General features: G+C 46.1%; 1 protein-coding gene across 1 annotated transcript; it reads left to right on the top strand.

Annotated features, from left to right (window-relative positions):
• Positions 1–55921: 55921 nt before the first annotated feature.
• LOC144827308 (E3 ubiquitin-protein ligase RNF138-like) lies at positions 55922–118411 on the top strand. The gene is made up of 7 exons (XM_078685677.1): positions 55922–56038; positions 67515–67744; positions 91269–91431; positions 96360–96475; positions 98200–98299; positions 99914–100021; positions 117433–118411. Exons 2-7 carry the CDS (start codon positions 67635–67637, stop codon positions 117499–117501), a joined length of 666 nt encoding a protein of 221 aa, XP_078541803.1. The 5' UTR covers positions 55922–56038; positions 67515–67634; the 3' UTR covers positions 117502–118411.
• Positions 118412–144179: the final 25768 nt, after the last annotated feature.

The following is a 144179-nucleotide window of genomic DNA, read 5'->3' as shown; positions in this document are numbered from 1 at the left end:
GGTAAGATAAGCCCAAAAAACATGCGAATATCAGGCAAAGTCATAGTGCAAGAACTAATAGCTCCTTCAACTTCTTCATAAAAATCAGCCGGATTTTTCCGCCGGTCTGGCAAAGCAGCTTTAAGAGCCATGACATCCGCTTTACTCCAAGGAGTATAGACCCAATTGTAAACAAAATATCCCTTCGCATCAGCTGAATCTTTACTGTCATCCATTCCCGCACCCCTAGGAGGGACATACAAAGGTGCAGCTTCACGTATTTATTTCCCATGAACCACATTATCCTTATCTGTCCCTGGGTCTGCCTCCTGCGACACGGGGGTCTGAGCTGTTTGTTCAGGCGTAGCAGCTGCCTTTTTCTCCGCTCGCAAACGGAACGCACTAGTTCGTAGTTGAACCACACGTCTAATTAAATCAGCTACCTGGGAAGGGAGAAAAAGACAGTCATTCAATTGTTTATGATCAGTTTTTATATCAACAGGCTCTAATTCATTGGAATGTTTTCTGAAATTGTCAATTACTTCTCCAGTAAATGACTCTACAAAATATAACTGCTCTAACTCCGGACATTGCTGAACATTTGCTATAATGTCCGGAGCAGAAGTGTCACCACGAGCTGCTTTATGAGCAGCAGATCTGAGAGTAGCCGCACGGTCAGCAGTCAAAATGGAGCAAGTCTGTTGTTTAGCTGTAATTCTGTCCCCTTCTGGCCTGAGGGAGATTTGTCATCATCAGAACCATCCTCAGGAGTAGAGGGAAAAGTACATGGAGGGGGAGATCGATCTAATAGAATTGAATCATCCTGAGGTTGATTAAGTAGAGGATGAAGGGAGCGCCGGACAGGGTATTTGCCATTTACCTGTAGAAAATGTATGTATGTATGTATTGCGACTTATATAGCGCACGTATCACCCGAAGGCATCAAGGCGCTTGCCTTGGGAACCAGTCCTGGCTTTTTCCCTGTGAGATAACCCCTACTGGGTATCCCCAGGGTGAAAGCCAAGCATCCCGCAGCGGGTGGGCCGCCGTAGTGGAGATTAAGCAACTATTGCCCAGAGCTGCAGCGTGGGGCCCCATGATTAGAATAGGCACCGAGGCGAGAATTATCAAGTCCGTGGACATTTTGGGCTCAGGATCCTGCCGCGTCGGGAATTGAACCCTGGTCCCAGGCCAGACCTCTGCATCAGGGTCTGCCGCTCTAATCAGTGAGCCACACTCCTCCACCTAACCTCTTTCTCCTTTATTTCCTTCATTTCTTTATTTTTCATCTTCAGCGTTTTGGCATAAATATTTTTGTGCTGTTATTTTTTAAGCTAGTGCTTGTTCATTCCTCACTCTCTCATGCGCTTGTTTCTCCCACATTCGTACACAGTCAAACATATCTTGTCTACTTTTGCGCTTAAACACACATTGTCCCGCATACTGAATTTTTCTAATATCAAATGACCCATGTATTGGCGATTGTAAATCAGGATCCTTTTTAGTGTATTTATTCCATAGTGCACTATACATAATAGAAGAAATACCGTTTTTAATGTACATATACCTATTTGGTGTCACCTCGGGGGGAGCCGGCTGATTTTGTTCTAAATCCTTATTGGTACCTTCAAGAAAGCAACACAGCCTTCGGAGCGTGCTTGAAACAGGCATGCCAAAAATATTATAGTAAATATAATATTATACCAAAATTGTACTTATCGCAAATATAGGACCGTTCAAGAATTCACAAATTAGAGAAAAATCTCCTCATTGCCTGCCTATATAAATTGCAATTTATATATACCCAAACCAGAATCTTTGGCAAAACAAATCAAGAAGTTTCGCATCTAACGACCTTACCACACAAAAATCTCAGCCTCCAACTGCTAAGTTCTAAATCGACCTAATGGTCACTGCAAGACGAACGCCAAAAGGGATTTCAGTCGGAGACCAGCACCACCTGGAGGGTCAAATCGAGAAATCGGAAAAGCACTTTGGTCTGCAAAGACAAGGGTCTCCTCATGCAGTGTACATCCTTAGCAAGATTCCAAACCTCCGTCGAGACCACTCATTCGGGCATCTGAGTCGCCGATGAGATCCACGTGACGGGCGTCAATTTGTGGGGTGAGCCTTTCCGAGGCCCACCGGTGCAGGGGTTTGCCCTTCTTTGCGCACTGGTCCTTTAGTCTGACAAGATAGAAATTGGCAAAGTGGCTGTCATATTAAACAAATAGTTTATTAAACCTCATGAGTGGAACTATGTCGATACATAACCCTCAGGCAATGTATCAGGCAGCACATGGAGTACAGAAACCATGGTGCTTACATACTGTGATAGTTGCAGTGTAAGCATGGAAGTTCTAAAAGAGGCAGTACAAGTGTACACACAAATAACTATTCACATATAAGAGTACATGAGAATCACTAAGTCAACAGAGTGGGAGGAGTTACATAGTTGCTGACATCAGTTAAAATAGCCTGACAGTTAACTTCGTAACAGGTGCATTCCAACAGCTACAGGCCTTTCTGAGCATGTGCAGTGCTCTGGCTCAGTACTGAAGGAGTTAACTATATTGATGACTCAGACGAAATACAAGGGCAGGCAACAGTGAAGACGGGAAAAACACATTGCAAGCACATGGCTAACTAAAACGGCTGCCACAAACAAAATGGCTTCAGCTCATGCTAACCGCGATCTCTGCTAGTTTCCACAACACGAAGGCCGTCATTACGAGTGACATGGAGTAATTCCTGGTAGAGGGGGTGTCCTGTTAATTTGAGGGTTTGGGAAATAACAAGAATAACTTTTCTTTTTGTAACATGTGGGAATGATTGTTTCTGTGTCGATATCCATGTTTTTACTTGGTGTCTCACACATTCATAATCGCTATGTAAAACTTATACAAATGAAAATCGTAATGGGCCCAGCAACTCTATTTACGGTGTCCATTGGAATTAACAGCTGACACATAATGTGATCAAAAGTGCAGCAGGGGGCCCAGATTAAGGCCCTCATTCCGATGTCAGTAGGCCGGACATCCTTTGAAGCAGTCTGATGGCCGGATTACAATCCGGCGGTCGAAGGCATCTTGGGAAGGGACCGACCGTTGCTGTTCCGATGGGCTCAAGGAGCCTGTCAGGGCAACGGTGGGACAGTAATACCTACAAAAGGGACGGTACCTGCTCCGGTACCGCCAAAGGGATTACAATGTCCATTTCTGTCTGCCTTTCTTTGGCGGTCTGACCACCATAGAAAGGCAGACAGAAAGGGACTTAGGGGACCCCCCAGCAGGGCTCCGTCCCTCCTGGGCCTCTGCAGTGGGGCCTGGGGGGTACCTGGGGTGCCGCCCAAAAATCCATGCACTATGTGGCAGGCAAGTAAGGTGCCAGGCACAAAGTGCATGGATGTTTGAAAACATCCAATTTTCTATTGCAGCTTGTGCTGTGGCCCTTTTCCGCCCACAGCACAAGCTGCAATGGAAAAATTGATGTTTCTGACCATAGGGCGGTTGAACCTAATTCGGCGGCTGGAACCGCTGACTAATAGTCTGGCGGATTTCATCTCATACAGTGTCGGTCGGACGCTCGTCTGACGACATCGTAATAGGCCCTTTAGTTCTTGTGCTTGCTAAGCCATTGAACTCAAGCTGCTCCTTATTGATGAGGCCAGAAAAGGTACAACCTTGTCTTTAATTGCTTGTATATCTCTCTAGGGGGGACCTGACCTGGTATTTCAGGCTGAGAACGTTTCCCTTTTGGAGCAGGACCAAGACTGATTTGCATATGGCTAGTCTCTGTAGTGGTATAGTCTGATAGTGGGTAATAAAGCAACTATACCTAATTGTGGCCCTAAGTAAATGGCAGTGGCTGAGATTCAAGCATTCGATGATTTAAAAAAAAATTGTTCCGTACAAATAATGATACATAATTTACCTACTTCATGTTGCATGTATAAGTATGCATAAATGCATCTATTTTCTATATTGGAGTCATGCCACAGAAAGCTTGTATTGGTGCAAAAGAGAGTGCAAAACAATTTGCACAATTGGTTCTGCTTATTTATTGTAAAGTTGCATTGGGGCAAAACATGGAACGAGCTGTTACAAAACCTTTCGTCCAACTTCCAAATGTGAGATGATGGGTCCGTAGTTGAGATAAAGCAAGTTTATTCCCTTTTCACATAAGTAGCAAATACTGTGCAAAATCAATCTTTTTTTTTTTTTACAATAAAGATTATGGATGAGGTTTCCTTAAATCTCTCAAAAACGAGGAGTTAGCTACACAAGTGGAACAATTGGATTTGCCAAGTTTTTTGCAGTAGTGCAAAGGCTTTGGTCTTTTTTACAGGCATATTTTGATGTGGATTTAAAATACTCTTTTCTAAATCACCGAATTGTTGAATAATACTAATTATTGTCGTTTCATCAATCGTCCATCCAGTTTTGCCCCTATTTTGAAAGAAACACTTTGTGGAGGAAAGGATAAGATTGCTTCATCTAGATTTTCTTTCGTAACATGAAGATATAAATTTGAAAACTCTTGTAGTGAGCCATTACTAGACCTGGGAGTAATTTTTATTTATTTCAGTAATTTTGGTAATTTCGTGTTAGTATTTAATGCAGAATTACCAATAATAACGGGATTATGCGTGCTCATGTAATTAAGAGTAATTTGGGGGGAAACAATCCGACCACGAGAGCACATTTAGTGAGCATGAATGGCTGCTCATGCTGCTGTTTATGTTCTGTTGCATTTAGTGCTAGTTCCTTAGCTCAAAATGCTTCCTTGCTACCTTGGCGCTTTTATTGTTGCCTGAAAACCTTTGGATATACAAGGATATCTGTACTGCTTTAAAAGTACTGCACTGCTATGAAATAGCAGCTCCCCCCCCCTCCACTGCCCCCCCCTCAAACCTTTCCAGCTTTTCTGGGAAACGCCCAATGCCCGATAAGGCCAGTCCAGTGTGACTCTACACTTTTTTGCTGTTCATCATATCGTAGTGTACATCCCGGCTTATACTTACATGTTCCCACCCCCTCAAATTAGGGGGTGGAGCCTTCGACAAAAGAATTTACAAATGTGTAAAGTTAGTACTAATAACTCTGCACACAGGTGGAGGTCTACATCACAATGGCAGAGATCTCCCTATGGGAAAGTATGGGGAAAATTAATACAGTTTATTTTAATTTATTTTAAATAAATGAATGAAAATATTTGAATGAAACATATTTTTGTAAATGAATTTCAATTTTTTATTTTTGAGCACAGAACTCAAAAAGAAAATGTTACAGCACACGTGTCACATATTATGTGTGATAATTGATTAAAAACAACAATTTTCTTAGCTTTATTCGACAGCATGTCATAAAAGCAAGCTATACATCCTATCACAACAATATAAATACTACATGGCAAAATACAATGTTAAAAAGTTATTAAATCTTAATAGCTGTCATTTACAGAATGAAACATTTTTTTTAAAGATATTTTAACAACAACTAGAATTATGCATAAAATGAAGATCATTCTTATATTTTTAAATGTCTTAGAGTTCATTAGCTAACTTCTAGAGACTGTAAAGTTCAAGTGCGTATGATCCAAGCCCACCTTAAGAACTTAGCAACAGCAATCGCTATACAGGGTGAACAGTCTGACTCTAATATCCTTAGAGCCTCAGTATACCTCCGGGTGCCCAAGTTGATACATGTTGGTTTTAGCCACTTACGACGAGGGCTTGTGTAAAGCGGACATACAAACAACATATGGGCTATATTCTCAGTTAAATCTTTACAATTGTGACATTTATCATCCCGGATTGCTGACCATTTATAACTGAAAGCTTTTACAGGAAGAGTCACAGTTCTAAACTGGAAATATAGCTTTCGGTCAAACGGACCCTCTATAATATCCCAATAAGCCTCACAGAGTGGGCGAGGTTTAAAATCAAGGAAACGTCCTGTTAGATTAGTATTTATACAGGTACTATGGGCAGACATCCAAATCATTTCCCAATACTTCTTTTTCAAATTTATTTTTGATGGGAACCTCGAGACGTCTGATTCTTCCCATAAGTGATCAAGTTCCAACTTTGTTAATAAACCCCTTATCTCTTTAAGTCATTGAATAGAATGAAAACGATCTGCCCTAATAATATCCTTTAATGCAAGGGCATAGTGAGCTAGTTCTGGAGTTGTCCGGATACGCCTCCAATATAGTAGAGGCCGCAACCGTGCAACATCCTCGATTCTTTTCCTGCCAAGATCATATAAGAGCGGAACAGTGGGAGTGCTTTGGGGGACCCCAACTAAACAGCGTAGAAATGTATTCTCCGCCTTAGTTAGTTGGTTCAAGTAATTAAATCCCCAAAGTTCTGAACCATACAAAGAGGCACTTATAACTAAGCATGGGCGGATTTTGCGGATTGGCAATCCGCGAACTTGCGTATTTACGGATTCGCAATCCGCGAAGATCCGCGAACTCTAGCGGATTTGCGGATTTTTCCGTTTTTTGTGTTGGCGCGTGTTCGCGCCGATTTTGGGACAAGTTCGCAATTGCGAACTTACTTTTCGGCTTGCAACGGCCGCGACTATGTTGTTTCTACGTCTGGTTTATCATCACAGGTTCACAGCACCCTCTGTTTCACCACTGCCACCCTCTGGGACACCCATGCCACCCTCTAGTACATCCTCACAGGCACCTATTAGGTTTATTTATTACTGTAGATTATGGTGGTTGAAAAAAGCTAGCACACCTGCCCTTCTTCAACTGCCATCAATTAATTTGTGTTTCATTAATGTGTCAGTAATTTTGAAAGTTCCAGTCTGGCTGGCACCTGCTTCCTTCCTTATCTGTAATTTGCTTTTTGTTGCAGTGAAATTTTTTTTTTACAGGACCTTTATGGTGCTATTCTATGAGCCTGCTGTTTGGGTCATAGCAGGGTCATAGAATTGTTGCAAACTCTGGAGGGGCCCATCAGGAAGCACTACCTTGAATGTTACTAATGTTAAGTTTGAACTTTTGCACCTGCTCATTGCTTTCATTTTAGCTAAAATCGTTTTTTTTGCAATTTCGCGCGTTATTTGTGGCGCGAATCCGTGCGAGATCGATTTCGGAAGCCGCGAATACGTGCGAATACAAAATTGTTTTTGTTGCGACGTGTATATTCGCGTGATCTTGCGCGTGTTCGCGAGGCGCTTCTAGCTATTCGTTTGCCAAGTTACCCTATCGGTCGTACACGGGCGCGGCCATCTTGTTGGCGTGACGTAATTCCGTTTCCGCCCGCTATGTGTAATCTCGCAAAGTGTGCTGCTCGCGAGTACAAGTTCGCGCGTACTCGCAAGGAAAATCTCGCGCGAACTTACCCACGCGGTCGTGAACGGGCGCGGCCATCTTGTTTCTCATTCATTGCTATGGTTCTGGGCATGCTTTCTCTATCCTCTCTCAATCTCTGCCATCCTTTGCTTGTTTGAAGTTTTTTTGATCTAATTTTACTTATTATCTAACCCTCTATTTTTCTAGCTCTATATTTTTGTGTTTTCTGCAGCTTTTAGTTACTTTTAAACTACTTTTTTAAACTCTTTTCTTTTCTTCTTCACTATTCTATTTCTTCTTTATCATTTAAGTTTATTTCTGCCCAGACCATGGTAAAGGGAGCCGGGAAGCACCCTGAGAAGGGGAAGGGTCCCGCACCCCGTGCCCGGCTCCCGTGCGGGCGTTTAAGGGGGGAGCAAGTGGTCCCGAGGGAGATCTTCAGCGCGGAGGAAGTGGCGGCACTGATCTTCCATGTCCAGCGCCGCCTCCCCAAGACGATCCTGGGAGGCGGCAAGATCGCGACCGGCTATGGCATCCGGGAGCGCCGCCAGCGGTGGGAGAAGGTGTGCCGGGCCATGTACAAGATCTCTGGGGTCCGGCGCACATATAACCAGGCCACCCACCGCTGGACCGATGTCATGGACCGGGAGCGGGACTTGCTGGACGCGCTCGGCGTAGAGGTCCCCGGGCTTGGTGAGTAGTAGTAGTAGTCCATTTACTACTCTGTTTTATCCTGCTCTGTTATTTGCAAATCTTTGTTCTTTACCAAGAGCAATAATGCTGCCGATTACATTGAGGTAAATTATATTTCAAAATCTTCTATGCATTTCATTTTCAGGTGCACTGCTCTCCTTCTCAGTAGCCTTGCTTGCTACTATGCTTCTTTGTTTTGTATGTTGTGTTCAGAAGCATTTCATTGGCCTGAGAAATTATGTATCAGTGTACTGTAAAGAAAAGAACTGCGTAATGCTAGACAGTAAGGGTCATATTTTCAATTACCGGCGCATCCCTGCAAAGTAGCAGGGATGCGGCAGTAATTGTGTGCCATGCCACCACCACCCATTGGCCCAAAACGTCACAGAAGCCTTACGCATCTGTGCCGTAAAGGCAGCGCATTGCTGGAGTTGCGTGCCAACGATGGCGCAGCTCCAGCAATGCTCTGGGGTACCCTATCTCCCCAATGCTGCATCAAGCCGTACGTCGGCTTCAAGCGCGCAGGGTTTGAGTCATGCATCATTGTCATAAAAATGACTGATTGACATCTTGTAGATTTCCCTCAGCCACTTTTAGGATTCGTTCCTGCGCAGGTACGCCCTCCCTTGCGCCGGAACGCCCCCTGATGGCGCAGGGCTTTACAACGTGATGCATCGCCCATATGCCCATATGTGTTTTTTTTTTTAATATATACGCCGCACCAACACCATGGCGAGTCTTTTGTTCTGCCGCTGCGTCAGAAAAGGCACGCAACAATGGAGGAAAATCAGCCGCAACTTCCGCAAGGGACTTATAAATCAGCCCCAACAGACTGAAGTCCAGTGTCCTTCCTTTAGACAGTCACATGGCTATCAGAAGAAATAGTGGCGGTGGTGGCGGGTGGATTGATAGTTTGAGTATTCACTGATCTGCAAGCAGGATGGACTTTGTCTGTCACGTGTTGCGCACTACTGCCTGCAGTGCCAGGCCTAGGCAAACCTCTTTAGTAGTCTGTTTATTGAGTTACATAGGAACTTTCTAAGTCAACGTTCCGCAAATCAGGCAATACGAATAACGTAGTATACCACATGAGATAGATCCCGTGGAATAGTTGTCTATCTATTTGCTATTTTTCCAAAATATGTTGTTATTGTTCTTTTGAAATGTTTGATTTGGTTGAAAAATCTCATCCATGTTTTATGGTTTTTCTTTCTTTCATGTTGTACATCAGCTCCCCCCAAGGGCAAGAGGACACAGGAGGAGGGTGCTGAGGATGCAGGCCAGGATCGGGCAGGCGAGGGCTCCTTTGCTGGCCCCAGTAAGTTTACATTTTACTAAACAGTACCTATTTTTTCCTAGCGTTCCTCATTCGATTTTTTCTAAATCGTCTTTGATCTTCTTGTAGACTGGATATAAATTCTTATCCTGCCTCGAATATGACTCCCTGTGGTATTACTAGACTATTCTTATTAGTCTGTCTGTGTAGCTAACTAAGATTGGACATTTGGCAATTCCATTGGACTCCCATTATATTCAGCAATACCTCTATGCACTGTCTCCTTACTGACTAGATAGTGTGGCAGAGTCATTCAGCTCCCGAAGTCACCGATTATAGATCCCCAATGATCTCTAGATTATCGTACGCAGGACAAGAGAGTAGTACGGAGTCACAGCACAGTCAAGAAGTGTCAGAGGCACTCATGCTTGCAAAAATTCCAAAACCTTTAGCTCATCCACTCTAGTCTAGAGGAACAAAAACCACAGAGTCTATTTAAGTGTAAAAGCTTTATTAAAAGTAAACACATTTATTGAAATCTACTTTGTCATAAAACTATTTAACTGTAAACGGAAAAGTGGTTAGTGCTGACGATTAATTGGACACATTTCTTGTGGTCGAGCCGAACTCTCACCTACTTTGAACTTGATCCTGGTCGTGTTCTTAGGACTCAGGAGTCAAGCTTCTGTCTGTTAGGAGAAAAAGTGGTGCGTGTTAAAAATCAAAAGCAAGCATTCATCAGTTGTGCATAAAAGTGCAGCAAGACAACAGCCTTCCCTGGAAAATGGGACATTTTTACTATGGAGTAGACAGTCACAAATTATTACATTGTATTCTGTTTTTTTAACATTTCTCCTAGACCAAATATTATATAGTAGTGAGTGGTGTATTCTAACTTTCTTAAATGTACTTTGTAGGTGTAACATCTGGTGACGGGGCCAGCGCGGAGGTGGCTGTGTTGGACTTGGACTCGGAGGCCTCTGGGGAGGATGCGGCGGTAGAAGAGCTGGTGGCCGTTCCTGTGGGGGATCAAACGGTGGTGGCGGAAACAGGTAAGCTATATATTCCTTACTTATTGAGATTGAAGACTGCATAGTGTGCTTTCTGCACGGGTGTATTACAATTACAAATCAACCAGGTAGTAGCCTCCTCGAAATGTACTTCGACTTAGCTGTGAAGTTTTTGGTGAGAAGAATCCCAATAAGTTCTTAGACGAACGTGATGGATGGGATGAACGAAAAGCGAAAGAAGGGTGTAAGTAAGTGGGACGCGAACTTGTATGATGGCTGGCAAAGAAGAACAATATGTGTTTGCTTGGACCCAGAGGTGGCTGGGAAGGAAAGAATATGGTATGGTGCATGGCTGGGTCAATGATGAAGCAAGGATGGGTGGAAGGACAGCAGCCTGGGTGGGTGAAACAGAAACTGTATGTGTGCGTATACTTTGAATGAATGGATGCCTGGAGCATGGTATTCTCTGACTCTTACATAGCAAATGTGTATCTAGAGAGAGTAGATGGTCGCCAGGTGAAGTAAGTGTTACCTTGAAGAGCATGTACCACCGCACCCGCACGTCCGTCCCAGTGCAGGGAAGGCAAGGAAAAGAAACTGTAAATGTGTCCAATACTACCATGAATAGTAGCAGTACTTTGTATTGCGTTTGCATTCACAGCATATATCTGGTTATTACGGTGGACACTCCGTACCTCTCTTAATAACTTTAGTTTACTTGTAGTACGTCATTCATGTGTGGGTGTATCACTGTGTTCACTCAATATTAAGCAAAGCACCTAAAGTCATCTCATCTGTCATTAAATACGTCCCATGTGAAGTGATAGATAATCAAATTAGTTAGCTTCTTCAGTTTCCTTTTCTAGTACTCATTTGCACTGTAGGGTGAAAGGTAAATTAATTAAGCAGTAGCCCTTGTAACAGAGTATTCTCAGTGCCACCCGTAATAGAAAAGTAATAGCTTCACCACCTGCATGTACTGGACCGGTACAGTAACGCAAGTCTGTCTCCATCATCATGGTGTGCAACTTTTTTTCTCGGGTGCAACTTCACTGTGCTGTGTCCATGTCATTCTGCCGGCTTGCATAAGATAACGTACCCATTTCCCTAAACAAGAGAGAAGAAGAAGAATAAGACTGGTGTACTGTCATAGTCGACTGTAATGGAAGTCCATAGTGGTCGTAGAATTAGTTCATTAAACTACCACTACTGTTAGAGCAAGGATGCAGAAGTGGGAGGTTACATAGATACTGTCCTCAATAGTTATGTACTGTGCTTTCAATTTGCTACTTGTACTCTGTGACCCAACTTTCGGCTCAATCACTTTGTGTTATTAATAAGGAGCATTGGTTACAGACTATGTCTTTCTTTCTTCATATAGTTGCTCCTTCCAAATCAACAACAAGGAGGGAGCAGGCTAGATTGGCCCGGCAACGGAGGCTGGAGGCCACAGTCGCCGAGTATCGGCGGCTGGTGGCCCTGGAGGAGGAGGAGGACACGCAGTCGAGCGGGGCAACATCTTCGACTGTGACCACTGCATCCTCCTCCGTGACTAAACCAGCGGGACCGAGCCGGGCTAAGAAAGCCGACCGCCACCGCCAAGCACCCGAAATACCAGCTGCCCCCCACAGGAGCTGCAAGGAACGCCAACGCCGCCTACGAGTCCGCATGTCCAACCTGGAGCAGGAGGTCCTGAGGTATAAGACCTTGGTTAAGGGCCTCCGCTCCGAGCTTGCCACCCTCCGCAAGGAGTATGATGCCCATGCCGCATCATGCACCAGCACCAGCACCCTCCAGTAGTGGAGTGTCCCTTGCCCTTTTTTATAGACTTTTGGGGGGTGGGATTTGGGAGTTGGGATCGTTTTGGGACGTTTCAGAGACAATCGTTGGGGTTAGGGTGGGTGAGGGAGATTATTTTGTTAGGGATAAATAAATATATTTTTCAACTACTTTATCTGACCATACCTGTTTTTTACTGCTTTTCAGTCTGGTGGGTGGGGGGCGGGGGTGTAACAGTAACTTTGTTTTCCTGAACAGTCGTAGGACTTTAGTAGTACAACCGTCAATCTCTTGTCTACTCCGAAATAATACTCCATTATACTACCTCCCACCAAACGCTTATCTTACCTGTAATTTGTGTTAGAAATTAGGGCTAGGCCCAGGGCTGGCTCCAGGTGAAATGGGGATTAACGTTGTCATTCCTGGGCGGGTGACATTTCCTCATTGCGGTGTTACTAGTGGTGTGACACAGTGGCAGTTGCATGCCTATGGAAAAAAAGAAAACGAAACCTTGTTTGTACTCCTTACTGTAGCATTACAACGGTTACGGTACGATCGAGAAAATAGCAGGTGACAGTACACTAGAACAGTGCCATAATGTAGCCTAACAAATGGTAAAGTATTGCAAGTATAACTAGTACTTGCGTTGAATTTATTTGACATTGGCTACTACTACTAGAAGATATAGTACTGAAGCTGAGTAAGTCTAGAAGATATCCTCGTATTCCTTCACCAGCCTGTTGCTGCTATCACCTTATCCTCCCCAGCAAGTGTGTGGAATTATTGATGTCATTTTAGTCAGACATCAAGCAAAACAACACAGCCCGGGGGAAGAGGGTTAGGGTTTGTAAAATGGATGGGAATGGGGGTTTCTTTTTGGGTAGGTTTTGTTGAGAGAAGAAAAAAAAGCAGAGCATGGATGTTAGAATTGGGGGTCTCTGGTTGGCGCAAGTAGGTACTTGTGACAAGCAGGGACCCTCTCCTCTAAGTCAGGGCAAAGGATGACCCTTCAGAATTACCCTTGCTCACCCTCTAGGTGCGTGGCGTGAGCAGCCAAGGCGATTCTCCAGGCGTTAGTCAGTTAAGCATTTGTAGACACACACACAGTAAAATATACCAATCCCCCCACAAATGGACACCAGGCTGTGAGTATATAAAAATACGCTTCTTTATGTAAAATATATATATCTCTTAGGTCAGACTTATCACAAGATCAAATAACGTTTCTGGGGTGCCCACAGGTTGTAAATAGGCAAGCTTTCTTTGTTGTAATTCAAAATGTACTTTCAGTCTTTAAAACGGATGTTTCCCTGCAGTGTACCTTCCAGGAGGGTTCTCTTGAGTCCTGGGGAATATTGGGGGTCACACTGCTCCTTTCCAACTTGTTGTAGCCTGCCCAGGGGCTCCGGGATACTCTTGGCCTGTTCCGGGCCGAGATCGGGGCCCGACCGCCCAAAGCTCACGCTTCCCGCGTGGGACGCGTTCGGCCCTGCCGGGGCTGTCGATGCGGGCGGCCCCCACGGGTCTGGGGGGCTCAGGCAGGGGTGAGTGTTGGCCTCGGGGCGGCCCACGGGAGGCAAGGGCCAAAGGACCTGGGGCCGCTTCTGTCACTGCGGCCGGGGCGCCGGATGTAGCCTGTGACTTCTCCTGCCCGTCTGGATCGGATTCCAGCGGGAGGGGCTGAGGCGCTCGCACAGAGCGGAGCGGCGCCGCGAGCAGGGACAGAGAGCGGTGCGAGTCAGCTGCGAAAGGCGGCTCGCACCACAGCTGATCTGGAGGCCGGGGGCACTCGTAGGCAGGGCGGCTGGCACAACAAAAAGGGCAAAAACAAACGTTGCGGGCCCCGAGCCCGTTGACGGTCTCGGTGGCGGCTTTCCTCCGGGGACAAAGGCGAGGTGCCCAGCGGCTCAGGCAGAGCGAGGCTGGCACCCGAGGCGTCCGTCCAGTTCGGAGGTCTGTCCCCTGGGTCTGTTTGCGTCCGGTGGGGATTTCTGGCGGGAGGGTGAGGCACCGCAGCGGGCCCTCTTAGGCGGTCGACACAGCGATCCCCTCAGCGGGGGAAGAGCGGCTCCACGGAGCGGAGCTCTTCCTCGGCGGGGACGAAGAGACACAGTCGGTCACGGCCTCAGGGAGGGGCTGGGGGGCACCACAGCAGCGAGCCTTCCAGGCGGTCAACACAGCGATCTCCTCAGCGGGGGGAGAGCGGCTCAACGGAGCGGAGCTCTTCCTCGGCGGGGACGAGGAGACACAGTCGGTCACGGCCTCAGAGAGGGGCTGGGGGGCACCAAGGTCACAGCTCCGGCAGTAGTAGATATCCCGGTTAATTACCGGCAGACGAGCAGAGGCAGGTTGAGCCAGATGGTCCTGTGGCTCAGGTCAGGGGGCAAGCTCAGTCAAGCCCTTGGAGAATGTTTAAGCACAAAGCAGCAAAGTCTTTTCTCATCAAGTCTTTTCCTCTCCTTTCTCAGCAAGGCAAGCAGCAGGCCAGTTCTCCCAGCGTCTCTTCTCCTTCTAGTCGGGCAGAGGTCCTTCGTGGTGAAACAGGATTCTAATTTACAAGGAGCAGGGCTCCTACTTTTATACACAGTTTCTTTTGTTCTCACTGGCCAGGGGGGCCTCTGCATAACTGCTCTCAGCTCCTGAGCACTTGTGGTGGGTACTTCTGCTTCTGCATTCAGTGTGAGGGCAGGCACATCAGCCGCTCCCCAGGGGGGCGGAGCCGGCATTGTGAAGACAGGGGCAGCCTGAGCACTCTGTTGACAAGCTTCGGTCTTTCCTGGGCCAGGTGCAGGCTGAGTCATCAGTCGCTCCCCAGGAGGGCGGAGCCAGCATTGTGGTGGCAGAGCACAGCCTGATGCATCATTCAGGGGAAACTCCCACCACCCACTAAGGTGTCATCTGGCTATTCACTACCTGTCAACTCCTAGCCCTGTCACTCACACACACCAGACAGTCAGATCCACATCCAAGCAGAGGCGGGCTGAAATGGTTAGGCAAGCAAATGCTAACTTTCTAAAAGTAGCATTTGCAAACACAGGATATTAAAATAAACTTTACTAAAAGAAGTATTTTATTATTCTGAGTTCAGGCATACTAAACATTAATTTCTACCATGTTCCCTGAGCCTGCTGGGATTATAGAGTGTAATAATTCCAGCAGCCCATCTGGCCTAGAAGGGAACTGGTAGCCTTACAATAGTGAAAAACGAATTTGGCAGTAATTCACTATTAGAACATGCCACACACATCAGGGCATGTTCTACCTTACACTTACAATGCACCCTGCCCTCAGGCCTACCATAGGGGTGACTAATATGAAGTTAAGGGAAGGTTTAGGGGCTGGCAAGTGTGTGCACTTGCCCAGCCAGCATGACAGTACCAGACTGTACGCAGGTTCTGCAATGGCAGACCCTAGACACATTTTAAGGCTGCTTCTGTGGGTGGCGCAACCAGCGCTGCAGGCCCACTAGCAGTGTTGGCATTCACAAGCCCTGGCACTCCTGGTGCACTTTACTGGGGACTGACAGTAAATCCAATGAACCAATCAGGTATATCAATCACATGTACACTTTACAGTAGGGAGCACTTGCACTGCGGCACGGGTTGGCCGTGGCGCAGTGCCCTGAGTAGCGGACACCAGCAAAAACATCTGAGGCACAACAGCAAAAAGTGGAAGGGAAACTCACGCCAAGGTGCCAGGTCTAACACGTGTCCCCTCCAGCTGAAATGTGGGGGGAACTACCCTTCCCCAGGGAGTTCCACATCACTAAGGCGGAAAAACCTGGACAGACCGTCAGCGTTGGCGTGATCTGTGCCAGGGCGGTGTTCCACCGTAAAGTCCATACCCTGTAGGGAGATGGACCACCTCAACAGTTTTGGGTTCTCACCCCTCATCTGCATCAACCATCTGAGGGGCCTGTGGTCTGTCTGAACCCGGAAGTGAGACCCAAACAAGTAGGGTCTTAGCTTCTTCAGTGCCCAGACCACAGCAAATGCTTCACGCTCTATTGCACTCCACCTACTTTCCCGGGGAAGTAACCTCCTACTGATGAAGGCTACAGGGTGGTCCCAGCCCTCCTCAGTCATCTGCGAGAGAACAGCCCCTACACCATGCTCTGAAGCGTCTGTTTGCACTATGAATTCCTTGGAGAAATCAGGAGCCAGGAGCACGGGTGCCGTGCACATGGCAGTCTTCAGGGTGTCAAAAGCTTTCTGACAGGTGTCAGTCCAAATCACATTCCTGGGCTGCTTCTTAGAAGTCAGCTCTGTCAAGGGGGTCACAATAGTGCCATAGCCCTTGACAAACCTCCTGTAATACCCAGTGAGCCCCAGGAAGGCTCTCACTGCAGTCTGGGTCTTGGGGGGTTCCCAAGCCAGGATGGTCTCAATTTTGGGTTGCAAGGGTGCCACCTTGCCACTCCCCACTTGGTGTCCCAAGTACACCACGGAACCCTGCCCAATCTGGCACTTGCTCGCCTTGATTGTGAGGCCTGCCTTGCGCAGGGCCATCAACACTTCCCAGAGGTGCCGCAGGTGTTCTGGCCAGGTGCCACTGAACACTGCGATGTCATCCAGGTAGGCGGCACTGAACTCATCCAGCCCAACCAACACCTGGTTGACCAACCTCTGAAAGGTGGCAGGGGCATTCTTCATCCCAAATGGCATAACCCGGAACTGGAAATGCCCATCTGGTGTGGAGAATGCGGACCTCTCCTTTGCCCCATCGGTCAAGGCGATCTGCCAGTACCCAGACGTTAAATCAAACGTGCTGAGGAACCGGGCAGCCCCTAGCCGATCAATGAGCTCGTCAGCTCTGGGGATAGGGTGCGCGTCAGTCTTGGTGACTGAATTGAGTCCTCTGTAGTCCACACAGAACCGGAGTTCAGGTGTGGCTCCCGGCGCAGCAGCCTTTGGGACCAAGACCACGGGGCTGGACCAAGGACTGCTGGAAGACTCAACCACCCTAAGAGCAAGCATCTTGGAGACCTCCTCCTTGATGCAGGCCCGGACCCTGTCAGTTACCCTGTAAGCCTTATGCTTCACAGGTAAGCTGTCTCCTGTGTCCACATCATGGACGCACCAGTCTGTGACACTAGGAACCAGGGAGAACAGGTCTGGAAACTGCCCCAGCAACTGGCGGCAGTCTTCCTGTTGCTCAGGGGTCAGGGTGGGTGAGAGGTTAACTCCATCCACTGACCCATCTTTCTCACAGGCCACTAAGAGGTCAGGAAGAGGCTCAGACTCCTCTTCCATTCCATCATCAGTGGCCAACAGCATGCCCACTTCGGACCTCTTCAAGTGGGGCTTGAGGCGGTTGACATGTAAGACCCTTAAAGGATTCCTGGGCGTCTTCATGTCCACCAAGTATGTCACTGAGCTCTTGCGCTCCACAACCTCAAATGGGCCTGTCCACTTATCCTGAAGTGCACAGGGTTCCACTGGGGCCAAGACATACACCTCTTGTCCAGGCTGAAGCTCTACCAGAGTGGCATTCTGGTCGTACCACCGCTTCATCTCCTCCTGGCTAGCTTCCAGATTTGCCTCAGCAAGTTGTCTGAAGCGCCTGGTTTGGTTTCTGAAGGCCAGCATGTAGCTATATACATTCTGGGGAGGTTTCCTGGGAGATTGCTCCCAGCCTTCCTTTACCAAACTCAGTGGTCCTCTCACGGGGTGACCATACAGCAGCTCAAAGGGGCTGAACCCTAGAGACTTCTGTGGCACCTCGCGGTATGCAAAGAGCAGGCATGGTAAGAGGACGTCCCACTTACGCCTCATTGGACCTTCCAGGCCCATGATCATGCCCTTCAGGGTTCGGTTGAATCTTTCAACCAACCCATTTCCTTGTGGATGGTAAGGTGTGGTGAACTTGTAGGTCACACCACACTCTTGCCAAAGGGACTTCATATACTTGGATATGAAGTTGGTCCCTCTGTCGCTCACCACCTCTAGAGGGAACCCCACTCTGGAGAAAATTCCCATTAGTGCACGCCCCACCACGGGGGCCGTCACTGTCCTCAGAGGGATGGCTTCAGGGTACCGGGTGGCATGATCCACCAAGACCAGGATGAACCTGTTGCCCATGGCTGTCTTGGGGTCCAGAGGCCCAACAATGTCAATACCCACTCGTTGGAATGGAGTACTGACCACAGGGAATGGTTGGAGTGGAGCCTTGTTCTTCCCTCCACTCTTCCCACTTGCCTGGCAAGTTGGACAGGTCCTACAATGAGCATCTGAGCTCTTGTGCATTTGGGGCCAGTAAAAGTGGGTGACAAGCCTGTCATAGGTCTTGTCCATCCCCAAATGTCCTGCTAACGGCACATCATGAGCCAGTCCCAGTAGGAAGGCTCTGAACTTCTGGGGTACCACCAGCACACGGGCTGACCCAGGTTCAGCAGTCTTAGGCTCGGAATACAGGAGGTCATTCTCCCAGTACACATAATGTGTTTTGGCCTGAACACCATTGGCCTGGTCTGCAGCCTGCTGCCGCATACCCACGAGAGAAGGGCATTCTTTCTGCTCCCTGCAGAATTCCTCCCTGGAGGGGCCTCCTTCTTGCTGCCAATGGGTCAGCTCAGGCAGGTCCCCCAGTTCAGCAATCTGTTCCCCTGTAGGCTCCAGGGCATCCCCCTCAAGGTCTGCTTCCTCCTGGACCGTGGGAACAGCAGGGGCCGGTTTCCCGCGCCCCCTGCGCCTTCTCCCTAAGGCCGGTTCCTGGGCCTCTCCTTCAGGTCCCAGGACTTCTTGATCACCCCTACTGGCTGCCATTGACCGGGTGGTCACGCACGCCCAGTCAGGTAGACCCACCATCTTCAGGTGAGTCGTTTTCTCCACCTTTTCCCAAGGGGAGTCCTCCAAGTCATTCCCTAGCAAACAGTCAACAGGCATGGTTTTCCTCACACAGACCTGCAGAGTACCAGAGACCCCCCCCCCACTCGAAGGGAACTTGAGCCATCGGACACTGACTCTCTGAATTGTCAGCGTTGACAACCCTACAGTAGGCATGGGGTACAACCTGCTCTTGAGACACCAGGTGCTGCCTCACTGCAGTCACACTGGCTCCTGTATCTCTAAGAGCCTCAGCTTTCTTACCATTGATGGTAACCACCTGCCCATATTTTTTAGTGTTAGAGGGCAGGTAGTTTGTAGGGACCATCTCACTGTCTCCTAGTGAGACTAGGGTCATCTGAACAGGATCTCCACCCCCCGGGACCATCACTTCTTCTCCTAAGTGAACACTGGTCACTTGTCGGGGCGGAGCACCAGTGGGTGCTGGTTTTCCAAACAGGCGACACTTGGGGTCACTGGCTATGTGCCCCGGGTCACCACATTTGTAACAATTGAAGGGCCCCTTTGGAACAGGTCTACCTGTCGGGGCCCCATTCTGCTTTGGGGGTGGGGGAGGCTGAGAACCCTTCTGCTGGTTCCCTTGGGGATTACTTTGGGGGCCTTTAGGGAACCCTTTCTGTTTACCCCTGTCCCCCCCACTCTTCTGCTGGGGACCCTGCCCACCCTTGGCGGAGTCTCCCACTGGACCCTTGTGGACCCTGGTGCTGAGCCAGCGGTCCGCCTCCTCAGCAAGCTTCCTCGGGTTGGACAGCTTGCTATCAATCAGGTGCTGGCGTAACTCAGGAAAACAGTTATCAGACAAGTGCTCCCATGCAATTAAATCAAAGAGACTTTGAAAATCATTCACCTTGTTACCCTTCACCCAACCATCCAGGGCTCTGCAAAAAAAATTCACATACTCCACATACGTAGTCCCAGGACGCTTTGCACACCCCCTGAACCTCTGTCTATATAATTCAGGGGTAAGCCCATACCTGGTCATTAAGGCCTCTTTCATGTGGGGATAGGAAATCTGTTCTGCAGTGGGCAAATCTAGCAGGGTGTCCCGCCCTTCACTAAGGAACCTTCCCCACAACCCCGCTCCCCAATCTTTCTCAGGGACCCGGTGGGAGGACATGGCTACCTCATATGCCCTAAACCACTGTCCTATGTCATCCCCCCTAAAGAATTCTTTAACTATATCTTTGGGGATGTACACCTTGGACTCTACCTGCACCGGCGTTGTGCTGCCACCAGAAGGAGCTGTTCCCAAACCTCTTTGATCCAACTCCTTCATTCTCAGGTCATGGTCCAGCTGGCGTTGCTGTGCCTCCATGGCCAATCTTTGCTTGTCCATTTCCAGTTTTTGTTTTTCCATTTCCATTTGCCCAGCTAATCTTGCCATCTCCATTGCATGTGCCCTGTCTGCGGCCCTGTCTGCCAGCTCCTCTGGTGACAGGCCTCTGGGGAACTCTGCAGCGCCATCTGGTGGAATGATATCCACCGGGGTCTGTGGATCTCTTGACTCCCTCCAGGCTCTCAGCGCCGTCACGAGTTGGGTCTTGTTGCTCAATCCACTTTTGGCAATTCTGCATTTTGTGCAGAGATCTCTCAGCTGGTCATTGGTTAAGCTCCTCAAGGCTCCCTCTCTCCAATCTATGTCATCTGCTCCAGAGAAGGTAGAGAGCGCTCTTCCGGCAGGAAGTGAGCCAGGCATGGCTTCAGTAATGGCAGATGTCTCAACAAAATTAGCAAAAAGGAACTGGAAACCTGTGGCTGCGTTATAGATCTGCTCTCCCTATGTGGTGATCAGTAATTCACTGTATGTAAACTACAAATGCAAATTCGCAAATCCTCACCGCTGCGTCCAATGTTAGAATTGGGGGTCTCTGGTTGGCGCAAGTAGGTACTTGTGACAAGCAGGGACCCTCTCCTCTAAGTCAGGGCAAAGGATGACCCTTCAGAATTACCCTTGCTCACCCTCTAGGTGCGTGGCGTGAGCAGCCAAGGCGATTCTCCAGGCGTTAGTCAGTTAAGCATTTGTAGACACACACACAGTAAAATATACCAATCCCCCCACAAATGGACACCAGGCTGTGAGTATATAAAAATACGCTTCTTTATGTAAAATATATATATCTCTTAGGTCAGACTTATCACAAGATCAAATAACGTTTCTGGGGTGCCCACAGGTTGTAAATAGGCAAGCTTTCTTTGTTGTAATTCAAAATGTACTTTCAGTCTTTAAAACGGATGTTTCCCTGCAGTGTACCTTCCAGGAGGGTTCTCTTGAGTCCTGGGGAATATTGGGGGTCACACTGCTCCTTTCCAACTTGTTGTAGCCTGCCCAGGGGCTCCGGGATACTCTTGGCCTGTTCCGGGCCGAGATCGGGGCCCGACCGCCCAAAGCTCACGCTTCCCGCGTGGGACGCGTTCGGCCCTGCCGGGGCTGTCGATGCGGGCGGCCCCCACGGGTCTGGGGGGCTCAGGCAGGGGTGAGTGTTGGCCTCGGGGCGGCCCACGGGAGGCAAGGGCCAAAGGACCTGGGGCCGCTTCTGTCACTGCGGCCGGGGCGCCGGATGTAGCCTGTGACTTCTCCTGCCCGTCTGGATCGGATTCCAGCGGGAGGGGCTGAGGCGCTCGCACAGAGCGGAGCGGCGCCGCGAGCAGGGACAGAGAGCGGTGCGAGTCAGCTGCGAAAGGCGGCTCGCACCACAGCTGATCTGGAGGCCGGGGGCACTCGTAGGCAGGGCGGCTGGCACAACAAAAAGGGCAAAAACAAACGTTGCGGGCCCCGAGCCCGTTGACGGTCTCGGTGGCGGCTTTCCTCCGGGGACAAAGGCGAGGTGCCCAGCGGCTCAGGCAGAGCGAGGCTGGCACCCGAGGCGTCCGTCCAGTTCGGAGGTCTGTCCCCTGGGTCTGTTTGCGTCCGGTGGGGATTTCTGGCGGGAGGGTGAGGCACCGCAGCGGGCCCTCTTAGGCGGTCGACACAGCGATCCCCTCAGCGGGGGAAGAGCGGCTCCACGGAGCGGAGCTCTTCCTCGGCGGGGACGAAGAGACACAGTCGGTCACGGCCTCAGGGAGGGGCTGGGGGGCACCACAGCAGCGAGCCTTCCAGGCGGTCAACACAGCGATCTCCTCAGCGGGGGGAGAGCGGCTCAACGGAGCGGAGCTCTTCCTCGGCGGGGACGAGGAGACACAGTCGGTCACGGCCTCAGAGAGGGGCTGGGGGGCACCAAGGTCACAGCTCCGGCAGTAGTAGATATCCCGGTTAATTACCGGCAGACGAGCAGAGGCAGGTTGAGCCAGATGGTCCTGTGGCTCAGGTCAGGGGGCAAGCTCAGTCAAGCCCTTGGAGAATGTTTAAGCACAAAGCAGCAAAGTCTTTTCTCATCAAGTCTTTTCCTCTCCTTTCTCAGCAAGGCAAGCAGCAGGCCAGTTCTCCCAGCGTCTCTTCTCCTTCTAGTCGGGCAGAGGTCCTTCGTGGTGAAACAGGATTCTAATTTACAAGGAGCAGGGCTCCTACTTTTATACACAGTTTCTTTTGTTCTCACTGGCCAGGGGGGCCTCTGCATAACTGCTCTCAGCTCCTGAGCACTTGTGGTGGGTACTTCTGCTTCTGCATTCAGTGTGAGGGCAGGCACATCAGCCGCTCCCCAGGGGGGCGGAGCCGGCATTGTGAAGACAGGGGCAGCCTGAGCACTCTGTTGACAAGCTTCGGTCTTTCCTGGGCCAGGTGCAGGCTGAGTCATCAGTCGCTCCCCAGGAGGGCGGAGCCAGCATTGTGGTGGCAGAGCACAGCCTGATGCATCATTCAGGGGAAACTCCCACCACCCACTAAGGTGTCATCTGGCTATTCACTACCTGTCAACTCCTAGCCCTGTCACTCACACACACCAGACAGTCAGATCCACATCCAAGCAGAGGCGGGCTGAAATGGTTAGGCAAGCAAATGCTAGCTTTCTAAAAGTAGCATTTGTAAACACAGGATATTAAAATAAACTTTACTAAAAGAAGTATTTTATTATTCTGAGTTCAGGCATACTAAACATTAATTTCTACCATGTTCCCTGAGCCTGCTGGGATTATAGAGTGTAATAATTCCAGCAGCCCATCTGGCCTAGAAGGGAACTGGTAGCCTTACAATAGTGAAAAACGAATTTGGCAGTAATTCACTATTAGAACATGCCACACACATCAGGGCATGTTCTACCTTATACTTACAATGCACCCTGCCCTCAGGCCTACCATAGGGGTGACTAATATGAAGTTAAGGGAAGGTTTAGGGGCTGGCAAGTGTGTGCACTTGCCCAGCCAGCATGACAGTACCAGACTGTACGCAGGTTCTGCAATGGCAGACCCTAGACACATTTTAAGGCTGCTTCTGTGGGTGGCGCAACCAGCGCTGCAGGCCCACTAGCAGTGTTGGCATTCACAAGCCCTGGCACTCCTGGTGCACTTTACTGGGGACTGACAGTAAATCCAATGAACCAATCAGGTATATCAATCACATGTACACTTTACAGTAGGGAGCACTTGCACTGCGGCACGGGTTGGCCGTGGCGCAGTGCCCTGAGTAGCGGACACCAGCAAAAACATCTGAGGCACAACAGCAAAAAGTGGAAGGGAAACTCACGCCAAGGTGCCAGGTCTAACAATGGACAAACAATAATTGAAGATACAGAGTTTACAGACAATCTTTGGTTACAAAGTAAAGGTAAGCACATGCAGTCACACTCATAGAATAAAAGACAACAATGGATACTGTATCTGTATTGCGTATGTTGTTGGAGTTGTCCTGTTGAAATTGGTAAGTAAGTTGCATGCAGCAAACAATTCCTCTTATTGGCGGCACTCCTCCATTCCAGCTGACGCTTCGTCCATCAATGTGGTGGTGACCACTGACAGAAGAGACACCCTGTCCACTGCCTGCCTGGCGGATGTTGACTGAAACCCGGCCTGTAATTATTGAACGGAAAACAGGAAGTGCTATTACAATACCACTGATAAATAAATAAAAGGTATGTACGCTGTGTGGTTCAAAAAGTCACACTTTGATTTCCCTAATAGACAGTACAATATTTTTGAAATTGCGTGCTCTGTCTGAGTCACCTTTTTAAGGATCAATAAGTATGGCCAAAATATTATAGCGGATCTTTCCCCTCAAGGTGGGTGTACTACTGTGTTTTAGAACAAAATTTGACCTTCCCAGCAATGCTCCCACCAAGACCCTTACTAAAGCCAGTCGCAAAAATGTAGAAGAACCCAATCATATCTCCAAAAACGATGCCTAGCAGAAAAATGGTTACAAAACGTACTTTGAAAGTAACAGTAGACCCAAATACAGACCGTGGATTGTATTCAAACCACTTGCCTGCAAGCAAAAGTATCCATAGCCAGCATCGCTCCAACAGTGCTCTACAACAACAGAACCGCGTTGCAATAGAACCCCCCTAAACACATGCAATCCTGCTGCTAGGGCTAACCCTAACGAACCCTAACGTACAAAAAGTGCAAAAACTGGTGTTTCCTTATGGATTTTGTCCAACAAACTTCTAGCCGGTATTAGACCTTCCCAGGAATGCCCCAGGCAAGACCCGCCAACCCACCCGCAAAAAAACACGCGACACAACACCACCAAACAGCGAAAAAGCTAAATCTCATACTTACAATGTCTCTCGGCCTTCGGTCCAAACGCGGCGCTGTGCAGCTAGGTCGTCATCATCATCAATCATCATAACTCCTGTTTTCCACCACGGATTTCCTGAAAAGCAAATGCAATCAAGATTAGACTGTCGCAGCAGTGCTTCGACAGAGACCCCGGCCGCAACCCACCCACGAACAGCAGGAAGCCCCCCAAAACGCTACATTGAGCAAGATGTCTGAAGAAATGGCAAAAAAAAGGCTGTTCCTTATGGATTTTGTCCAAAACACTTGTATCCGGTATTAGACCTTCCCAGGAATGCCCCAGGCAAGACCCGCCGGCGCCAACCCACCCGCAAAAAAACACCCGACAACACCCCCAAACAGCGAAAAAGCTAAATCTCATACTTACAATATCTGTCGGCCTTCGGTCCAAAGTAACGCGCTGTGCAGCTAGGTCATCATCAATCATCATAAGAACTCCTGTTTTCCACCACGGATTTCCTGAAAAGCAAATGCAATCAAGATTAGACTGTCGCAGCAGTGCTTCGACAGACACCAAAAATTACACACAAACCCCCGGAACCCCGCCAAAGAGCACCTCAAAGGCAAGCAAGTCAGCAAAAACGGCAAGAAATTTCCACCTCATATTTGGTCCAAAACACTTTTGTCCATTATTAGAGCTTCACAGCAATGGGCCCAAAACCATCAACTCACCCGCAAAGAAGTACAACACCCCCACAAGTGCTGAGTCTTTCTTCATTGTGCGTAATCCAGCACTCTGCTTGGAGGGAAATCGCAGTCTGGAGGAGGAGGATAGAGGAGCATGTTCTTCAGAACTTGTGAACCTGAGGAATGTAGACTGCGGCACCTTCTCAAATCAATAAGCAAACAAGTGAAGACAGTTCTGATGATGGTCTTGTTTTTGGGATTAGGTGATTAAAGTTTGAATTAAATTAACTGTGCAAAACAAAGAAAGAGAGACACAAAGCACACAGGAATAAAAGTGAATAAGGACGAAAAAGAAAGTTCTTGATTGATTGTCTCATTTTCAGGGCTCGGTGTCAGGGAATAAGAACAAGATTTCGTCATCATACTCTGCGAATTCAGGCTGGATGAGGTCAGTGGCACCGAACAGAGAAAAAATCCCCTCATCTACGTTGCTGTCCTCATCGTCTTCATGTGGCGTGCTTTCTCGCACTTTGTAATCTGGTGGTATGAGGTGCTGATTCATCTTGATCATTGTCAGCCGCTCCACATTTTTGGGCGATAGGCGGCTCCGTTTGGCAGTTACAATGCCACCAGCAGCACTGAAAACACGTTCAGAAGACACACTTGCGAGTGGGCAAGACAAATAGTTTATAGCCAGGTTGTAGAGCTGTGGCCACAATTGTTTTTTGCCATGCCAATACTGCAATGGCTCCTCATTAAGAAAGACCACTGTTGAGTCATTCAGATAGTCCTGCACCATCGACTCAAGGTCATCAACTGTTCCTCCACTTTGCTTACTTTTTGCTGTGCCTGTGACATTTTTTAGAGAACCATACCCCATCAAACTTAGCCAATCCTCCTCCCCAGCCACTGTTAGTGTTGTCATTGTGTGTGGTGCAGATGATCCAGTTGCCGGTGTCTTTAACGGCTGAGAGGTCACTTGTGCCCCAGCCACAGGTGCAGAAGTGGATTCTTGTGACTGCGGATGGCCTGCTGATGCTGATGCTGATGTACTGGCTTCTCCTTCAATAACCTGCCGTTCTTTTTCAAACCTCTTGGCTGACCAGGCTAACCAATGTTTGTACTTTTGAACATCTGCATCAGCGAAAGGAAAGAATGCGTTGTCTGCCAGCGCCTTTTTGTAGCGTGGATCCAGAATAGTAGCACAAATGTAATGCTGATCTGAGTTGATGTTTTTAAGACGTTCATCACCACGTAGGCGATGTAATAATTTCTCAGACAAAATGAAATGGTTTTTTTTTTTTTCATCTTTTTCAAACTCAGAAGAAACCGCCATCAGTTGGTGCTCCAGTATGCACAACAATGGGATAGCTTTTCCCAAATTACAGTCCTCCTGGCTGACTGCACGCGTGAAGAACTCAAAAGGACGAAGCATGTCTGTCAGGCTTTTAACTATGGCCCATTGCGCCTTACTCATCCGCAGGTCCTCCTTCTGAGATGTAGCCTCTGTCAAGAAATAGTGATCGAGTACCGTATACTGCTCATGCAGACGCTCAAGCATGTAGAAGGTTGAGTTCCAACGTGTTGCCACCTCCTGGATGAGTGCTTTCACTGGCATTCCACGTTGAAGTAGCAGTCTCCGCAGATGCTTCCGGGCCTTAAAAGAATGGCTGAAATGGTTGCACATTTTGCGGCAGGTGGCCATTACCTCGAACGCTGGACTCTCTTTATCACTCAAGAATTTTTGAACTACCAGGTTGATACAGTGCGCCAAACCCGGCACTCTAACATGGTGACCCTGTGACATGGCCTTAACTACATTGGCGCCATTATCCGTGGAAACATAACCAATCTTGCGTTTTAGGGGGGATAGCATTGACAACACCTTTTTGTCAAACTCTTCCAAAAGGTTTTCTGCTGTGTGACTTTTCTCCAAGGCAAACATGGCTAGTGTTGCATGTTTCCGAGCAGCTTTGAAAACTTGGTCCGGGTCAACACCTGCGTTTAGCTTTGCTATAACACCTGAAAAAGAGACCCAGTGTGCAGTGATGCACATGTAATCATCGCCTGGGCCACTGGTCCACATGTCTGTTGTCAGATGTATTGTGTGAACAGCACTCTTCTGCAAAGCTGCCCCAATCGCCTGCAGCACATCTTCATGTAGTGCTGGAACCGCAACTCTGGCAAAATAGAACCGGCTCGGAACCTTCCATTTAGGGCAGAGCGTTGCAACTAATTCAAGAAAACCTACCGCTTCTACAAAAGAAAAAGGTAGAAGGTCCACAGCTAGCATTTTAGCCAGCTTAGTGTTATACAGACGCGTCAGTGGGTGGTTGCGTTCATATGGCACCTCTGAAGTAAGCATTGTTCTAATGTTGCCCTGGACCAAGCATTTACGGGCTGATAATGACTTCGTTGACCCAATTTTGCTCGCTGGTGAACTTTTGTGCGTTGGTGTCTCACTCGCTCCAACACTCTTAGTGTGCCTCACATTGGGTGTGCTGCTGAGAGGGGTACTGGGTGTAAGGGAAGTGTTTGACACGTCTTCTTCCTGCTCGTCAACATCAGATGAAACATCAACGTTTCCTTGATTTTGGCCTTTCTTGATCGCAGCTAGGTGCGCAAACCATTGGACAGCGTGCTTTCTGTCAAGATGACCACTCTGGCCGCCGGTACCATAGTTGCTACCTGGCTTACCACGACTAACTGCAAGCTTACAAAGGGTACAAATGGCAAACCTTGGATTTTTGGGACAAACAGTAAAGAAGTCCCAAACTGGGGACTTGAAGTGTCTGTGGGACCTGGAGGAGGCGGCGATACTGGTGGTGGTGGTGGTCATGAAGCTAATGCCAGATGAAGTGGAGGATCTGGATTGGCCAACTTTTGTACGTTTTCCACTTTCACCGCCACTAATTAAGGTCGAGGTTGACGCAGGTCTCTTCTTGCCAGAAAGAAATATGGAAGCGGGACGAGTTGGTGTACTACTTAACTCCAATGATTGTGGTGTTTCCACTGCCTCCTCATCGACAACATCATCATCATCATCATCACGCGCAGCAGCTCTTCGGGCTAGGGTCAAAATGTCTGTTTGCTGCATGCCCGCTGGGGCTGCAGTGACCTTTATGATGACTGGGTCGTCGTTGGCAGAGTCTTCATCAGCAGCAGTATCCGCCACTTCTTGTTGAGCCTCATCACACTCCATAAGTCTGAGACTTTGGACGAGCTTCCTTTTACGCTTAAGTACCTTTGTTGGATCATGGTGTGCCTCACTCTCAGACGGCTGTGGTGCTGGTTCCCAAGTTTGATCCGTATCATCAGAAGGAGGTGTGCTTGAAGAGGATGTAGACACCACCCTTGATCTCTTCCTTGCTAGGGTTGTGGAAGACAATGAAGGATCATCAGGAGGAGTGGCTTCCTCAAATGATACCTCGCCTTGATTGTCGATTTCCTGATGTGCCCCTACTTCGGGAGGAACAACTATTGTGGGCACTTGTTGTGACCCTCCATGCACCTCTGCATGCGCATCTCCTTGCGCTGCCTCTCCTTCCACATGTACTTGGGCTTGTACTTGCACATGTGATTGTTGTTGCCGCTGTGGTTGTTCAACACTCGTCAGATGAGCTACAACAACCTGTGTTGATTGAGGGACATTGCTGCTGCTTTCTTGCGATGAGCCAACATCACTGGTCGATGGTGATTGAAGAAGTATACTGGCTGCCTCTGCAGCACTCAAGGGCTTGGACTTAAGTTGGCGTGGTGGTGGTGGTGGCACTGAGCCCAATGGAGCGGGGGTGCTGCTGCCAGCTTGGTCCCCAGCAGATCCCGCTGCAGCTGCTGCAGGCATACTTTTTTTTTTACTCACAAAAAAAGGGGCGGGCGGCACACCAGTGTCCTTGGTAACTTGCTTCTTCTGCTCCTTACTGGCACCTTTCTTGCTAGAGGAGCTACGGGTTACTTTTTTTGGGGCCATCTTCTTCAGAGCAGGTCAGCAGGCAGCAGTTGCACGAGTTGCAGAGGGTTCTGTGTCCAGACGTGACGTCGCGTGACGTTATGCTGCACACACCGCTGCAGGACTTCTTCCTGGCACTGGTGGTTCTATTGAGTCTTCTTGTGCACCTAAAAGCAATGGAAGACAGAGGAACATCAGTTCAGTTATACACCCCAAAAAATCGACAAAACACAGAAAAATGAGCACAATCCCATGCCATCCATGATGTTTACATTGAAGACACCCCACAGAAAGACTAGGGACATGCAAGTATGCAACACTCACTACCCCTGGGCATAAGGGATGAAAAGTAGGCAAAATAAGTGCAGGCCTCAGACACTGCCTCTCCTCAAAATGGCCCCCTTACACCCCAAGCACATGTTGCCTGTACCAGCCAGCACTCAAGATGGCCACCACCACCACCCACATGGCCAGTCCACATCAACAGTACACCCCCAAAAAACAGAAAAACAGCCAGAAATCACCACAATCCAATGCCATCCATGATGTTTACATCAAAGAGAGTGAGACAACACCACAGGCACACTCAGTCCATGCACCACCACCACCCCATGGCAAGCAAAAGGCCACACCAGCAGCCCCCCAAAAACGACAAAAAACAATAAAATAAGCACAATCCCAGCCCATCCATGGCCTCAATTATGTTTAAATTCAAGAAGACACCCCACAGAAAGACTAGGCCCATGCAACACTCACCACCCCTGGGCAAAGGGCCACACCAGCAGGCCCAAAAAAACGACAAAAAACAATAAAATCTGCACAATCCCAGCCCATCCATGGCCTCAATGGTGTTTAAATTCAAGAAGACACCCCACAGAAAGACTAGGCCCATGCAACACTCACCACCCCTGGGCAAAGGGCCACACCAGCAGGCCCAAAAAAACGACAAAAACCAATAAAATCTGCACATTCCCAGTCCATCCATGACCTCAATGGTGTTTAAATTCAAGAAGACACCCCTCAGAAACACTAGGCCCATGCAACACTCACTACCCCTGGGCATAAGGGATGAAAAGTAGGCAAAATAAGTGCAGGCCTCAGACACTGCCTCTCCTCAAAATGGCCCCCTTACACCCCAAGCACATGTTGCCTGTACCAGCCAGCACTCAAGATGGCCACCACCACCACCCACATGGCCAGTCCACATCAACAGTACACCCCCAAAAAACAGAAAAACTGCCAGAAATCACCACAATCCAATGCCATCCATGATGTTTACATCAAAAAGAGTGAGACAACACCACAGGCACACTCAGTCCATGCACCACCACCACCCCTGGGCAAGCAAAAGGCCACACCAGCAGCCCCCCAAAAACGACAAAAAACAATAAAATAAGCACAATCCCAGCCCATCCATGGCCTCAATTATGTTTAAATTCAAGAAGACACCCCACAGAAAGACTAGGCCCATGCAACACTCACCACCCCTGGGCAAAGGGCCACACCAGCACGCCCAAAAAAACGACAAAAAACAATAAAATCTGCACAATCCCAGCCCATCCATGGCCTCAATGGTGTTTAAATTCAAGAAGACACCCCACAGAAAGACTAGGCCCATGCAACACTCACCACCCCTGGGCAAAGGGCCACACCAGCAGGCCCAAAAAAACGACAAAAAACAATAAAATCTGCACAATCCCAGCCCATCCATGGCCTCAATGGTGTTTAAATTCAAGAAGACACCCCTCAGAAACACTAGGCCCATGCAACACTCACTACCCCTGGGCATAAGGGATGAAAAGTAGGCAAAATAAGTGCAGGCCTCAGACACTGCCTCTCCTCAAAATGGCCCCCTTACACCCCAAGCACATGTTGCCTGTACCAGCCAGCACTCAAGATGGCCACCACCACCACCCACATGGCCAGTCCACATCAACAGTACACCCCCAAAAAACAGAAAAACAGCCAGAAATCACCACAATCCAATGCCATCCATGATGTTTACATCAAAGAGAGTGAGACAACACCACAGGCACACTCAGTCCATGCACCACCACCACCCCTGGGCAAGCAAAAGGCCACACCAGCAGCCCCCCAAAAACGACAAAAAACAATAAAATAAGCACAATCCCAGCCCATCCATGGCCTCAATTATGTTTAAATTCAAGAAGACACCCCACAGAAAGACTAGGCCCATGCAACACTCACCACCCCTGGGCAAAGGGCCACACCAGCAGGCCCAAAAAAACGACAAAAAACAATAAAATCTGCACAATCCCAGCCCATCCATGGCCTCAATGGTGTTTAAATTCAAGAAGACACCCCACAGAAAGACTAGGCCCATGCAACACTCACCACCCCTGGGCAAAGGGCCACACCAGCAGGCCCAAAAAAACGACAAAAAACAATAAAATCTGCACAATCCCAGCCCATCCATGGCCTCAATGGTGTTTAAATTCAAGAAGACACCCCTCAGAAACACTAGGCCCATGCAACACTCACTACCCCTGGGCATAAGGGATGAAAAGTAGGCAAAATAAGTGCAGGCCTCAGACACTGCCTCTCCTCAAAATGGCCCCCTTACACCCCAAGCACATGTTGCCTGTACCAGCCAGCACTCAAGATGGCCACCACCACCACCCACATGGCCAGACCACATCAACAGTACACCCCCAAAAAACAGAAAAACAGCCAGAAATCACCACAATCCAATGCCATCCATGATGTTTACATCAAAGAGAGTGAGACAACACCACAGGCACACTCAGTCCATGCACCACCACCACCCCTGGGCAAGCAAAAGGCCACACCAGCAGCCCCCCAAAAACGACAAAAAACAATAAAATAAGCACAATCCCAGCCCATCCATGGCCTCAATTATGTTTAAATTCAAGAAGACACCCCACAGAAAGACTAGGCCCATGCAACACCCACCACCCCTGGGCAAAGGGCCACACCAGCAGGCCCAAAAAAACGACAAAAAACAATAAAATCTGCACAATCCCAGCCCATCCATGGCCTCAATGGTGTTTAAATTCAACAAAACAGTTGTATCATGCACCCATAACCAACCCTGGTCCTACTGGATACTGTGGCTACCCACAATATAATTTATTTAATTTTCTGAAAAAGTTCCAAAATTGTACTTGCAGCAACTGTAATGCCCCAAACAAACTTACTTGTGAAAGTTGATTTCTAATCCAAAAGTGATCCAAAGACAGTCAAAAAGGCCTCAAATCCAAATATCCAGCAGCACCCACAAAAAGTAATCCTTCCAGCTCCAGATCCAAATGAAAGTGACCAGGAGATGGACAAAGCACTGGGAGGAGCCTGCTGGACAGGAACAGGAAGTTGGAGACTGTGGGGCACTTCCTTCCTCCCCCCCCCCCCAAAATGGACTCCTTGCAAAAAAAAAGGCCATGCAAATGTCAACCTGAGGAGTGATTCTGATAAAAATCATAATTTTCTGAAGGTTTATCCTGTTTGCTGGTGATTTTCTTGTGCGAAATTGCAAAATCTCTATTTCGCAAGTGCGAGATTGTTCCTTTCCGCCGCAACTACATGTTCGCAATTGCGAACTCTCGCGAGGTGTGCTGTGCAAGGTGGCAAGCCGCGAGTACGTATTCGCGGGCGACAAACTCCCGCGGGAACACGCAGCAAGATCTAAAATGGCGCGTCACTCGCAAAGAAAAACAACTCGGCAAACGCTAAAATGACGGAAAGTGAACGCCGTGCACCACGCCGCGCGCCGCAACCAAGCAAAAAATCCGCCGCGAGCGGATTCACGGATTTTCGACAAATTCGCGAGCGTTCGCGGATTGCGGATTTGCCGAAAATCCGAAAAATCCGCGAGCGGAGCGGATTTTACGCCCATGCTTACTTATAACCTTCCTATTGTAGATCTCTAGGGAAGGTGTAATTGGCTTGGTAAAAGAAGCTTTATGCTTTGCGGCTAAAGCACCCACAAGCTGGTGGAATTTTAGAACAGCCATGCCAATATGACCAGTGGCGGCTGGTGACATTTGAAAGTGGTGGGCGTTAAATTAATTGTGGAGCACACCACGCGAGCGAGCCTGAGCGAGCGAGCCCGAACCACCTACGGAGGGTTCGGGGGGGTTCCCCCCAAGAAAATTTTGAAAAATTTGAAGGCAAATGGTGCATTTTCAAGACTTTCGGAAGCCACAGTGTTAAACAGAAACAGGCCACTGCCTCCCCTCAAACTACCATCAGTTACATCTTTAACTCTGGATAAATATCTGCTCAATACCTCATTGATAATTTTTTAAATAAACAACTTAAAGGCAAGCCAAGAAAGGAGATTTCTCACAGGTTAACACTCCCACCCTGACATCCATCCATGCCATTACAAGGCCCTAACTTTGGCTGTGGCAAGTCTCCACACATTCATGTCAGTCAGGGATGTTATCATTTTAACAAGCTGCAGATACACACCTGACCAAACTGATCTTAAATCGCTAGAACTGGCAATGCTCTCTCCTAGACTGCAGGCAGGCTATAATTACTTATATCCAGTGGTAGAAATGCATTAAAAGACTACTTGATCTGCCCAACCAGAGAACTCCACAGAATAAAATCTATCTTTACAGAGTGAATATCTTTGAAGCAAAACATTATGAGTAATCGACACCAAGGACCAAATATTTAAAAATGGACTATGGCCCAACGATTTACTAGCAAACTTTGTAAGCGCCTCAGCATGAATTAGCTAAGTGCACAGAGTGCCAACCTGCAGGAGAAAACATTACAGGGACCATACTGGGAGAACACTGAGGTAACTAATTTTTCAGGAGTTTCTTGCATCATGGCCAAAGTACACATTTTTAGGAGCAAATGGGAGAGAGGTCGGGGATAACATATTTCCAATTCAAATTGCACCAGTGCCCACCTTTCAGGGGTCAACAGTGCAGGGGCCCAACTTTTTTGCAAGCAGACAGAACTAGTGTCATAGTACCTGGCAATAAACTTGCACCTATTTACTTTTGCCTTCCTCCACACCCCTCAGTCATTGGTCAAACAGTCTTCTATTTTGTTCCTGTGTATTTTCCATTTTTTGCCCGTAACCTCTGTATGCTTCTAGAAACCCATCTTATGTACGTAGCCAGAGACCATCCAACTCTTTCAACAGGAACCGCAATGAGGCACAAGCACAACACCTTAAATACCATCCTCAAACTCATCTATCTAGTCTTTTAATACACCCAGCACAGGCCTTGCCACTTGTATTTTGGAGATTAGTAGGCCTTTCTCAGCGCAGTTTAGTTGGAAGAAGGGATGCTACTGTCATTGACAGACAATCACAGCATCTGGGATACAGTTAAACCTACAGCAATATACTCGGCCACATTAATTACAACCCAGACTGCGCCAGCATGGCCCCAAGAGAGGCCTGGCTGTCAGATGCATTAAAGTTTACACATGCCCAGTACCTCCTGAACCAGATCCGAAGCAGGTTATTAGAAAGCTTTTGAAACGTGTCAGAGAATTATTCAGCAGCAGCCTAGGTGGTGGTTTTTCAGTCACCTCATTAAAAATGCTTTAATTTTATCGGTGTATAAAATCACGTATTTATTGTATTCCTCATGTTTCCCTACATTTCTACTAAATAAGAAAAATAATAATAATTAAGAAAAAAGTGGCGGTAAATACAGGGCAAACACTTATTAGCTGAGAATTAGCAGGCACGATTATTTCTTCTTTTGAGGTAAGCACTGTTATGGAAATATACATTATCCCTGTTTTCAGAGATGTCAGTATAAATATTGAAGGCTACATGGTGGAAATCTCTACTAAAATGCTCTCGAGTGCCATGCATATTAAATTTAAAATAAATAGTAGCACAAAATGTAGTCAGTCTAATGCTAACATTTCCAAAGAAAGTAAAACATATGCACGAGGCAAATTGAATAAGGGCGAAACAAGGATGGAAAAACACGTAACAAAAGAGAGATAGAAAAGAGATGGGAAGAAAGGAACAAGGAATGAAGGGTACTCTGTTCAAAAAAATTCCCTCGAACCTTTCTAGAAACGGTGCAGATTACACAAGGAATGCGCAAAGTGGAGTTTTAATTTAGACAGCCTAGGGAAAATCACTCATGTTGCAATTTAGGAGAAACAGAATAAAAAAAACATGTGTGCTTATACTAAATGCGATTCTGCGACAGTACCAGAAAATAAAGGGTCAGGGCATTTAAAAACACATCTAGTGCAGAGCCAGCTGCCGTCGGCACCCCGTACAACCAGGCCACATAAACACACGGTTTTCTTCTAAACTGTGGAGTGGAGTGGCGTGGCTCACTGGTTAGAGGCGGCAGACCCGGGAGCAGAGGACGGCCTGGGACCAGGGTTCAATTCCCGACGTGGCAGGGTCTTGGACCAGGGTCAACGGACTCGATAATTCTCGTCTCGGTGCCTACTCTAACTAGGGATCACACTCAGCAACTCTGGGCATTAGCTTGCCTCATCTCCACAACGGCCCCCCACATACGCCGGGGATGCCTGGTTTCACCTTGGAGATACCCAGTAAGGACCATCTCACAGGGAAAGCCAGGAGGGGTTCCCCAGTGGTCTACATCGCAGAGATACACCTTCGGGAGTCGATTCTAGCGCTTTAGAAACCCTCAATCAACTGTCTGCTGAAAGACTATTGTGCGAGACCTGTTAATGTTACTAAGACAATACTATTGTCTTAGTAACATGGACACGTCTTGCTTCACTGACTTGAACTGTAGATTGCAGCAGATGCCAGGAGCCTGTACAACGATGCCAGGAGCCCATACAACTCACTGAGCTATTTTCCCAGTGTGGCTCCAGTTCAGCACACACACTCCACGCAAAATCAAGGGACAAAGGTAACATTGCAGATTTAACATGTGGAGCAATTATACATTCGGCTCTGCTCCTGGATTAGATGATCATGAAGCTTGCATCTAAAGCCCAGGCCAGGCCCCATGACGCTGTGTCTCGGTCACGGGGATGATGATTACTGCTAGCTACCCATGAATGCACAAAAGAATACAGCTTTGTGTGGACCCCAAAAACAACCAACATTCTTTATGACCCTGCTAGTGAGCAACACGCCATGTAACCCGCTGGTTACTACGACACTTAGGATTCATTCAGGACTTCTACACCACACAGACACTCTATGCATGGATGCTTGCACGCACCACTTGACTGTAATGTGCAGTGGGCTGTGTTGGATGTTTTCTGGGTATCGTAACACACCTTAGTCATAAATAGTGGAGTGCAATAATAATAAATAAACAGTTAATAACGTATTGCACAAATGCTGACTTTCCTTTAGAAACTCTGAAAGTCACTCCCGCCCTTGGAAATAAAATGAAAGGCTCACAGAAAAAGAGTGCTCTCTATTGAAAATGGGCCGCATTCCCAAAAGAACTAACGAACTTGAGCTATCTGCAGATTGTCTTTAAAAACAATATTGCGCGTGCAGCATTTATATCTGTTCTGGCGCAGCAGGCCCGCCATGGCCGCTGGCCTGTGTATAATATCACAGAGACTAACACTATTGTGTCAGATAAGAAAGATTTCATTATAAATTCTAGTCGCTGCATTGGCTCAACATCCAGTGAATCTGGCCAAATCACTTAATCTCCCCGTTCCTGCCAAAAATGAATGTGTGCATCTGTAATGTAAGTGGTGCTCGTGTAAAGTCTCCCTGACCCTACAGTCTAATATGCGCTATATAAAAAAGTGCAAAAAAATAGAAAATCAAACAAACAGGCTTTGCTGCTCTTACCCGTTTTACATGAACATATTGCTGCACTCGGGAAAAGTTTGAGAAAATGCATTATAGCTTTAACAATAACTGCCTTGATTATAAATTAGTTTAACTACATGAGATAGTTTCTAGCAAAGAAACAATTGAATCCTGAAGAAACGTTGTTAATTAATGAAGCAAACAGATTTTTTATCATTTACATTGCCTTCAGAAACAATGGAGCAAATTGATTTGTCTGAAGATCAATTACATATTCTCGATTTCAGGGCGTAGAAATGCTGTCAGTGTATAAACAGGCCACCTTTAGGCTGCCTGCCACGCTTTCCAGCTGCCCGCTGTGAATTTCTGTTGGAACAAGGCTAGTTCCGACTCTGCCTCCCAAAGTGTTGACACCTGCTTTGTGCATCAGCACGGGCCCGCTGACAAGCGGTGGACCTCTCTCAAGCCTTGTTCCGACAGAAATTCACAGCGGGAAGCTGGAAAGCGTGACAGGCAGCCCTACAGCTTCGAACAACAACCCACATGGGAAAGTACATTTTGTTTTAATTTGGCACAATGCTCAAAGCGGACTCACTTGAGAAATACCGTTTGGCACTACGAGACCCAAAAGGCTAGGAGAGTGGCCACGCCCACTCAGGCAGGTCTTGGATTTATCTTGTGCACATGAACTGCGGCTTTGACATTAATTGCCTGACAGCCACTGAGGAAGGGAAGAATTTCCTGAAACGCGTTTGGCACTATGAAGGTTTACGTTTCTGTTGGGAGCCTGTTTGCAAGCTGCTCGAATGAAAATAAAAGTGAATTATTGCACTGCCGGTGGCTTCTCACTTTTTGGGGCTAACTTGTGTTTGGAATGAATGTATGTATATATATATATATTCACTGAAAAAACCATAGGTTATAGACCATATATAGTTAGGAATTAGCATTTAAAAAAACTTTTTTTACTCACACAAAACCATTGAAATTCCATATATAGTTAGTTAGTTGCACTAACTATATATCGCGCACCCGCAATCCACTGCTGATCATGTCACATATTACATCATTCATGACATGGTCAGTGACATCACTGATGACATCACTGATGACATCTCAAATGACATCACTGATGACATCACTGATGACAACATCCAGTGACTGTATGTTTCTGTAAAGTTAAAATATGTCTTACATATTGAAGAATGAGTGGAAGTATACGTGTCTGGACGAAGGATTTAGTAGGTGCATGACTGAATGTATGAGTGAGTGATTAAATGTGTCTCACTGAGTGCATGGGTTAGTGACTAAACTGTCTTAATTTGTGCATCATTATGTCTGTTGTTCTGTAAACTGCTGCATGTGTTGATCAGTAGCTATATGATTAACTATATGGGTTATTGATTGATTGTCCAAGTATTTGTATGGGAGACTGAGTGTGTGTGTGGCTGGCTGGGAGGTGTGTGACTCTGTGCAGATCAATGTGTACTTGTATCAATGATTGTATAAGAGAGTAAGTATGTGTTAGTATATGTTTGAAAATGTAAGGTGCTCTATGTTTAACTGTATAGACAAGAAAATGGAAGTGTGATTGATTCTTTACAGGACTGACTAGGTATGTGAGTAACTCCATGGATGAGTGGCAGAGTGTGAGTGTCTGTATAGGTGTATGAGTGCATATGATAGTGTTGTAAAGATGAGTGATTGTATGTATGAATGATTGTATGGGTGAATAAGTGAATGTGTGTGTAGACGTAGGAATCAGTGAGTGCGTATGTAGTAACTAGTATTGGTGTGTCAATGGTTTCAAAAATTATACTCTGTATTTAACACTGGGTGTAACAGAGGTTATATTAAAATGTGAGGAGATGCATTGTATTGTCACATGAATGATATCATCAGTAATGTGGTCATTGATCTCAAATGAGATGTCATCAGTGATGTCATCAGTGATGTCATTTGAGATGTCATCAGTGATGTCATCAGTGATGTCACTGACCATGTCATGAATGATGTAATATGTGACATGATCAGCAGTGGATTGCGGGTGCGCGATATATAGTTAGTGCAACTAACTAACTATATATGGAATTTCAATGGTTTTGTGTGAGTAAAAAAAGTTTTTTTAAATGCTAATTCCTAACTATATATGGTCTATAACCTATGGTTTTTTCAGTGAATTTTCAAGGTTTTGTAAATGCTAATTCCTAACTATATATGGTCTATAACCTATGTTTTTTTCAGTGAATTTCATTGGTTTTTTAAAAGCTAATATCTATATCTGTAAAATATATTCTTTATTACGTGACGTATCACGTAGCCACGTGAGACGCCTCATGACACGTCGCATAACCGTGACGTATCGGCTCTGCAGCGCAAACAAAACCCGTAACGTAAGCGCGCCGGAGCACGCTTACAGATATATATATCTTTTTTAACCTTAATTAGACAAAATCCACACGTGCACATATCTTGAGGCCTTGCAAAGGCACATCAAACAAACAGTCCCTACAATTTTTCAAAGTTTTCTTGATAATCTATTCCATTATTTTTTTTTTTACTGTTTCTCTTGTTACGCTTACCGGGACGCTACCCGGTACGCGAACCGGACGCTCCCAAAACACAAGATGGCGGACTCCCGTTACGCTGCCGGTTAGCTGCCCGGTTCGCGTACCGGGAAGCGCCTCTACCACGAAAAATCGCAATTTTTTTTTTTTTGCCCCGCGGGGGACTTTAATATCCCCCTCATCAATCCTAGGGGGTCAGGAGGGGTTTACCTTGCCCCCTTTCCTTCATTTCCCCCTTCGTTTTTCACCACATCTTGTCTCTCGAACCTACCGAGAAACAAGATGGCGGCCGCTCCGGACTGTTTACAATGTTGACAGCTACGCTGCCGGTTAGCTGCCCGGTTAGCTGCCCGATGAGCTGCCCGGTTCGCGAACCGGACGCTCCCAAAACACAAGATGGCGGACTCCCGTTACGCTGCCGGTTAGCTGCCCGGTTCGCGTACCGGGAAGCGCCTCTACCGCGAAAAATCGCAATTTTTTTTTTTTTGCCCCGCGGGGGACTTTAATATCCCCCTCATCAATCCTAGGGGGGTCAGGAGGGGTCTACCTTGCCCCCTTTCCTTCATTCCCCCCTTCGTTTTTCACCACATCTTGTCTCTCGATCCTACCGAGAGACAAGATGGCGGCCGCTCCGGACTGTTTAGAATGTTGACAGACACCGGAGAGCCAATCAGCTTCGCTTCGCGAAGTTCCGTTACGCGTCAGGTACGCGAACCGGGGCGCTGCCCGGAGCGCGCTTACAGATATATATCTTTTTTTGAACGTTAATTTCTCAAAATCCACTGGAGCACATATCTTGAGACCTAGCAAAGGCACATCGGGCTAACAGTCCCTACAATTTTGCCAAGTTTCGTGCAAATCCATTCAGCCGTTCGGGCTAAAAGTGAGGCCAACCGCCCTATGGAAATTAACATGGGAAAAACACGTTTTGGGACCCCCCTTTTTTCTCAGCCCCCCCTTGACAAACCCCCCCCAAATTTTTAGTGGCTGCTCAGAAACAAAATGTTCCATTTTCCTGAAAATTTCAGCCAATTCCGTCCACAAACGCCAAAGTTATTAGACATAGAATTTTCAAAAATCCCATAGAGAAAAAATCCTAACTATATATACCTACTGGCGACCGCCAGTAGGTAATATATATATATATATATATATATATATATATATATATATATATATATATACACACATCAGAAATTACACCCATTTGAAGAAGATCTTAAAACTGCTGTAATGTACCAGAAAAGGGAAGGTCACTGCCCTAGTAAAAAGTAGTAACGGACAGCCAATCCTCATAAAAAACAGTTTTGAGAATAGGCGTGGTTTATGTTCTGCATGAAACAAGTTAACTCCCAGCCTCAGTTTGAAATGTAAATTAAGAAAATCATATCTCGTTAACTGTAAACTGACTGAAATCACTGGCCTAGTGGGCATAAGCACATGCTGCAGAGATCAGATGAACTTCAGAATGCAGAGCCTGTAGACTAAGTGTGCATGAATGACAAGTGTAATGACAAGTGACACAGAAGTTCGTGATGTCGAGCTGAGGAAGAACAGAAACTCTCCTTCCTGACTTTGCCTCCAAACAGCCTGCTTTGCGAACAATGGAGAGCTTGTATTTTTGGCATTAAGAAATCTTAGACATGGAAACTCAAACATCAGAGAAACACGCACTTCATTTATTTGATAGGGAAAAACCATAACTGACTTCGGTATTTTTTGTGTCCAGTGTGGGTATGGTCACTCAGTTTGTTATAGTTAAAGGCAATCCAACAGAGGGTCAGTGACTGTTTGACCGCCGTTTATCACATAGATAACAATGTAATTTAGGTAGGCACTCCGAAACGAGCATTACCTAACAACAAATTGTTTACCCAGTCAGCGAAAAACGGGTTCTGCGGGCAAAGAGAAACAGAAAAAACGTAATATAGGGCTTTCCTGATGACAGACAATACAGTCAGTTCAGCTGAGCCCAGCTCGCAGTTCTACGTAATTTTCAGTCTCAGGCCGCGCTAAAACGTTATTGGATGATTAATTTTCTAATACAATCAAAACCATAACAAGTATTGCACATACCTAAGACCTCTGCCCCTTCAGAAGCTCAAGCTCCACCAAGGCATGAAGACTCATGGATACGCGAGGACGCGTGGATGTTCAGCAAAATACTGTAATTAGACGGCATAATGCGCAACATAAAGTTTGATATCAGCGACGCTGTTAGCACAAGCACCACTGAAAATATCGTGTTCCAACCAGGCCCAAAAGACATGAAGTTAGTTCTGTCCTACATACCTCCGTGAAAACCGGGCCCATGCAGATCAGGTCGCCTCAGACAGCCTCGTGTCGTGAGCACCACAGGCCTTTCCCAGCTCTTCCCAGGGGGTGGGGCCATGGAGTCTTGCTCCCACCCCATGCTGACGTGGTAGAAAATGGGTAGGGTGCAGTGACGTACGTATTGCACCCTCCCTGATTGACAAGCAGACTTGGAAACCCAGGGCTTCTGCTTAAAGCGCCCAGGCTGCTTGCAATCAGCGAGGCTGCATTACGTCATCAGAGGGCAGAGACTTCAATTGTTGGAAGCCACCGGGGGACGGGGCTGAAATAAGCCAGCTCTTAAAATCCTGCGACGCCCCGCACATGCGCTCTAACACCACATGTGCCTGGTTTTGCCTGATCCTTGCGCAGAGCGAGAGTCGCAGGAGTAATGGATTTGGAATTCTTCTCAATAAAAAGGAAACCCTAATTGAAGCAGAAATGTAAGCGGGGCGGAGCCCTGCCGCCCTAATGAGAAAACCGCCACTGAATATGACTTTTCCAGCCCATGTTACTCTGGAGAGATATTCCTAAATACGTAAATGCCTCTACCTGCTCTAGTGGAGTTCCATTAAAATTAATTGTACCTCTGAAGGTTTTCCGCTGATTCAGGGACATGAACTTGGTTTTTGAGGTGTTTATCTCAAGTCCACGCAGTTGACAAAATTCTCCAAACGCATTCACAGCCTTCTGGAGCCCACTCGGGGTCCGGGAAACAATCAACGTGTCGTCCACGAACATGAGAACAGGCACGCGAGCCCCAGCCAGAATGGGGGCATCAGTGGGGGAACGGCTAAGATGATCCACTATGCCGTTGACGTATAATGAAAACAGCGTGGGTGCCAGAACACACCCCTGCCGAACGCCATGCTCAACAGGGAATGAGTCGGTCACCTCACCCTGTACCCCCCATCTGATTCTGGCATAGTTGTTCTCATGCAAGCGGACGAGGAGAGTCAATAGTTCCGGGGATATCCCTGCTTCAGCGAGAACCCTCCAGAGTTTGAAACGAGGGACTAAATCGAAAGCCGATTTCAGGTCTACGAAGACCGCATAAAGTGTCCCATTGGTTAAGGCCACATTCCTCCAGTAGAGTGCTATAAAATAAAAGACCTGGTCAATTGAGCTAGTGCATGGTCGAAAGCCTGCTTGATATGGAGACAAAATATTGTGTTCTTCTATCCATGTATGCAATTTATTTTGCACTAAGCGACCTATAAGTTTCTGGGCTGAGTCTATAAGACTGATAGGTCTATAATTACTGGGTAAAGATTTGTCACCCTTTTTAAAAACCGGGATTATTTCAGCGCCTTTCCATGACAATGGGAAAGGCGCACCCCTGGCCACAGAGTTAGCTAAACACTCAAAGTATTGACACCAAGAGGATCTATCACTTAAAAACACGTCAGCTGGGATGCCATCCATGCCAGTAGCTCTTCCCCCGGTCACGCAATCTAACGCTATACTAACATATTTAGTTGTAAAAAGCTGACTTTGGTAAAAAAATAGTTGGGGGTAATGGACACTCTTCTTCAACTCGATTGCGAGCATATTGTGGTCTGAAAACATCTAGCCATTGTTGTTTGGCTTCATTGTTTTGGGGGGTTCAGCTACACCTCCTCTATCCCACTTAACAATGGCCCAAAATTGTTTTGAGTCCTTTGCTTTACAGGCTGATTTCAGATCACGCCACCGATCCTCATCCCACTGATTTTTTGCTGCTTTCTGAGCTAGCCTATAAGTCTCCCTTGCCTTTCTTACTCCTGCGGGATTCCTACATCTTATTTCTGTGCTCAGGTTTTGACGGGCTAATTTACAATTTGCTTCCTTGCTACCATTTGTGATGCAAGGGTGCATTTTGCTAGAAACTAGTGCTAAATGCTGGGAGTAAATTGGGGGATAATCCTACCCCAAGTGCACATTTAGCAAGTGTGAGTCTCTGTTCATGCTCACTATTCATTTTCTGTTGCATGTAGTGCTAATTCTTAGTGCAAAATGCATCTTTGCGTCCATTTTGGATCCAATGGGACATTTTTGCACTATGAAAATAGCGCGAAATGCAGAATTTTTCTTCTTGCATAATCTGCATTGTAAAAAATTGGCTCACTGGTTGAGGGCAATTGAAACCTTACTCAAGCAGGAACTACAACCCTTGTCAGAATGAAGTCACAGGTAAACCCCAAATTAACCTATACTCAACCCTCTGGTAGCTTGGCACAGAGCAATCTGGCTTAATTTAGAAGCAATGTGTAAAGTATTTGTGCAACACATCAAACAGTAGCACAGTGTAAACAGCCCACAAAAGGATCCCATACCTGACATTTTCATCTAACTATAACGTCACTTTAACCTTTGCTTTTTTCAGTGAAATACCATGTTTATTTTTAAAGTAAAGTAACATATTATTACCATATCTATCTATAACGGCCCATTAATCTTTGTTTTTTTTCAATAAATTTCAAGGGTTTTTTTTCAGCATAAAGCAAGATTTTATTACCAGACTTAACTATGGCAACCTCCTGTCGCTTACTGCCTTTGGCCCTGCATGGCTGGTGGTTGGCCATAGGGCCTGGCATGAGGCCGAGCCATGCACCCAACCCCCTGCTGTGCAGGGCCTTCAGCTGTGCCTACACCCCCTGCCAGACAGTAAAACAAATTCTGAATTCCATGGAACTCTTTCAAGAGTCTCTCATGTGCCAGTGTGTTTTTCTGGAGCACAACAGGCACCGCGCAGGCTTTTGAAAGACTCCTGCATGATCGGCGATCCCTAAAACATTTTTTTTACTAATTTGAACCCAGGGCGATCCCTCATGGACCTCTTCTAAATGAGTGAGGGGGCAAAGTATCTCTACCCTGCCCCCTTATAACTTAATTGTTATTAATTTTAGAGACACAAGGACCGAGGTACTGAGTCATGTAATGGCAGCTGCAACATTTCTGTTTGTGTTGCGGCCAGCCAATCAAAGGGAAAGCTTTCGCTGGACTCGCAGGAGCCTCTCAATCCCATGAGAGTTAGATGGCTGAGAGAAAAAAGGACCTTGCGGCCAATCAGATTGCTTCATTTTTTGGAGTTGAGTGCCGGTGGGGATCATGCAAACCTCTTGTGTTCCCAACCGCCCAGATAACTATACATTTTTTACCTTAATTTCTCAAAAACTATTGAACTGACTTACATCAAATAATTAAAAGCATGCTTTCTGGCTAAATATCTAGGTTTATGCCAAATTTAGTGTAATTTAATTCCGCCGTTTTGTCTGTAGCGCTGTCTAGAATTACATATATTGCATTTTGGGACTCTTCTTTTTTCGTTGTCCCTGCTTGATGGATCAACCCAAAACTTTATAGGAAAAAGCTGAGGTGAATGAACTTTTTAAAAAAAAGACTTGTTAAACTGTCCAAAAGCAAAGTTTTGGGAAAAACAAGTTGCTGCCTGTTAATCAAATCTCATGGCCATGCACAGTTATCAATAAATAGTTTGCCTTCATTTTTCAAACACTGCTGAATGGATTTATATCAAATCAGAAATGTGATTATATATATATATATATATATATATATATATATATATATATATATATATATATATATATATATATATATATAGATATATATAGATATATATAGATGACCTATATCCCCGTGAGTGTGGCCTGTGTTTCTACACGTGAGCTTTCATACATAGAATGGTCCCATCACCATTCGTTGCCGAACCCGCCATGAAGAGTGCACGAGCGCCTTGATGGGAACTGGAGCCTCGCAGCAGTAACTGCATACGCTCAGCACCGCCAAGCGACGTCCAGGGAGGAGTCTACAAACGGCAAGCATTCAGCTCGTTGGGAGTGTGGATATATATCCGTCCCCTGCTCCATCACCGCGACGCTGCCTGGCTGGCGAGGGGATTAGAGCCATTTGCCTTTCAACTACAGCGGAGGACTCAAAGAAAAAAGACGCAATATGCGATAAATCCAGGGCAGGACTACAAGTTCCACTAGGCACTGTGGCGACAGTCCAGCCTATCTAGAGGCGTGTCATCTAATTAAAAGGAAGTTGTATCCTGCCTCCTTCCTGCAATCAGTTCGTCGTCCTCTGAAGAAGAAGGCTGGAGCCTTCGAAACGCGTCAGGATGCACAAGACGAATCAGGATATTATGGACTTTTTTCCTGTGTCTCCTAGCTGCTGTTAGGAGAATAAAGGCTTCTGACCTATATCCCCGTGAGTGTGGCCTGTGTTTCTACACGTGAGCTTTCATATATAGATATATATATATATATATATATATATCAACATCTTTTAGTAGCCCCTCGCTTCAGGAAAAAAAACAGGGTGGCTCTAAATTCTCTACTCTTGCCTCTGTGTTTTGGAATTCCCTTCCCTTTCACCTCAGAGCCCTCACCCAATATTCCCTTTTCCGCAAATCCCTGAAAACTTTTCTGTTCACCCAGGCTTTTTTTTCTTAAAAATGTTTTTCTTTTCCCCCTGTCCCAGTCTATGCCCTAGTGGTTGACCCCGCCACCCAGGCTGTTTGCGATTTTAGCGCCAAGAAACCGTTCAGGTGTATGTTGCGCTCTACAAATTTTTTAAACTTAAACTTTAAACTTAAACTTATATATATATATATATATATATATATATATATCAGAGTCAAGTGCCCCTTCTGGAAACTCCGCACATTGACCGGTGGCGCGATGATCGCCGGCGGTGCACAGACCGGCATATAATCCAAAGAGTAATTAAATAACAGGCGCTCTCAGAAGTCTTTGCCCAAAATAATTTAATGGCGAAGTTCCTGAGTAGTAATAATTAGGACCACGTTTCCATAGGAAATTGACTTTTTTGCTTGCTTATAACTTTCGTTTCGTTTGACGGATCACCCAAACACTTTACAGGAAGGAGCTGATATGGGTGAGACTTTTCTTTGGAAAGTTTTGTGAAGAATCATGCTTGGCATGGGGCAGCAAGGTCCTACATCCAACCCCCTTATGGATAGCCGGTCTTAAACGGTGAGCGGCATGGGAATGGTAGCTGGGCCTGGCCTGAGGCCAAGCCCTGCTTCCAACCCCTTGAAGGTAGAGAAATAAACAATGTCCCAACAGGTAATCATCGAAGGCAATTAATAAGAAACTTTTCAATATAAGATGATTTACAATCTTTAAACAATTGAATATTGGTCTCCTTATTTTCCTTGTGTTGTAATGCTTTGTGCCTGCATACTTAATTGCCTTAGATGATAACCTGTTGGGACATTGTTTATTTCTCTACCTTCCTAACCGAGTCCCGACGAGGTTTATGGGTCACACTCCTGTAACTTTTTACTCCAACCCCTTGAAGGCAGCCAACCCCAAGCCACGCATGGCCTTAGGCTGTGATCAGTGTGGGGTGGCCTGGTGACTAAACGCCTCATGGGTGTACGCTGCTTACTATGTCATGTTACTATATAAAGGGTGTCATTTTAAGTAAGGTACTGACTTTGCTAAATGGTCAGAGCACCAAAATATAAAAAGTGGACCTATTGGCTTTATGAAGGGGTCAGAATATCAACATATAATAAAAATCCCCAAGAATTATAATTAGGTGTGGGTAAAACTCACAGATTTTCACTCCGCGGAATTACACAAAGTTACATGAAAACTGCGAGGTTCCGCGGAGTACAGACTGCATCCCTATCCATCATTATTCTACACACCATGCCACCTCAGTTTGGACCCAGTTATATGCAAATCTGATGGGAACACTCCAGCCAGAACTGCCAAGCCAGCTAGAACTGAAACCTTCCCAAAAGAAAAATACTGGCCATTTGGTCATGTTTTAAGAGTCTGCATAGGCCTGGACAAAATAATTAAATAGATCTTCATAAAAAAATCATCTGTTTATTTGTAACATCACTATTCTGTTTTCACATACTTTACCTGTCAGTCAGAGATCATTAAAGAAGCGCTAGAGCAGGTTTTAAAAAGCAGTCTTCTTATATTTGCTGTTTGAAGTATGTACTGATAAGGGGGAAAAATACCAACTTTAGGTGATTTTTCTAATATTTGTACCAGCAAGGAAATTATAATACCGGTTGTCCTAGTAGAAACGCAGAAAAGTGGCAAACCTAGTTGCAGTTAAGGCCTAAAGCATTTTTCTAGACACCTTTTCAAGCCATTAGGATTAGGTCTGCTGTTCCTGCACCCAGGAAAACCAGTTTTAAAAACACGTTGCCATTCTGCCCGACTCGTACTGAGGGTACGGTTGTGACCTGGCCATTTTTTTTTCGGCACCACCGATACTTTTAATGTGCCGGCGAACAAAAATGAAGAAAATGACTCAAAGTCGGTAATTTTTCCCCCATATCAGTATATGCTTTAATCTGTAAATGTAAGATGAAAGTACTTTAAATGCCTTCTAGAGCTGCCTTAATGATCACTGACTGATAATTAAAATAAACAAAGACAGAAATGTCATGTTAAACATGAATACAGACGATTTTCAAAAAAGTTCCATTTAAGTATTTTGCCAGAGCCTTCCCATAATCTTAAAACGTGAACAAATGACAGGAATTTTTCTCTGGGAAATTCGGTGGCAACTCTAAATGAGGACCATAGTAGCAGACACTTTTCAAATCATAAGCAGGGGTAAGAGCCATCCTGATGTAATTCACCAAAGCACCAGAACAGTTCATTTAAAATAGATCAAAGCAACACGCACCCAGGAATGAAGGAACTCAATGAGAGCATGTAGAAAGCACATACCTCCTACTGCAGCTTGACAAAAGTTCAGTCAGTCTCGTTGTCCGTTGAAAATGTTTGTTCTCGCTTTAGCCACTAGGTGGCGCGCCCGTACAACCAATGACACATATCGTTCACAAAATTCTCAAGTAGACCTTTCGTTCTAACTCGTTTCTAATTAAAATTGTCAATACAACATTCAGCAATCATTAAATAAATCTTATTTTGCAATTTTTTTAAATTATTTAATATAACTTTACTAAGAAGCCTCCTCTCGATGGCAGCTGTCTGTTACTCTCCTCAGTTCCAGTCTCATTCCTTATAACAGCTTACCTTACAACCATGTTTCCTAGGCAGGCTAGGATTTGGTTTTAGCCTGAGTCTTTTAAAGGTATGCTTTTCCATCTTAGGTGTGGCAGTGTTTCCACTGTGAATCTGCTGGTGGATCTTTCACTCTCAAAGGAATCAATGGAATAAAATGTGCCATCAGGAGTACCTTTGTCAATAATTGCCATCGCTGCATTTATTTCTTAGCCGCGCTCACACTGAAATGGCTGCAATTCTTGTGCTTTTGATAGTTTACTTTCTTCTCTTCAAGGCATCTTTAGATGTGTATATATGGAGCATAGCTGAATGCTCAGGTACTATTCCTGCTATTGTTTTAAAGGGCGCTGATTGACAAGCAGCCACTGGTCTAAACCTGTTCAACCATCTGATTGAACCTTGACGGCTTGGAACCCAAACTTGTATGCAATGCAGTCATTCAAAGGCACAGTGGACACCAGTGGCGGCTGGTGACATTTGAAAGCGATGAGGCGCTAAAGTTGAGTCTTGACTTTAATGTAGCTAGCAAAGTAAGAAAACTTAATGGACAAACGTGCGGTCATCTCCCTCATTTCACCACCCCCAAACATACATTGCATTCACTCACTTCCTCACACTTTTCTTTTGCTTTGTAAATATTTTGACAGGTATGTACCCCCTTCACACGCAAAGCTACTAAGTACAAATGTATGTAGAGTACGGTGAAACAAATGTCTGCTCATATCAGCAGTTCAAAGACAGTTGTAATGGAGGCCCTGGTCTCCAACTTTACTGAAACATCATAGACAAAGAAGAAAATAGGCCAATGAATGGAATAATCTATTTTAGTGTATGGGGCATGGATACACATGAAGCATCAAACTTCTGACTTGATGAATGCCACAACTTTAATGAAGAAATATTGCGAAATGACTCACGTGTACACCGTTGAAAAATCTTGACTGTGTTGTAATATCTTTAGTGTTCAGCTTGGGAAAATATGAACAATTATATATACCTAGCAATGGAACGTAGATAAAAAAGCAATTCAACTTCACTACAAATCTTGCCCAGTCAGGACCGAGCCACAGCATGCTAGTTTTCAACTCAAATATAGCAAATAAAAATGCATATATAAACAATAAATCTTCAACCTCTAGATAAAAACAGATTAAATCATCCTCATATAGGAGATCATGTACTGCTATATTTTAAACGCTGGACCCGATTCACAAAGGTAATCTGAAACAAAAGTCTAACTTTACGACTTTTGGTATTCACAGAGGCGAAAAAAACGTTACAACACATGCTTTTATCCCGCATGCCATTACAACAAAATGGCTTGCTGTAGGGGGTATAAGGTGTTGGATTTAACTCCAACACCATCCCTACTGTTGCACAGACTGGAGTTGGAATAATAAATTGTACTATTCCAAACTTCACCCACCCCGAAAGCAAGTTGGGGTAAAAAAGTGCGTTGTAACGGCATGCAGGATAAAAACATGCGTTGTAACATCATACAACCTTTACAGAGGTCATTTATGAGTTGTAGCTTTACGTCCGCAGTCGGACCAGAATCTCCGGCTTGGGCCGGATGAAGTGGAATCAATGGGCCAGAATGCAATTTTTACAAAAGGAACATCAAGAACGGGCAGGTAAAAGGGTGTGGGAAGACACTACATCACATCCCAGAAAAGTTTGCTCCTTTGCAACAAGGTACAGGCAGTCTCGCTCTATTTCCCTTTTTTTATACATGCTGTTCTCCATAATGGATTTTGCTATGCTCAATATATACGTGTATTTGTAGAATAATTCCGCACATTTTATACACTTTTTTTCAAAGGTAAAACTTCTCAGAATATTTCTATCTTGTTGTCACAGTCTCTTTTGTATAGAGCAGAGTACAAATTGAACCACCCCTAAGCTCTCACCATTTTGTTGGCAGCTGTTGCGTGCCAGTGGGACAGACGATGACTGAGGAGTGTCTCTCCATGGCTTTTAAGCAGTGCAAAGTAAAGGAAACACAAAAACTTTGAGTTATTATCATTTTATGTTTCCGTACTGCTTTGCAGGCGGGCGGGCGGGTGGGTGGGTGGGGCTGCTCAGCACTTGGAGCAGTGCAGGAGAGGAGTGGTTTACCCACTCCTAAGTGCACATACCTGTTTGGCCGGCCCCTCGGGCCACCCAAAACAGTCATGAGCACTTTTCCTGTTCTCCATGCAGGCTACTTTAAAGCTTGTATGGAGAACATGCCCAGGCCCCCATTCCTTGGCTGAGCACTGAACCATAATACTCAGACCAATCACAACACTGCATTGCAGCATTGTGAGTGGTCAGGGGAGCCTGGCTGTGCTTACTGTTCCTCGAGTTCAACAAGGAGAGCAAGAGCAGAGACATGGGACCCAGCGGCAAAGTAAGTGTTTCTTTTCTTTTTTATTATGCACACCCCCTTCCCCCGCATGCCTAGATACGTGCGAGCCATGCCGGCCACCACTTCAGAGGGAGATAAAATAATTTACCCAAGATCAAACATTTTGTGATATACCATGATTAGAACTCTGCTCAATGTTCAGACATTAAACCAAACCTCCACATCATTGCTTTGAGGTGCTCAATATAAGTCCCAAATCCATGACATGCTGTGGTGGAATTTACCCCACACCCTCCTGAAGAAGGACTTAACTCACTCAATATGTCAAACCACATTGAATTTGGCCATGGGGAACTTGTACCAGAAAATATGTCTTTGTTGCTTCATATTGTAGCTGAAATGCATTTATTTGCATAAACATAAAACAAAACTCAAGTGTCACAGTGGTACATATCAGAACACGTCCAATCTCAATGGACAAACACCCTCCATAAAGATAAAGGGAAAAAGAAAGTAAATAGACATTTTTGTGAAGTAATTGTAAGAGCCCATGTACCAGCAAGGTAAGTCACCATAGCTTTCACTGTGGCCATCCAAGCCTGCTCGAGGGAAGAGTGAAGCAGTGAGAAAAGCAATGGAAAAACATGAGTAAAAATGCTAGGAGTACTCTCTCGCTCCTCAGAAAAGCGTCCTCTGGCTCACTGCTGGGACCAAATAATGCACCTATCCCATGGTACACTCAAGGCATCAAAGCCACTTGAAAGATCTTCTCTCCCAGAAACCTTTGAAGAAATAAATTGAAGATGATCCAGAATTGGAGGGATCCTGTGTCCTGGTTCTAAGGTGAGAAGGATTTAAGTTGACATAATAGTACTTTTTTGGAGGCCAGGTTGTGTGGTACAAAATAGCAGAAGATGACAAGAGAGAGAAAATGCGGGCAAGTGTTTAAGAGTGAAAAATGGGGACGAGAAACGTTGAGGAGATATGGATGAGGGGAGATGAATAGCTGAAGCAGGAAAAAGCTCTGAACAATGGTATTTTTTATTTTTTTTAAATATATAATAATAGGCACAGGAAGTCCAAAGTGTTTCTCAGTAGACTGCTGTTTGAGGTATACCACGGCTGACTTCACCCGATGCCTCCTTCTTCCATCACCCTACACTTCCTGTCTGTTAATCTGACACTTGCAGCCTCTGGTTTATCTCTGCTTTCTCCCTTTGTCACTGTTTTTCTTTCTTTCACTCTCTCATCCTTTCTGCTTTTTCTAACTTTGTGTCTCTTGCTCGAGGTCAAAGTCAAATGATGAAAACTAAGTTGTAGTCCTAAAAGCAGAGTGACGGAGCCCACCACCTGCAAACACAGGCACAAATTAAGCACTGGTTGTGTGGAGTAAGGTATGAAGAAAGAATACTGGGCAGTGATTTGCTAAGAGAGGTGGATAAGGGGCAAGGAAGTGCTGCGTGGTGTAGGGTGAGAGGAATAAAAGAACTACTGAGTGGTGTGGGATAGAGTTGCAGTTGCACAATGTGGGTGACAGGTGAGGAAGAGATCAAGAGGGAATAGGAAAAGGGTGTGTGCAGGGTTGGATTGGAATAAAGAATCGGCCCGGGCACGCTAAAAAAAAGTGGCCCATATTTGCATATTGCTATTCCACAAAACACAGCTTCAGCGAAATTTTATTTTAAAAAAAATGGTGGGTGGGGTTTAAAAAAAAAATGCACGGATTATTTCACACTGGTGAAACACAACCGAAAACAAATGAGGCCACTTCTGCTCAGGCCCCCTGCCCCGCTCAATCTGCTTACATTGAAGGGCTGGCCCAGTGAGAGAAAGGGAGTGAGACCTCTGCCTGTTAATAAAAGGGAGGTAATAGAGGCACATCTGCCTACAGAAAGGCCACTCAGGTACCCACTGGGCCGCTGGCTGCATCCGAACACAGACACCGCCCAAATCGGTCCCCCCAAACTGCCCAAAAAAGCAGCCCACAGCTGGAACTGGATACCGGCCCTTCGGGTATTGCCCAAGGGCAGCATTACCAATCCGACCCTGGGTGTGTGATAAGAGGAAAGGGGGAGGGGATGTACTGTTTAATGAATATTACATATTCCTTCTCATTTCCTCCTATGAATGAACCCATTATTTTCCATCCTTCCATCTTGCTTCCTTGCAGAGGCCACCCTGGGGCTCACGAGAGACCAAAGGGAGGCCCAGAGATAGATAGAAAGATAAAGATAGAGAGAGACAAAGAGAGAGAGAGAGAAAGACAGAGAGAGAGAACGAAGCCTTGAAAGAGTGACAGTGAGAAAGAGACACACAAACCTGGCAATGCCAAGAGTGATAACACATTACAGAAACCCAGTATTGCTTTAAAGTAAATAACTTAGAATGGCAATGTATAGGTACTGGGGTTATTGGCTGCAATTGTCCTGAACTATAATATTGCTCAGTTATATCATTCTTTAACCCCTTTGACGCGCATGACAAGGTCAGCTCGTCATGAGCGTTACCTGCACTGCGCGGATGACGATCTGACCTTGTCACGTAACGCGGGATTTTTAAAATCGCAGCGCGCAGCGGGAAAACCGCTAGCGCGCATGCGGTTAAGCAACCACAAGTTGACATCATAGCAAAGAGGGCAGAGGGGGCAGGAGAAACAGAAAAGAGAAAAGGAGGATAAACACTTAGGAGAATGAGAAAGGAGACTTACAGATGGAATTGTCTTCCCCAAGACAGAAGAAAAAGGGCTTCAAAGGTAGCTGACCTTAGGAACAAAAATGAGCAATAACCTGGAGCTGAGAAGTGCAGATTACTTTTCTCTGAAAATGAGGCGAGATTGGGATAAGGATGGCTGGGCCCATCTTTTGTGCCAACTTCCCTGCAAACGGCAATATGGTAGAAAATAGTATGTTTGCAGCTCTCCTTTCCTCACACTGATTACTCCTGTTTATCCAAAAGGTTGTTCTTTGTTCTTTCTTTTCAGTGTCTTTAATCCCGTGAGAGGACAGTTTTTGCATTTACCATTTTTCTTAGCAAGACGTTTGTTATGCCACTGCATTCCCATAAGAGGCCTGTTTCAGGATCAGCCACTCAGCAGAAGAATCCTTCTGAAACACACTAACAGTGTCATCAGTGAAAGCGATTTGTAAATATTCAACAGATTTAAGGCGTTCTTCTTGCACTCCTGGAAGATATTTTGAAAAAAGGTGTTTCTATATTCTATCCTGCTCCTACCAATGTTCAGGGTGAATTTGTAAGTTTGTTTATGTGTTCTTTGCTGGGGCAGAACCATAGATGCTCACATACTGTGCGTGGTTTTGGTGCTTTGCCTTGTTATACAACCAACATCTTTCCAAAAGTTTGTTGTATTTAAGGCCATAAGAGTGCCCAATCATATCAAAACCAAGAATGTTTGGTGAGAGCTGACCTCTGGGTTACTGTGCATTACCAAGGATTGAAAGTAGCGCCTTGAGATCCTAGCGGGTGAGTAGTCGCGCTTAAGAAATACTGATTGATAGTTTGATTCTGCGCTCTATACTGACGGTACCTGGACGTGAGGCATTCTGCCCAGGACAGCAGGAGCGTGTAACATCCTAGTTTGCAAATATTGTAAAGATATAGTATGTTGGTAATCGTAGTATGAACAGAACAATTACAAAACAAATGCCTTAATAGGCTGAAATAAATTCAACAGGTCACATTGTGTTTTGGAATATTCCGTTTGCCAATGATTGTCCGAGAAAATGGAACACAAAATTCGATATCCTGTCAAGTCTACTGCCTCAAAGTACATTAAAAATGAAACATTTAACACTGTTAAATTGCTCTCTATGGGAGCAATTTTGAAACGGTCTCTGGATATGCGTCTGCCCCACCATTCAAAATCTTAGGTCCCCCACACCCCAAGGTTTGGGTCTAGTTGCACTCCTGACTCTTTCACAGCACACTCCAGGGCCAAGCCAGAATTCTCATGTACATCTTTAAGTCTCAAGTTAGCTGTACTATACACACATATTCCCTTTCCACATGTGTTACACTGTGAGCACTTTCTTCGAGCTCTTTCGTGAATGTCATTAATGAATACAAGTATTTAATCCAGTTTAAATTATTTGAACTGAGTCTTAAAACGCTTTAAAAAAATAGGTTTTCCCTTTGGTAGTTATGCTGTAATATGAATGTCATCTAGGCTTTCACAATACATTATTTAATTTGATATTCCCACCCCAGCACTTCGATTCTCTGGGTCAGAATAATCTTCGAATATTTATTTAAAATAGATGTCTACTGGCCCAATGTCACGAGGCTCATTTTCAACCAGTACTGTGTCTTCATCCAACAGCACTAAGCACCTTGGAACTAGTAGGACCGGGCATATAATGAGTCGACTGAAACTACGAGTCCCACAATACTTAGGACCGTTAGCAAAAAAAAAAACATGACTGGCTGAAGTACACCTTCAAGGGTTAGGACCAATTGACAACTCTGGTTTCATACGATGTTGGCCTGTTTCTTCTAAACAGGGGCGTAACACAGGCCCCTGCTGTGCATTGTGTGTGGGGGGCGGGAGAACAATCCTTCCGGGCGCCCCCATTAAGCTAAACACATATGAATATTGATAAAATATTGGATACTCACTGCTTACCAATAAACCATCCGATCCCCAGCAGTGCTCATCATTAGGTGGTGATGGTCTTTTTAAATCAAATCTTGGACGCAGCAATGTCCTCTCGAAGTCTTCTGTGGGGGTGATTTCAGGTGGACAGTGAATTCAACAGTTGATCTGAACTACATTTCCCAGCCTGCCCCACTTCTTAACCCCGGACCACCTGCTCAGCTTGCTGTATCCGGAATAAAGCGTTGCAGGTGTGCATGTGGGAGAAGCACTTCGGGTAGGAGGCTGGAGGTATGTTTGTTGTTTGATTTAATATATGGCTACAGAAAAATTGGCGGGTAAAGGTCTTAACTGTGTTCACACCAAGTGTTCTGGTAAAATTACGAGTGATTCCGTCGTGATTGTAACTACGCGTTAAATGAGAATAAATAGTCGCGTGCCGCTTTACTTAAAACGGTGCATATTGTGCTCGACGATATTGTACTGGTTATTTAATTGATTCGGTGAATATAAATGAGCATTGGGGTTCCAAACTTTTTTTTAACACTTGTTCCCCGCACGTCGAAACCTCAGAGAGCGCGCGTAACTAGCTCGTCGAGTGCTGTTTTTGCTATGACAGTTGTAATCCACAGTTCATAATGGAATACAAAAAGACTGCGAGAACCAAGTCAAGACGACCAGTACCAGAATCAAAATAAGAAAGGCACGACTGGACTGGTTCTTCTAAAGAATCATGGAATTGAGAAACTGAACGCCCCTCCGTAGCTGTTCCAGTTACACCCCTGACATGCTGCCTAGCCCCTGCCCTTTGACCTCCGAATAAGGCTGTGTAGTTTATTAGGAAGAGCAGAGTAACACTTTTCCAGCAGGAAAGGCATTGGCGGTATCAGTTTTCAGATTATAAGTCTGGCTCCTGGAGATGGCGAGTGACGTGTAAAATAGACTTAATGAGGCACATATGATTATGGACATTCAGACCTGCCAACTTACACGGTGCCACTGTGTCACACGATATCGCAATGTTGCTACTGTACCCTGTGAAGAGATATCACATGGTGTGACCAGGAACCCCCATGCATAAAGGAGGCTGCACCTCATTGATGGAGGCTCTGAACAGTGGAAGCCCATCGGGGGATTTGGAACCTCTCTGAACCTAGGGTGACCCCCCCCCCCTCACCCTGGGTCATTACAGGCATCCTCTCTAGGTCAGAACTACCCACCTACAAATCACTGGTTTCTAGCGTTAGTATAATTAGTTTTATTGAAGCAGGAAATACTACAACACCCAGAAGGCATTTGCATTGTCGCACAAGTTTGGGACCGGAAGTAGTATTAGTAATCACCGGGAGGGAGGTGTTCACCCTACACGAAACTAAAGCAGCTGGCTCGGAAGCTTTCATTAGTGTTTTTGCGGGAGGTTATGAGGGGCTCTTCAGACTGTGCTGAAGGCCTTGTCTTCCTTCCAGACCCCACCACCTTCAAGGCCCCTCCTTCTCATCTCTCAGTGGACATATGTTGAAGGGTAGCTGATCTGGTCATATGTTATTAATATTGTGCAGTGTATTTGAAGTGCTGGATAGATTGAAGCAATTGGGAAATGGCAGGTATACATGATTCTGTGGCACCGGATGAAGGTTGTTCGTACCCCAAACAGTGGCGCTGATGGGTGTTGGGTGCTCGCGGGCTGAGCCGCTCACACTTTTATGCAGGTTGGCTTGTTAGGTCTGTTAATAAAGCTAGTACTAGCAAAGGGGTACCTTAGCCTGTAGGTTGGCGGGGCTACCATCCACTGGATCAGAAACGAGCTGTCGGGCGTGGTGACATACCAGCAGACCCAACAAGGGTGAGTAGTGTTGAGAGTACTGTAAGACAGTGCAACCTTTCTTTCTCAACTGCTCGCTCGGATCTGAGCAGCGGAAGCCCGGTGGGGCCGGGAAGGATCACTCAGATGTGGGGACTGTTGCAGGCAAGCCTGCACACTCCACAGGAGATCAAGCATCCATGGCCAACCACATAAAGGTAGTTGGTTATCTAGAAGGTCCTTGAGCTCTGTTCTCTGTGCAGCCTATTTAAAGGAGCCACAGCACTCGGGGTGGAGATCCAACGTCCTTCTCAAACCCAGAAGTGGACAATGGGTCAGAAAACACATGATTTCTCTCTACAGAGCAGATGAGGTACCTTTACATTTACTGGTAGCATTTGGTAGGGTTAAAAATAGTACCATGACCATCCTCCTCGGGACTTCGGGTGAATTTGTTGAGGGTGTGGATTTCGTTGTCCTAGGTGTCATCCAAGTCGAGGCTTGGACCCTTGTTTTTTGGTTTGAGTGTGTGAATTGTGATGCATTATGATGACTATATGCTCTTTATTGCCCCTTTTTTTCTGGCCGGATTGATGCAAATTCTTCTTGTGGCTGTTTATTCGCTGCCTTTTGACTTATTGAATAGAGATGCTGTAGGAATGTAGGATCCTTCTGCATGGTTACCCCCACTTTTTGCCTGGTACTAAGCTGGTTTTTGACCAGTCTGACTGGGATCCTGCTAATCGGGACCCAAGTCGATCTGCTTTCTCCTTAAACTGTTATGCTATGTACTTGGGTACACTCCAGATTGGATACTGGGGTACCCTTGTCAGTCCCTAGTATGTGGTACACACGTACCCAGGGCATAGGTACCCCAGAGGCCTCCCAATGGCTGAAGCATGTATTATGCACCACTTACTTTAGATATAGGTTCACTGTCTCTAAAGGGTCACTGCACTTAAAACCTATGTCACCCCTATAGCAGGCCTTACCAATCCTGAAGGCAGGGTGCTTGGTTCTAAGGGAGAGTGTCTTAGCATGAGCTGAACTCCCCTGCAGCCTACAGAGTCCGTTCTCCCGGGTTCTCAGTGATACAGCCATAAGCGACATATAGAATGGCACTATGCGACCGCGTACTGACTAACTCTAAAGTGACTGAATCAAACCCTATTGTGTTTGGTATCAAACATGTTGGACTCCTACCCCCACACCAATAACCTGTGTGGGAGGTATGATTTCACGCCTCCGAGGCAAGCTTTGTGGGGTTCCTGGTATTCCCGATACCAGCCTTCTAGTCCCGGACAGCACAAAATGGTTGCTGCCGGCCAGAGACACTTTTCTGCCCTCCTGCTGCTGATCCAAGTTCGAGCTGGCAAAGGCAGAATAGGCATCCTGTCACAGGGAGGTGTGACCACCTCCCATATAGGATTTAGTGTTTTAGACCTGGGTTGGTTTGCTTGCCAGCGACAGTCTGGATGAGGGGCACATTTGGTGTCCCTGTGCATAGTTCTTCTCAAACCAGTCCTGGGAGCTGCTGGCTTCAGCTCTGGTGCAAAACTGGACAAAGTACATGGGAGTAACCTCCAGACAGTCCAGACCCTCCCCTAGGAGGGTCCCCTGCATATGACCAACCCTCTCCTGTGGGTACAAAAGGGCTTACCTGGCTGTAGGACTCTTGATTCGACGTGGACAAGATTCTGAACCAGAAATCACTCACCTTTTGACTGTCTGGACACTCTGGACTTCGTTTGGGCCCGACCCAGTCTCCCTCTCAGTCCAAAGCATTGCCCATGCACCATACATGTTCCGTTCAGGACCTGTGGGTTATCAAGGACAACCAAAGAGATCTCCATTGGGGGTGAAGGAGTCACTCCCCTGCATTTGCAGGCACCACATCACGACTGAGCGGTCTGCTGCTCCTGAGCTCCTATGGACTCCGAAGGCTCCAGCAACACAGGAGGTGGGTTCCTACATCCCTCTAGGTCCAAGCTGCCTTCTTACCAAGTTTAAGGTCGGAATCCCTTGTGGGGGCTGCAAAACCTGTAACCCTGTTCACCGCATTCATTTGCAAGTGCTTCTTCTTGGTGTTTCCTGAGCAAGTGCATTGGGCTCCCAGTAGCCCCAACCTCTGGCACCATTTCCTATCAAGAACTCTCGTCTCCTCACGCATAGTGCTCCGTGGGCTGCTGTTTGGTGAAATCGCTTGAGGTCCTCTTGCGACTCTTGTGCCTCTGGGTTGTGAGTCCACTAGAGGGTCAACTTTGCTTTTCTTGGGCTCCCCTGGTTGCGCAGGCCAGCCCTGACTCCCCTTGCTGTGGTGAGTCTCCTGGACCTTGCTGGTCCACATCGTAACCTTCTTTGACCTTCTGTGTGGGTTGCCATTATCAAGGCTTGTTGGTGCTCCTGCCGCACACCGACCCCTCAGTACTTGACATCCTTTATGGGACAGGTTCTATGTAGCTCCTGGTCATCCTCTATGTCTCTTGGTCCCAGTGGCTGCAGAGTCAAGAACCCCCTCCACGCTCCTGAAGCACCGGACATCGGTGGGCATTCATCCACCAAGCCCCTGGTCACTCCTGTGTGACCCAGACTCTGTCCTCTCTGCTTTCGGGTACTCTTCAACCTGAATCCACCTTTAGATTCCAACTGACACTTTTCTTCCTTCCAGCAGTGTCTCTTCTTCAAAGGCCTCCATTGAGATTGACAGAGGTTTCTGACGCCTCTTCAGACCTATGCATCCGGCTCCCCTGGGATAGGTAACTCTGGCACTACGGTATCCACGGGTGTGGTGGCTCTCAAACTTCCTAACTTCCACTGGGTTTCTAAGAAGTCCACTGGGGAAGGGTCCTTAAACTCTAAAACTTCAACCGCGATTTTCCCCTAGAATTGTATGGAGCACAAGGTAGTGTTCCTACACTGCACCTAGGGTCCCTACTGACTCCCCTTGGGTGGTTCCTTTGGGTCCCAGTGATTCTACCTCCTCTAGACACCATCTTGACTAAAGTCATGGTTCTCATACCACTATTTTAGTATATGGTTTGGTTCCCCAAACCCCCCCCTGCGGGGGGACCATTGTGTATTTGTGCTATTTACTATTGTTTCTGGCTACAGTATTGTGTGCTTTGAGAGTATCATCGTGTAGAAGATACTGTATCGTACTAGTGTTTTTAATAAATACATATTTTTATACCTACTGTTTGATTCTCCTTTCATTTAACCAATACTATACGGTTACATTCTGGTTAAACAAACTGCTTAACATTCCTTCAAGACTAAGCCTGAATGGTGCTCTCCACAGCTACCACTTGGATAGATTTCTAAGGTTATCTTTGACGTCTTAAATCACCATAAGGGTTGTTTGGACTGCTGCAAGATGCCCACTTCAATTAGTGGACAGCATATACCAGTCTAACTTCTCACAGATGCCTTGCAGAGACAGAGAGCATCACAGGTTGCAGGATCATTCTCATAGGCTGTTTTAAATTACATACATATTTATCCCCAGGTTGGTGATTGCAGATGAGGCCTAATAGCCTTCACTCCTTTTATTCAATTAATGCAGCATTTTTTTGCTATCCTCTTCTGCTCTGTTTCTGCACTTGCTCTGACAGCAACTTGCCAGGTTGCACAACCAGATACAATGCTGGATACACCTGGGTTATAAGTGGGTGTTTTCTGTGCATAGTGGTCCGTGGTCACAATTTGAGTTATAAAAACTGCTAATATAGAGTCAATCTCTTGCAATTTAGAGATGTACAATGTTGTCTGTATGGTCTCTGTGAGTTTGTCCACAACGCCGTTGGCTTGGCTATATCATGAAGGAATGTATGCTTGATGCCAAGTTGCTCTAAATGTCCTTGGAATTCTTTTTATTGGAACTGAGGGATGTTGGTTTTATTTACTTCTTGGGGCAGGTGTGACCAGTACTACTTGAACATAAGTCAATTTCAAATTCTTTAGTTATGGATACTGGAAGTGTGCATCTATCCTCACCAATAGTTGACAGTCTGTGTTGGGCGATAAAAGGTGAGACTAACTTAGCTCATGGCTTTAGGTTTTGTTTTGCTGCTGAAGGAAAGTGTTTTATTTTTTCCCCCTGGAATCTGATGATTGGCAAAGCCAATCCCTTGCTGTCTTTTCGCCTACCAAGAGGACCTCTTAAAGGAGCCATACGTGTCCCAGATTTTGTTTATACCTCTGCTTAATTTCCTGTGCCAGCTAGGTGAACAGCCTCTTAAAGAAGAGGGAAAAATGGTCTAGGGTGTAGACAGAAGAGTCAGTCAGTCAAGAATCTTTATTCGATAAAAGCACATAAATATACATAAGAACACCTTAAAAAGAAAAAAAAAAAAAAATATATATATATATATATATATATATATATATATATACACAAATTAAAACCTGATTACATGTTATATAGATCCCGACTCATAAATATACAAATAAGTTAAAAAGGTTTTACATGGTCCATAATCAAGCCAATCCTCTTGTTTTCCTTAATCTTAGAGACCTTTAAAAAGTTCATTACACAGAATAATGTGTGGGGTCATTCGCTCTTTGCAAGAAGAGCAATGCCGTTTTAGCATGTGTCAGCTTAGCTTGTTTTAAAATACCCACCAAGAAGCTACGCCTAGGTATAGCATAAAAGGGGCACAAAAGTAAAAAGTGAAGGGTGTCCTGCGGAGACCTATTGTCGCAGCCGCAGGCACCCTTCTGCTCAACTGATGTTGTAAAACCTGGTGGGTCAGCTGGCAAATTAGGTAAAAGATTAAGCCTAAAGTGGGACATTAGGAACCTCTCCTGAGCATTGTACATAACACTGAGATACTGTTCCATGCCCTCTGTGGACTTCACAAGGTCATATGCAATTACTGAGCATTTGGTCCCTTCAGCTGCTTCTCTCCGGGTGGCTCTCCAATCCAGAAACGCTCTCTTAATTTTAAGTTTGTCTCTAGGTAAGATAGCTGTGGGGTTTGTGAAAAGGTCCTTCTGGTTTAGATCTTCAAAGATACTTTTCACGTATTTCAGCCATGCTATTTCCAGACCTTTTTCCCTATCCAGACAGTCTCTTAGAATTTGTCTGCGTAATGCTGCCTCGGGGTTTGGACAGATTTTTATCCATGCCAAAACTGGTCTGAGCTTGACTAGGTCTTCAATATATGGCATCCCTAATTCCCTGTGAGCAATTACAGTGGGGGTGCTCCGAGGTATTTTCAAAATTGATCGCAAATAATTGTTTTCCTCCCGCTGTAATTGATCAACATTAACAAAACCCCATACTTCGGAGCCATATATAACTTTGGAGCAGCTTATTGAACTGTACAAATTCATGATTTGTTCAGGATACCAGCGACCCAATCTACGCCCGTAACCTGCAATGGCCCCATTAGCGGCTATCATTTTACTGCATCGATCTTCCACCAGAGAATCAAATTTGAGTGACCCGTCAAATAACAGTCCAAGATAGGAAAAAGACTGTACCTTTTCAAGAGTGTGATACCCTATTCTAAAGGAGACATTTTTGCATGGTTTTGTGCCAGCCAACAGAAGAGTCAGCAAGACTAACTTGCTCCCCTCTCACATTCCGAGGGATGTCATGCTTCATCATAGGGAGGTTGCTACTCATCGGGCTGTTTTCCCCCTTCTCTTCTCTAGGAACAGTGACCCCTCTTTTTGGAGAATACTTTGTGTTGGAGCACAGGCACTGGACCTTTTTTCGCTCGCTCCCAGTGCCCCCCACCTTCTTTTTTGTTAATGTTGAACTGTCTCTTAAGCCAGCAAGATCAGTGTGATTATTTAATTGGCCTTCAGACTAGGCTTAAATCTAACGCACATGACTCCTTTTTTTTTTTTTTTTTTTTTTTTTTCTTTTTCTGATATTCAAAAGAGATTACAATCCCTGTTTTTCTTCTAAGTGCCCTGGTTTTCCTCTAGGTACTTTCTGTGATAAAACCATAGAGCTCACAGCCCCACCTTCCTGAAGAACTCAGTGCTGGGAATGAAGATGTTACACTTGCTGTTTTGTGATAACCACCTGTCTTTTAGTGGAGCCGTCTTAAATATAGTTAGAGTAATTTAGTATGGGGGTCGCTTGAACATTCAGGAGTCACTGGACCAGACTAGGTGCCAAATGGAATTACCCTTGTGACGCAGAAAGTAGCCTGCCAGTAACTAGCTATGAGCTGACATTGACCCCTTTACTAAATGCATTTCTGGAGAATTTGGCACTGCATGAGAATACATGGTGTAGGGTTGGAATTTGTGCAAAACGCACACACTCTCTGACACTCTACCGAGACATGCGTTCTCTGGCCAGGCTCTTGACAAACTACACTGGCTGCTGCTGAGCAAAAAAAATCCTTTAAAGCCTCTGCCATAAAATCTTTAATGGCAAATGTCACCGGCATATCTTCACTTTAGTGGAACCCTACCGACCCAGTTGAAGGCCTGTGTTGACGTGCACCGCTTTGGCGGCGGCCTCTGTTACGAAAAGAACCCATATGGGTGGATGCTTCTTTGGTTTCTGTGCCTCAAACTTGTGGAACATTCTGCCCCTTCACCGGAGACAAGTAACTTTAGAAACCACTTTCAGGAAGAATCTTAAACCTGGTTGTTCAGGCTGACCTAATTCGGTATTGTCAGGCTGCTGCTTTACCTATTTTTTGCTCCCTGCTCATTCTTGGTTTCTTTTAGGTAGTTTTTCTTTACCGATTCACTGTTGATGTTCTAGTAGGGCAATCCTAGCGTTGAGACGCTCCTTTTGGAGTAACCATTTCTATTTAGAAATTAGTGCTCCTTGCTTCCCCCTTCCTCTGAATCTGTGTCTCTTTTCCACTACCAGCGCTTGGACGCCCTCGGGCAACAGTCACGCTCTACAAAACCCCTTCACTTCACCTCACTTCACTTCACTTAAATCTATAACAAACCGTTAATATTGTTGGACTGGGTTGGTCCTGATTAAGGTTAGATGACTAGTTAGACAATCAAATACGAGCTGAAACAGGTTGACCTGGGCAAGCTGAGGTCATTCAGCTACCGTAGATGTCCCATCTTTGTTTTTATATGTGTCAAGGGTACTCCTAATAATAAAACTGCATTACTCAAGTGATCGCTCATAGGCATTTTTTTTTTTTTTTAACCTTCCTTTCCTGCTCCCGGACTTGATGAAGAAGCATGCCATACAGAAATATTTGTGAGAGTCTGTCTAAAAACAGCAAGTTTGCCTCTCAATAACAGAGGCTCCATTAAAGAGGTTACCTCTCTTTTTTTGATATTCTGTACATCCTTTACGACTTACCGTTCCTCACTCCCTCCATATGGTAAGGAAGTTATTATGCAGCCTTTAACTGCGAAGATTGACATCTTGTCCACTGAGTGTTATGGCATTAGTACTGATGTGAGCCATGAGGGTGATGCATGGTCATTGCATTTACGTAGCCCTTCCTACCATTGACTGGGCATTGAAGAGGTGGCGCCACGGCTAGGGCGACTGACTCTGGAATCTGGGGATCACGGTTCGATCCCCGGCACCCGCAGCCAATTAGCCCAGCACTGTGTGACTCTGGGCAATAGCTTGCTTAATCTTCCCGACGGCCCCCAGCGCCTAGAGACCCTCACGGGTGATTGTGCGCTTTACAAATGTGGGTTGTTGTTGTTGTTTCGCTCACCATGCTGCTCTGTATCCCAAGGTCAGTGGCTTTTGCGAAACCTATTGTGATCAGTCTTTTGTGTGCTTAAGGAAGCTCCAGTTTAGGAGTGGTGGATTTGAATAATAGGAGTTAGGTGTAATCTTTAGTGGGAGACGGGGCATGTGAATTGTTAGGTGTAATCTTTAGTGGGAGACGGGGCATGTGAATTGCTAACGCTCCAATTTGCTAAATCAGAGCTGAGACGTGTAAAAAAGTTTTTCTAGTGTAGGAAACCTATTTTAGTGACTTGGAACGAATCAATAAATGGGATTAGTATGGCTTCTGAATAGATATTTGGAAGGTGCTTGTTTTGTCATCCCTTTCAAATAGTGTTTCCAACTCTGATCTACCAATGGTTTGCGACTGTAATTCTGTTTGCAAACCACTGACTGGTTACCAACTCCCAAATTGGGTTAGTTCGCCTATGGGAATCGCGGTGGCACCTTCAGGAGGTCCAGGGACCACTACATGCTCTCACTGAAGTTTTCCAAAACAGAAAACTTTTTATTTTTAAAGCAGCTGGAGTTCCTTCCTGGAAAGCGATCACAGGACTCCAACCCTGTGGTTAGAGCCAATCACATTGTGGCCTTCCTAATTTATATTAATTAGGCAGCTCCTTCTTTGACTACCGCCTTGTGTTCCTGGAAATGATTTTGTATCCGCTGGGGCCAGTGGTTGCAAAGGCAGTGCCAGGGGTCGCAAGCAACAAGCCAGGGTTCGCAGCTGCTAAATGACGTCCATGAAAAAAGTCCAAAAATAGGACAAAATATGTTGGTTTGCGGGCTGCGCTCTACATCTTGTAGTATTACTGCTAACTATGAAGAATGTTTATCAGTATTGAAATGTAAAACTTAACAAGTCTTGTGGCACAAATACAGTGACCATTAATGTGGAGGAATCTATCATTAATATTTAAAAGAACAGTGCCTGTAGCTTTTAGTTGATGTTTTTTTGGTTAGATAGGAGTGCATGGCCTTAAGTTTACACTTGTAATTTGTACTTGTAAAGCGCACTAATACCCACCCCAACTGGGGAGTTCTGGCGCTGTAGTACATTGGATTGCCAGAGTGGATACTTTTGTTTTTAAAGAGCCACTTAAATGTTTTTTTGCTAAATGAATAATTTTGTGGGGTTTACTCTGTAAATGGCCTATTTTTACCCTGCCACGTACTCTTAAATAACAATCTAATGGAGGAAATTCTCTATCCTCTCATTACCTTTTTTTCCGCACTGCCAGCAGTGCCTTTTAATTTACATATGACCATGTTCTGATCTCCCTGCACAGTTTAGCAACCCCAACAAAAGTAATTAGCCCGTCTTGTAATCTTTGAAAACAACCAAAAAAGCTGTACGCTTGTTTGTCATTATTTATGTATACACACCAGAAACCACTGTCATTGAAAAATGTTTAATAACAGTAGTGCGCAACTAATTGCAGTAACACATTATTAGTATCACAAGGGCAGTGATTTCACGTACCGGTATACAACTCTACCAAGATGGATGAAACTGGTGTACAGCATAATGTGCTTAGTTAGGCATTTTAACAAAACCAAAGAGGAAGATGGACGGAGTGTTGAACATTGCAAGCACCCCCCCCCCCCCCCCCCCCCAGTCAAATTATCTGGGTTTAATCCATCATCATTCTTTAGCTCACTCCGCCACCCCAGTTCAGACATGGCTATATGCAAATAGATCAGTTGACTGGAGGTGAGTGCCTGCAATGTTCAACACTCCGGCCATCATCCCATTTGGTTTTGCTAAATTTGCCCTAAGTTGGCAGGGTATTCCCAGACGTGTGTCCCTTGCTCACTTTGCCACTGGATTCAAGATATCCTGGCTGATGAGGGTTATGAACCCGAAACCGGTCCTAGGATGTTTGTTTCCGTTCCAGGAAAGACCTGGCTTGGCAGTTCGGGCTGGACTGTTCCCAAGGCACAGGGTCAGACTGATTTGCATATGGCCATGTCTGAACTGGGGTGGGGAAGTGAGCTCAAGAATGATGATGGATTAAACCCAGATCAGTTGACTGGGGGTGAGTGCTTGCAGTGTTCAACACTCTTGTCAATCATCCCCTTTGGTTAGGCCTCTGAACACGACTCTGCCAGCAAACTTGAATCTGGCGTCTTTTAGCAGTTGTGTTGGCATCATAGAGCTTTGAGTAGGGGTGTGGAAAAAGAATGCAAGGGCCTCCGCTTGGACCATACCAAAATAATCCTAATGATAATTTTACATCTATACTTTAGGTTCTTTATCTATGCTTTTAATGTTGCAGGTGGCTCCCAGTTCTGCAGTTGGCATCAAAATTAGAAGTGCGGCCCTCGCCCTCTCCAATTGTAGGGGAAACCATTGTGTTCTTCGCTTGAATTGCAGACACTTTTTACAACTTGTCAAGATGGCCTCTGCAGCTCAGTCACCGCCCTGTCGTTCAGATGAAGATTTCTACTGCCCTATATGTCAAGAAGTTTTTCAGACTCCTGTGAAGACTCTAGCCTGTGATCACGTGTAAGTAAATTGACGCCTGTGAAACATTCATTTTTATCAATCTCTTTGCAGTTTCTTGTCGGCTTCTTGTCTTCGAAGCCTATAAACTGCAGTTTTGAATAGCTAACTTCTATGTGAAACTAGGCAGTGTTCTATTGGCTTGAACAAAGTTGTGCTCATGTGACAAATTTTAGACTGGTCTAGATCTTGAAAGATTTCCTCTCCTAAAGGGGACCAGCGAATCTCATGCACCCAGTAACAATAATAAAATCATACCTTAAATTGAAGCATCCTTAAAAAGCCTATGTCAATGATGTAATGCAGTTTCTTTAGAAAAGGAAAGATTAACCTGTTTCTGACAGATCCCCTAATTGGCCCCATTAATTTATCACTAGTTGGAACTTTGCGATGCCCATATTTGTCAACAAAAAACTTAGGCAAAGGACTTTCAGAGTCACACTTCTATCTAGCCATGTTGACATCCTTAATGACTGTGGCTAGCCACTTTTAAACCAATGGAATGAGAAGCAATGAAAGTGTTTTACCATAAACATATATTTGTGTTTTTCAAAAGTGTAATTTACTGATCATATTCTTTTTGTTCCATTGTTGGGACTCAGTCTGGCTATTGTAGCACCCAGTGCCCCATCTCGGTGTCCATTTTACCATATATTTTCTGCAAGGCTTCCTTGTGAACATAGCATTGAGAAATTGTGGCCTAAACATTTAATTATCATGAAATTGTCGTTTTCCCCATGCAACGATCTTGAGGGCAATTATGAGCATGGCTCAATACATTTTGTGTTCTAAATTACACTGCCATGTTTATATCAGTTTGAGTTTTTTGTTTGTTAATGGCAACTCAATTCCACACAAACCATGATTGGTGATAGCTTGTTCCTCTTTAAAGATTTGTTCCTCTTTAAAGATTTTAATATTTAATCTATTTACTAATAACATTTACTTTTCCCTTCACCAAAAGTATCTTTCAGTCCACCATCCGCATTGAACTTGAAGCCCCGGTTTGAGTTTCACGGCGCTTTCAAATATGGCCCCTCTTTGTTGAGCAGCCGGGTTATTGCTGTGGGTCCTACATTTATTGTATATAGCTCAATAAGTCTTGCTTTCAACTTTGTATTTAACAAGGTGTTTTTAGGATTTGAGAAGGAAATGTGACTTTACTTGATTTATGTTCATGGTCTTGTCGGAACGATACCCATTTTTCATGTCCATCTCTGCAGAAATTAGGAAAGTCCTTGGCAAACAACCTAGTGTTTTGTTTTTATGGATGTAAAGCCTATCTGGACTTTGTGGAAGAGAAGCTAGGAGGCAGGAAAAATAGGGAATCTACACGTCTGAACCCAAGGCACTGAAGAAATGCTTGGGATCTTTGAATGGTTTATGTTCAGAGCAACAACAGACAGAATGGAAATGGGTGGCGGGGGCTAGAATTGGATTATTGGAAGGAAACCTCCACCTGTGATTGGTAAAATCATGACTTTGGATCTTGCATATCTTATTGTAATGAAGGAGCCTTTTACAGAATCTCTTTCGTTTGTCTATTCTAGAGCCTTTTACAGAATCTTTCGTTTGTCTATTCTAGAGACATTCCAGAAGACTTATTACAAGTTAGCTGGGAAGAGATGTATGGGATTTACTAGAAAATGAGTTAATGGAATACCATTATGACAAGCCATTTCACCTAAACGGTTTACTGGAAATTTGCAGGCCAAATTGCATTTATTATGTAATAAAAAAAGTTTCTAGAATGTCCCTTTTTTTCAAAATTGGCTTTTCGATGCCTAATTTTTTAAGATGTAATTTTAGATCTTACTTTGAGACATTTTTGTGGAAGGCATTTCTTTCAGTGCTTTACTTAAGGGGGACATTGTTTCAGATTTTGTATCTTTTATACAAATAATTTGAATGATTTTAATTTGTTGCCCCCTCACCAACCCTAAACACTATCCATAATTGATCCCTAAAAAACAAAACCCTCACCATGCCCACACTCCGCCCATCCCAGAACCTTGAAGGCCTTTCTACCCCTAAACTCCCTGAATCCTAATGGCCACTCGCTGCACCTAAACCACACCCACCCCTGCCCCCTAAACTTCAGTCATCCTTTAACTTTTAAAGCACTTTCTACCCTCAAACTCCATTCATGCCTGAACCATTAAACTTCTCCCTAGCTCTAATTTCGACCCATCTGGACCCCTAAAACCCCTTTATACGCTTACACACCAACCATCCCTGAACCCTTAAGAGCTCTCACCACCCCTAAACTCCACCCATCCCTGAACCCTAAAAATAACCTTCACCACCCCTAAATACTTATCCCTTGCTCTTAAAAAAACCTCTAGGCACCCGTACCTGAGTCCTTAAAACCCTTACCACCGTAAGCTCCACTAATTCCTGAACCTTAATACACTTTGTCTATAAAGTTCCCTTGACCCCTAAACCCTCTCATCACCTCTAAACTCCAAACATTCCTGAATTCTAAAAACTCTTCACAATCCCTGTAAACTCTACTAATAACTGAACTATTAAACACTCGCCAGCCCTAAATTGCCATCCATGATGAACCTCTACACTCAAGCAAGCCTAAAAACCCTTACCACCCCTAAACTCCACCTGTCCCTATCACCTTTCTTCACTTCGACTCCACTGACCTCTAAAAATACTCTCATTACCCCTAAACTACATCCACGCTTACGGTAAATCTGGAATTTTCCTTAACATTCTTTCCTTTTTAAATGTTTTGATGCATTTGTATTTTCCTTAAAATTGTTTTTCTGGGCTTTGGTTTCCTTCAATGTAATTTCTTTGTATTGAATTTTTCCATTACTTCACATACATCTGGGAAGAGACGTGAACCACAGGGCAGTAAGCTGGACCTGTGGTTGGGGCAATTTATGGATGGTCCATTAAAGGAAGGAATGTATGTTTTGAGGCTTGCAACATGGACTCTGGAAACCAAGCTGGCTGTAGTCTTAGTGGGGAAGATGGCTGGATTGTTAGCCACTATCTAATGGTTGGGCCCAATAATCTCCCTAAAGGAGAAAGGGCTGAGAAGGAGTAAATTATAGATGATAACGAGACCAATGGGGAAGAATGAACTAATAGGCAAAGGATAGCTCTTCCCAGTGGTCTGTCCTCCTGTATTAGTTAGGACTATTCACATTGGTGTAATGCGGTTAGCAACTTTATAAAGGGTACCTCTTCAATGGTGAACCTTGGCTCTCCCACTGGATCTCTAATCTCCACTGAGCCTTCCACTAAATTCAAAGAAAGGCGTTCAGGGTGCCAAGAGTACTGGCATCTAGTTCATGGATGATTGGGGATTGGGTAAATGGTGTCTGTGCAGGATATAGTACATGTTCTAATAAACTAGTAAAGGTCTGTGTTTTTAACTGTTGGAGAGGGGTTGATGTAATAATACAGCACTCGCCATGGTCCCTCTGCTTGGAATTTTAAGGACCAGTGTTTCATGTGGTTGGTTGTGTTCCAAGATTTTCCTGTGATGCAGGCTTTGACAGGAATTGTGGCACATATTGAAGCCTATGGCAATCGATTGTAGATTTGGTGATCAGCCCAGAATTTAAATGAATATTTCTCTCTGGCAGTTATGGTTCTGAAGATATTCATATAGTTCTGGAGTTAAGGTAGCCAGGTTCTGCCGATGGGCTCCACCACAAGCATGAGGGTGTGGAGACTAAAGTCAATCATGTCTTTCTGGCACTGGTCTAGTCATGCCACCCTTTTTGGCAATATGCAAAATCACCAGTGGGGAGCTGGAAAGCTGATCTACAGTTCCACAACCCAGGCAATGCTTGTCTGTAGGACAACTCCTCTTCTCACGGCAGTGGTGTAACAATAACCCCTTTGGTGCGGGCCCCCTCTGGCACTATGCAGGGGAGGGCCTGAGAGCTGCTGACTGGGTCTGGAGCGTGGGGGGCCCTTCATGCACATTACAGGGTGTCCCGCAAGTTTTGTTACGCCCCTGTCTCACAGGCAGTTGAGTGCATTTTTGTCCCATTATTCGCAGAAACTAGAAACTTAATGTATCCAGCCTTGTATTGGGTGAGAAGAGTGCATCCTAGCAGAGGTCGTCATTTCACTGGTAATGCATGTACCTTGGGATGATGTGAAGTCTCAAATGAGAGTATGTATTAATTACTGCTCAATGTGGCTGAGATTTTTCCTAATTTTATGGCCATAATTAGGTGACTGAACCAACTGCTTCATAGACGGCCATTTTTCACAGTCTTTGGTGCAGCCTCTTTGCCAAGTCCAGGGAACAGTAGGGCAGTCCTTCTTTGATCCTCTCTCCAGTGAGGTCTGGGTGGCACGTTTATGCCCAGTTTGTACCCTGGGAAGCGCAATATTGTGACTACTAGGCAATGGACTACCAGGTCTGCACACACCCAATGAAAACTTCCTGCAATGTGTGGAATCTAGCTGGTGCAAAATGCAATATTCTGCCCACCCCCAACTCTAGAGGTGTGGCTACCTGAGTGCTATACGTTCATGGGAAAACTGTTTTGGCAAATATTTCTGTCTCTGTCCCTGATGCTAACCTGTCTACCACAACAAAAGAGCAACCCCTTTCATGTGTGTCAAACATTTGCCCTTCAAAGGTGGTGTCCCCTTTGAAGCACGCCTTTTGGGCTCACATCCAGTTTGGTCATCCTGCCAGGAAGAGATAATACCTTTTACAATGACAAGCCTTTGTTCTGCCTGAGAGTCGTTCGCCACCTTCTGCTCCTCTCTTCTCCTCCCACAAGAAGTGCAGAAGCTTGTCTAGTAGCCAGCAACCATAAAGGGTCACTGGAAATCTTTGAACTGTAGAGTGGCAACTTTCCCTAGTTGTCATTTACTTAAGTTACATTAAATTCGAATTGGACATCCAGTCTGATTTTAATGCAATGATTATTTTGATACATTTAAGTACCAACTTTAGTTGTGCCATTTAGAAGTTGGCACTGCTGAGTTGTCAGCATGTAGCCCTATACTTGCCAATGAGGCTACTAGCCACCTTAAAGTAAAAATTACAATTTCGGTTTGTTACGGTTACGGATATGTTAAGAAAACAAAAAAACAGTCCCATGTTTTAATATATATCACCCTGCTCAACAGGCCTGCCTTGGGGGTGACCTACAGATATTAAAACGGGCGATCTGGACTTGGTAATTAGTTAAAATGGCAAAGTCAGGTTAACAGTTTGATAACATATCTGCCAGCCTGCAGGCGGGGAGTCTTGCTGTGCTTTGTTACACTCATGGTGGTACAAAGAGTGCCTTGAGGGGCACTAACTTAGAGGTACTGGGTATCCCTGTTAGTATGTACTAGGGACTTATAAGTGAGTTAACTTCTCCTTATTGTGTGTGAAACCACCAGATATACATGTTTTTAGAGTCTGAGTACTGGCCCTGAATCGTGGTCAGCAAGGTTTTTTGTACTCGGAGCCCAAAAAAATAGCAGCATCAGTCAAAACGTTTGGGGGACATCATGCAATAAGAGGCATTGGCTTACATGTAGACTTTATCCTAGCACATCTACCCCTTACTTGTACCTTAGTACTGTAACCCCTATAAATTCCCTTACTCCTACCTATATCTTTTTAATGTTCCACGCCAAATTCTATTTCTGCTTGTCGCAGTACCTCTACTCTAGTGTTTCTCCATTTCTCCATTTACCCTAGTACCTCCTCATTTGCCCATGTACCTCTGCCTCACACTTTCTTCAATTCTTGCCCTGGTACACATTACCTCTTCCCCCTACCTCTTACTCTACCATAGTATATACCTTCGCACCAGCAGTTACCCACTCCCTAAGACTTTCACTCTACACCCCAATGTTTCTTCACTTCCATTAATGCTAGCCTTTTTTATCCATTCCCTGAGGGTGTGACATTTTTGTCCTTTTTTTCTATTGGCTTTTTTGGTGAACATTTATTTTAGGAAAAGAGTTTTCCACATCTTGTAAATTCACCAAAACTGAGTTTCACCAGCTTGGGGTATTCACACTGGTGGTATTAGCTTTTTATTTTTCTCTAGACTTTGGTATAGCCACCTATAACGCAGGATTCTGAACTTAAATTAGTTCCTTTTTATCTTTCAAAGGCCTATTGTGTTTCTATCTAGGACCCTAATTCGATATTCCCGATTTATGCCCTTATATGGCTATAATAAATAATATCCTTATAAAGGCATAAGAATCATATACATATTTAGTAATAGCCCATGCAGTCCAAATACGGCAAGGCTACTCCCCTAGACTCCTAGAAAGTACAACACGTTCTTTAAACAAACCAAACCTCCAGCAACCTGGGAATTCCCTATGCTTTTGTTTTGATTTGTCCTAGAACTCCTGCGAGCACTGAAAGAATGGCCAGTTCTTAGTGACATCTTTTATTGACGTCTTATGTCCAACCTTACGTCAAACCCGGCACCTTTCAGGTATAAATATACCAACAGTTGCCTTAAGCAAACACACGGTGGTTTGGAGCAGAGCGGCTATCTACTTGCCCGAGAGCCCTGCTGATGCGAGAGCCCATAACGCCGCCCCTCCCTTTTGACGCACTGAGAAAGACGCTGTCTTTTTCTCCAGCCGAGAAAATCCAGCTCCAGTGTTTCCAGCCGCCCTTGCGGGTTGCTGGGATATCGAGTCCTGAGAGGGAGATACCACACCTCCTGCTTTCTATTACCCAGGTACGGAGCTGACTAAACCCTTAAGAGAATTCTTGATTCAGATCCTTGGCAAAACCAACTTCACTTAAACTGCTACTTACTCCTTCCCACGTATTAGGCTTAGGTCCGGTACACCGGGGTAGGCGTAGATTAGAAGCACCAGTTGAGGACGTTAGTCAATGTATTTATTTATGTATGTATATATTTTATCCATTTTAAAGTATCATATGGCTAAGAAATCATATCAATGCTTTTACAGTTTTTCATAATACTCCTTTTACTGTACGCACTTTACTTTATACTAAGTATTCCAATTGTGGCAATTCATTTCTCTTCCATGAGAAAGAAGACTGCTCAATAAATAACACCTTTTATTGAAAACGCCCGTCTCTCTATTTCTCTGCACTCTCGTGAAACCAAGTATGCACGATTGACTGAGTGAAATAATTGTATAATGTTTTCACACGACTCTAGAGATACACTCTTTATTCTGAGGGAGCAAAGTTGTCATGTTTATGGTTGTCAGAAGCTAATCCCTCATTGTCTATCCAAGTTAAACTCCTCCTTGTTTACTCGAGAAAGTTCCTAGTGACCTCTGAGCTAGCTGGCAAAACTAATTAAGTCTAATATAGTCAGTAGAGACCTAGTCGACCTCAGTCCTACGTCTACACTGCTGAATATATTATTCCAATGCGCAGAGCCTATTGGGAATATAGGAACTACACTACAGGCCCTCCTATTGAGAGCTTGACATCCATTTTACCTCTTATGCTGGGTGACCTTGCAACTGCACCTACTGGACTCAGTCCACAGGGCTTACAAGTACTTGCCTCAAAAGTGGCATGGTCTCAACTTCCTGTGAAGCACAAAATGTAACACTAGCTCTCCGGATTGTGTGTGGCCTATCTTTGAAACATTCTTTGATCCCTGGAGTCGGAGCAAGCTATCTATTTAGTTGGTATAAATTGAAAATATCTGAAGGTGTTTCAAATGGGGATTCACTTATGCAGGCTCCATTTTGCTGTTTTCTCTCTGCTTGACATTTGCCTTCTACCTCCTCATGTTGGAAGATACATAAGCCAGGGGAGGATGGCAAAAGGACACAGGTATACGAAGGGCTGTCAGTAGATTTCAGGACCAATACAGAATGCGAGGATACCTTGTATCACGGAGTAAAAAACAAAGTGGCAAAGTACGTAGATTCATTGGAGGCTCTTTTCCACCGGTGCATCAAAAACTAGAACAAGACTGTTCTCCAGCGGAAGACAGTCACATTTGGCTGAGAGGATTGCAGTAAATACTGCTCTGTTAACCACATCTTCTTCCTTGGGAGGTTCTCAAATGTGGTGACGGGACAACTCAACTCTGACCCCATCTGTTGAATTTATTCTAGATCTGCTTCAAGCTGGCACCGCCACTGTAGTCTATGTAGCCCTTGTGCTATTGACCTAGGGGAATCCCTACCTCCTAGAACTTGAAGGCTTTTCCTCTGCCTTCAGATATATATCAGTGTTGCCAAAGGCACTAGCATACACCTATATTTATGAAACAAGGTTTTTCTTAATCCATTGCTTAAACCTTGTTCAATATTCAATAGTGCACACCTGACGGCACCGGGTATTGCCTCGGGCTGCTTGCCGCCGGGACCGTGCATCACTGATAGGAGCCGAGACCCCCTTGGATTTCTTCATTTCGGAGACCACAACCGTGGCTCCGTATGGATTCACGCATTGAACTTTACTAGGCAATAACTGCTATATGTACACAGGCATGATAATTTAAATGTCCTGAAGATGATCCCACTATTCATTTAAGGGATCGAAATGCCATCGACATAATGTACACCATATGCATATACTATACTGTGATGCCTAATATGTAATGGTGTTTCCACATTACTATGTCTTGTTTATTTTCAAACCTACATACAGACCCGTCCCTCTTGCCTGAACCATTCCCTTAATGTTGTTTGTTTATGTGAGTAGAACGCAGGTTGTGTCCCACTTGGATTCTTTCCTTATTTTGTCATACATTTTATTGTATATTAAAAACCTGTCCGGCAGGACAAAGAATATAGCGCTGATTGAGTCTATATTTATTTACACCGTTCAGATCGTCTAGGGACCGCTGTCTTTAGAAATTGTAAACTTTTGTTCAAGACATTCCTCAATCTCATTCAAACATGGATGTCCAGTACATATCTCAAACTGTACCCCTCTGAAACTGTACTCTTTCTATATATAAAAAAACAAACCTTTAAACCTACAACTCATGGTTCTTGGGTGTGAACCTCGATTTGGTCCATGACATACTCTGCGTATAGTTATTTGAGTTTATACCAATGGCCACTGCTCTTAGTCAAACTAATCAAAGCCACCTGTGCACACCAACTGCCCCTCCCCCCTTTGATCCGAGTTACAGGAAAACAAGAAAAAGGGACAGGGTAGAAACACCCTGACCACCTGCACATGTTCAAGCCCAAAAAAACCAATTTATTTTTAAATTTCGCCAGGAATCGCGGTGGAGCCACAAATCACGCCGATTAAAAAATAAATAAATCAATAAAAAAAAAATTAAATGAAGCACGGTCTCCTGCTCTTCATTTAATTAGGCCCCCTGGTGTACCAGCTCCCGGGGGCAATCTGAAGTAATAATGCAGGGGCCCGGGGACCGCCACCTCCCCCGGGGACCGCCACCTCCCCGGGGCATTTTATGTAATGAAAAGTGTAGGGGGCTCCTGCCCTCCATGCTGCCAAGGGGACTGCCACATCCCTGGGGCTAGGGTATTGAAATGCAGGGGGTCATGTGCCATCCTGCTGCCCCAGGGAACACCACCTCTCCGGGACTACAGTAAAACATGTGTTGGGGGGCTCCTGCCCCCCAAGCAGCCCCGGGGAACATTACTTACCTCGGGCTAATGTAATGTAGGGCCACATGGCCCTCCCGCAACCCTGGGGACAGCCACCTTCCTGGGGCTACAAAGTGGATGGGAGGGGTGGTCAGCCCTCCATGGCCTTGGAGACTGCCCCCCCCCCCCCCCCGGACCTATCCAGCAAGGTCCTGGGTTGCTGGTGGGGCGAATGGGTCCCATTGCGTCCTGAGGACCTCTGGACTGAAGTATACTTCATCCACCCCCAAGCCATAGAGCACCAGGAGGGGTGTTTGCAGAGTGGTTTGCGAAAGGGAGGTGGCCTCCGACCACCTCTCAATAATCCAACTGTATGGGGATTACTGTGGGTAACAGGAGGGCCAGGGATCTTCACGAGGCAAGGGGACTTCCTCCCTCAAATAGTAGTGCATCAGGAGGCACGTTTGCAGAAGGGTGGAGAAAGGGGGCATGGCTTGCTATCGGAACTCTGAAATCCTGCTGTGTGGAATTACTGGAGGTAATAGGAGGGGTAGTTGGCCCCAAAGATTCTAAGTCTGAAGATACAGGGATAACACCAAGGCTGATGTCAGAGCAGCTGAGGAATCATTCCTGGCCACGGACTTTGCTCACTCTTAACTTTCCCGCTGTTGACGCATACTGCCTGAAGCTTCGTTCCCACTGAGGTCCTGCACTGTGGCTGGACACAATTTGCCCTGCATTAGATCGACCCAGTTGCCTGACCTGCCATTAACTTTTTTGGGGAGAATTTTTTTTTCCCCAGGAAAAACTAAGTCGGAAGGTAAAATTTTCAGAGGGAAGGACATGGTTTCTGCGTCTGACCACAGATAGCCCCGGTTAATGCTTTGCATTTTTTGGTGTTGGAAACATCTCAAATCTGATTTTTGTGGGTTTGCTGTCTATTTAAAGATTAAAAATGTCTCCCTTTTTTTGATAAATTGGAGTGGAATTTGTTTGTGGTGCGCTCTACTTATTAACTGTTTTGATTCTGAAAAATGTTTTACACTGGTTTCCCCTAAGTTAAGTCTGTCTGCTCTGTGCTGCATCTATCAAGTGTTGAGTACAGGTTTATATTGCTGAAACCGAACCGGACCTGGAACACATCCCAGATAGGATCAAAACAAAGACTACACACTGCCAACTACGTACCCTACATGGTGTAACATGCTACCCATTTGGTAAGCACTTAGCACACTACATAATGGCAGCGAGTGCTACATAAATGTTGCTGCACAATACATCTGTTCACCAACAGAGGTGATCCACTGACGCCCACATCACATCCTCTGAACTTCTGCTCTCCAACCCTTACCTTTAACCATGCCGGCATTGGAAGTATACCTGGTACTATACCAATGCGACAATTTTGGCTTGTTCATCAAAAATGGATGACTTGACCAAAGTAATCTTCCAGTTGGGAGTACTTGGAGGCCTCCTTCAGACTTTGCCAACTTGCAGTCTCCATGAATATTTTGTGACTTGTTCCAAAAGAACGGGGGAGGCTGGTTAAAGCCTCTCACTATTATGAGAAGAGGTGAATAAGTTACTGATGGATGTCATCTGGGAGCTCATAGTCACTTAAAAATATTGTTCCTCATATGCTAATAAGTATTGGGGACATACCTGTGCAACTATAGTTTTAGATTTCCAATTGTATACCCTGTACTCCAGTCTTGGCCCTAACTTCATATCACGTTGGCAAGGCAAGTAATTTCTTTTCTGTCCAAGCCTTCAGATTTTGGCATAACATGTCTCCTCAAACACATTTTCTGACCAATTCCTTAGTCATCAGGAAGGCTCCAAAGCCCTTCTCTTTTGCGTCTAAGTAAATCATCCTAGAGGAAGTGGATTATTGATCCTTCATAACAGAAGTGCGCATGTCTTTGGAATCCTGAATGTTAGTATTGTGAATTGTTGAAGTTCAAAGTGTGTGACTAAGTTGTATAGTGTCACTGAGTCGATGACCAGTGTTAGGGGGTTCAGAGGGTGGTCCACAGTGGCAGCTGGCAGGGAACAGGGGTGGCATGGTGGGTGGGGAGGAATTATATTTTTTTATAAATGTACCTCCTCCCAGCCGCTGTCGTCTCCTGCTTCTCCTGGCAAGTCCTCGTGGCAGAAAGCACACGTACTCCCCTAAGCCAAGTACAATGCTGCAATGGAGCGTTTTAGTGCCATGGATCGGTCCTCATAGGGGGACCGGGAGCCTGTGCATGTTCTCCACCCAGGCTTTGTATCTCAGCCCTGTGGAGAACATACTAAGTGCTCATGACTGTTTGGCCAGCCCAAGATGGCTGGCCTAACAGTCATGGGCACTTAAGTGCATGAACCACTCCTCCTCCCTGTGCCACCAGCCCCGCCCTAACCAAGCCCTGTACCTACAAAAAAATAACATGATAATAACTATGTTTATCATTTTATTGTTACGACTGCTCAGAAAGCATTTGGGCGGTGCTCCTCTGCCTTAGTGGAGGAGACGTCCATGGCGGTCCACCATTGCTGTCTGTTGGTTTCGGAGGACTTTTCAGCATTCTATTTTGTGTGTAACTGAGACTGCATTACAGTGGAGTTCTGGTAAGGTAACGCCCAGTGATGGTCACTCACTGCGCTGTGAAAGCGGATTAATTCATTTTATGTTTTTGGTTTTGAATTTCAACTAGGTAGCTGCTGATTTTGACAACATGGCTGTGCACAGGTCCGTGTTCATTTGGGCGGGTAAAGTGCATAGAAACAGTTTGGTATGTAGATGTCAATTGATAACCAGCATTTGCAATGCAATAGTTCTAGCAATTTTTAGAGTTGGAGCAATGCCTTTTACCTATGTGTTATTGGTTTGGAGTGTAGTGGATGTATGACCAGATGCAGCACTGCCTAGAGGACCTGAATTGAGGAATTGCTGACTGGGCCAGAGAAGCAGCTGCAGCACTGTCTAGAGGAGTTGGAATGAAGAATTACCAATGCAGCTACAAGTATTTCGCCATACAGCACTTTTATTCGATGTATTATTATTTATTTTTACAAATTTAGCACCTATACATTTGTTATAAATGCAAAATGCCTCCAGCGCAAGACCTACAAGTAAACGATCCAAACATACACACTGCTTAGTCTGAGAATTTGAGGTAGTCTTATACAGTGTTTCACTGGTCCATTCTTTGGGACCATATATTCCACAGTAAACCTATCATAAGCAGTTCCTCCAACTAATGAGTGCTGATCCAACATTGGTTGGTGACGAAACTTGGAAGTGCCAAGCCGATTGGTGGCAACTTTTTAATGTGTACACAAAAGATCTGGGCTGCAAAGATAATTACCGGTGTATTTTAACCCATGTTCATTTTTTTTTTTTCAAACACAAAAACCCTGTTTTCAAAAAGAACGGGCGCAAGTTAAACTGCTGTGAAAGCCATGGAAAATATGTGCTGCAACACTACCACAGAAAGCTGTCACTATAACTCCATCTGAAAACCCTCGGTTCACTTCCCGGTATTTTACCTAGATCTAACACTAGATGGCAGCAAATGGATGTTTTATGTAGTAGTGAGAAGCCGGTGACCACTGATATTACTAAATAAAAGTGATCGTCATGTTTTTTGAGCGTTAAGTATTTGGATGACTCTATGGTTGGATCTCCAACCTTTCTGCAAATTCACATTTGTTGTCACTGGCTGAATTACAATTGTGCCCACTAGTGCCATTTAATTAAAGAAAGTTGTTACATAATTGCGCGTTTTTCTTAACCAGATCTGAAAACCTCGATTACTAAATGTTAAATTCTCCCTAAAGTGTCTTGTTTTGAAGACCTTGAATAATGTTTTTCTTTAGCATTGTAGCGACCGCATAAGACCCCTGTCCATGGATTTAGTGTATGCAGGGCCCTGCGCTCCTGCACCACAAGCCTAGGTTGGTTCTGCTCTACCACACTATTCACAGGAGAATTTTGTTTGAGTAAATTGTCAGTTGTCATTAATTCGTCTTTGGATAAAGTGAAATACTGTCATCTCTTCCAAAGGCTTCCGTTACTTTTATCTCTTTCACGCGTGACCGCAGTTCTTGAAAAGGTTCTTTCCATATTTAATGGGACATGTATTTAGGAGCAAGGTAGGACATAAGAGTCTGATATCCCTGATCCCAGAATTTAATAACGCATCTTTTAGGAAATGTTGTTTTTAAATCCTGTGTTTGAGAACAGCACTTTTAGAAAGTTGCTGTTCTCTTGTCTGACCTTTCTGTGTGCCTTGGACTGTTTGTGAATTGACTGTCTGGTTTGAGAGCGACAGGGCTGGGGAGCCCCCATGAGGCTGGCTGAGTCAGCCCTAGGCTGATTGGCTGCATCTGCATCTTGAGTGGTGGGAGGGGATAGCACCTGGGCCTGAATAGGGCTGTGCCTTCCACAGTGTTTGCTCCACCTCCTGCTGGGAGGCTGACAACCCTGTCCCTCTCTCTGAAAGGAAAGGAGAAGCCAGGAAAACACAGTGCTCAAGGAACACCCAGAACTGGTTCAGACCGGGCTCAGAGCCCTCCTGCACAAAGGGAACTAAGACTTTTAGTGGTATAAGTACAGCACCCCAGACTACAGCAAATTAGTTCATACTAGAATCAAGAAGGAACATCTGCCAAGTAGAAAGCTGGAAGACTGAAGAAGGAAGACTGTCCTGCTGTTGCTTTGCTGGACTGACCTGCAGTTGCTTTGCTGCCAAGGAGAGGGACAATACTTTGCGCTGTGTCCCCTTGCTTGAAGGAATCTCCAAGGGCCTGAAGAAGAGCCGGCTCCCTGTTAAGTCTCAGGAACAAAAGGACTTCACCCTCCGCTTCCCTGAACTCTGCTGAGAGAGTTCTGTCCTTCCTAGAGTGCTTGGGCCAGTTGTGGTGCCTCTGGAAGTTGTACCTGTGTTGGGAAGCTGGAAACCAAGATTTAAAAGACTTTCTGCAAATTTTAACGCATCGCTCGCTTGGAGCGTATCCCTGTTAGTGCGAGGAAATTCCCGCCGCTACGAAGGCCGAGATCGTCGCAGCACCTGTTGCCGCTGCCTGTCGTCACATCCTTCGTTTTGCGGGACGCACCAGTCCGGTGCGGGAAGATTACCATTGCTGCGAGTATCATCGCAGAGCCTGTCGTCACTGGGTGAGCTCGTCGCACTGCTTGCGGACCGCATGACTTCGCTGCGAGAGTCGTCACAGAGCCATCGCATTGAGGGGCCGCGAGAGAAGAAGATAGACGCTGAGCCGCGCATCATCACCACACTGGAGATCATCGCCGCCCCGAAGATCATCGCATCATACCTTTTGCGAGCCGCTTCCACTGAAACCTGCGCACTGGAATCCACGCAAGGTATCGCATCCCTCCCCATACAGACCAGAGTCACTGCAACACGCCCGCTGCGTCCATCGGGGTTGTCGCATCGCTTCCCCAGGGTCTCAGGAGTGACGCATCGCTTGATTTTCAATGCTGCGGCTTTCACTTGGAACTTTTGTTGCATCTAAAGGTACTGTTAGCTAAAACGTGACGCAACCATGGATTATTTTAACGCAACCGTAAGAACTCTTTTGAAACCATATTGTTGGATTTTTGTCGTTTTGGTCTTGTGTAGTTTAGATTAAATCCCTTTATTTTTCTAAACTGTTAAGTAAGTTTGTGGTGTTTTCACTGTTACTGTGAGTGTTGGTACAAATACTTTGCACATTGCCTTCAATAAGTCTGATTGCTTGTGCCAAGCTACCAAGGGGGTGAGCAGGGGTTATCTGAAGTGTTTCCTCCTTACCCTGACTAGAAGCAAGCGTTCCTCTTTGGACAGTGGTACCTACCTCTGCCAACTAGAGACCCCCAGTTCTAACATTGGTGGCTGTGGTGGGATTTGAACTTGTATTTTTACTTGACCCACAGTAATTGGTGTACATCACTAGTCTAGTGCAGACCACTACGCAACCAGATACTGTGTTTTGGTTCTATTTTTGGTCATAACCCTGAAAGTATCTACGCATCATGTCTCAGAATGGTGAAGCAGCAAGTGAGGTTGCAGAACTGGAGTTTGATATTGAAATGTTAAGTCATTACAAAGTAGGTCAACTCCTGCAGTTCTGCAGGAGCTTTGGATGTCCCATGAAGAGCCGCTACAGAAGGCCTTAAGAGCCTGGTGGGACACCAAAGGGTCTGGGGCGACAGATGGTGCAGAAGTGGAAGAGGATGCAGAAGGTGATGGTTTCAGGTCACATGATCGACCTGTGTCCAGAGCAGCCTCCAGGGTTGGCCGCAACCATTCCGCTAGAAGTTTTCCCCAGTGGAGTTGGAGGAAAATCAAAGGGCTAGTGATCATGAGTTAGTAGTCCTGAGGCTTGCGACGAAGCTGAAGGAAATAGAGGCCCAGAACAAGGCAGAGGAGAGCAAGAAGATGTATGCTTTGGAAGAATTGAAATTGACTTTGGCACATGAATTAAGAATGAGGGAGCTTGATTTGGAGCTCGAGAGGCTTGAGGCCATGAGTGTCTCAACTGAACAAGAAAAATGGGTAACTCAAGAGTTGAGCTTTGCCGAGTTGGAGGTGGAGTCCAGCTCAGATGGTGGCAGCAACATGGTAGTTTCTAGTGCTGAGAGAAAGGTACAAACATTCAGAGATGTGGCGCCTGACTTGAGGGAGGGGGTTGACATACACCAGGTGGTTCAGGTTTACGAGGTAGCTCCAGTGGTGTGCAGTGTCCCTGAAGTAGATTGGGGGGCTGACACAGAGGATCATATTCCTAGTAATGGGAGGGATGCTCTACTGACTCTAGATGAGAGGTACAGGGAGAGGGGTTCCCCCATGATAGAAACCTTGGTGAGTGTGTGTGAAGACTGTCCAGAAGAGTGCAGGTTGTGTGCCAGAGACAGCAGGACACACTCTTGCCAATCTCAAGAGAGTGGTGTGGGGTACTTGTGAGAGGCACTGGACGGTGAGGCAAAGGGTAGCTTGGTTAACAACTGTGGGGGCTGTGTGATTCATTTGTTGGAGAGCTTATTTTAAGTCCCTGTTTTCCAGAGCTGTGCCAACATCCGGTGGAGTGTGAGTTCTCTGATCCCAGAGAGCTTGCGTTGGAGGCAGTCCTCTTGGTGGATTCCAGAGAGTCTGAAGAGGCATTGGGGAGTGATCCCAAAAGGAGTGGCCCAGATATCTTCCAGACCTGTGAGGTGGAAGAGGTTCAGTGTAGCCCAGTTAGGTCCCAGTGTAGTGGGAGGGGTGTAGGTGCTCACGTCCTGTGTCAGTGGAGAAGGAGTGAGTGTGGGACTGTGTGTCCCAAGGTGCCCGAAACCCAGTCTCAGGGCCTGGAGGGTTTCTTAAGCGAACACCAGGTTGGGGGACTAGAGGGTGCTAGTAGGTCATTTGAGGAGGATCTCCTAGTGTCTGGTGAGCGGGGAGTGCCTGTAGTCAGGCCTCCATCAGTTCTGGTGTCTGGCAGTGCCACTCCAGTTGGGAGGGTGCAGAAGTCCAGACTGAAGGGTGATTGGGGGGAAGGAGTCCCCAGTGGGTCAGGAGCCAGCCAGAAGGGCTGAGTCTCTCTGGAGTGACGACCATGGTGACACCATTTCTATCCTGGGGGATCTTCGTGCACTGTCAGGTGGACAGGGTTCGGGAGATCTGCGCCAGGCAGACTGTCACAGGACACATGAGTCATCCTTAGAGGGGTTGTGTGAGAGCCCCCAGACGTCCAGGCATGCCAGGCAAGTGCACCACCGCAGGTATTGGTCCCTGGGTTGGGAGACCAGGTTCAGGATCTGCCTGACCTGGAAGGAAGGACATCTGTAACCAGTGTCCTGACCAGTTTGGCTTCCAGGGGTAGCCCTCCAGTAGGGAGGGCGCAGCCCTCTGGAAGGGGGTACAGAGGGAGGGAGTCCTCGCCTCTGACCCCGGTGCAACCTGAGGGTTTAGACCCTAGGTTGGGATACCAGTTGCTGGAGAGCGGTCCTGAATTGGTAGGACAATTGTGTTCGAAGGCGCCTCTCCTGGGAGGAGAGTGCGGGAACCCTGAAGGAGGGGTAGGTAGAGGAGAGCCGGTGACCCCTGATCAGCCTGAGGGTACAGACCCGGGGCTGACAGGCCAGTGTCAGGATGCCCTACCAGACCTGGCAGGAGGGAGAGTGGAGGGAAGGTGCCAGGTACTTGGGGCTACTGCCCCCCACTTTCTGACGCCACGGAGGTTAGAGAGACCTGACAGGCAAGAGACCTGGCTCTCATCACTGACCGCTGTCAGTGGCCCCTGTGGCTGGTTGTCCTGGTGGACAGGGTTGCTCCTGGAAGGGGGAGCAAGAGTATCGCCCTGAAAATGGACTGGGCCACACCGTTGTGTTGGCCAGGTTGGTACTGTCTACCAGTGTGAGGGCACATCTATGAGTGAAGTCCTGGTGCGCCGGGCAAGTGTTCAACCGCAGGGGTTGGCCCCTGGGCTGGGAAGCCAGGTCCAGGTGTTGCCTGACCTGGAGGAAAGGACATCTGTAAACAGTGTCCCTACCAGTTTGTTTTCTAGTGGTACTGCTCCAAGTGGGAGGGTACAGATCCCAAAGGAAGAGGAGGACCGGGTATGGGGAAGTGTTGTTACCCATGCTTCTTTAAGAACAATTCAGTAGAAGCTATGACATCACAGAATGTTTGGGAGCGCAAGCTCTACTGCATTGAGACGGAGACTGCTGACCCAGGCAGATTTAGACCGTTGATGCTGTACTATTTATCTCAATAAATCTGGAGTTTTACCTTACTTGGAGAATTTATCTTTATTACAGGAAGCCCACCCCAGCCTCCTGTCCAGCTGCCGGATACAGGTCCGGGGACTGGTGGGTCAGTGCCAGGATGACAGACCTGACCTGACAGGACGGAGAGTGGACTAAGGGTGCCGAGCACCTGGGGCTTCTGCCCCCCATCCTCTAACGCCACAGGGTTTTGAGAGCCCAGAGAGGCATAAGGCCTGGGTCTCATCCCTGACCAGTCTATGGCCACTGTGGCTTGCTGTCTGTCTGTTGGGACACATCTGTGAGCAAGTTAAGTTTAGGTGCTGCACAGATGGTGTCCACAGGTGAGGAGAAGGGTTCCACATGGATTGGCTTGGTGGACCCTGAGAGTATGGATAGAGTGATCCAACTGGGTTCAGGAAGGCATAGAACCGGAATAGTGCCCTGCTGTTTGGGCCAGTTTCCGTGTTCTATCGCCCTAAGCAGGAAATCTCATTGAGTTATCATTTGGTCTATCCTGGCTTTAGGCTGGAAGGGGGTTGTGTTGGAAATGGCCCTTTTTGCAGGGTTATACCCAAATTTTTTGCTTCTTCCTCCTTTATTTTTCCTGACCTGTGGCTGTTGGAAATAGGACTCTGGGCACTTTATCACTGCTGTTCAGTGCTAAAGTGAATATGCTCTCTGTATAAATTGTTATTGTAATTGGTTATCCATGATTGGCATATGTTTTACCAGGAAGTCCCTAGTAAAATGCACGGAGTGTGCCAGGACTGGGGATTCAAATGCTACTAGTGGACCTACTGAACAACAAAACAACTGCCAATACTGGATACTACTTCACTATTTTTAGAAATGACCTATATGAAAAAAAGCATAAAGGTCAGTTTTTTTGGTTTACGTCACTAGTTTATTTATTTTAACACGAGTGGAAGACTTTATTTTCTTGAATAACCAACTTAATTATAGTGTATATACAATTAGAGCAAAGAAAATTACAATAGAGTATTTACAAATAATTCATAATATACAAAACAATTACAGAATTTACAATACATCCACCTTTCACACTGGCCAAATCATTCATCCATACACAGTCATACAAAACAACAGCGCAAATCCTCAGGGTCTAATGTCAAACGAAAGATATATTTTTTTGGGTTCCTATGTACATATATGCAATTGCACATTCTATGTTCGAAACTTAATATGAATCATAGGAATTAATCCTTTTAATGCACCCTATTTAAGGTAACTGTTTCAATTTTGACAGAAGAGCCCAATAACAGGTCGACGCGTTTCGAACTCCCCAATGCGGAGTTCTCCTCAGGACCAATAATCTTAAAGCAGTGAACAAAACACTCCACCAGTAGATGGCATACGGACGATAGACGGCTATATCGAAGTTTTTATTGCAATGTCATGTGTTTTGAACATTTGTTTCCAAAACGAGGCCGGCGCGCATGTAGTTTAGTTGCACGGGGCCGGCAGCGACTTATTTGTCTCCTCTGTAATAGACTGGCGTGGTGTGCACACCACGCCAGTCTATTACAGAGGAGACAAACTTTGGGGAGTTCGAAACGCTGCGCTGTTGTTTTGTATGACTGTGTATGGATGAATGATTTGGCCAGTGTGAAAGGTGGATGTATTGTAAATTCTGTAATTGTTTTGTATATTATGAATTATTTGTAAATACTCTATTGTAATTTTCTTTGCTCTAATTGTATATACACTATAATTAAATTGGTTATTCTAGAAAATAGTCTTCCACTAGTGTTAAATATAAATAAATAAACTAGTGAAATAAACCAAAAAAACGGACCTTTATGCTTTTTTTCATATAGGTCATTTCTAAAAATAATGAAGTAGTATCCGGTATTGGCAGTTGTTTTGTTGTTTAGTAAGCTTGGGCTCAGCCTTACTGGTTCGGAGTCACGACCCTGTGTCGTTGTTTTAGGACTAGTGGACCTGCAGCACTGATTGTACCTCCTACATGAGTAGCCCTAAAATTGTGTTTCAGGCCTGTGCCTGTGTGCAGTTGCTAACTGCCATACTGACCTGGCCAGTGTCCACACTGGCCAGGCATTACCCTTCCATTTCTATACACAATGGTCACCCCTATGGAAGGCCCAAGGTGCCCCCCTGGGCAGGGTGCAGTGTAGGTGAAATGTAGAGCATATACTAGTGCAGGTGACATGCTCTGGTAGTGAATTACAGCCATTATTGTTTTTTTTACTATTGTAAGGCTACCTTGCCCATAGGCTGTCATGGGGGATGCTGGCTACATTGGCTACCAGCATATCTTCCCATAGGAGCAAGGTAGGACATAAAAGTCTGGTATCCCTGAACTCTGAATTTAATAACACATCTTTTAGGAAAGGTTATTTTTAAATCCTGTATTCGAGAACAGCACTTTTAGAAAGTTGCTGTTCTCTTGTCTGACCTTTCTGTGTTCCTTGGCCTGTTTGTGAATTGACTGTCTGGTTTGAGAGTGACAGGGGCTGGGGAGCCCCCAGGAGGCTGGCTGAGTCCGCCCTAAGCTGAATGACTGCATCTGCATCTTGAGTGGTGTGAGGGGATAGTACCTGGGCCTGAACAGGACTGTGCCTGCCTTCCACAGTGCTGGCTCCAACTCCTGCTGGGCGGGTGACCACCCTGCCCCTCTCTCTGAAAGGAAAGGAGAAGCCAGGAAAACAAAGTGCTCAAGGAACACCCAGAACTGGTTCAGTCAGGGCTCAGAGCCCTCCTGCACAAAGGGAACAAAGACTTTTAGGGGTATAAGTACAGGACCCCAGACTAAAGAATATTAGATCATCCTGGAATCAAGAAGGAACCTCTGCCAAGGAGAAAGCTGGAAGACTGAAGAAGGAAGACTGTCCTGCTGTTGCTTTGCTGGACTGACCTGCAGTTGCTTTGCTGCCATGGAGAGGGGAAGGACTTTGCTTTTGTGCTGTGTCCCCTTGCTTGAAGGAATCTTCAAGGGCCTGAAGAAGCTGGCTCCCTGTTAAGCAGTCTCATGAACAAAAGAACTTCACCCCCAGCTTCCCTGAACTCTGCTGAGAGAGTTCTGTCCTTCCTAGAGTGCTTGGACCAGTTGTGGTGCCTCTGGAAGTTGTACCTGTGTTGGGAAGCTGGAAACCAAGATTTTAAAGACTTTCTGCAAGTGTTAAGGCATCTCGCGCTTGCGGAGCGCATCCCCATCAGTGCGAGGAAATTCCCGCCGCTACGAAGGACGAGATCGACGCAGCGCCTGTTGCCGCTGCCAGAGTAGTCGCATCCTTCGTTTGCGGGACGCACCAGTGCGGTGCAGGAAGATTACCACCGCTGCAAGTATCGTCGCAGACCCTGTCGTCACTGGGTGTGATCGTCTCACCGCTTGCGGACCGCATCATGTCACTGCGAGAGTCGTCGCAGAGCCATCTCATCGGGGGGCCGCGAGAGGAGAAGATCTATGCTGAGCCGCCCATCGTCGCCGCACTGGAGATCGTTGCCGCCCCAAAGATTGTCTCATCGTACCTTTTGCCAGCTGCTTCCACCGAAACCTGCGCACTGGAATCCACACAAGGTATCTCATCCCTACCCAAACAGACCAGAGTCACTGCAACGCGCCCGCTGCGTCCAGCGCGGGTTGTCGCATCGCCTCCCCAGGACTGATGCATCGCTTGCTTTTCAACGCTGCAGCTTTCACTTGGAACTTTTGTCACATCTAAAGGTACTGTTGGCTAAAACGTGACGCAGCTGTGGATTATTTTAATGCAACCTTAAGAACTCTTTTGAATTCATATTCTTGAACTGTGTATGTTGGATTTTTGTCGCTTTGGTCTTGTCGTTTAGATTAAATCACTTTATTTTTCTAAACTGTTTTGGAGTCAGTTTGTGGTGTTTTCACTGTGTTACTGTGTGTTGGTACAAATACTTTGCACATTGCCTTCAATAACCCTGACTGCTCGTGCCAAGCTACCAAGGGGGTGAGCAGGGTCTCTATGAAGAGTTTCCTCCTTACCATGACTAGAAGCAAGGGTCCCTATTTGGACAGTGGTACCTACCTCTGCCAACTAGAGACCCCCAGTTCTAACAAATTGTATTTAACAGGTTTACGGTCTCACACAACGGGCAATTTGTATGGGACCACGGGAAAGTCCACAAGGTTGTCCCTGCCAACAGCCACCCCCCCCGAATTTTAGTGTGTCCTACGCCCCTGCTTTATAATATATAAATATCAACGGTGGCAGTGATGAACTTTTGAAGCTTCACCACAGCTCATTTCAATCTGACTTAAGCAAACTGCTTAATGGGTCTTGGAGACAGAGGGCGACGGTAGTGGCATAAGGCAGGATAGGAAGAGTTATTTTCAAGATACTTATTTAACTTTTGTCTGAATAGTGCTTTCGGACTGGTTGTCGGGAATCTTAATTGAGTGGCCATTGAAGCAAATGGTTACTCCAATACTTTAGCAATGTAGAGTAGCACAGGCCTTTGTTTCCATCTCTAAGAATTGTTGTTGGTGCCTTGAAACGTACTTTCTAGCTTCTTATGATGCCTTTTTCAAAAGGGACAGGATGGGAAGCTTTTGACCAGGACCTACATCCCCAGGAGTGGAAGCGGCTATTCTTCTTGTGTCACTGCACACTGCTGTTGATGCCTTTGCTCAGGTGCTTCCCTGGTTAACCTGCTTACCAAATCTAAAGTTAAACAGAATCTTGCTTGCTTCAGTCAAAGTGCTCCACTGTATGAATCGTTGACTGAGACCAGGCTTTAGGAGCGCTAAGCTTGACTGTGGTGAAATAGTCTAACATCTGTGCTTAATTTGAGCCGGTGGTTTCCAGTGCTCAACAGCGGCTCTTACTTATCTTCACAGGCACTTGTGACCGTCTGACACTGGGTGGCGCTGTCTGGCTAATTTAGAGATGAGCACAATGGGTATTTATTAGTTAAATCTACATTATAAATTACTATTACCTGCCGCCCAAGCCACTCGACTATTTACGAGTAAAAAGTTGTTTATTAGACTTAAAATAATAAAACTAAACCTATTTGAGCAACATATTTGAGCTTTCCATAACTTGGCATAATACCTATGGCACTGCGATCTCTGCTTTCCTACTCCTCAGATTTTTAGGTTAAATTGGTGCATGAGATTTTAATTGCATTATGTGGAAAGTAAAATGCTATTCTCGTTTTGTTGAGTTGTGGGCAGGCTGGGGGTGGGGGAGGTTGTTTTTATCCGTATAGAATCCTAGTTCATTTCGAGCCATTCGTTCACACTGTTGCTGTTAGGTTTTGCAGGAAGTGCTTCCAGATGGCCATGAAAGGCGGGGCAGTTTGTCCGCTTTGCCGCGGGAGAATATCTCACCGAGAGATCGCCACCCCTCTGAGAGCCTTCAGCCTAGAACAGGATATGAAGACGTGCTACGGCCGCTGCAAGTGCTGTGAGCAACAGGTAAGTGCGGGCTGCCGAAAATTAGCGTTTCACCTAAAATATTCTATTTTAAGGTTATTCGTTCTTAAAAATTCATGTATCCAGGGAACCTTTGTGAGACCAGTGGCAAAACACAAACCAGGTCGTCGATGCAGACTGGCGCGAAGAGCGAGCACTGGAACTTCTTGCTGTCCGGGTGGCACTGCTTCTGCACCAGCGGGATCCAGGAGGAGGCCTCCTGCAGCACCTCCTTCAGCGTCTCGTGAAAAAGAAAAAGCCCGCGAGTGGTGCGCGCGCGCCACTGTGAGCATGTTTTGAAATATCGCGGCTGTCAAGCTGCGATAATTCTAAATATATGGCCTCTGGTGCGCGTAACAGACACCAATAGGCCATACGCGGACCTACGCGACCGTCTATGGCCTATTGCGTGTTCTGTTTAAAAACAGCACGCACGCCAAGGCCAATGAAAATGGACCTTGGAAATCCACACGCACAAGCGTGTGGAATTTTAAGGTTCATTTTCAAATCTCCCCGAATAGGACCCGGAGCTGCGCGACACTGCTGCGCAGTGTACGCAGAGCCCGAGCCCTAGAAATGTGACTAGATGCTAGTGTGCATTGCAGAATGTGTGCGGCCCCATTGGTTATGCGTAACTGCAAGAGTGAGGGTTTGTATTATGTCCTAGATTGGGATGTTTTGATGTCATGTTTGATGACCAGAGTTGTGACCTTCTGTAATATACCCCTGCTATTTGGTGGGGGTGCACGGTAGCTGGGATGTTAAGGCTGGTAAGCACTGTTATTGGCTGGATGAGTATGGAAATGCAGTGTGTGGTTGTGCATGCTCGTCAGCCTGCTCCTATCGTGTTCTTGTGAACCTACAGCTGCTTATTTTAGGAGTTAGAAGAGATCGCAGTGCAGGTACTTGTGGCACGAGCACATGCCATCTGCGAGTATGTACCATGGCGCTGTTTTTTTTAAACTTTATTTTCCAGATATGAAACAAACATATTTTGTAACTAGCACCTTGCTCATAGTATCGTATACAATAATTTAGCACGTTTTACCTGTCGCTCCCGACAGTTCAAGAACAGTTGCAGTTATGACAGTAAGAATAATGCCGTCTCGCGTTTCAACTTATCCAAATCCAGAGGACTCTTCCTCAGCCCGCACTCAAAAACACATCCCTTATGCACATCTCCTCACATCTGACATGACATTTAGCATGGATACGCAGAAATACAACACTCCGAATATTAATTCTATCAAGTCCCACAATAGAAGTCCGGTCCGATCATCCCACTCCCTCTGGCGCAATGCCGTTTTCTGCCGGAGAGCTGGAGGCCTGCCTAGCAGCTGCTATATAGTCCTAAAATGGGCCCCATATATCTCTGGGGCGGGATGGTGACTGCATAAGACTGGCATAGGTTTCTGCATTGACATTGCAATAAGCTAAACTGTGCAACCAGTCCTGTACTTGGGGATACCATGGCCCTGTTAATCATGTAAAGTTGCAGGCTCTCGATAGAAACATATAATTGAGCACCTTCGATTAAGAATGTACGGTGCTAGAGAGGAATTATTTGTATCAACGTGTGTATATAAATGGACATGTTGCTACATTTAACTGGCATTTTTTTTTATTTGCACACAATGCTATGTGACCTGGATGAAATTTAGGAACAATGTAGTATTTGTTGCAATTGTTCTTGGTGCTTTAGAGGCTTGTGAACATCCTTTCTAGGAGTCTGTTGCACAATGAGCAGCCTAGGGCAGATCGTAGTTAAGCCCGGGTGGTGAACTCTGCTCCGCCAGCAGAGTTTGCAGAGTTTTGCCAACTCTGCATTCCATTGGGAACGCAAAGTTAAGGCAAAACTCTGACTCCATGGCGGAGCAGTTAGCCCATGCTAAAAAAAACAGTAAAAAAAAAAAAAAACGCCACTTGCTGCTCTGGCATCTTTCTTGCCGGTCGGACTTTGTATATTGCGCGAGGACTACTCATGCACAGTCCTTGTAAGACGTACAACGTAGGGGTTTGCGAACGGGGAGGAGGGCAGCTCGGATACGCCAGAGCAGGGAAGTGGCTTTTTTTTAAAACTATGTTTAAGTGTGGGAGGGTGCAGCGGAGTTCCCCTGAGTTTTAAAAAAATACTCCTGTCCTGTCCCCACAAAAAAAGGACTGATTAGCCCCTACAATTAGTCTAAAGCCAGGGTTTGGGAAGAAAGGGCTTCTGTGCATTTCAAAGACCTTTCTTTGAAATTGCCCTCAATTCAAAGGCACAACGGAGTATCATTACTGGGGCTCTGACCCCACCAAATCAGTTTGTTCTGGATATGTAACTGAACTCTGGCTGAAGAAATGCTGTGCTGCATCAAGCACTGACACTCTGCTGAATTGCTGATCTGGAAGACCTGCTTTTCTGCTATGCTACTCTGTTGCCCTGCTGCTCTCTGACCGTGCTGAGGGAGAGATTGACTCTGCCTTGCAGCCAAAGTGATCTCTATGTGGTTGTTGGCTTGCCTCTTGTTGCTTGAGACTTGAGCGATCAGTCTACCCTGGCTCCTGTGCCTGGTTCACTGGAAGTGGCACCAGAGAAATCCTCATCTCCAGTCTGTGTGTAGCAGAAACGGTGCATCGACCCTGTTGCAGAAGTAGAATCGGCACATCGGTCTCAAAACCAGTGCATCGCTTCCAGAGCCCGACGCATAGGAACCGCTCCTCACCGCCGCAGCAGTGTGGAGGGATCGGCGCATCCACTTGACCTCGTGGAGAAAACCAGCGCATCACACTTCGGAACCAAATCGGCTTGACGTGTCTTCTTCGGAACAGATGCATCACCACCATTGCATGGAGAAAATCGATGTATCACCATGACTACAGGCTAGACATTGATGTATCGCCCGTCAGCACCTGCATCTTACTGTTGCTACCAGCATCAAGGTTCTCTGTTCACTGGGCCTGTGTGGCTCCTCTCCCCAACCTACGCTCCAGCTCAGTCGGCGTGAATTGTTGACTTTGTCCCAGTCCAGCGTGATCAGCTAACCCCCATTGGCGCTTATTACCTCTAAGCTCTAGAGCTCCATTTTTATTCTTTAAAAATTAATATCTCGGCTTCCACTTATTTGATTTTTGTCATTTTTGCCTTGATTTATTTATACATGTATTGTATATTTTTCTAACCTGGTGTTGCTTCTTTTTTTTGTGTGGTGTTTCCATTGTGTTACTGTGTGGGTTGCACAAATACTTTACACATTGCCTCTTTAGATAAGCCTGGCTGCTTTGTGCCAAGCTACCAGAGGGTGAACGCAGGTCATCTTGGAGTGTGTATCTGACTTACCCTTCCTAGGATTGTTGTTCTTGCTTGGACAGTGCATATCTCTGCCAACCAGAAAAGCAATTTCTGACAAGGGGTTTCAATACACCCCCCTCTGATCATCAGAGTGTTGTTCGTTAATCCCAGGGGTGAAGGGCTGCTCGGTTTAGTGAGAATGAAATGCACCTCAATGTGTTGCATCCTTATGGTGTTGGGAGGGTCACTTGCCAAAGGGTACCAATCCAGGAATACCACACGATCACAATCTTGTTTCTATTTGTGAAAGTTAGGCCAACTATGATCATATGCCATAACTGGATGAAAGTAAGAGTTCCAAGTGCCCTTTGTGGTACCCTGGTGGGTGACTGGGATTCCACTAATCTAGATGGCGCATCCTCTTAGCACAGGGGTCTCCAACCAGTAGCTCTTTAGCATGCCTAGTGCATGGCGCGTAATGGTTCTTGGATCGCCCTGCCCTACCCCATGGGTTTCAATGTATGCAAGCACACCCCGTCTGTGGCAAGATATGCAAGCACACGTGACTCATGTGTAGGTAAACAGCCCTGCAAAACCCATCAACCTGCTAGGAACTACGAGGTGGAGGTTCAGCATGATGGCTATTGAGATTCGCGACACTAGTTCTACTACCATTTTGCTCTGGACTAGCATCTGGTCTGTGCTTGCAAACCATAGGCCTATGTTATGGCAGTGCACCCCATCCCTCCACCCAATTTAGTGCTACATGTCCTTGGGTAGTTGAGTGGAATGGAAATACCAGGGTCCCCAGTTGCTAACCACCTCGCACCTTCAGCCTCGCTCTTCCGATCTTCACCACCATCACTTCTCAAATAACCCTTTTCAGAATAGGAAGTCTGGCCAAGGGCTTTAGTGATGTGTGCAAGCAGACCCCCTCCTCACACATTGAAGGTAATGGTGCTGGCCAAAACCAGGTACTTCAGCCTCTGGTCGCCAGTCTTCCCTGGTATGGCAAGGACCAGATTGAGAATAAAGTGCTGGAGAAGTCTGGAGCCTGCTGATTTTGAGTTCCACTAAAGTAAGCAACGGAGTAGGGAAGATCTGCAGAAAGATGGAACTCTAATGAAGGCAAGGCTCCATACCACAGACCTATACCACTGTCTTGTCAAGGACACTCCCTAAATGTGAAAAACCAAACCAATATTAAAATGTTAGTCATGTCAATGCCTAATTACAAAAACCTTATTCCTTGTTAGTGTCACTGTGTGCAGGATTTGCTTGAATAGTTCTAAGCAAATTATTGTACATAGATATTACTGCCTACAACTAAAGATTGTATGATCTAACATTTTGAGCCACTAGGGTCCCATTTGGGGGTGTAGTAGTACAGTTTTGTCATTGTTCTAGTGCTAGGGTGAAATAACATACAACGAACAAACATGTAGCTGACCAGAACAACCTATCTTTATAACCACAATTTATATCCTAAGAGTTCATGTTTTGTTTGGTGGTGAGCAAGGACATTTTGCATATGGTTCCTTTTAAGAGCTTCTGGTACATAATGCGGTTTTGAAAGACCACCATTGTAGAAAGCAGTAGAGATAATTGGCTTTGATGTCAACCACATACTTTTTATATATTTCGGAATTTCCATTTGTAGGTGAAGTATTACCGAATGAGGCAGCATTACCTAACATGCTGGAAATACCAGGAGGAATACGGCTCTCCGACAAAGCTGACCCAAGCTCTCTCACGCAACCCTTCATCAGGCAGCAGGTAAGAACCCTGTGCAAGTAATAATTTAAATTGTATGACCAGTTTCTTTTTTTTAATTGTTAATGCCGATAGTCCAGTTGTCATAGAAGAGTATGTTCTCTGTAAAACACAAATTACCAAACACAACAAAGATATTCCACATATCGCATTTATTTAAAATTGACAGTAAAAGTGGTAACTTGTCAATCATTACATCTTTGAAATTACTACTTAATCAAAGGAGAATATATTTGGCCCAAAATGTGCTGCTGCATGATCGAAGATTACCCCCACTCTCTGAGCTTGGTTGAAAGAGGTGCATTTGTCTCTTCTTCTCTAGTGGTATAAATGATATATAGACAGAGCAAATACTCCGTAGAAGCAATACCATTTGTGATTCTCTTGTTGACAGGGAGTCAGTGGAGTTGTCGGAGGTGTTATGTGGCTCCTGCGGGGGATGTAGAAGACCAGTCTGGCTGCAGCATTTTGAACGTTCTGTAGTTTTCTGAGCTGTTTCTGGGTGATGCCGGTGTAGAGTGTTGCCGTAGTCTAGTCTGCTGGTGATATGGGCATGGGTGATAGTCTTTTTGGATTCTTTGGGGATCCATCTGAATGTCTTGCAAAGCAGGCGGAGCGTGTGGAAGCAGGATGAGGATACGGCGTTGATTTGGCTGTTCATTTCAGCGAGGAGTCCGGTATGATGCCGCGGTTGCATGCATAGTCTGTGAGGGTGGGTGGGTTCACAGTGTGGCAGGCCACCAGGAGTCGTCCCAGGCTGATGGGCGGATCCCAGGATGAGTACTTCGGTCTTGTCTGATTTGAGCTTGAGGCAGCTATCCTTCATCCAGGTGGCAACGGCCTTCATCCCGCTGTAAAAGTTGATTCTGGTGGTGTGGGCTCGTTGGAGAGGGTCAGCTGGGTGTCGTCAGCATAGGATACGATGTTGAAACCGTGGTTCCTGACCATGGCCGAGAGGAGGGCCATGTAGATGTTGAAGAGGGTGGGGCTCAGGGTCACTCCGCAGCTGATCTGTGTAGGTTCTGGGAGGAACGGAGGAAGTCAGCTTTGCTGTGTTCGGCTGGTAAGGAAGGAGTGAATCCAGTCCAGAGCACTGTCGCAGATGCTGGCATTGTGGAGTCTTGTGATTAGGGTGCAGTGGAAACTATCACCAGCAACAAACGCCTATTCCTAAGATCTGCACTTCTGGGATACTTGAATAGTGATTATGCTGTCTGAATGGTGCTTCAGAGTGGTTTTCTGGGATTGTAAACCGCTTCCATCCTCCTGAAGTGCCTTCAGAGCAAGATTGAGTTTCATCAGGAGGTCACTGAATAGTTGCCCCTGCCCACGCTGCCAATGTTAGTGCCAACACAACTATGAACAATAACACTCTTGTAAGTGTGACTATTCAGACTATTCCAGGCCCCCAATGTTATAAGAATGGCTAGGGTGGCATGTATTAGACATTTTTTATGTATATTTAATTAATAAACTCTTTTGCTTTGCTCTGAATTTGACAGACTGCTCCGCCTTGTGGTTGACTGTCATAAGTGCTGTTGACCATTTATCCCAGTGACAACCACCAACTCAAATTAAGCACGGTGCTTGGTGTATTTATTAATGCTCGGTACAAACTTAATGTTAAAAAGATTGTCTTATTGTTTTATTCATTCGTGAATTTAACCAGTGTTAGTCCAGTCTTATGTTTGAATTCATCTCTAACCTGCTCTTTTCACTTTTAACAGTCAGTTGTTTGAATGCCCCGTGTGCATGCGACGCAATTTGGACAGGAAAGGCTTTGTGGCTCATTTCAACCGAGAACACAGTTACGAAGCCGCTACATTGGTAATCCCACTTGTACTGTTATTTATTTTATTTTTTCATCTGTCCCGGACTGGTTTCATGAGAAAAAAAATTACGTCACTTATAATTGTTCACTCCCTTCGATGTATACGTGAAACAAAATTGTTATACAGTGCACAAAAACAATCTATTACAGTGTTTTGAGCAATCTTTTTTTGATAAAAACAGAAATCCTTCGTTGAATCGTGCCTTTGTTTCTCATATTAACTGTAAAACTGCTAGAGAGGGTACCCCTTGGAAAAATTATCCAACCATTATTTTCATAGTTTTCGCACGTTCTTTAAGACCACTCTTCTCAAAATCCATTTTGTTGGTTGGACCAAAGAATAGCAAACTAGTTAAAAGAAAAAAAAAACCAAAAAAGTAATAAAAGGTTTGACAAGTATACATAAAATATAAGCGATATTGTGCATACAATTTTATATTGGAATGTAATATGCATGGTGTTTGAACAATATGGATACTGTCAGTGCAGATGTTGAAACAATTACATAATTAAATCACTCTTCTCAGAAGAATTATGAGTGAGGGTAATGTCCCAGGTAATTCCAGTTTACGCCGATCAATATGTTTTGGTCCCTTAAACACAATTGGAGAGCATTCAGCAGGGCAAACCTATCGCAAGTGCATTGCAAAGCTGCTGGACCTCCATGAATATCTTTGAATATCTACTTTTAGTCGGGAAGCTAAAAATATAGAAAAATAGTTTTGTTCCGAAAGTTAACGTGAAAACAATCATACTGACTTTTACTATCTAGTTCGACATGTGACCAATGTGCCAGTGGATAATCTGTACCCTTTCTGATGAAGCATCTATGACTGGGCCTGTAGGAGTGAAAACTATGTTGACTTGCATAAGCACGGACTATAACAAATCCACATTAACACAGAGCGCATGGTCTAAAATTGTATTTTATTCCAAAAAAGCATCCCATGGTGATCCCATGGTGGCCGGAAGGCAATCTGAATGTTCTATAAAACAACTTTGAAGGCTAAGTTTGCAGAATTCGATAAACCTGTATCATTTTATTTTGTTGCAAAGACTTTTCGACTTTATTGGAAGACCATAAACTGGCACCATCCTAGAAAACATATTTGAAGACCATGATACCCACAATACGTGTATGCTTTTTTTTTATGGGATCCACTCCAGCAATGATGGTGAAGGGATTTGGCCTAACTGCTTGAGCGGCCAACATGGGAACCAGGCTCGAGTCCCAATTTTGGCTCGACATCCTGCGGTTGTAGTCAAATCACTTAATTTTCCCGTGCCTTTACACGAGGTCAGTTTTTTTTTTTTTTTTTGTCCCGTGTTGCTCATGTAAAGTGCTCTGGTGTCTTTAGGCCAACTTCGGGCGGATTAAAACTGCAAAAAAGGAAAAAAGAACAAAAACCAATAAGATTGTTTCCTGTGTATAAAAATTAAAAATGAATAAATCGGCTATTGGCACGTGTACCAAAAAGGATGTCAATTAAAACACATTTCATGAGAATTTTGTCTCACCATTTCTCTCAAATATTTCATAAATTGTGTAAATTGCATTAAAGTCATATTTATATTTCTGCACAACTCTGATCTCTAACCTGTCAATTTAGGTATGTCCCATTTGTGCTTCTATGCCTTGGACAGAACAGAATATAGAAAAGAGAAATCTTCTGGACCATCTAAACAGAAGACACCGTTTTGACTATGATGACTTTATGGTAAATCTGTTTTTATTTCTTTTACTGTTTGTATTACTCTCTCTATCAATGTCCGTGCTAGCGTCGGGAAAGCTGTGCGCTTTACAAGTTTCTTTATTATTATTACTTGCTAGTGTGCTAGAGAAACACAAACACAAACTACAGAATGAATATCCGCATATTTCCGACACTGAAGTTGAAAATACAGCCCTTTAGAACATTGGAATATTGGGAGCTTCATTTGAAGACAATGGAGTGGCTCGGGGCTTATAATGGCTGGTATAAGCCTTCTGCTCCAACATTCCAATGTTTTTCTGTGTATCCCCTTTTAATTTGGAAAATGATATCCGCCATGAGTAGCATGTTGTAATAGCCTTATAGCCCTTCTGCCTCTTTATAGGCCTATAAATCTGGTTTTAGGGTCTTTACCAACCAGTACAGCCCACATCAGCATGCTCCAAGGCTATATAAAAAGCTCACGTGCCTTTCGAGTCCCATTTCTAACTATGCGATAAGGCCTCCTCTCAGATTGGTCTACCTTGTAAGAGAAACTCCTGGGCATAGAGCCTTCTTAACCCTCGACCCTTCCCCCAACCCTCCTTGAATATGTTTCCACAATCTGTTTTCATAAAGCCTTCTCTTTGTCATCAGTCTTACCTCTGAAATTGGACCAATGTACAACCGCCCTATGAATGACGAATCATTTTCTATCATAAGAGCCGCCTGTTTTTCTTTTACTCTGTTCTCATTTCTGTCCTACACCCTTAGTATTCCTAGCTATTCTAGTCTGAGTTAAAGCAATGGGACTTGAATTCAAAACTGACTGACACCCTTATGAGTGTTGGAAAGTTTTTAATATTTTCCCTTTTTACTCCAAAGTGCCTGTAGGCCATGGATTTTTATCTCTGCTTGACTATTAACTTTGGATAGATGGGTGGTAGATTCGTAGGGAAGCAATGCCCCAAGGAAAGTTCACATTATGATAGTTATCAAAAAAGTGTGGTGCTAATGATGGGAAGAGCCACCCTACTCCGTACATGTGGTCTGAACCAACATAACCAACATAACCAAGTGAACAATATTCCCTAGCACACACATATTACTTAGTATCAAAAATAGTCAAGAATTAACAGTAGTTGTCTTCTTCTTTTAAAAATGTTTCTTTTATTTATTGTTCCTTCATTCGTTACTTCTCAGCCTTACAAAGCCAACATTCGTTTTGGCCCTCATCTGGGAATTTTGTCCTGCGACTTCCTCAGGGCTAAATCTTCTTATTCCAATGTTCCTTCTATCCGGTTTTATTTCCAATCCATGATATCCAATTTTAATAAGTGCAGTAATAACCATCTTAATGATTCAGGTCCCAAAATAGTCAGGTGTAATGTCGAAGTCCAGACGATAAGGGTTTCTACAAGTATGGTGAATCCTCCTCCTCCTCCTCAGTACCAGTTCAGAGTACGCTGTGAGCTACTGTCTGAAATGACCGATGTACTGGAACAGGTACAGAGGAGGAGGTTTCCCCATACTTGTGCAAACTCGGATTGTCTAGACTTGGCCCATTTTTGTCTCTTTAGCTGAACTTTTTGCGGTCTGTCAATAGAGCTTTGAAGGAGGAGGTCTGGGTGAAACAGCACACCGATATCATGCAGAAAGACAGCACAATATTTTGGGGAATAATAAACTGCTTTATTTGCCCCACATATGAGGGCATTCCATCCAACATCTCAGAAGGAGACTAGACAAGATATCTTGGAGACCACTTCTACCAAGACAACCTACAGGCCACAGGATCAAAACCATAATACATTCAGGAGGAGCTTCCCCAGAGATACACATGGAGGAAGGGAGCTCCTCTGAAACTCCAGCAGCAGGGGCAAATACGCCAGTATCTGTATCCTCAAGTTGCAACATCATGGCATTCAAATGGCAAATAGGGAAGGAGAGAAGGGGCCCTGCCCAAATGGAATTCCACCTGTTTTGTTTAAACTAGATGTGGAACTCAGGGCCAAGGCTCTCAAACCTCTCTTCACTGAATTCAGGCAAATTGGCACACTCCCACCCTCCTGGAGGATCTCTAAAATCTCCCAGATTTTTAGTCTGGAGAGAAGTCCTTGTCAAAAAACGACTGCTTAGTAGCTCTCCTAGACAACAAGGCAAAATTCTTTGCAGGGACATTCCTAGAAGAGCTCCAGTCCTGGGCCAAAAAGAAATCAATCATTGCCCTTAAGACCGCCCTTGCAATGTCCGTCGGAACAACAACAAACATCTTGTCCCTGGCATTGCTGATTGACCAGGCGGAATCAACTAAAATGCCATTACAACCAGGTTTTATTGACTAAAAGGCTGCTTTTGACCATGTAAATCGGAACAGGCTATGGGCCAGACTGGCAAATTGGGGGTATACCACAGGCTTTTGCTGAACTTGATAATCAACCTTCGCAAAGATACGTGGGTTCAGATAAAGCTGGGCGATAGATCCTCTGTCAAGATGCATACCAACCAAGAAGGGACTTAAACAGGGATGTGTACTGGTCCTGACCCTGTTTAACTTGTTCTTAGCAGACCGTGTGCCGGTTCTGAATGCCTGCAACTCACACACTCCAAGATTAAGAGGTTTAGCACAACCATGCCTTCTTTATGTGGATGATCTAGTCCTGATCAGTCACAAGTAGGTGGGCCTACAGCACCTTCTAACCACCAAACAGGAATTGTCTGAAGCTAGTGGCCAAAGCATCAACCAGGAGAAATCCAGAACAATGACTATCAGGAAAAACTCAAAGAAATCACCAGCCTGGCACTGGGGCAGCCCACACATTGAATCTGCATTGGAATACAAATATTGAGACCTGATTATAGACCAGGGTGGCCACTTTGTTAACCAGAAGATCTCAATCAGAAGGAAGGGCCTCGCCCTGTCGGTTTCACTAAGGAATCTCAACTCTAAATTGGGTGGTCCATCGCTACTTCCCCTAGCTCAAGTTGTATGTGCCAAGGTTTTACCATCAATAGCCTATGGTAGTAAATTACAGAGTGGTAGAGATTCAAAGTCCTGGACCGCACAATTATAACCGCGTATAGAATTATATTTGGCCTGCCCAAATATCTCGCCACCACATATCAGGCTGGAGTTTGCCCTACAAAAACAGATGCTGGCAAGACAAGCGTATATCATCACTTTGGATAAAGTGCGGAGAGCCGCAGGAACTCTTAGCCATTATTTGTAGTTCGAATTACAACAGCTAGTTTAATCACCTGCCTCATCTTACCTCAAAAATTGCCTGATTAACACTGGGCTTTCACAGCTATGGGAAGCACCTACCAACAACTCCACACTTAAAAAACTTGTATGGAAAACGGTCAAACATCTATCACAGACCGAGGACAAAGCATCCTTATCAAAGAGGGCCCATTGCTGCAGGGCCCTGAGCACTTACACAGCCCCTGTCCCTCAAAAATACTTTGACTTGGGGCTCTGCCAATACTATCAAAATGCAATTCCTGAAGTACCAACTAGGCCTGTTAACCTTGAATACAGCACCTCACACACTGGCTTTAGGATCAAGCGGGCTCCACTTGCCACTTATACGGCACTGCATCGGAAGACCTGCGGCACCTCTTATGTAAATCGTAAAGATCTCCTGAAGGAACGGAAACAACTAGTGAAATCTCACTTCAATCAACGAGGGATCCACACTCGGAGGTAAGCTGTGCTGGCCTGCTTTGCACCAGTTGACCCACTCCTGAATTGCCGCTTGGTAATGTTCTTGAGACTGGTGGCAAAAATAAAATGCCAGAACACTGGAGGGTCATCTAGCTGGAACAATCGAGCAAACCTAAAGTTCTCCTGAGGAGATCATTGGACTTTACATCTCATCACCCCCTATGCAGCACCCTGATAGCACAACCACACCAGACAAAATGGCCACGCCGCTAAAAGATGGATTGAAAATGAGTTAAAACACAAGCCAAAATGAAATTGGACCTCAACCTATTTCAACTATTCATAAAAAAAAGTTATAACTTTTACAAAACGTTAACAATGTGTCTTGATGCATGCAATGTTTTTTTTTGATAATCAACTTTATTAGCATTTTGAAGGACAAACAGCAAAGAAAATTAATTGGCAGCAGCTCATAAATCAGCAGGTACAATAGGGTAAAATCAACAGTATACATGAGTGGAGTTAAACCAGTCCAACAGCACAAGTGCTTGATGCTATCCAAAGACGATGTGTATATATAAATATACACATCGTGGAGAAGCGTGGCTCAGTGGTTAGAGGCGGCAGACCCGGAAGCTGAGATCGACCGTGGACCAGGGTTCGATTCCCTGCCTCGGCGGGTCTCTGGCTCAAAATTCCACGGACTCGACAATTCTCGCTCTGGTGCCTACTCAACTCAAGTGGTCACACTCTGCGACTCTGGGCAATAGCTTGCTTAATCTCCACTACGGCCCCTCGCGGCGGGATGCCTGGCTTTCACCTTGTGGACACCCTGCCGGGGTTTCTCACAGGGGAATACCAGGACGGGTTCCCTAAGCAAGCGCCGGGACGCTTACGGGCAGCCGTGCGCTTTACAAGTCCAATACATTTACATTTACATTTACATATATATCTGGATACATGGTGGAAGCAAATTATACCATTTCCCCCATATTCTAGAGAACTGCTCTGGAGAACCCCGAGACTCGAAAAGGACCTCCTCTTGGGCACTGCACCAGTCCATCCCCCTCCTCCATCCCCCCACCGTGGGAGCTGATTCTCGTAGCCAGTGAAGTGCTATGTCCCGCTTGGCCACAGCGACCGCCGTCCCTAGCAGTCGCTTATCTGATCTGTTGCCATCCAGGCCATCAAAGATACCCAGCAACAGTCGCATCGGGTCATGAGGGACCTCCCAGCCCAGAGCCTGTTAGAGCTCTCTCCACTCCCCTCCAAAACCTCGTGAGCCCCAGGCATGTCCACACCATGTGGTAGAAGTCGGCCGGGGATTGCCTACACCTGGGGCAGTCCGGGGAGGGTCTCAAGCGGGCCCGGAAGAGCCTCTGGGGTGAGGTAGGACGTGTGTAGGTAGTATGTCTGCACCAGCCGCAACTTGGAGGACGTGGGCAGGGTACGTGGGGCCATCAGTGCATCTCTCCAATCGGCCTCCTCCAGGGGTCCCACCCATCCCTCCCACCGGGCATGCAATTGGCCAAGGGACGAGGGGCTATTATTAACTAGGGCACGGTGAAGTCGGGATACTCCTCCCCTACCCAGGTTCCCCATCACCTGGGCCTCCAACGGGCTGAACTCTGGAAGGGTGGCTGGCGCGGGGAGATGTGCATGAAGGGCGTGGCGCAGCTGCAGATACCTGAAATGCGGGGCGAGAGGCAGGGCGTAACGCTGTTATTCAGCAAAGGCTCGGATGTGGTCTCACACCCAGATATCCCCGAGCACTGACACCCCAATGAGATCCCAGTGCCGAAACCCGCCAAGGGACGAAACCTCGCAGGGCCAGTTCCCGTGCCAGAGCGGCATCTGGTGGGTACGTTTATGGTCCCATCCCGTGTGGCGTAGGGCGGTACGCCAAGCCAGCAAGACCGCTCTGGTGATTGGGGCTACAGTTATCGGGATAGGACAACCATAGAGGAGTGATTGAAGCTGTGAGAAGTCTGTCTCTTCCAGTTCCACCCGGTACGCCGGGTCAGACCAGCCACCCGCGTACCAATCGTGAATGACGATCAGTTTGGTGGCGAGGTAGTAGAGAGAGAGATGAGTAACACCTAGGCCCCCATCAAAGGGTGGGATGCGGCTGTGTGCAAAGGAAATCTGCGGCTGTCCGCTTCTCCAGAGGAATCTGGACAGGGTGCCGTCCAGCTCTCGGAACCAGGCCCGAGGAAGGGGGATGGAAATGTTTTGTAGAGTGTATAGGAAACGGGGGAGGACCTTCATTTTAAACAGTGCACTCCGCCCCAGGGGATTAAGGGGAAGGGAATGCCATTTCTTCAGGTCCGATATCATTCGGGTCACTAGGGGCGTGATGTTCAATGCCCATTCCAACTCCGGCAGCAGCTGGAGGTCACGGTTTACAACTACGCGGATGACCTCCAGCTGATTTTCAATCTTTCTTCTTCCCCTCACGCTATCTCTAATTTTCAATCTATTATGATTTTTATCCGGGATTGGATGAGCCACAACCATCTGAAGCTGAACCCAGATAAAACCGAATTGGTGCTTACGGGTGGCTCGTCCAGTCCCTGGAACTCTTCCTTTTGGCCCTCCACCCTCGGTTCTTCTCCTGCTCCCTCTTCTACGGTCAAGACCCTTGGCATAAAAATTAACAATCAGCTCACCCTTCACTCACAAATTAGTTCTGTTTCTTCTTGTTTTCTGATGCTCCGTACTATCCGCACTGTGTCCCGTTTTTTTTCCCCTCTGGCACTTAAACTTATCATGTCTGCCTTGGTGATCTCCCGGCTAGACTATGCCAATGCCCTCTACAACGGCATTCCGGCATATAGTCTACGCAAACTCCAGCTTGTGCAGAACCAAGCAGCCAGACTAGTGTATGGCCTTCCCCGTTTCCACCACTCTACACCATTGTTGAAGGTGCTGCACTGGTTGCCTGTTCTGCAACGATCTCTCTTCAAGATTGGGTGCATGGCTTATCAGGCGCGACAGGGATCGGCCCCTGCCTTTATCTCTTCCCTCTTAACAGAGTATGTCCCCGTTAGACACCTCCGATCCTCTTCTCAGTCCCTTCTGCAGGTTCCTCGCTTCACCAGAAAAAAATGGGGAGGTTCCAATTTCTCAGTCTTGGCCCCCGCATTCTGGAACTCCCTGCCTGACCATTTACGAGCGACAAAACAATATTCTCTCTTTCGCAAGGGCCTGAAAACCTTGTTTGTTCAGGCCTTCCCAAACTAATTACTCCCTTCATTTTCTGTTCTGCTAGCCGCTAAAAGCGCCAAGAAACCGTCATGGTGTATGATGCGCTATACAAGCTTTTTAAATTCAAATTCAGTGTCACCCATATCCCTAGATATTGAGTGGTGTCTAAGGGGGGATGGACGATTGCCAGTCGAAACATTCCCGGGAGGGGTGCAGCGGGACCAAGGTGGATTTGGCTGCATTGAGCCGGAGGCCGGAGACGTGCTCTAAGTCAAGAAGGATTGGTAGACATCTGGGGGCCGAGGTCGCTGGGTCTGCCAAGTACAGGAGTAAGTCATCGGCGTAGAGGGCTATTTTGTCTCTGACTCTCATTCCAGGCCCACCCGTGAACGAGGCGGTCGTGCTGGATGAGCGTCGCCAGGGGCTCCATCTCCAGCGCGAACAGGAGTGGAGATAGGTAGAGGTACGTGCAAGGGGTGTCTCCTATCGGGAATGCCTCCGAGAGCGTCCCATTGATCAGCGCTCGGGCCCTGGGGCTCGCGTAGAGGACCTTAATATAGCTGCGGAACTTCGGGCTGAAGCCCATCTCCTCCAGCATGTCTTGTAGGTACTCGAGAAAGAGGAGGCCCAGATAGGGAGATAGGCTGGAGCGATGGGCCAGGGCCAATTGGAGGCGGCAGATACAGTGGCGGGTACCTCTGGCCGGCATGAAGCCACATTGGTCCGGGAGGACCAGGTTTTGTAGGAAGGGTTTGAGCCTCTGGGCCAGTATTGTCGCAAAGTTTGAGCTCGGTATTAATGAGGCAGATAGGGCGGAAGTCCACACAATTCACAGAGGGTGGATGGGTCTTGGGGATGACCACGATCGTGGCCAAGTCCGATTCGGGGGGGAAAGGAGCCCCTCTCTATCACGTGGTGGAATAGATGCAACAGCTGGGGGGGGGGGGGCAGCGTGTCCCGGAAGGCCGCATAGAACAACTGTGGGAACCCGTCCGGGTCGGGCGTCTTGCCACGGTTCAGAAGAAGGATTGCCTCCAGGACTTCATCCTGTGTGAAGGGCCTCTCCAGAACCTCTGCATCCTCTGGGGTAAGGCAGGGTAATCGGGCACCGGCTCTGCCTAGAAGAGCAGGGAGAAGGGCCCCAGGCAGGCACGCCGCATAGAGGAGGGTGTAGAATTTGGTGAAGATTCCTGCTATAGCCTCGGCGGTCACCTGGAGAGTGCCATCAAGTGCACGAATCTCCGGAATAACGCGATGAACCTTAGGGTAGGAGACCAAGTTGTGGAGGAGTTTGCTGTTTTTGTCGCCCCAGCAGTATATCCGCGCCACAGAGGATCACCACAGCTGCTGAGTCGAGCGAGATTTGGCGGAGCTCCTCCCAGATCAACGCCAGCTGCCGGGTGAGATCCTCCCGACCGATTGCGGTGTGCTCGGCTTCCAGCCAGGCGGCCTGGGATTCCAACTCCGCATGCCGGGCCATCCGGTCCGCTCGCTTGGCATGAACTAGCCCTCTCGCCACTCCCCGAAGTACAGCCTTACCAACCTCTCAGAGGGTCCCTGGCGATGGAACCGAGCCCCCGTTTGCAGTGAAGTAGTGGGTTAGTTCCTGCCCTAATTTGTCCACCAGCGCCTGGTTCTGTAGGAACCAGGCATTGAGGCGCTAAACCGCTCGCAGTCCCCTCGGGGTGGAGCCCATGCAAAGGGAGACAGGGGAGTGATCCGACAGCCCCCTCGGCAAGATGGTCGCTCCGGAGACCAGGTGACAATCCGTGGCTGGGAGCAGGAGGAGGGCAATGCGGGAATGGGTACGGTGGGAGACTGAGGTGTGAGTGTACTGTGTCTTGCGAGGGTTCCAAACCCGCCATGTATCACAGAGCCCCAGGGCTGAGGCCCAGCCCGACAGGGCTGCCGCAGATGAGGAACGGGTCATTGAAGGAGGACCGGTCGTGTCCAGCCCCGGCTGCATCACAGCGTTCTAGTCGCCACCAACAATCGTGAGGCCGGGCGGGAAGGCGGAGAGGACCTGTGTGAGACACTGAAGCGTCTGGGACAGGAGGGCGGGAGGGGCATAGACATTTAGGATGTGCAGGGAACATCCCTCCACCACGCCCGAGATTGCGACATAACGCCCCTGTGGGTCGTTGTAGGCTTTAATGAGGGTGAAGGGGGGACCTTTCCGGAGCAAGATTGCCACCACTCGGAACCCGCGTTGAAACCCAGAGTGCCAGACCATCGCGAACCCGGAAGGGGTTAGGAAGTTGCATTGGGTTCCTAAAAGATGGGTCTCCTGGAGAAGGAGCACGTCCGCCGAGTGGCGATGTGCCGCTTGAAGGACCGCCGCTCGCTTAATACAGTTGAGGAGACCGTTGATGTTCCAGGAGAGAACGTGGAGGGGTCCAATCGGAGAGTATGCCATTGGGGAGGTGGGGATGTGGGAGATCGCGGCAGCAGCAAGGGGGCGTGCCTCGAGGGGGGAGAACCCACCACACCGAACAGGAGATCAAGGTAGTCAGAGCGGGCTGGCGGGCCATGGGCGTTCAGGGTGTAGGTGGGAGATGGGGGAAGGGAAGCGGCCACACGCGGTCCGCTCCTGTGGCGGCCCGTGGGGACCCAGAGTGGCCAAGACATCAGTGAGCAGGAGATGCATGTTAAACAAGGACGTATCAACAATCGAACATCAGTGGGAAGAGCTGCGAACAGCCGCTCGTAAACGGTGACAACAGAGGCCGAGGAGCGGCCCAACAGTGCTAAACCAGAAAGCAGCCCGTAGGCAGCTGAACACATATAAAAAACATGGGAGACAACTGCCTCCCCCCGCCCCGGCACCCCCCAACACCGCCCCACCCTACACCTCGGAACATGAAGCATCTGTCGCCCTAAAATACAACACCCAAAAGAAACCCCTCACTAGGGGACTGACACTAAACTTAAATGATTAGCCTGGGGGCAGTAGCACTAGTCCAGAGTCAATCAAGGGAGGACCCCCCTCCGTAGTGGCGGATGAATAACATCAGCAATAAACAGTGAAGCTTAAAAGATAGACACGGAGCAGAGAAAGGTATCTGCGTTTTCGCCAGGGACACAGATGTACAGCAGAGAGGAGAGATTGGCAGAAAAAAGAGGGAAACTGGAAAAGGAAGAGAAGCATGAGTTGGTCGAATCAGTCCCCGGGAGGAGCCCCCACTAGGCATTTCGCCCTCCGGGTGGCTGGCAAGACCCGGGGGGGCAGTTCCAGGGCTGTCCGGCTGATCAGGGCATCCGTAAGCAAAGAAACAGCTCAAAGCCCTGGTTCAGGCCTCTGCATCTTGTGGAGAGTCCCGGATCATCGGGCTGCCGGATAAATCAGAGTCCGATCTGGATTTACGTAGGCTTGCGCCAGAGTCCAAGGGCCTGTCCATGGTGATCGCAGATGAAGGCCCTGCCATTGGGGGAGCCCCCCGGTCTGGGGGGGGGGAAAGATGACGGCCGCGCGTCTCCCCCCCCCCCCCCCCCCCCCCCCACCCCCTGGTGAGCGCGAGGCTTCCGGACGCTGGTGACCGCGCCTGTGGGAGCCAGTCCGGCGCAGCCGCGGCCTGGGCTTCTGTCGGACAGGGCAGAGATTGGGTCCATGGGTAGGGGAGTGCATCTGCCTAAGCAGGAGGGGACGCTCCTCCGTGAGCCAGGTCCAGGCAGCCCGTGGGGTGTCAAAGAAGAAGGACTTGTCTTTGAATAGGACCTTGAGACAGGCTGGGAACAGGAGACCGTATCGCAGACCCATCGCCCTAAGCTTTTGCTTGACTTCATCATAGGATCTCCTTTGGGACTGGACCTCCCTCGAGTAGTCCGGGAAGACAATGATTTTAGAGTTCTGGAATAGCACAGGGCCGCAGTCCCTGGCTGCTCTGTAAGTTGAAGATGCGGAGAATGAAGTGTCAGGAAGGGCCCCCGGAGGGGGGAGGGGGGGGGGAGGGGTTGGGCGCTAAGGAGCGGTGGGCCTGCTCTATGGCCGAGTAGTCCGGGAAGACCATGATTTTAGAGTTCTGGAATAGCAGAGGGCCGCAGTCCCTGGCTGCTCTTAAGATGGCGTCACGGTCCCGGAAGTTGAAGATGCGGAGAATGAAGGGTCAGGAAGGGCCCCCGGAGGGGGGAGGGGGGGGAAGGGGTTGGGCGCTAAGGAGCGGTGGGCCTGCTCTATGGCGAAACAGGGGGAGAGTTTCTCCGCAGGCATCCAGGAGCGAAACCAGGTTTCCAGGAAGTCGGCCACCGGGCCCTTCTCCACCTCCTCCGGAAAGCCCAGGAGGCGTAAGTTGTTCCTGCGAGCCCGGTTTTCGGCATCCTCCGCCCTGTGGTGAAGATCCGATGTCAGTGTTTGGAGACGGGCCACTTGGGTCTTGAGAGTGGTCAGGTCCTCCTCCGCCATAGATATGCGGGACTCTGCTTCAGTGGTACGTGCCGTGGCGTTCCTGAGGTCCTGCCAGATGAGGGCCACATCCACTCGTACCTCTCCAATTTTCATCTCGACAGATGCCTGGGAGGTGCTGATCGCCTGGAGGATTGTAGACGGGTCCCCTCCCTCCGCCCCCGGGGGGGTGGAGGCCTGGTGCCTGAGGCATGGTCTGCCCTGGCAAATTGGTCCATACGTAGCTGGGAGGAGGGGACCGGGGTCTGCGTGTTCTTCCCCCTGACCATGGCGTCTCTGGGTGGTCGTGTGCCAGGGGAGAGCGTCGCAGCTATAGGCCCGCAGACCAGCGGGTGATGCTGCCCGGTCCCGCAGCGGCCCAGATACCAGCTCTTTATGTCGCCGGCGGGGTAGCTTGCTCACACCCGGGCTCTTGGGCCCCCCTTCAAGGTGGGTGGAAGAACAGAGTCTAGAGCGGAGGGAGAGATCGAGATCAGGGGGGGGGCACACTGTTCCCAGGCTAAGGAGAAAAGCCAGAGGGGGACACCCCGGCAGCGTCTTAGTTGCTGCGTCGCACAGCAGCGCGATCTCAGGCCCAGGCTTCCCTGCTGGTCCCCACGCGCCTCAGGAGAAGATCAGTGACAGCCCCCGGGCAGGTGCAGCAATCTGTAACAGTGGTCAGGAGCAGCAGCCCGGGAGGCAGGCGTCGGGCAGCGAGTCTCAGCAGGCAGATCGGTGGCTTCAGGGGCGATGAGGCAGTGGGGGGGGGGGGGCAGCTCACCAGGGGAAAGCGGGGGCGAGGAATTCAGGCGGGGGGCAGGTGAGGGGCGATTGTGGCTTGTGGGGCACAAAGGCGCCCGGTCTCCCAGCCCAGGGTGGCAGTCCGCTGGCGAGACCCTCAGGAGGCTGCACCCCCGTCCCAACCCCTCTCCTTGCCTCCGGTCACTCCAAGTCGTCTGCAGGGATCCCAAGTTGTCTCTTCACACAGGTAGGCAGGGCAGGTCCCCCGGGGCCACACGGGGCACCAAGCCCCGCAAGGGGGGGGGGGGGCCATCAATGTAGGTCGTCGTGCAGGTCCCCAGGCAGCCCCTCCTCACCATCACGGGCACACCGGGGCCCCGCGGCCCTCTGGGGCATCCCCCGTGTTGCGGCGGCCCCAGGCGGCGCAGGCCTCCACATGGAGGCGAACAGGGCCCAGCAAAGTAGACCCCAGGAGCGGCCACAGCCCCGCAGCAGACCAGTACGCAGGCCCCGCAGGAGTAGTGCTCCATGGCCAGGGGACGGAAGGAAAGCTCCAACCGCCGGCCGCGCACCAGGGTCTTCAGGCCCACTGCAAGTGCCGGGCCCAACCTCAGGGGGGGACGGCGCTCCTCCTTGCACTGGGTCATCGGCGGCCCCAGGTGGCAGTGGGCCGCCGGCAGGCACAGGCGGGCTGCTGGCAGGCACAGGCGAGCCCGCCCCCAAAAGGGTCCTGGCGGGCCCCCGGAGCACCGCAACAAGTCCAGCAGCCCTGGCGACCCCCACAGGTCCCCGCAAGGCGGCTCAGCGTCCCCTGGGTGGAGCAGCGATCCGCAGAACAGAGACTAGGCACCACCACCGCTCGCCCACGCCGCAGGGCTGGCAGTCCACCAGACGATCAAGGAGGGGCCAGCGCTAGGCGTAGACCAGAGCCGCTGCGCCGCTCAACCGGGGGCCTCCATTTTGCAGGGCGAGCGGCCGGGAGGAATGGAGGTAGCAGAGGCGCTGGCAGACCTCCGTGAGACGTTTCAAAGGCACCAGGAGACACAGCGCGACCAGTTGAGTGCGGGGGTGCCAAAATGTTCAGCTAATGGGAACTGTTGCCGTCGGATGCAGGACGGATGACGGGTCCAGAGCACTCAGAGTGCGACCGCCATCTTGACGTCCTTGGCCACGCCCCCTTGACGCAATGGTTTTAAGTAAATATGCCAATGAAATTTTAAAAAACTATATAGATTGTAATTGTTACCCCCTCAAGATACCAACAAGGGGTAAACATGCCTAAAAAAGCAATCCTTCAGGTAGAGAGAAGAAAGATTGCTAGACTGTTACAAAGTCATCCTGAGTCCTAGGCACCCCTTTTTTCAGCTGACTGGTGGTAACTGACTAACTGTCCCTGAGCTCTGCCTAAACAGCCCCATGCTTATCCTGAAAACACTTAGAACATAGTGAAAACACCTACACACACAAGGGTACACTTAGGGTACCCCTATGATTCGAATGACCTCCCCTCTAAGTCCCTAGTATATAACGGGACATCCCAGTTTAGAGGGCAGTAGCTCTTTCTGCACTTTCATTTGTGCACTGCTGAAGCCTGAGGTCCTTTTAAAAGCAGATCTGTGTTGCAGAACTGCTTTTAAATATAAATTGTACCCAAACTCGACTTTGGTGTTAGGGGCACTTAAAAATTGATAAAGTACAATATTTTGGCATATTAGGTACCCTCGGTCACCCCAAGGACACTTATAAAAGGAGTTTTATGTGCCCTGGGGATAGAGAAATTGCATGTTTCACTTCCCTCATTGTAGTAAAGCACTTTCCAAAATAGACTTTTGTGCTAGGAGCAGTGTGGAGTGAAGAGCTACATTATTTTTGTATATTCAGGACCCCCAAAGTCCACCCCCAGGTGTACCAGGGGTTGGGGGGGGAGGGTCATGTATCTATGAACAGGGTCCTTATAAAAGCAGTTTTATAGTCCGTGGTGTTGGAGAAATTGTTCAATTAATTTCCTCCATTGTAGATCCCCCGCCACATAGGTTAACATTGCAATAGTTCATAAATTCATAACTACCGTAAGGGACAACCGAAAAGTATCATTCAAGGACTTAGGAGAATGGTATTGATCAAAAATATGCTATTGAATTTATCCTAAAATGTACAGAAAAGTTAAGACTTTCCTGTCTGTAAGCCAAAATTCAGCCTTCCAGTGGTCTGCCCTGATCGGTCAGGGTTAAATGGATTAGCCAGGCTGGTTTGATGAAGTGATACGTGGCACCCAGGGAGAAAGGCTATCTCTTGTAAGAAGGCCATGCTCCTCAGAAATGCTAGAGCAGGTGGGAGGGCGTTTAAAGCAATAGCTTCAAAGGTAGAAGGGAACAGGCCGAGACCGCTAGGTCCATCTACCCCCTCGACTCTGAACCCAGCCAGATGGTAGGCTTAAGGAAGGAATTTGCAATTGTAGGAGGGAAGGGAGCTATGGAAAGAAGCCATACTGGAGGTTGGTTTAGCTAGCTCTTTCTTCTCTTCCGAGACTTCAGCCATATTGAATTTTGGAAGAATAGTGCTTTCTGGGAGGCCATTGTGCCACACTTTGGAGAGAAATGGTCATGCTTTGGGGTGTTGACCTCCACCTCATAAGTGCACTACTGCTTGACCCCAGAGAACACTGAATACATGTCTGAGAAGGGCAGAGCCTTTCAGGTCTGCTGCTTGAAACTAAGAAGGCTTGCCAAGCTGGAAACTTGCTTTGCATGATCAAGCCCTGCATTCTGACTGACTGCACCTGCTGTATTATCTGGAACTACAGCCCTTTGGATGTACCTTGCTTCAAAGGGATTAAAGAGTTGCCGCCCTGCAAGCTACAGGTTAACAGAGCTCACCTGCCTCCACTCCACCAAGAGTACCCCACCTGGAGTGTATCCAGTGGACTTTTAAGGTTGTTGTCCAGGTGCATTGTGTGAATTGTGGCCCCAACCTGTCAAGGACCATCTTGGAGATTCCAGACTCTTGGATTGTGTTTTGGGCACTCTGGACCCTTAAGAGGAACTTTGGAAAGAAGTTCCAGAAGTTTAGGAAAGTTTGAACTTTTATGAAAAAGCTCCAGAGGGCGACTGGACTTTCACAGAAAGGCAATCTGGTGAACCCTCAACGAATCCGGTCTGCTGACATTGTGTGAGAAATCCTCCAGAAAAGTTTCTAAGTGTGAAGTTAAAATTTAGACCGGTGCCTCCCGCTTAGTGTATCCAGCCAGGGCTCGATTTGAGTCAGCCTCAAACTTTGACATTATCAGAGGCATCCAAATGTCCAGTAGGGACACCATTGGTTTCTAAGCACTAGAAAGTGTTTACTCTTCAGAAATTCATATCTCTAGTTCACTTCATTGGGTTTTTGTCATTTTGGTGTAATTTTTTTAAAGATCAAAATATTTCCTATTTTTATTAATTGGTGTTGGATTTATATCATAGTGTGTCTTAATTATTCACCTATCTCCTAAGTTAAGCCTGCCTGCTCGCAACCAAGCTGCCCAGGGTTGAGCATGGGAATAATTTGAGACTTGTATTGAGCCTTAGACAGAGTTAGGGGTCTTATTGTCGGTGGTAAGTATATATTTACTACTACTACAAATAAGCCACTTTCCAACATACTCACGCCATTTTCTTCATTGTTCAAAAGTCGCAATTGACAAATTCTTTGCAGGATTCCAATACAGTAAGTAGTTTCATATTTTTCATACTCTAGATGGTGATCATACAGGTAAGAATCCTGTATGTTAGGTGAGACCATCTTTGAATTTTTTAAGCAAAATCAAAGATGTCAGTCATCTGAGATGCCTATTAGTGGGGAATTAAACAGCTTTGGCAAAGTCAATAGTTTTCAATGTGCAACATATTGAATGTTGCCAATGCTTTTTTCATGTTCGATACAAAAGGGAATGATGGACGGAGCGTTTGAGCAAATCAAACACTCACCCCCAGTCAACTGATCTGGGCTTAATCCATCACCATTCTTTAGCTCACTCAGCCACCCCAGTTCAGAAATGGCCATATGCAAATCAGTCTGACCCTGTGCCTCATGGGAACAGTCCAGCCCGAACTGCCAGCCATGTCTTCCCTGGACCGGAAACAAGCATCCTGGGACCGGTTTCGGATTCATAATCCTCATCAGCCAGGCTATCTTAAATCCAGTGGCCAAGTGAGCAAGGCACTCGCGTCTGAGCATACCCTGCCACACATAGGGCGAATAAAGCGATACATGTTCAGCATGAAATTGGGATGCTATTTATATGAAATGCGGAAGGTTCTGGTAAAAGTGACTAAAGGCAGAACCAAGTGGAGTTTAAAGAAATGGTCTTTGCTTTCAGCAGATGTTTGTACCATGTGTTTTCTGGCACTCATCACACTGTTACCAATGTGAAATGACTGCCAAGTCTTGTAAAATGTGTGTAATTTAAACTCAGTTGATTTAGAACCTGATTTTATAGTGCTTTGGCAATTACAAGTGTTAAAATTATTTTATACAAACATGCGCGAACGCAGCTAATGTTCTAAAGTTTTCTTATGCTTATGTTTTTCGTTCTCTAAATATTTGTTTGTTTACTTTTTATTGGTCTTATCAATGGCCATAGGTTGAGAAATATACAGACCAGCTTCTCTGAAATGCAGAGTTGCCGGCATAATTGTCAATAGCATTTTATCACCACGTTTGATTTAAATAAATAATCAAAAAAAATATCCAGTCTGTGAAAGGTGAAATAAAGTCTACCTAAAGATGTTTTAACATGACCATTGAGTATCAATAAATAATGCCACAGAGGTAATGTATTCTTTGCATTATTGAGACCTAGCAGTTCAAATATGCTAATACAATGCATGTTAATTTTGGAATGAAAACCCGTTTAACCAAAGTGCAGCACCCTGATTTTAATTTTTCTTTCATGATCAGTTTTTACAAATAGAGTGAAGCAGTATGATAGAACTTGACAAACGCCAGTGGTGATCTGTCATGGAACAGGTTGATGCATGCCAGGGCACTGAAATGTGACCATCTCGGGGGTATTTGAGTTCACAAAATGTTCTACTTTGGAGGGTAATGCCTACTCTGGGGATCCTTCTCTTTGTCAGTAGAGGATTTCAAATTTTTGCGAATATAAATTTGGTGAATCTATTCTGAAATATAAAACAATATCAAATGCTGCATTATTGTAATGTTGTAAGAATGATGTTCTGGGAATTTTAGTAGCTTGAAATGCCAGTATTATCGAACATTTCTCTCCAGTGCACCTTCGTGTGCTGAGTTGCGTGTGGTGCTCAGCTCCCACACGTGGATGATTATAGGTGAAATTGTGCAGTAAGGCGGAATTTGTTATTGAAATCCATCGGTGCTTGGCAGCCATGTTGATTTATTGGTGAACAGATGTATAAAACAATTATTTTGTTTTCCCCTCTTTAGAGTCCCCATCTGGATGAAGTTTCCCAGTTTGAAGCTGCCTTGGCAGAGTCCTACTTGACCAACTTCTGAAATTGCAGATTATCCTTCGGCTTTACAATTCTCAGTGAAAGCTGGGAGTAAAGGGAATCTACTTAGTTGGTGAGAAGGAAAGCATAAGAACTTTACGAATAAACTTCGAACCACTTCAGGGGCCGCAAGAAGTTTGGGTTAAATGTATAACATTTTTTTAATATCCCTGTGATGCATCAATGGATCATGGTTACAATTAGTTTTAATATACATGCTGTCCAGAATATCTGCAGACACACTCCATAAAGCTGACATGTCCCCATTTTAGATAAGACAGCCATTTTCCTAGCCTATAAACCAGTGTACCTTAATCGCATCATAACTAAGATTTTTAACCATTAGGCTTGCCGTACAACAGTCAATGTTTGAAATCCCACCTGGGGAGCAGTCCTAGAGAGTCCGGACCTGATGAATAAATGGGTTTGGCTGTGGGAGTTCTTGGACATTAGAAACCTTTTGCCATTATTCCGTGGGTTCATGGCTTATTGTTTTTGACACTTGTGATATGCAATTACTTTTCCTTTTAATGTTCTGGGGAGAAAAATCTGTTTAATGCCCAAGTGTACTGTGCACTATGAACATGGAAAAGAAAAAAAAAACACAGCGGGTTGTCATGTGATAAGGTTGTTCCTGGAAAGCCGGTGTCCATTTGAGTAGGGCAAAGCCAAAGAATTAACTTAACTTTTTATTTATTTTTATTTTTTATTTTGTCTTTTGTCAATTAAGGTGCGTGGGAAAAGTAGCGTTGTTTTAGAGTATTGTTTGGAACAAGTTGTGGGTACTGGGCTATTGAACAGCACTTGGATCTGGTTTGTCCTCTTAACCTCACACTAAGTTATTTATCGATGTGTTAAGTTTGTCTCAGATTCTTCAGATCTTAATTGTGGATTATTGCTTAATAAAGGTTTAATTTATTACTACAACCGACCCTTCCTTCTCAATTGATTAGGGAGTCTATTCACGTTCAGCAAACACCTGTGGATTTGAAAGACCATTATGCCTCCTTTTAACATTTGTTGCACACATTCATCCCCTTAAGTAGCGTAACAATATGCAGAATCCAAGGGTAATAATGTTCCTCCCCTGTCCTCCCCACAGGTGCTAGTTTAGATATGTCATAATTACGTCACCACCTTTCTACCTTTTTCACGCGGAGCATTTGTAGAAAGCTATGTTATAGGCATTATTGCTACAGGACAAACTACTATGGCAAGCTTTGTCCAGAGGGAGATCATGAATGCCTACTGGGCTCATATAAATGAAGAGTTCAACAGGCAGCTACCTCAAGTGCTACGGTGGACCCTAAAATTTCTGAATTTGATGCCACCCGCCACATGCATAAGTGAGGGGGGGGGTGTAACCCCTTGAGACTGCAGACTGGGAACACTGAGCCAAAGCAATCATTCAGCAGCTTACTGAATTTCTGGAACAAAACTACCGACTGGACATCTTGCAATCATGATTCTGTTTCAACCAGAGCACTGAGACCACGCTGATCGCTGCCACAGATGACATCAGAACACTCCTTGACCATGGAGAAACTGCAGCCTTGATCCTATTCGACCTCTCCGAAGCATTCAACAGTCTCCCACAACACCATCATCAATATACTCTACAACATAGGTATACAGCAAGACGCCCTCAAGTGGATTTCCTCCTTCCTTACTGGATGCACACAGAGTATCAGATTACCTCCCTTCACCTCAGCACCCAAATACATCATACGTGGCATACCGCTGGGATCATCCCTCATCGCCCACCCTGTTTAACATGTAAATGAATCACCTCACCCCCCCCCAAAAGTCGTCGTATCCCATGGACTCAACATATTAGCTTATGCAGATGTCACTCAGCTAATCCTCTTGCTCACAGATGGCCCCTTCAACGCCAAATCCAACTTCCGTGATGCCATGACCAAAATAGCCAAAGGGATGACAGACCACTGCCTCTACCTCAATTCTGAAAAAAGCAAAGTACTGATCTTTTGGAACACCTCTACATGGGACCACAGCTGGTGGCCTGCAGAAGAACTCAGACACACACCTCTGCATCATCCTGAACAGCCAACTGACCATAAAGTCAAGTCCATGCAGTTTCTTCCTCCTGCTTCCACATACTTTGCAAGCTCCCCAGAATCTTCAGATGGACCCCTGCCAACACCAGGAAGACCATCACTCAGGCCCTCACCACCCTCTATGCTGGCATCTCCACCCAGCTCCCCCAAAGACTCATGACCATACAGAATGCTGTAGCCAGACTCCTACTGGACCTACCCAAACGAACCCACATCACCCCCACCTTTGAGACCTCCACTGTCTCCCATCCAGAAGAGATGCCAGTTCAAGATACTCACACACGTCTATAAAGCCCTCCATGACCTGCTTCTATCAGCTGAACTGCCGCCAACCTGCTAGATACCTGTGCTCCTTTTCGCACACAATGCATCTACTGCAGCTGCAGCAGTGTCCACTCCTTCTCCTACATCACTGCCAAAACCTGGACCGACCTTCTCCTCCAGCTCCATACAGCCCCCTAACTGGCAGATGTCAAAGAGACTGCAGACTTGGCTCTTCTAAGACCTAGCACTAAGAAGCCCCTAGGGGTAACAGTGTTGCACTTTACAAATGCTGTTTAATTATCCTCCCTCTTGGGTACCTAAAAATGGTGTTTTGGAGGAACGCCAATTTGCAGTTCGAATCCCCTCCTCCAAGGGCCGGAGTCCCACAAGCACTGGCAGTACCTATAGGACTGCATTTTGTGGTGTAGAGCATGTAACCACATGCATGCGTAAGTGCACATTTGAGCATGCCTATGCTTTATCATGTTAGTTGGAATATGCAAAGTGTCCTTTGGATCTTAGTTTCAAAAAGAAGTTAAATTGGGTCTGTATTTGACTCCCTTGTCTATAGTTCCGTTTTGTTTCCTTGTGAAATTAAAGGTCTGTTGGCAAGGATGCCTGTAATATAGTCTTAAATTTGTTTCTAGGGCGTAGGAATATAATAAACCTTTCTGTTCCTTTAACTTGGAGGGAAAAAAATGCAATGCCCAATGGCAGGGAGAAGACGCCAATAGACTAACTTAATGAAGAAAAAAAATAAAAATAAGACTCTGCCCCAGTGGCAATGAGGAGAAACTGTCTGACTGCTTACATGTAAGGGTCTGCTCACATAAGAGTCCAGAAATAAGTAAGAGGCTCATTAGTGGTAAACAAGGATCGCTTTATGTGTACGGTATATGATCAAGAATTGAATGTTGAATGTTTGTGTAAATGTAAAATAGTCCTTCATGCATTGCAGTAGTATGCATCAAATGGCATGAAACTAGAGTGCAGTGCTCCTCTAGGGCACTGCCTAAGCCCACTTAGTGTATGTTAATGAATTGATGAGAATTGGACTTTCAGACTGCTGCACTGTTGAAACCGACCTAGGGAGCCCGGAACCTACAGGGATGAAGGAAAATGATCGGGGGTTATCATCCTTACACACGGTGATTGGGATGCACACCCCGCCTCTACATAACTCCTCTCCTATATTAGGGCCTTATTATATAGACGTGGTGGTGGTCTGACCACTGCCGCACTGCAGTATTATAAGTGTGGCGGTCAGACCGCTGCTAGCGGCGCGGATCAAGACTCCTGCGGCCGTCTGGCTGTGGTGCGAAGCCAAAATATGCTTGTGGTTCCGCAGTGACACCACTGAGCATATTTTGAGTTGCCTCACCGCCACCCTTTTCATGGCAGTTGCACTGCCATGAAAGAGGTAGCGATGAGGCAACAAATTAACCCTACAGGGCCCTCTTGTGCCTCTGTGCATGGGGGTGCATGCAGGGGGGCACCTGTTGTGCCTCCTTGTGGTTAGCAACCCCCCAAGTTCCTGCACGGAAGGAATGCACGACATGTCCCATTCCTTCCTGTCTGGAAAAGTGCACTGGCTGTCCTGCGGCATTGCTGTTTGTCTCACAATGAGTCTTTAAACAGCACTGCTGCGGGACTGCCATGCTGCTCTCCCGTCAGACCACAAAATTACTTGTAATCAGATGGGTGGCGGCGGGTTTCTGCAGTCCTGGAATAGAGCAATTGCATACCGACCACTCCAGGGCCACTGAAAGTGATAATTAGTCCCTAGGTAGAACATGCATCCTCTGAAGTGGAAACTGAGTACTAACCTGATTGATGTTGCAACACCTTTACTTTAAATGTTCCCTGAACATTTTAAAAACAGTCAAATGTTCCCATAAAATGAGTTAAATCTTTTTTCCACAGAATATTTATCCGTGCTAAATCTGTAGTTTTCCAGTCTTGTGGGAAAACAGTTAGCCAGAGGCCTGAGCTGTAAGTTTTCCTTGTTCCAACTTGATACTCTCTGCCATACAAGCTGACTTGGGTGGAAGAGCTTTAAAACCGATTATTGAGACTCCTCCCAATTCTAAGTGATGTGTGCAGAGAGCTCCCTTTCGTCTTTCCTGAAGAACAAAGCATTAGATATTGTTTAAGGTTAATCAATTGGTCAGAAGTTCAGCAAGAGACTGAATTTTTAAGAAGACAGAATGCTCTTGAAGTGCCCTGTTTTGTTAGTTATATGATTGTTTTCAGGGGATGCTTTGCACATAGGTGCACTGCAAAAGAGAAGTTGAATGATCTGGGTTCTAGGCTACCCTGCCCCACACTAATGCCGGTAAAAACAATATGAATAGTCTGAGCTTAGCTAGAAACAATCCTTATCAAGTTAGTATTCTCAAATCTTTCAAAAGAAACTGTAGGGGTATGCTGGGGTGTAAAATAAGTGTTTAAGATCAGAAGGTGAATGAGCAAAACCATGCCTTTACGTTCTATTTTTTTTCTTGTCACATTTGCTATGGGACAAATGTCAGGCTAGGTCTTGTGGAACATTGCAGTTCTTTCTTTTAATGTCTAGATTAGTGTTTACAAAATCCTCTCACTTTGCAGTCATTGAAAGTAAAGTGAACTATCTGACAATCTTGCTGGGGAGCTAGGAGTGTTGAAGGAAAGGCTGTAGGATGGCAGTTGTTTCTACCACAAATATTTAAATACCTTAAATGAACTATACAAATATTTCAAAATATACCAGCAGTTAGGAAAGCCCTAATGAAGCATATATTTAGGCTGTGGGGTTTTAGGTTTAAACCTATAATAACTGATAAAACCCCACTGAAAGAAAAATAGCCCTCACCGGTGAACACATATAAACACTGAAAAAACACCTGCACAACCACAAGTTCAACAAAGATTGGAGAGATATTGTTTGTATTTGCAGTGATTCAGCTACGTATATAAAACATTTGTGTGATGACCTGTCCAAATTGATACCCGAGCTGAAGTGATTCCCTGTAGGAGATCCTTGCCACTTGTTAGATGGTATGCTGAAAGCATCTTTACAATCTTCAGAGTTAATGAGGGATGCTACTGACTTTTTAGTCCATTCTGGTGCACTGTTTTCTTATGCCCAGGAACTAAAACGCAAATATTTATCATTTCGTGCTTTATGTGGCATCAAGGAAAGAGTCATCCCAACCGTGTCCCTTAGCTGACGGTTCTCAGCCCAAGGGGCTATGAATGCTGAGAGGGCCTTTTCACAGAAGTTTACATGGGAAGGAAAGCGCGAGCGCACATGACCAAAGACTCACTGAAGAAGTATTGTATGGTGTACTACAATAAGATTCATTTGCAAAAATCTCTTTGGACCTCATATACACTATACGTACACTGTCTATATACCATGTTCTTTCAGTGCAGAAAGCAAGCAATGATAAAAGCAAAACGTTCCATAAACACCGGAAAAACACTTTTTGTTGTTGTTTTTAGTGGCGTGAAAATGTGTAACCACTGATAACTGTTTTTTAAGATATTGAAAACACTGAAAAAACCCCACCAGAATTTATTAAAAATAGAAACTGAAAACAGGACAGCCTACATATATTGTTTTTCTGAAGGGTGGTGAAAAGTTAGAACTTAATAGGAGCAAAACAAATCAATACACTTTACATGGTGTGCAAATGATAAATATTTGCTTAAACTAGGGTTTCACAGATTCTTTGTGCGCTATGTAGTTTTATCATTAATCTTTGTTGCCATTTCAATGGAAAATGTGTGGTCAGCAAATGACCTTGCACTACCACGCTATGCTTTAGTAATACATTTGCGACTGTGTTCCAAAATGCACCACCGGCTACATATCACACCCATAACACTCTCCTGCTAAATTGGCTTGGCTCATTTGCCGTACTTGTTCTTAGTGTGATATTTGCATTTTTCACAACACTTATGACTTCAGTGATGCAACATTGATGGTAGCACCACCACCGTTGTCTGCAATATCATTTTGTGACTGGTTTTGTCACATTTCTGAACACACTCATGCCATGGACTGACCTGCACACAGCTTGACCTCTTGAAACTTGACTAAACTGGGGGCGTGGCTTGGACGGCAGAGCCAATGGCTGCCTGTCCCCGTCGCTTGGTTGATCGCGGAACTTCAGCAATTGATTTCCCTTGAAGACGGCACTATGTATGCTTGAAGAAGATGAAATTCTACATCAGAATATTTGCGGCGTCTAATGATATCCTTAGCTGAATGGGATATCTGCAAATTAATGACTTTTCACCATGTTAGTGTTTTGACTTTATGCGGTGACCTAAAATGGCGGACGGAGTTTATCATCTCTTGGAAGCTGCGGTGGACAAACGAGGACCCTTTGAACCCTGTTTAAGATCGAATCCTTGCGTTCATATCGTCATCTGAGGTCCAGTGAGGTAACTATATATACAATTTCGTGCCGGAGTGATAATCTCTGCACTACGTGATATCCTGCCTGACTCTAAGATGGCAAAAGAAAAAACAGGGGAGCCCTACTCACTAAGGAACCAGGGTAATAGTTATATGGGAAAGACAATGGTTCCTGTGGAATAATATAACTTATACTTGTAGTAAAACGCACAATCACAATATAGAGGGTTAACTAATGTCAGAGGGTGAAGGAACCACCCACACGAATGATTCAGTGTAACATATTTTATAAATTTTTAAACAAAAATAGATATATACATTGTTCAATTACTAATCAAAAAAACAATTTTGCTTTGTGTCCCAAGTGAAACGGAACCTAAGTGGCAGTGTGAGTTTTATATACAAGGTTTCCACAATTCATACAAGTTGACCATTATCAAAATGATTTCTATGTGAACAGCTATATACAGTGATATGCGCTGGGCAATGGTTCGCTTCTTCTGTTTGTCAATGGCGTTTTGACCCTCTAATCAATGTGGGGTCTCTTCAGGAGTAGTGATGAAGGGACATCTATTGGGGAAAATAGAAAGAGCATAAGGCCCTAATACTGGCACAAATGCAAAAAATGAATGAAACAACCGTGTAATGGAAGGGGTACCTGAGAATGTAGCTGCGCATCCTCATGAAAATGATGTGCCACACGTGAAGAGTAAAGGAAAGGAGCTACTCACATGAGGACCCGTCCGGGTACTGATATAGTGAGAAGGAATGAAAAGAGGAAGAATGTGGTTAAAAGTAATTTGTTGTATGCACAAGGATTTTCTGATGTGGTGTAGTAGCGGTTGCCTAGGGGCTCTTACCTCAATGTGAGAAAAGGGTGCCAATCAGATAATGAAGGTGGGCCAAGAAGGCTCTACGTATAGTGTGCCACAGCTGTAACGGTAGGCCAAATCCCTTTGTTGGTATGGGTAACAGTGACGTGCACTGAGGTCATCTGCAGGGCATTACAGGGGAGAGGTTGGTTGCATGAATGAAAATGAGCGGGAAGAAAGATGTGCAGTGCGTGCCAATTGTTACCAGGATCAATGATTTTGAACCGCGGGACAGAGGTCTGCCTGTGCATTCTGCAAAGCAGCCTCGGTCAGCTTTGTTTCCGGGTACAATGACAAGGATCCTCATGGAGGGTAGATGCTTAATACATTTTCCGCCTTTCAATCTAGGGAAACGGCAGGCCTGGCTGGCGAAAACCGCTACACCGAGTGATCCAGTGCTCGGTGTCAGTGAAAAGTGAAAAAAGACCTCAGTGGGAAATTTAGAAACAACAAATTTAGGAGTATGGCACATCGTGGGTGTAGCCGCGCTGTTAATTGCTAATATTACTACTGTACCAGCAATAGGTACTAAATGAAGCGAGCAGGAGAGGATCATGTACAAAGCGTGAAATAGCTGTCACAAAATGCAAGTGGTATTCCTACTGTTCTCCGTTTAATCCTATGAGTACCTCTAGTACATTGGGCATTAGTTACTTCATTCCCGTTCGTGTGCCATGTAATTACACCCACCTGCTCGCTTCTCGAAGCAATTACGTGCTCAGTAGAAATACTAGCAAACCGATCATGTGGTTTGGTTTATAATATGTGTGTTCGTATTATTGTACATAGAATGATCCATACGCAATGTGAAAGATCAGAGCAACATACATGGGGTCATGCCGTTTAATGATTCCCAAATATGGTCTGTGATTCTGAACCTTCAGTGAGATTGGGGCTTTGCGGGGGGCGGCCGACCGGAGGGAGGCTCTCCATACCCCCCCCCCGGGAGTTTTGGGGCCCCGGGAGAGGGGAAGGGGGATGACTGGCAGGAGACTTGGTTGGGCTGTCGTTGGGCGGTATTTGGGCTGGGCTTCGGCTCCTTGGGCTTGTGGGGGTACTTAACCGGCCATGTCAGGTCACTGTCCACCATTTTAGGGACCGTGACACGGCAGCCGGTGTTTAGGCAGGGGCGATTTTGGTTTGGGAAAAGCCTCTGTTTTATTTAACTGGCTTCACGGTGATTGCTCGCTTCCCCTCCCCCCCTCCCTCCTGCCCCCTCGCTCCTTCCTCCAGGTTTTCCTCCGTCGGGTGAACTGCTCCTGTGTTTTGCATGAGGCCGGGTGCACCCGCTCTGTCTGGAGCGGACTGCGGGGAGCGCGCGCCGCGCTCCGAGCCCTCCATCAGCTGATTGTTGATCTATGGACGAGCCTCCGGCGGGAGGCGGAAGCAGGGGCTGAACTCCGTGTTCTGACGGATGGGCTCCTGCGTGGCGAAAAATCCCGTCCCCGGGTGAGTGTCTGTGCAGGGCCAAGCACACAGGAGAGGTGGGGAGAGGGGAAAAGGGGGGGCTGTTCGGGTGCGTAGCTTTTTAACGGATGGACCTGATGAGTGAGGGTCCGCAGCGGTGGTGATCGCATGCTGCGAGTGTACGCGGTCACACCCGATGCGTGAGGCGGGTGACGGGGGAGGGGGCGGGCGGTTGTTGGGGGAGAGGCGGGGGGGGTGGGGGGGGAGATGGCACCGGGCTAGAAGGGCAAGGGCGCGAATAAGGCGGCGCTGGCGTCGTGGGGGGGCTGGGGGCCTGTAGAGTGCGTTCGGTGAGGATGGGGGTGAGGGGATGGTGGGGGAGGGGGGAGGAAATGGAGCGCATACTGCGGGGGGGGGGCTGCCAGGGGTACATACTGGGGAGGAGGTGGGCGAATGGGGGTTTGGCTGGCGGGGTGGACAACACTCTGGGGCTGGGGGTGGGAGAGACAGGGAGCTGGGGTGGTTCCATGGGGCTGGATCTGGAATGGGGGGGAGCTGGGGGTGCGGGAGTGGTTGGGGGCGGTTGTTTCGGGGCGGGTGGGGTGCACTGCGGGGGGTGGGGCTTGCAGGGGGGGTAGGGGAGGGTGGGGTGCAGGGAGGGGTGGGGGGTCCAAGGGTGGTTGGGGTGGGTTGCCAGCAAGGCGGGGGGGGGCTTTCCTTGGCGCGCTGAGGGGGTGGAAGGTAGGGGGTGGCGAGTAATCCCGGCATGCTGGACTTCCTCCTCACTTTTTTCTTGGCAGGAACGGTTGGCTGGGTGCTCGGGTGAGCAGCATGCGGCTCCGACCCACCGAGTGGATGGGCCGGCTCAGCCTGGTACGGGTGGTCGCGCTCCAACGTGGGACCCCTCACGAGCGAGTGTTAGATGGCGGGAGGATAGTTTCCCCACCCCGAAGGGTCTCGACGGCCGCCGGGAGATAGGGATGGAGTGTTGGTTGACCTTAATCTGAGTGGGTGTTGTGGTATGCCGTGTGCTGCAGATGATAAACTGAGTTTTGTTTTAGGGAGGAGGTGGGGATTAACGAGTGGATACTGTGGGAAGACGGTTGGGTAAGTGAGTTTGGAGTCGCAGAGGAGGGGGAGATGCGGGAGGGGGTGGGGGTGAGGAATAATGATGTTGGAAGTGTCTTACAGGTACGCCCCCGGTGGGCAGCGCCGAGAGTGACGGCCCCCCCAGCGAAACTGGTTGGGCGGCGGGTTCCCGTGCGGACGCCAGCCTTGACGCCAGGTAAGGATGGTGGTAGAGCGGGGAGTGGCTTGGGCACGCCTCATGGAGGCCAGGTGTTGGTGTTAGGGATGCACGGGGGAGGTTTGGTGCAGCTGGTAGAGGGCAGGTTGTGCCAGATGCCGGGAGGTACAGTCAAGGAGGAGGGGGGCGGTTACAGCGTTGGCAACTGCCGGGACGGAGGGGGTTGGGGCAGGCGAGCCCGGGGGGGGGGGGCGAAGGCGGTTGCGGGGCACCTGTCCGGTGGCTCCCGTGTGTGGAGGCGGCCAATTATAGTCGGGGTGTTAGATGTATTTTATTTATGCCGCTTAGTGCCTCAGGTGGCTTGCAAAGTTTGTGGCTCTATCGTTTAAGCCGCTCTACGCCCCTCTGCAATGGGAAATTGTAGTCCAGCAGAAAGGTTATGCACTGTGGAGGTTTTTGGTTTTGAAATGTGGGCACTCTAGTACGCGGTGCAGGGCACCATAGTCTGGGATGTCATGTGTTTGAGGCCCTGAGGGTGTCCGATGTCTCTTGGTAACCTCTCTAATGATGACAGTGTGGCTTTGGACCTCTTTCTGCCTCGTTCTTAGCTTTGTGTGGTGGGGATGGCTGCCGGACACTATCACGAACTCCCTCTGTTTACGGCCTCCTTCACAGTTAAGAATTCGGAAGCATTCCCGCTTAGTCAATGGGAAGCACGACCAGTGCGGGCACCCTGGGCCGAAGGAGGGATAGACCACCTCTGCGGTACATTTTTGAGTCCACATTAGCGCCCCTGGTTCTACGAAGCTGTTTGCTTCTAAAAATAAATAAATAAATTAAGAAAGAAACTGAGCACTATACCGCGACACTATTGTCCCCCAGGAGAGTGACTGTACTAGTCTGTCTTTCCCGCTCAGCATTTTCCAACCTGGTCACGTGAATCACTTAATAGAATACACGTCATCTACAACTGTAGACTTATACCCGGCACTGGGGGTAATGTGAGCCTTGGGTTAAGGCCCTCAGCGTTTCTTTTAGGGGTTGCAAGATATGAATAATTTAATGCTGACCTGCAGCCTGTGAATGCGCGCAAAGGCAATTTTGTTTTCCTAACTGCTAGAAGTGTACAGTTTAAATAATTATTTACATTTTGTTTTGAATTGCAAAACATGACATCATAATGCCTTTCCTTTCACAGTCTATGCCCCGGCAAGATTGTCACTTAATTCACTTTATTTTTCTGTCGCTGACTACCAAGTGAGAGAAGTTTGGTTTGTAAACACCAATATCCATTCAAAATCAGCAATTTGTCAAAAGACCTAACCTGACACTTTACCACTGCCTTTAAAGCTCTGCAAATGTGACAAGATAAATGCAGAATTTAAGGACATCTTTAAGTTATGCTGACCCACCAATAAACTTTCCTGACCCATCAGTGGGTCGCGAACCAAAGTTTGGGGAAACACTGGCTTACACTAACTTCGAATATAGATGGTATTTATTTCTTTTACTGCCCTGGGTGCATAGGATATATGTATTTAATTAGTGCTTAGACCAGTGTTTCCCAACACGTGCTGTTTTTGTGACATTTATTCTGCGTATGGGTTGCTGCCAGTACATCTGGTGGGGCACCAGTGCTGGGGGTTCCAGATCGACGGTTTTGTCGTGTGGTCAACGCGCTTTTCATGGGGTGCTCAGTTTCATGTGCGTCGTGCGAAAGGTTCCATTCCGTCTTGCAGTTGGTTTTTTCCTTTCACACAGGCTCAGAGGGAGTGACGCATTACCTGGATGATTTCTTCCTGGTGGGTTGGCCCGGTTCGACGGACTGCCAGAGGCAGCTGGACGGTTACGGACCTAATGGGCTACCGGGGGGGGGTCTCCTTGGTGCCGGAGAAGAACCATGACCCAGCACGGTGCGGTCCTTTCTTGATCTAGAGCTCGACTCAGCGGCCATGGAAGCACGCCTACCGGGCGATGTGTGGACGGTGGTGGTGACACTGGCGGGAGACACGGGGCCAGGCGGACGGTGACGGGGGGTGGTGCAGGGGCTAGTGGGGCCACTTGACTTTCGCATGCCGTGTGGTGCGGGCGGAGCGGACGGTCGCCGGCGACTGGGGCTGGCGCGGTCGGGGTTTTGAGCTACCGCCTTGTTAGGTACGCCTGACGGTGGGAATGAATGAACACTTGCGCATGTGCTTGGTTTCCTGGGGTGCTTCAATGGGGGCAAACACAGATGGTACAGGGGTAGCTCACAGGGGCTACGAGTGCTTGGAGGGAAATGGGGGACGTCACGAGGTGCCCAGAGGCGGCGCAGCGTGGGGGCTGGCTCACTGGCAGGCGGGGGGGTGGGGGGGGAGTAGTTGCCTTTTCGGAGTGTGCCCTTTGGTAGGGGCGTTATAGTATGGGCGCAGGAAGTGGAGCACCTGCGGGTATTGTTCCGGGTGTTCAAGGTGGCGGGGGTGCAGGTGGTGCACGGGCTGTCGGCGGGGTTGTCGCAGGTGCAGTTGTTGCGCGTTTGCCTTTTGGCGTGCTTGAAACATGACATACGGTTTCGGGCCCGGCATGTGCCGGGGGTGAACAATGAGGTTGCGGACGCTTGGTGGTGTGCATCGTGGTGGGGGTTCCGTGGGCTAACCATGGCGGCGGCCGAGGTCGAAACGCCGGTGCCAGCTGGGGGAGTCAACTAGCGGGGGGAGGGCACGGGGGATGTGGAAGTGCTGGACGGTGGGGGACCGGTGAGAGGACGGCGGCTCAAGGTGGTCGGTCCTGCGGCACGCCCTACGTTGGAGGGGTGAGGACCCATAAGAGTCGGGACGCACTTATGTAAGGATGAGGGGGGTAGGCATGGAGTGACGAAGAAAAAAAAAGAAGAGAAAAATAAAATGTTTTGCCCGCTGCTTACATGTGTGTCTTTGCAGGTGCGGTGGCGGGGCCAAAATGCAGTGCCGATGAGGTGCCGGCATTGTACAAGTTTGGGCGGGGCGAGCTGCCCTGCAGTGCTGGTCATCCTTTGTTTAAAAAGTGCGGAGGGAGCTGAAGGGAGCAGGCACAGGAACATCAATTTGGAGCAAATTGGCCAGTTGTTACGTTTCAGTGGCGGGGAACGGGGGGTAGGCGCTGGAACGAGTATTGCCGGCATGGAACAAAACTGTGCGGAGGGAATTTTGCCCTGCTGGTGGTCAACCTTTTTTAAGAAAGAATGGAGGGGTTGGTAGAAGACAGGCACAAGGACTGCAATTTGTAGCTATTCGAACAGTTGTGGGAGCGGATTTTGTGCAGTGTCAGAGGATAGCTCTGGTGAAACGGTTGGCATGGGACTGACTGGAGATGTGGGAGCAGGGGGCGGGGTGCTAGGTCCTTTGGCGGGTTTGTCCTTGGGCATGGCTGGAAGGGGCAGAGGGGGCGGTGGCCCTTGACAGGACATGAAAGACGATTGGTAGAAAAAGGGGGGGGTCATGAGATGGAAGTTTTTGGGGTAGGCTGGAACAACCGGAGTTGGGATATGGCGCAGTCTTTCTTTAAGGAGGCCGGTGTCCAGTGGTCTCGGTGTGTGATCGTGTTATATATTGTGCAGCTGACGAGGGCAGCGGACTGGGCTACGGGGTGCGTAGGTATCTGAGGGGGCAGTTCCTAAGGGGGGGGGGGCGAAAGCCGTAGTGACCTTTCGAGTGGCGCTTTTTCCTAGTCTATGGGGAAGGGGTCAGGATATGAGGACTGAGGTGTTCCTGGACTAAGGGGGGGGGAGAGTGTACATATGACAAGTATATAACCGTTAGCCAGGCATGGTGCAGTTTGCAATTATGTGTATGTTGTTCTTCGGGGGGAACCATTTTAGGGGTGGGGATGGGGGGTTGTCAAGTAATGCATATTTAGTTAGGCCTAGTTTTGTACGGCACAGGCCAAGGGTTTTTTGGCATTGTTAGGGTGCACCTGCTTCCAATAAAGCGGCCTTTGTCACACCTTAAATTGTGTCTCCGGTTGGTCTGTACCCCCTGCTCTCCTGATGGGCCCCAATGGGGCTTTGCGGGGGGCGGCCGACCGGAGGGAGGCTTGCCCCCCGGGGAGTTTTGGGGCCCCGGGAGAGGGGAGGGGGATAACTGGCAGGAGACTGGGCCAGGCTGTTTTGGGCTGTCGTTGGGCGGTATTTGGGCTGGGCTTGGGCTCCTTGGGCTTGTGGGGGTACTTGTCACAGGTCACTGTCCACCATTTTAGTGACAGTGACACGGCAGCCGGTGTTTAGGCAGGGGCGATTTTGCCCTTCCACTCTCCCTATATCGCAGCACTTTGGGGGGTGGCTTTGGGTTGCTATTGCTCTGTCTTTTTGGAGGGTGTTAGCGGGGGGCCGGGTACCGGGGGGAAGGGTAACTGCTGGGTGTCTTTCTTGGGAGCAGGTGTGTCCAAGGGCAGGTGGTAGGCTTGGGTTCGTGTCGCTGGAACAGGTGCTGGTGGGATGGTTGCCTTAATGGCGCTTTTTCCTAGTGTAGGGGGGGAAGGGGTCAGGATATGAGGACTGAGGTGTTCCTGGACTGAGGGGGGGGGGGAGTGTACATATGACAAGTATTTAACAGTTAGCCAGGCATGGTGCAGTTTGCAATTATGTGTATGTTATTCTTTGGGGGGAACCATTTTAGGGGTGGGGGGGGGTTGTCAGGTAATGCATATTTAGTTAGGCCTAGTTTTGTACGGCACAGGCCAAGTGTTTTTTGGCATTGTTAGGGTGCACCTGCTTCCAATAAAGCGGCCTTTGTCATACCTTAAATTGTGTCTCCGGTTGGTCTGTACCCCCCCCCTCTCCTGATGGGCCCCAAATGTTTAATCGCCAGAAGAATCGCCATCTGTTCATAGGAATACCGCTTGCATTTTGGCATCTGCTATTTCACGCTGTGTACATGATACTCGCCTGCTCGCTTCATTTAATACTTATTGCTGATACATTAGAAATATTAGCAATTATCCACAGTGCGGCTACTCCCACGATGTGCCATACTCCTAAATTAATTCTTTTACTTTCTAAATTTCCCACTGAGGTCTTTTTTCACTTATCACGGACACAGAGCACCGGATCGCTAGGTGTAGAGGTTGTCGCCAGCCAGGCCTGCAGTTTCCCTAGATTAAAAGGCGGGAAAAATTGTATTTCGCATGTACCCTCCGTGAGGATCCTCGTCATTGTATCCGGAAACAAAGCTGACTGAGGCTGCTTTGTAGAATACACACACAGAGCTCTGTCCCGCGGTTCTAAATCCTCGATCCTGGTAAGAATTGGCATGTACGGTCCATCTTTCTTCCCGCTCTTTTCCATTCATGCAACCAACCTCTCTCCTTTCAACCCAGCAGACTACCTCAGTGCACTGTCACTGTTCACCAAATCAAAAAAGATTTGGCCTACCGCTACGGCTGTAGCGTGCTATTCGTAAAGCCTTGTTGGCAGACCTTAATTATCGGAGTGGCAGCCTTCCCTCACATTGAAGTAAGAGCCCCTGGGCAACCACTACTAAATCGCATCAGAAAATCCTTGTGCATACAACAACTGACTTTTAACCACACTCTTATTCTTTTCATTCCTTCTCGCTATATCTGTACCCAGACTGATCCTCATGTGAGTAACTCCTTTCCTTTACTCTTTACGTGTGGCATATCATTTTCACGAGGCTGCGCACCTACATTCTCAGGTACTCCTTCCATCACACTGCCTTTTCATTCTTTTTTTGCATTTGTGCTGGTATATGGGCCTTGTGCTCTTTTTATTTTCCCCAATAGATGTCCCTTTATCACTAGTCCTGAAGAGACCCCACATTGAGTAGAGGGCCGAAACGCCATCGACAAACAGAAGAAACGAACCATTGCCCAGTGCGTATAACTGTATACAGCTGCTGTTCACATAGAAATCATTTTGATAATGGTTGACTTGTATGAATTGGGAAAACCTTGTATATAAAACTCACTATCACTTAGGTATAGGTTCCCGTTTCACTTGGGAAACCGAGCACAATTGTTTTTTTGATTAGTAATTCAACAATGTATATATATTTTTGTTTGAAAATTTATAAAATGTTACACTGAATCATTTGTGTTGGTTGTTCCTTTGCCCTCTGACATTAGTTAACCCTTTATATTGCGGTTGTGCATTTTACTACAAGTATAGGTTATATTATTCCACAGGAACCATTGTCTTTCCAATATGACTCTAAGATGGCGGCATGGACCACCTGATGGAAGAACTTTGTCTCCTGGGGCGATGCCTGCATTCACGGTGTCTCTAATCAATATGCTGACCGCAGTCACTAAATCGGAGTGGCAGTTGCAGCAGGAGTGGGAGCCTGAGATCACTGTACTTTCCGGTTTGTATTGATATGGCTCCAGCCCGGAACCTAATCTTAACTTGACTGGAGTGTCCCTGTTGGCTCCAGCATTCTGGGGGCTACATGGTGCATCAATAAATCACTTGTTTTCCCATCTAGTATAAAACACAGAAAGCGAGAGGCGATAGTTTATAGAAGAGCCCAGAAGCACCGCATATTATGAAAATAGAAGCTCTTTGTTGATTTAGGAGAAAGCGGAGTTTTTTGAATTTTTGCATTGCTTTCATGGGGCGCATTTCTGCAGTACTTAATACCACAATGATGCTCACTGCTTGATCTGGCATGGTGCCTGCATGTAAGAAAGCCACATACTTTTTTATCCTGGTCTATGAACTAATCTCAGTTGGTGTAGTTATTGATAGAAGATCTTCGTTGCCAGTTCAAGTCGGGAGTTGCTGCAAGTTTACAATCCTGCTTCAGGTAGAGGGGCCTTATATTAAACATGACATGTTTATGATTTGTAGCTGCATATCCATTGGGGGTATGTCCCCAGGGTACTGGTGTAGACTCCTCAAATGAGGTTAATAAAGGTAAATAACTATTTCAATAAATAAGATACTCAAGAATTAAAGTTGATGGTATTCGTATATTGTTGCTTCACAACATGACTTCAGTTTCTTTGATAATCAAAAAATGCTTTTTTCAACATTCAAGAGGATTCTCACTTCCATCATCTCTATGCATTTCGGCTAACATGGACCTTCGTCAAGGGAATATCTGTAAATGATCATAAAGTACGCCACTCAATATACAGGAGCAAGACCATAGGGATCATTATTACACTGAATAGTGTCGCATTAAATTACCAAAAAATCATATGATGGTGATACCCGTGAAGCGATATTCACACGATAAACTGTGTGTTTGAACAAAAAGTAGACCCAAAATATCTGAAATCAATACAAGGGTGCTAAAAATGTAAAGAGTGCAGTGGTTTACATGCAAGTTCAAAACAAGAGATAAACCAAATTCCATGCCTGGTTTCACGATCAAAACCTCAAAAACGGGTGAGCACATGATCTAAATGTGAGGGGTGCTGTGTTTTTCATGCGAGGTCAGAGCTAGTAGCCATAACGTGGGTGGTGTTATAACTGGCTGTTTAAGACGTTAAAGTAGCATATTAGTGTAGTGACCTTGGTATGTGAATGCAAAAAGTTTAAATACAACTAATAAAAAACCAAATAAATGCTTACTGGTGTATGAAAGTTTCCCAACTCGATGAATGTGGTTCGGGCAAGTGCTCACGCAATGAAACCCGAACGTGAATTTAAATAAAAACGTGACGTGTAGTTGATGTAGGACTAAAGGCAGCAATGGACATAAACAAAAGACATCCGCTCCAATGTACAGAATAGTCCGCAGTCTACAAATGTGGCAGTGTCTCAAATAAGATAACGTAGTGATTAACGTCCATGATTTGTCAAAAAAACACACTTTTTAAAGCGAGTGCAATGACCACTGAAAATAGAAGATATGGATGCTAATATAAATAAGTAAATTAAATCAGAAACCCAAGGGAGATAGAACAGCATGGGGGGGGGAGAGAAAACATGTTTAGCCATACATAGATGTTAACATTGGAGACTGTTACTAAAGGGAGTCGGATTTCCCCTTTTACTGATTGTGTGATTCTGTAGTGCACATTCTTTGAAGTGGGGATTATCTTAGGAGGTGGTAGGCTGATCCAGTGGGCACTGTCTGGTTAAATAGAGCTATATTGCTAGCAGCCTGTTAAATGCATCTTCTCTTGTCTAATATACCTAATCTGTGAAGGTATTTATCCTTCCAATTAAATAGCATTATTATGGCTGATAAAGAATCTAGGATGCAGTTTATAAAAAAAAAAAGGGGGGGAACCTTCACCATCTGATTCTCCCATCAAAGCGAAAGCAGATGTAAGCAGTACAATGGACATGATCCTTAAACTCTCAGACATACATGATCTCGCTAAATCCACAAAACAAAATACAGACACTATGCAGTTAGAATTTACTGCAATTTGAGAAGACATGAGTACAATTAATATTAAAGGGCTGCAGCGGAACAGAGAATCTGCGATGTTGAAGATGTTTCTATTAAAACCAATAAACAGATGAAAACCCTCAGTGACGTTGCAGCCAATCTTAGGAACAAACAGCCGACCTGGAAGATAGACATTAAAGAGGTAACATAAGGATTTTAGGTGTTCTGGAAGGATCAGAAGATTCAGCGGATTCCTGCATAGCCTTTTTAGAAGACTGGATACCTCAGTTTAGTGGTATACAATTTGCGAATCCTTTTGAGCTAGATCTAATAAATCTTTAGAAATAATCTTTACGCAGGATTTCTCCAAATGGTCAGTGGATACCAGGAAGGGGGTTCTCCGCTTGAGAGACAATCTTAAAGCCAATAACATTCAATTCTCCTTTGTTGGCCCAAGTAAATTTAGAATCATAGTCAATGACCGCTGTCACTATTTCACGGATCCTAAAGAGTTATTGAACTTTCTTGAGGGGTCCCCACCTCAAGACATGGACTTTGCTCAGTCTACTTCCAATAAAAGAAAATCATGATACTTACATATTCTTACCGTAGAACAATTAACACTCGCTCTGTTTTTAGTCAGTAATTGTAACACTGTTTAAGTAAGTCATTGGTGACTTTAGCTGGTTAGCTAGTATGATGTTTAGAATCTTGTGGTCCGATCTTTATTCCTAGATGTGTTCTATTTCAAGATATGGGATTGTTTATAGTTGCTACATTTATTGCGTTATAAGATGGTTAAAAAGAAGGGCCTCTCTGTTTATCTATTAAGTAGCCTTGCATTTGAGTCGGTTGGCTCTTAAGGAGGTTCTGATGTCCTACTTAATTTGACTCACTCTGTATGTAAGCATTGGGAAATCTTAATGTTGATCTTATTCAATATCCGCTTGACGCTCCTGTCATCGCACCTCCTACAGTCGAGGTTTGTAAGGTTGGGTGGGGAGGGAGGGGGATGAGTGGTGTTTGGGTTTGGGGAACCCCCAGAATGTGAGAAAAATTACTAGCTGTGCGATGTTTTGTTTTGTCGGTATTCCCTTTTTTTTATTTATTACTTTGTGTTTTCTATCTTTTACTGTCCTTTCTATTTTATTAGTCAGGCTATGCTTTGGCCCTATTAGACAAAAGTACTGAGGGATTATTCCATATATAATCATTGTTTGTTATTGCATTGTTTCAGGCCATAACAGGCTATATCTATGTGGTGATTGTGTTTTCCGATAATGTCTTAGCACTCAGTATGGAAGTCAGCTACTATTTTATAAGGAACGAGTTTAGAACAACCTGTTTTAAATCATATTTATGATGGCACAACCTAAGTCACGCATGATTGCAGAAGATATCAATGTAATATCATTAAATGTTAAAGGGCTCAACCACCCAATTAAACGCAGGAAAATATTTGACTAGCTAAAAGCAAAGGAGATATCTTACTACAAGAAACAAGATTATCTAAAGAAGATGTTACTTTTATTAAGAATAATTGGATTCCACGAATTGCTTGCTCACCGGCAGATCATAAGAGGAAGGGGGAGATCACATTGATAGCTAAAAAAGCGAATATTTTTATTAGAATCACAAACTCACGACAGTGATGGTAGATTATTAGTTACTCACTTAAAGAAAGGAGAATATCTTATACATGTGGTGAATATATATGGCCTCAACACTGATGATCCAGAGTTTTGGGAGGGTGTATCTTAAACTATAGACGTTCTTCCTCGGGAGGATGTTATCATAGTTGGAGGGGATTTTAAATATTCCATTGGATCCAATAATTGACAGTCAATCCTATTGTAAATACCATCCTACCAGATCGCACGCCACAGTTCACACCATATGCACTAAATTTAATCTTAAAGATGCATGGCCCCTTCAATACCCAGATCCCAGAGACTATACTATTTACTCCACATAAATCGTATACTAGAATTGATTACATTCTTATTTCAGGCTCATTCACACATTTAATTGAACATTCAGACATTTCCCCTAAATTGGCGTTGGATCATTTGTATATCAGTCTCAAGCTGGCGGGTAGTCATAATGAACGTTCTCCAAAAGGATGGCGCTTTAATAATGATGTATTATCAGACCCGGAGGACAAAAAGAAAAATGTTGAGGCTATAATAGATTATCTTCAACATAATGATACTGCAGACACTAATGTCAATACTCTGGGATGTTTTGAAGGCCACAATATGAGGAATAATTATTGAAATTAAAACAAAAATAAACAAAAACATTAATGCTGAATTATTCAAATTAGAGCTCGAAATTAAAACCCTGGAGTCTTCTCATGCCTGCTCTTTGAGTGATAACTTTATTCTTTCATCACTCACGCAAAATAATATGAATACAATACAATTCTGAGCAAACAAGTGGGAGTATGGGTTAATACATTTAAAGCCCTTAATCTTTGCAAAGCTAATAAGGTGGGTAAATTACTTGCTTCATATTTTAAGCATAAACCAACCAGAATGTTATTTCGTCCATCCAGGATGTCAAAGATCAGGTACACACACAACGGAAGGATATATTAAACATCTTTAAATCTTTCTACGAAGATTTATGCAAAAAGAGTCAAGACCTTAACTCTGAGAATTGCACCCAATACGTGAACAGACTTAGATTGCCTCAATTATCAGAACAAGACAAACTAGTGATAAGGAAACCAATCAATGCAGAGGAGATTATAAATTAGATTAAAACCTTAAAAGATAATAAAGCCCCAGGTCCAGACGGCTTCACAGCCACATTTTATAAATCCTTCTCAGAGCATTTACAACCGACCATGCTGCGAGTTTTTAATAATATAGCTAGTGAAGGTCGCACTGCAGACTCCATGACCGAAGCCAACATAGTTGTTGTTCCTAAAGAGGGTAAGGATCCACTTTTCGCAAAAAATTATAGACCAATAGCCCTCATCAATGTAGATTGTAAAATGTATTCAAACATGTTAACTACAAGACTCAACAATGTCCTGCCATATTTAATAAGTAACTCTTAAGTAGGTTTCCTTAAAAGTCGCATGTCAAATGACCATACTCGTTTGTTGTGTCATGTTCTAGAAAAGGCTGCATTTGAACCAGATCCGGCTATGGCTATCACATTGGATGCAGAAAAGGCTTTGGACAGAGTCTCTTGGACCTTTTTAAAGCAATGTATGTATTCATTTAATTTGGGAGACTTTTATATAAATATGGCAATTTCCCTCTATCTAGCACCATCGGCTCCCATAGCGAATAATGGATCTCTTTCGGAATCTTTTACCCTTCATCAAGGCACTAGACAAGGTTGTGCCTTGTCTCCATCTCTGTTTTATCTGGCATTTGAACCAATAATCCAAGACAATAAATTGGATTTGGATATTAAGGGGGTAGGTTTTAAAGATATACAAGTCAAATTAGCTGCTTATGCGGACGGTATCCTAATTATGACTGAAAATCCGGATCCTTCAATTACGGCCTTGATGGCTACTATTACAGAATGTTCCGTACACGCAGGCTATAAACTTAACAGGGACAAATTGGAAGGGAAACCCTTGAATGTGCAATGCACAAAAGACGTTTTGGGCAATTCGGGATTGACTTGGCAACCGGGATATGTAAAATGCTCTAAATCGGTTGCAATATCATCAGAACGAGAAAGTAACTCTGGAAAAAATCACTAAACTCTTGGATTCTTGGTCACGAAAAATTATTACGAGGTGGGGAAGGGTAGAACCCATAAAATTGATGATCACATCTTTGGTAAATTATCTTATAAACATGCTTCCTCTTCTCCTGACATAGGACTTCCATCATAAACTAGACACTCTTCTTACAAAGTTTTTATGGCGTGGCAAAAAAGCTCTAATTGGCATAAAAAAATGAGACTTGATAAATCCTTGGGGGGGGGGGGGGATTTTAAAATGTATCAATTAGCATTTCTTGCAAAACAGGGTTCTTATGGGATTTCGCCTCCAGTTCACTATAACCCGGTGTGGCTAGATGTAGAAAAATCCAATCTTGATAACCTAAATCCTCTGGTATTACTTACCTCCAACCAGCTTTACCCAAACAGATCTAAATCTATTTTCAAAAACACAAAACTGGCACTTCTGACAAGAAATTAGACGTAAGTATTAGGGGTTCTAAGATGGAGTCTCTATGGCTCAATCGTAGGGTACTCTACAAAGCGAAATCATTAGATCTTGATGATTGGATCAAAAAGGGTATCTTTTTCCAAGGTCAGTTGGAATGCTCCCAGTACCCAGTGACATTTGTAGCTCTTCAAACCAGTTCTAAATTAGATAACATCAAATTTTATAATTTTTTTTAAGTTAGAGCGGCAAGAACTAGAGCCAAATTTCATAATGTGCCTCCATCCTTATCAATGTTTGTGGCAAAGATTAATAAATTAGGCCACCAAGTGTCACGTCTATTAACTTCTTTGCCCTAAATCTTCTAAGCCCAATAATAATCTGGTCGCTTTTTGGGATTAGCACTCCTTTGATCCAACAACGGACTCTTCATTGCCACAAATTTTGAATTCGATAACCAGCCATAAAATATCCCCAGTATTATCTCAAACTAAATATTGGCTTTTGTACAAGGCATCTTGGACACCAGCCAGACTACATTAGCTTGGCATTCTCAATGATCCATTATGTTGGAATTGTAAAGAGGAAACTGGGGCTGTAGCCCATTTTATTTTAAACTGTAAGGCTGTGTCGTCCTTTTGAGTCAGGGTTTTTCATGTTCTTTTCAACCTATTTAAATGTGAGTTAAAACGAGTTTTATCTATTAACTATTGTTTTTTTAATGAGTTATTCTTGTACTGACACTGACAAAGATCTTAGACATGTTACTTACGTCAGCAGTGAAGATGGTTCTCAATAATTGGAAAGACACACACAAGACTTCATATAAAGGATGGATGAACTGGGTTACTCACCTTACTGGTGCTGACATTGTGCTACAGAACTCTCCCTGGAAACACTTGTTTAGATCATTATGGAACTCCTTGGACATTTATTTCAACACACAGACCTCCGTGATTAATCCTATTTTGTTTGTATGCTCTGTAATAAATCTGTCTAATATTTTATGCTCTGCTTGTCATTATTCTTTCCTTGTATTTACAGTGACTTTCCAATATTTATATACTAATGATACCAGTTCCTCAATATAGGTTTCTCTTGTTGTTTATCATATGGTCTTTTTTCCCTCTTTTCCCTCCCTTCTCCTTTTCTTTTTTTTCTGGTCCTTTTCATCCCTTCATTTTGGGTTTATATAGTTTGGATTACTAATTTAGGTAGTTTGCAAAATTTTATGCGTTGCTATTTTGTTATTTTAGCCCACGTAAGCTTGTACATTACTCCAAACTTGTCTTTTTTTGGTTATGTTGGTATATTGTTGAACAAATTCAATAAAGTGTTTGAAATTAAAAAAAATAAACTTGGTTAAATGTGCGTGTTCTAAATGTCATGCAGATTTATCAAATGCATCAGTTATTAGCACATCACAAACATTTTCTGTAGAAAGAATGACTAAAACCATAACTTCAGAGTCTCTATTCCGGTTTCTGTAATAAACGTGTGTGAGTATAGATGAAGATCCAGGTATATTTGTGCATGTATGTGTATAAATTTCCTGTGTGTGCAATAAACATCCTGTGGTTATAGTAAACTTGAGTCTTCAATGGGATTTTTTTATTTTGTCACAGTTTTATGAATCTGACAATTTGGAATGTGCTTCTCTGTTTAGCTAAGGGGCTTTATGACACGTCTCCTGAAGATTGATCAAAGAAGCCAACATTGCCATTTCACATTTGAATTTTTCACTTCACAATTTAAAACTGCTGAAAACGAACATCTATGGCATTTGATTCCTATTTAATTTTAAATAGTGGTCTTTGAACTGGTTCGCAAAATTAAGTCATAGGTGTACAAAGCTTAACTGTATAAAGTTCTAACAACTTTAGCTCCCTGGAGCAATCGACAAAAGCATAGCACAATAACCTAACACAAAAATATATAAAACACAATGCTATTCCACAAAAACAATACAAAACAAAAAAAAAGAAACCACATAATATAGCACAATGCAATACAACCAAACCACAGCACCAATACTGCACATTACCAGCTCAGTAACACCACAACAAAGCAACAATATTACAGAAATACTGCAACTCAACAACCGCTTCCACTGCATAGTTATTTGAATGAAGTAGGCAATGGACATCCAGCACTCCATTAAACCAAGTTAATGTTTGCAAGTACATTATGAGCTTTCCTAAATGAAATATGTAAATAGAAAGACCCAGATAGCTGGAGGCTATAGTGTGTATGTTGTGCACAGTGTTTCCTCACTTTTGTGAGGGACCAATGCCTATTATCAAAATGCTAAACTAAAAAAAAAAAGGAATAACTTTGTGAAAGTTAAAGTAAGATGCTTTACTCGAGTAAATAACTTTTTTTTTTTTACAAAAGTAGAAATGCTCTAAATAAAAGTTAAAAGGGCATAGTTGTGATGCAAGACATAAAAACAGTGATTTTTTTCTGGTAAGTTGAGGATCACAGTCTGAGCCTCTTCCATGTGCTACTCATGACCTCACAGGATTTCGAAGATAAATTAACCAATGAAGTAATTGGTAACTGATATGGCAGCTGAGCTCTGAGATCAGGGCCTGTCCACCATTATGGGCCCAAATCCACCTTGAGATTACCTTCCTTCAAGATGTTTGCATTTGAAAGGTTTGTTTCCTACATTTGTGGCTGCCACATACAAAAGGTAGTGGGGCAGGGAAGCGTCAGAGATGGGGAGAATAAAAAAAATATCATTAAACTTACCTTAAGATGATGACCTTGTCCCGCGTTGCACCGGGTGCCGCTGCTGCTTCTGTGTCCCAACAGGCACTGGGACTGCATCAGACTCCCTTCAGAACAGTGCTGGGTATTGGCCTGAGCAGGCTAGAAAGATGCCCTGCTCAGACCAGGGAGTCTGTGGGGTTTCTCCAACCCGGCAGCTTAATGCAGCCGGGCTGTAGAAACCCAAGTGTGCTTGTGTGTTTTGGTCAGCCTGGGATGGCCGGCCAAATATACATGCTCAATTAGAGAGCTCACAGGGCACTCCTCCTACCACTTTCCATGCCCCAGCCACGCCCCTCCCTACACACTGCTGGCTGAGTGAGCTGCTTAAATATAAATCTATAATCCAATATTGTTTCATTTTTTTTTAGCTGCTGGCTTTGCCAGTGGGACTACGGTCCTCTGCCATTACGAAGGAGCTGCCCCTGGTTTCCTACAGCTGCGTATATATATATATATATATATATATATATATATATATATATATTCATTTTCACTAACTTTCTCCACTAAATCAGAAAACGAATGCAAATCTAAATTCAACAAGGATTGTTTACCCAAACTATACATTACTAATTCTTCAAACTGATGGTTTCAACTCTACCCTCAAATCTTCTAAATAACAACTTTTTGAAATAAAAAAAAGTGACGCAGTCTCTGAGATTCTGCACTGACCTGAATGAACTTCGAAATGAAACCCGAGAAATATCACACAGAAAAAGCTACCAAATCTTCGCTACTAAAAATGTAAAAATGTAACTCTTATTGACTTCTGCTTCGATTTTCAAGCCCTAATCATTTCCAATATTTACTATGGCAAAGGATCCCTAAGTGGAGTGCCGACGTCTGCGCTGTCTTGTCTCACAGTAGCTCTACACTCTGCTGCCCGATTAGAAAATGTGACCACAATATCAGTATTGAGTGCCCCCCCCCGTGGTTGCTATTAACATCCTTTTTAGACTGGCTTGTGTAATCTTGAACTATATTCAACCCATCCCACCTTAAATACTTAAGGTGTTCCTTGGTAATATTCGAAGGTCAGAAAAAATGTCTTATTTATGTTCTGAGACGACTGGACTTTTGGGCTCCCATTAGAGTTTGACTCATTGTTCACCAGCTCACCAGGTCAGTGGAGGCCATGATCTCTGCTCCCTTGGTGGAAGAGTACATGCCATA

The sequence above is a fragment of the Lissotriton helveticus genome, chromosome 4_1, assembly GCF_964261635.1.
Source record: "Lissotriton helveticus chromosome 4_1, aLisHel1.1, whole genome shotgun sequence".
Lineage (NCBI taxonomy): Eukaryota > Metazoa > Chordata > Amphibia > Caudata > Salamandridae > Lissotriton > Lissotriton helveticus.
Note: the sequence above shows the minus strand (reverse complement) of the source record. Positions and strands in the feature narration are given on the sequence as shown.

Coding starts and splice junctions, on each gene's coding strand:
- LOC144827308 (XM_078685677.1), top strand. CDS start 67,635: ATGGCCTCTGCAGCTCAGTCACCGCCCTGTCGTTCAGATGAAGATTTC. Junction 91,432..96,359: donor GCAAGTGCTGTGAGCAACAG/GTAAGTGCGGGC, acceptor TTCCATTTGTAG/GTGAAGTATTACCGAATGAG. Junction 96,476..98,199: donor AACCCTTCATCAGGCAGCAG/GTAAGAACCCTG, acceptor CACTTTTAACAG/TCAGTTGTTTGAATGCCCCG.